Genomic DNA, 141976 nt, shown 5'->3' with positions numbered 1-141976 from the left:
AGAGTGTTCAGAGATCTGGAAAAAAAAAGAAAAAAAAAAAAATAAAAAGAGTTGACTACAACTCTGCAGAAGGAACTATAGAGTCCAGTAGAGCGAGACAAAGAAAAACATTGTATGAAATCATTCTGTAGTGTTTAAAATGGTTTCCTTTGTGCTATAATGTTCTCTCTGACAGCCTTGCAGAAGCTGGGATGGCTTTCTGCAAGATGGCTTTCTTGCTAAACGTCCTAGCCAGATAATTTATCTTTTTCTCACAGATACACTGTCCTATCTCAGCCCTCACTCCTCTCAGGCATTCTGGTCTTCACTACAAACGTCTTACTCCTGAATATCTTTCCAAACTTCACCTCCAAGGTAGTAGTACACTTGCCTGAAAAATACTTTCAGCAGCCTCCACAGCATGCAGGTGCAGCTGTAATACATGAGCTGTTTCAAAGTGAACAGAAGTTGTCCTGCTGTGGACACCTCGTGGTAAAAAATGGTCTTATCTATGTATTTATCTGAAGGATGCTCAGAGGTAGAGAGAGTTCTGTGTTGATTGCAGTCATGGGCAGCGTGAGAGATGGGTGGCTGGTAAAAGGGCAGCTGTAATCCAAGCTGCATTTTTCAAGGAGTCAACCCAACATGCATCTCCGTGGGCACAGAAAACAAAAAGAGCAAATACTGCTCTTACTTTGCCTTTCTTTCTGGTAGCCTGGTTCATCACGTATGCAGACTCTAGGCTGTGGAGCTCAGGAAATCACAGGGACCACGGGCAGTGACTGGCCAGGGTGGTGATCACTTCCATGCGAGGAATCTGCCTCCTCAATCTCTGTCCAGTCTGGAGTGGATACCTGGATCTCAGATCAGTTTAGAGCAGCATTCTTTGTACATCTATCTGTGTACATCACAGATGCTAGCTAAACAAGAAATCTTCAGTTACGCTGTGGTGCGGAGGGTTTAGTGAGACCTGTGCATTCTGCCAACTGGAATCACTGCACTGTTACCTGCAGACGTAAGGAACCTGCCTCCTGCAAGGCTGTAGCTGTGCCCCCCCTGGTTGGAATCAAGTGCTGTGCTCATTGAAGTTGTTAGTCATGTTTCCACTGTCAGAACAGCCTTTCTGTGAGACCTGAAATCAAGGAGAATGAGTGAGGTACAAGATGAGATCATTACAGACCTTCATAGTTCCTGACCAATGCAACTAGACTCCTTTAAAACTCCCTTATGTCCCTCCCCAGACTGCTTTCAGCACTAAGCCTCCTGCCTTCAGCCTGCTCCTCGCACATCCCGTCTCCACACAGACAGAAGTCTAACCTCAAGCAGATCATCTCTTGGTGCTCTTTTGGAGGCAACTCCAAAGAGCAGTGCCCACCATGGAACAGCATGGTACGCTCTGCATGGGACAGCAGAGTGTACAGAAGCCCAAAAGGAGCACCCTATGGGCTATGTCCCCATGCAGCAGGCCCCACAGCTCAGATTCAGAAGCACCACCGCTAATTTGGAGGAAGAATGATCCATGGTTTATGGTGTTGGTTATGAATTTGAGGTTTGGCTGCATTGTCTCAGAAATGGATGATGTTTTACTGAGGGTGGGATTCATCCCACAATAGACACCCCCACTGGTCCCACTTGTTCACCCTTCAGAGACCGATGACAACAGCTCATCTCTGCTGACTGTAGAGTGTGGGCGCCCACTGAGCAGGGGTATATGCTTTAAGGACTTAGATGTAGGTGTCTTACCTGAAGCCAAATCTCTCCCCAACTTGTTCTGTGCCTCGGTAACCCACCTGTATAATGGGGGTAAAAGCAGAGCAAAGTTAATGCAGATAAATACGTATCACAGAGTGGGTGAGGTTGGAGGGCACCGTGGAGGTCATCTGGTCCAGCCCCCTGCTCACGCAGGGCAATTACAGACCAAGGGACTGCTATCCACAGATGCTGAATTTTTAAGTTATCTTGATTCCCAGATTGAAAATGCTGGGTAAGTTTTTATTATTATTTCTATTAGGCCTGATTTTCAGAAGTGGCAGATTGGGTCATGCTCTAGTGTTGCCTTGAAGTGTGCTTTTGAATTTAATCTCATGTGTGATCAGAATGCAGCATGCAGTTCCCCATGGGTTTAGTTTTAGTAAACTACCTACAAAAGATGTGACCTGCAAATAGCATTTGGGACTTGGAGCTGCAAGGCAGCTGCTAACCCTGTGGTTTACAAGCAACGTGTCCTCCTGGGGTCAGCAGCACATCCTATGCGGCAGGAGGACCTGGCTCTGATGGACGGGGTCAGCAGCTTAACTGATCCTGAACACCGAGTGCTCCCTGGGGCAAGGCGCCCGCGTTCATACACCCCGCAGCAGCTCTTCCCCTATCATATGGCCACAGAGCTCTGCCTGTGTAGTGCAGCGGACTTCACTGCTGATCGGCCACGAGCAGTCACATTTCTTCCTAAAGATGCAAAGAACATGAATTGTGCAGGTGTGAATTGCTATAAAATCACAAGAATCAGTCGCTGTTCTGAATTCCTGCACGTCTGCGAGATCAACGGGTGCAGTGGTGCAATTACCACGCTTTTAGAAAGCTGAGGGGCCTCGGAAGATTTGAAGCATAGGAGGCATTCTGTTTACAGCCTGGATTTATGGCAGCTCTGCGTTTGCTGGCTCCTGGTGGTTTCATCTTACTGCCGCGTCTGCCTCTATCGTCCTCATTTGAAAGGGGCCATCCTGTTTTCATCAGGGTGCACATTAAAGCTCTGCCTTTGTTCGAGGAAAGGCAGCCAATAGCTTTGAAGTGTGTGATAATATTTTTGCTGCAAGGGTGACAGTCACACTCTGGACGCCCCAGCTTCTCACACCATCATGGGACATTAGGAGAAACTGTCACTGGATGCTCCTGAAATCCGATTGATTTATTTTTCTCTTTTGTTTTAATAGTTTTACTAAATTAAATACTGCAGCCACGTGGCAACAACTTCAGCTCCCTACTTCAGTTGAAGGATGTGATCCATGCTTACTTCAAACTGTTGCACTTGCCATATATTTTGAGGTCCTAACTAAGAATTTATTAATCTTTCTGCATAATTTTCAGTGAACAGCTGCACTCAGCTCAGAGACAGAGAGGTCTTCCAAGAAACACAAGGGCAAATGTAGCTCTTTAAATCTGACCTCCTGTTTTTATTACTATGAAGACAGTTGGGTTCTAATTTAATAGCATCTATATTGCAGCATTAAAGAAGGAAAAAAGAAACAAAAACATTGTGTTTTGTTTTGCTAATTTGACCAAAACTGGCAAAATGTTCCTGCCTGAGGGAACTTCTGAAGGTCTTGCTCAGCAGAAACTCAGACACATAGGAACTCCAAAGTTTTTCATTCAGTTTAAATACTGGTTATTCAGTTCACATGTTGTTCAGGTCCTCCAAGCATTTTCCTAACGCTAACCAGATTGGATGGCGAGGTGCTGTAAAGGTCCAGTCAATAAAATGTTACTGCTTAAGTTACAAATTGGATTTAACCAAGGCTTTTACAGCAGTGTGTGATAGAGGTACACCTCCTGTCTATTGCTCCTTATTGCCAACATTATATTTTATTCAGTCATGAAATCTTTCCACCATGTCACATTTAGAAGTATTAAACTGGAGTGAAATCTTGGTATGAAATCAATTGGCTGAATCGTGTTGGCATGTCCTGGGAATAGTCAGGATTGGGGGGTTGCAGCAAGAAACACAGTGGTATGGCACATTTGCTAGCAATAACCTCAGTCTCAGAGAGGAACATGTGTTTAATTGGTGTGATACTTCAGCCACAGGTGCGGTGATGAATGGAGATACCAGGCTGTGGAGAGTGAGAGTTATTATCTGTACTGAGCAGCTCTCGTGCATCATAGCTACCTGTTGAGGCCACGTTGTATGAGGTAGTCTTTGTATTTCATCCCTGGTTCCTCTTGAACATATGCTGTTTTAGAGGAGAACACACCAGGTGTGCAAAATACAAAGTTACATGGCAATGGAAGCATCTGAAGCAATCTGCACAGGATCTATGATCAAAGCCCCAAAACATCTCTAGGGCACATGAGCTTTTGGCAGAATTCATAGACCAGACACAAAGATTGGAATAGCAGGCTTAAGAAGGGATTTGTCAGGCTATCTGAGGCAGCGACCCATTCCACAGAAAGATATCGGTGTGTACAAGAATATATCAAGGGATCCACAAGTTCATGTTACAGTTTTGGCAATTCTTACAAACTGCAAAACATTTGGCCATCTGGCGGTAACTGGCAGTTCAGAGACTTAAGTTCAAGAAAGGACAGGCCCTTGTAGTACTGGAGAAGTCCTTCGAAACAAAAATCAGTCTGATCAATGCTCTCAGACACATGGTCTGATTTTTGGATGGTCCTGTGTGGAGCCAGGACTTGTATTCGATGATCATTGTGGGTCCCTTCCAACATGGGATATTCTATGAAGCTGTAATTCGATGATTCTAATCCACTTGGAGAGAGGGTTAAGTATTTTATCAGCTCGGAAAGAGGCTGATTTGGAAAGCAGATGTTTAAACATCCATTGGAGTACAAAGAAATTAAATCCTGGAGTGTATTTTGGGCAGTTCCTGGCAGGGGAGTCCCACCACAGAAACAGCAAGCAAGACCTGGATAGTCAGGCTGCTTCTCTCACTCTAATGAGAAATTCCACCCTGGATGAATTGGCCCTTTCCTGAGAAAACAGCCACCCATGACTTCATTATCACTTTATACCGGGCATCACTACTAACATGAACACAATGGGACAATGCCAGAAAGCCAATGGGCAAGGTGAGAGGTGGGGAAAAAAAGCTTGGATTACTCAGGTGTGCAGATCTGATAACAACTTCACATCCCCAAGTGCTCACCACCACGTCTCCTCTTCTGCTGCTGCCTGAGTACGCTGTCGGGGAGTACATCTGAGGGGCCGTGGACTGGCACGCTGCAAGGGTAATGGTTGCTTCAGGATTAAGCTGTGGTTTGTTAGCTGTGGTCTTGATTAGATCACAGCTGGTTAACATGTGCAATGGCAAATAGCTGTGGCTCTGTTAGATTTGAATGAATGAATGTCAAAAGGCCTTGTGTCTGACAGCACAGTCCAAACACTTCGTGAACTCCAGCAGCTCGATGCTGTGCCCACTGCCCTGGGGAGCCTGTCCCAGTGCCCGACCACATCTGGGTGCAGACCCTTTCCCTAACCCCCAGCCTGACCCTCCCCTGTCCCAGCTCCATGCCGTTCCCTCGGGTCCTGTCGCTGTCCCCAGAGAGCAGAGCTCAGCGCCTGCCCCTCCGCTCCCCTCGTGAGGGAGCTGCAGGCCACCATGAGGCCTCCCCTCAGCCTGCTCTGCTCTGGGCTGAACAAACCAAGGGACCTCAGCCGCTCCTCATATGTCTTGCCCTTCACCATCTTCGTAGCCCTCCTTTGGACAATCTCTAATAGTTTTATGTCCTTCTTACATTGTGGCACCCAGACCTGCACACAGTACTCGAAGTAAGGCTGCGCAGAGCAGAGCAGGACAATCCCTTCCCTCACCCAGCTGGCAGTGCTGGGCCTGATGCACCCTGGGGTACAGCTGGCCCTCCTGGCTGCCAGGACACACTGCTGGCTCATCTTCAACTTGCCATTAACCAGAACCCCCAGATTTCAGTGGGGCTGCTTTCTTGCCTCTTGTTCCCCAGTCTGTACATATAGCCAGGGTTGCCCCATCCCAGGTGCAATGAGCCCATGCATTGCGACTCTGAATTGTCCATTTTAAATGATTCTATGTGTCCAGTGCAAATGGTACAATGAGTAATGGGTTTAACTTTCCAAACAAGAAGACTAAGCACTAAGGAAAACTTTCCAGTGATATAATGGGGGATTGTTTAGGGACAGATTGTTTAGGGGCACTAGGATTTCCATCTACAGAGTGTTTTTAATGATTGAATTATGTTTGGTCTTTCCTTGGAGCGATGGCAGCTCTGAAAACACTTTCTAGAACTAACCTGTGTGTTCTGCAGAGATACGAAGCTGACACAACTTGCTCAGTGCCCTTGAGACACACTGTGTCTGATAGCAGTGAGCCAGCGGAGAGGGATTAGAGCCCAGGATTGTCTGACACCCAGCTGTGAGCTCAGTTCTCCATGTGATCCATGGGATTCATCTCAGTGGGAATTCGAGAGCAGGAGCCAGTGGCATGGCAGGGTGATGCAGGCTGCTCAGCTGTGCTGGGCTGTCAACATCCACAGTTCTGTTGTCACAAGAGTCACAAAGAGCCTAGGGTATGGGTCCAGAACAACCTAGGCCACGCTAAAGGCATGATGCCCAGACACCATCCTCCCTCTGTACCCGGCTAGAGGCTCTCCTCACCTCCCTGCACCAGCAACATAGCACCAAGCCTGTAGACAGAGATCTGTGGAAACAACCAGCAGAACAGTGTTCCTTTCTGTTTGATTTTATTTATTTGTTTCTTTGTTTGTTTTGCCAGGTTAGTTTTGTGGTGGTTTAGCTCCCTTAATGCACAGCCAGGCAGGCAGAGGGCAACAGGGACCACCGCTGTGGTGATTCAGAACTGCAAAGTTCTCCTGGGGCTGCTCTGGCTGGTACTGCACCTAAAACCCATCAGTTAGGATGTTTGCAGTGACTGTAACTTAAACTATTTTTGATCACTGTAAAGAAACTGAAGTTGGGATTATGAATAATTAGACAGAAGATAAGCCTGTCATGAGACACAGTCTACATGAGATGCAGTCTACAGAGCCCACTGGGGACAACTTGGAGTTGACTGAAAGTCAAGTAACATTGTCCAGTGAGGCACCCAAACCTGTGTGATAAACTCAGATGTAAGGCAGAAAAATTTGCACCAGCTGGGTGCTGCCTGTGCAGTCACACAGCTTCTGGACCAGGGTGGGTGTCTGTTTGACTGGCTTGCAATATGGGCAGCACTGGCTTGCATCTGCCTGCCCTGTACAGCCTAGACCAACCCACTGTGGTAAGTAAAGATGAAAATGAAAAGCTAGATGTTGGTGGAAGTGTTCAAGAGCATTTGAAACATGAGCACCGTTGCTTTCCTGCTTGTTTGTGAAACAGAGGAACACATGCATGTATCACAAAATTAAAGAGCAGTAAACTGAGACCTAGTGAAAGAAGTGACCCAACTTTGTGTACACATAAACACTTCCTTCAGGTGCCTGTGAAATTCACTGCTAGATGTGTGGCTCATTTACAGCCCTGAGGAACATTCATGAGTATGTTAATGAACAAAATAAAGCTATAGCTCTAAATGTTTCTCAGAAAAAGCCCTGGAAAGAAAAACCCAAGAAATATTTAACACTTTACAGCTGGATTGACAGAATACTCTCATGAGAATGGTGTAATGAAGGGAAGAATTTCGTGTCTATGGAATTGAAACATCAGATATCTCCTGCACAATAAATGTCGTCTGGTAAGTTTCTTCCTACGAGCCACAAGGAGGTTACTCTTTGTGAATCTTGTGAAATGATCTTCTAGGCCTCTCCTGGGAAACAGCCCCAGGGTATTCTCCTTGAGGTGGATAAGCAATTCTTTCTGTCCTCTCAGGTGCCTCTATACTTGCTTATTAGGTGGCTAAATCAAAGAAATTGCATGTCTTCCTTTTGATGGCATTCTCATACAGTGGCATCAACCTTGGGGTTCCTATTCTCATGGCTTGCTTCACCTTCATTTACAAAACTTACCATGCTTGGCCATGGGCTGTGCTTCTCTGACAGTTTAGAATTACACTGACACTAATCATATACACTCAGGTATTCAGCCAAAAAACTCCCACTAACAATAATAATAATAATAGTAATAATAATAAATTGTATACCTCCTTATATCTGAAGATTTTTGAGTACATTTGAATTGGTGTGACCATGACCTTGAAGGACTGTGAGGCAAAACAGTATTGATATCTCCAATTAAGAAATTTACCTGAGAGGACACAAGTAGCAGAAGTCCATCCTAGGACATCATAACCTTCAGTCTGGGCTTTGAGATACATGTTCTGGCTGTTACTAAAAACCCACTGAGAATTTTTACTTTGACAATTTTTTTAAGATAAATAAGTTTACTTGTCTTAAAGTTCTGTAGAAAAACATTTACTTCTGCCATTAAAAAGGCTTTTAAAGCCTTTTTAAAAATTCATATTAACTTTAAACTGGAAAAGCAAAATGTTACAGATAGAAATAAATGCACCTGACAGGCAGGCTGTTGCCAAGGTTTTTAAAAAGGGAATAATTTTTCTATGTTTCCATTTTTTGTTTGGACTGATCCTTCCTTTCTGGTGACAACAGACATACAGGAGGCTGACAACTTCTTTGCCTTAGTCTTCACTGCTAGTCAAGCTTCCCACATCTCTCCAGTCCCTGAACCTCTAGGCAGGGGCTGGGAGAGCAAAGAGCCTCCCACTGTAAGCGAAGAGCAGGTTCAAGACCACCTGATGAAACTGAACAGGTACAAGTCTATGGGGCCTGATGACATGCATCCCAGGGTCCTGAGGGAACTGGCTGATGCAGTTGCCAAGCCAATCTCCATCATAATGGGATTGAGTTCACCCTCAGCAAGTTTGCAGATGACACCAAGCTAAGTGGTGCAGTTGACACAACAAAAGGAAGGGATGCCGTCCAAAGGGACCTGAACAAGCTTTATAAGTGGGCCCATGTGAACCTACTGAGGTTCAACAAGGCCAAGTGCAAGGTGCTGCACCTGAGCATCTAGCAAAAGATTTTGGCTTCTATGTCATACTCTTTCTCTGAAGTTGCATCTGACACACAGATTTCAAAATAAAGCATCTTAGCACAAATTGTAGGGGATTTTTATAACTTCCAATACTATCCTGGCTTGAAGATCTTGTGGAGTTATCTAACAGCATTAAAATAATAATGGCAGGGCCTTCTGTTACAAGCTTCAAGCTTCTGTTACTTAAAGTACCATACCATACTACCCTTTTCATAAGCCTCTTGCATTATTTTAACAGCAAACTGGTGTATTTGCCCATTTATTTATTTATTTATTTTCAACGAGAAAGATGTTTTAACAACCTTTTTGTTCTGTCAGGAATTTTCTTCTAATTTCTGATCCAAATGTAGCCATGCATATTTTATGCCCATTGTTTTTCAACTGCTAACACCATCCTGTGGCTGAATAGCTCCTTCCCCTTTGCATTATTTATAGACATGAGCCGAAATCCTTTTGAGCCTTTGTTTGGCTAGACTGATCCCACCACCTGTTCTCATTTCTTCTTGTAGGATGGTCTCCTCAGCTTCCCAATTATCCTAGCCATTTTCTGCCCTGCTTCCAACTCAAAACAATTTGTCATGACTCTTAGTTACCAGAATTGTACACAACCTCCCAGATGATGTTTCACTTGGGCTTACACCCAGGAACAGTTCTTGGATCTACCTCTCCCATTACATCCACTGACTAGAGGTACTTTAAGGTAGTTAGTAGTCATTTGCTCATAAACCAAAGAAAAGTTCTCTCTATTTTGGCTGCAGAGCTGCTTTACATTAATTATTATTTCCATATATACAGTGAATTTTTGAGGAAACTGTGCAAGTGGAGGAGTGGTGTCTTGAATACTCACAGCTTCTCTTCTATGCTGGAGTGGCTGGTGTGCAGGTGAGGAAGGGTCTTTGGCCATAACCTCCTGCTCCCCTCCACCTTGCAGTCCCCAAGGCCCCAAAACATCCATCCTCCAACCAAGTCTTGATGGAACAGCACTGCATATGCTCCTCTGGCTTCCCATCTCTATGGAGCACAGGCTTAGCCTCCAGAAATGTAGGTGGCTTCACCTGGATGGAGCCTTGTTGGCCACCTGCCCTGATGAGTGGGAAGAAGGCACCTCCATGGTGCCAGGGAGTTGGATGGAGCCTGTTGTCAGACCAGCACACTTATCTCTAGAGAAATCCCCAAGCTGCACAGGTCACTACCCAAAACTTTTAAGAAGGGGCTCAGCAGGAGGGAAGAAACTTTCAAAAGACATGGAAGCAAAATCTCTTATGCTTTTACAAGCTTCTTTTCTTTTTATAAACTCAAACACTTCCCCAGGTGATTAGGCACAAACTGAAGGACAAGTACTGCAATTACAGGTAGAAAATGAAGCTCTGAATTTTCTGGTGCTTTGGTAGGTCTGTTCTCTCACACTGGGCCTTGCAGCATGGATGCTCACATGGAAACAGGTTACAAGGGCCACAGCATGAGGCTGCAGCTGAGGCAGTGCCTCCTGGTTGGACTATCCAGAGCACAAGGCCTTGCAGGGTGGCACAGCTCCGACCACCACACAGTGCTGCCTGCCCCACATGCCCAGGGCAGCCTGGTGGCAGGTCACCACTGCAACAGCACCCTTGTAGCACACAGTTCAGAGCAGCTATGGGGTGCCAAGAGGACCCTGTGTCCATCTCAACCACGACATGAAGCTTCTGTGACCTGCATAGTCCCACTCCCACTCCCCAGGCTGAATTTGGGGGAACACTCGCAGGAGAGATTTGGCTCAGTGCAAACAGGGGAGGCAGGTTTTGTTATTTTTTCTATGTCAGAAAGCTACAGTATTTCTGCTCTTCAGTGGGCTGGTCACTTCTGCAGTCCATGATGAGACAAATAATGTTCTAAGGACATGTAGGCTGTTCCTAAAAACAATATAACCTCTTGTCCTGCCCTGCCTCTTTGCCTCTTCAGTGACAGCAAGTACTTGATTATTCTTTGCAGCTCTCTTATTGCTGACCTATTCATTTTGAGAGGTTTTTGTGTGTGTGCATTCTCTGACTGGTCTTTGACAGCAAGTGGGCAGCCACGTGCTGCAGGGAATCCTTTGAGTTCAGTCGAGGAACATGCTGCACCCCAGGGCCTCCTTGTCAGCCCTGGTGAGGGTACAGGAATGTGCAGGAGCTGACCTAGGGGACATCCTCCATACAGGCCAAACAAGAGGCTGCCAGGCCTTCGGAGGAGGTTATTTGCCTCCCTGTGACTCAAGGGAAGGGAATAGAGAGTGAAGTGAGCCCAGCAGCAGGACCTGAGCCCCAGGGGAGATACACGAGTGCAGGGGTGTTTGCACCCAGGGGAGCTGAAGCTTGGCAGGGGGACAACTTGGCAGCCCTCCACTCCTGACTCGTGCTAAGCTGGGAGGTGGCATAGTACCTCCCAGAGTGGTTTCGTTTGCTTGTCATATGGTGCTCACTTGCCTACTTTAAAGGAAAACAAATGGCTTCTTGGAAGCTGCTCATGCATCCGGGAGGAGCAGGACGCTGACCACAGCAGGACTGATGTGCGCCTAAGAAGAGAAGGGGCTGCCTTCCCCTTCAACAGGGCATCAAAATCTTAACAAGGTGTTTTCAGGGGCCCTGTCTCACAGCTGTGCAAGTAGGAGACAGGCTTTGAAATGCCTCCAAGTCAAAGTGCTGTGAAGTTTATGTAGGCAGAAGGTAATTACCCAGATTAGAATTTGGCCAGGACACAGGACTGACACTTCATGAAGGAGTGTGCCACAGGAGCTTAAATAACCACAAGCGATTGGCGCTTCCGTGACTTTACCTTTTAGCAGAAACAATAATCTCCAGCAGTGGAGTGGTGATGGAGAGACAGGACTGATGAGGAAGGTGTCAACAACTGCAGGCTGCAGCGCGGGTTCAATCTTCATAAAGTCCGCATCCATTTCCCTTCCCCTTCTCAAATATATGAGTTGTAAAGAAGTAACTCAAACCACTGTTATTGACCTGAAAGTTGAATTCTACCTTTCTTTTTCTTCTTTTTTCCTAGCGTTCTTTCTTCTTCTGCATTTTTCCTTCCTCATCTGCCACTTTTCAGTATTCCTTTTTTTTTCTTCTGTACAATTACTTTCCTCACTTCTTACTCTCCATCTAAATCCCCTCCATTGTGCTTTCCTGGAGTTCAGTCCCTATCTTTCATTCTCCCTTCCAACTTCTTATCTGCTTCTGTCATTTGATTAAACATTTTGCTGCTTCTTATCCTTCACAAAGCTGTCTGGGATTGTGGGCCTCCTCCTGAGCATGGCTGCATTCCAGTACTGCTTATATCCTCAAAAGATCCCAGGCTCCAGCTTCTATGTGGTCATGAGTGACTGGCCACAGATTCAATTTTATGCTATGGGATTCTATGCTGGCATAAAGGTAGCGGAAGACTATCTGTATGCATATTTCCTGTGGTAATAGGTCTAGAAATACTCATGAATTGTTGTGAACCTGAGACTAGAGGAAAAATGTTGGGAAGTGTTTCAGTTAGTTGTAAATTGCTTTTAGTTGTAAATTGCTTTTAGTTGGTTCTACTCAGTAACTACCAAAGCAAATAAATTAAAAATTGAAAGTGTATCTTCACCTTTTTCTTATCATAACAGTAACTTTCCTGGCAATTCACCAACGCATCCCTTTTCTGTTATGCTTCACTGCCCTCAAGTAATTTGTACCTCTTTCTGGGGAAATCTATCTGGTGAATATTTCCTGATACAACCTTACCTGTAGTTTTTCGGTACCACCGTATTGGATGACCATAAATACTTCTTTCTTGTGGTGTTATGTAAAAGAAATACCAATTCTCTTACTTTTTGCTAAAATAAGTAAACTAATTAATAATTAGTTGTTTTTCAGAAAACCTTTACTTCTCCTTGACCTTCAACATCTTCACTACTGCTTGTTTTTCTTCATGTTATTGCTGCCTTCATGCTATCTGATGCACTGAGAACCATGACTAATCAGACAGAGCTGGACTGTCTAGTACTACACGAAGAAGGGCTGCTCATGCCATTGCCTGTGATGTGATACCTCCAGCCACCCAGCTCCAAATGATGTTGGCTCTGCCTCTGCCATATCATGTTGACGATTCACACTCAGCTCAACTGGTATCGTATGAAAGTCCTTTTCCACCTGAATGCAAGTCTGCTCTTCAGGTTTCTCTATCTGACCAAGTCTTGGCACTAGGGTTAGTTCTGCCTAGATACAGTGGTGTGCACATGGATGTCAGTTGAATAATTCTGCTGCACCTTAAAATATCCATGTTAATTTTAACGCCTAAGTCAACGTGAACTGCAGCTCTGGCCATCACCCACTTTTCCCTTCTGTTAGATGAAGGTTTAGGACCTGGTATACAATACCAGTGGCCTGGTAAAGCCCACAACTTGATGTGAGTTGTATATATATAGTCTGAAGAACCATTTTCTTTTTCTCTTTTTCTTTTTCTATGGAACTGTACTAACACAGACTCAGGTACAATCCTCCAAACAAGCCTGATGCATGCAGGTGAGAAAGGTTTCATTTTCTTTCCTGGGAGATGTTCCTAATGTTCACACAAAGATCTGGCAGGATTTCAGTCACAAAAACCCAAGACTATGTTTCTGTTTAAAAGCTTCAAACTGCATTTATTGTAAATTTATGGAAAAAAATAATGAAGAAACCACAGGTTGGTAAACTATTACATCTCAGTGTGAAGAAGTTGTCCAGTGATTTGCAATCAGATATTGAAAAGAATATCTAAAGAAGCAGCAATTTTTCAATAGAAATCTTATTAAATAAAAAAGAAAATTATTTCCATATTTACAGATTATAAGGCAAATGTATCCTTAAAGCATTGTTTAGTAGTTAGTGGGTTTATTTCTTTGAAAGGAAAAGGGAAATGGTTCAAATCTAAGAGGGTACTTAGGAAGCAGCTTGCTACAGAGTCTATTTTACCACTGGTGAACAGCCCAACAGCCTCCCCTTGACCACTGCCATGCTCTGCTTCTTCTGTCATCCAGGCTTTCACCAAAGGGCTTCTGGTACCTCCACCTACGAAACACAGAGAGGTGGAAATCTCATTACATTTGATGTACAGTCTGGGTGTCAAAATTCCTTCCTGGGCTGTAGGCACTCTCCCAAGATCCCTCTGCTAATCACCACCTCCCATAACAAGCCTGAACCTAGGAAAGTACCTCACTTTCTGTCACAATCTCGGGTAAATAGAAGTCAGTGTGCTAAGAAAAGCCTAATCAGAGGAAAACCTCCTCCCGAGTATTTTATGTTCACATTTCTAAGAATGTTTTTATTAAATATCTATGTACTAAAGTTAATTGAGTTTGTGCTGTATCTGAGCCACGATCAGTTACAGAAATATGATCTCTTACTTACCCGCCTTAATTGTTTTATGCTGCTTGCTCGAATTGCTTCCATAAGGTTGTCATGGAGAGACCTCTGTGGGGTGGAGGGTCGGGTGGAGGGTCGGGAGCCTTCTTCTGATCTTCTGTCTGAGACCGATTTTAGAGAATCTTTAATTTCTTTCAATATGCTGTTCTCATGTTTTTTGCTTTTTTTGCCTTTTTTCTTTTTCTGTCCATTCTGTAAGGCTTTTCTTGAGCTTTCTTGCTGCTTGATGACTTCAGCTATGTTCCTGGTTGGTGCCTTCTTCTCTGGAATAACTGGGGGAGGAGGAGGAGGAGGAGGAGGGGGGGGGGGTGGAGGTGGGGGTGGGGGTGCAAGAGCTGGCGGCTGACTTTTTGCTGGTGGTGCCTTCTTAGAGAGCTTTGGAGAGGACCAAGGTGAACTCTTAGGTGACGTATAAGGTGAGGAACGAGGAGTCCCCTTCTGCAAGACTTTGGTCTTTGGGTTGATGGCTCCATCACAACCAGACTCTTGCTGCCGTTGCTCCTGCATACGCTTTTGCCTTTGTTTATCCATATTTCTTGTCAGAATACTTGTCATGCTCATCCTTGGACCAGCAAGGTCAAAGTGGTATCCGAGCTTGACCAGAGTGGTGTTCTCTTTCAACAGTTTAACTATGTCCATTTCCACCTGGCTGCCCATAATATGCCTTTGGTTGTGGAACCGTAACTCTGTTAGAACCTTGTTATGCTGCAAAGCTCTCATGATGGCCAGCACTCCTTTGCCCGTGATAAAATTTGACTCAATATTCAGACTAGTTATATGCTGATTTACCTTTAACATACCGGCAATTGCTATTGCGACATTGTCATCAGCGTGTGTGTTAGCCAAGCTGAATGACTTGACTACGGTGTTGTCCCTCAGGGCTTGAGAAAATTGTATAAGCATCTGTGAAGTGATGTTTTCAATGTTATTTAGATTTACCTCTGTGGTGTCTGGGTCATTGCTCCGAACTTTTTCCAAAGCATCCTCAATAACGGTTGGGTTTCCACACGGATGGATGGCGCTGCTTTTAAAGCTCAGATTGTCTGTGTCTTTACCATCGTGGCCATTGAGCAGATTTTCACTGTCCTTCGCACTGTTACTCTTCTTGTGTCTCGTATGGTCAGAACTCCTGCCATCCTCACAATTCACAGGTCTTTCACCAGCTGCAGCATTTTGCTTTTCATTGTCCTCATCATCACTGTCATCTTCATCTTCCTCCTCTTCTTCTTCTTCCTCTTCGTCATCCTCTTCAGTATATGCCTCCTCAGACACTTCACTGTTGCTTTCTGTAAAATATTCTTCTTGAATGTCTTCTGAATTGTCATTTTCTTGCTCTGATTCCTGAACGGGAATGTAGGTGTGGGTGTTAAATACAATCGCAGTAACATAGCTACTGCCTCTTTGCACAAAAATAATTATCTTGAAACTACAGAATTTAATGCTGATAGCTAAAAATAAATTCCCAGAAACAAAGACAATTAAGGGAACAGAAAAACTGTTTCAGCACCTTACACCTTTTTATCATTATTTCTTTCATTTTCTTTAGAAGACAAATGCTTAGTGTAAATTGGATTAGCTTCCCAGATGTCAAAGATTTCTACCAAGAGAAGACTTAATACAAGATACCATAACATGGATAAACTTCATTCTCTTTGTTTGTTGGCATGTCTACAAGGGGCTATTAAATGGAGCTGTATGGGTCCCTGCCAGCAGAAACACAAGACTGCAGTTTCAGAATGGATGTGATATGTGAGCAACAAGTTTCTTGACTTCATAAAGATTAGACAGCTGCGTCAATGCTCAGTCTCCCTTGTATACATTACCACATCCAACAAGGCTAAAGAATGCCATGACTTAGAATACAAACAGTGTCTGCATGTGTAAACAGGCATATAGATGTGGAAGATAATATAGTATTACATGAGTCCTGCAGAAAGGACTCTGGATAAACTAAGGGTGTTATACACGCTTAGGAGCAATTTGTGAAGAAAAGATTACAACACTTTCCCACAGGTAACATGTAATCGTGTCAATAAACCCCAAATCTCTTCATGTTTGCCAACAGCCAAGACTCTGCTCCTGAACAGTTGACACAGGCCAGCTGCCATACTGCAACGGGTTATAACTCATTGCTTATTCAATGAGTGTTTTTCTAAACCCCAGGGTTATTTCAGTGTGTTTGATGGGCACCCAAATAGCAGCTTTGGATCCACTTCTCAAAGTTCTGCCAGGTGTCCTTAGCAGTTATGGTGGCAGTGGACAATTCTCCACGTGCAGGAGCAGCTAAAGGTCTGTACCCCTCAAAAATCCCACTCTCCATTTGGAGAGCTCCAGAAGCGTGGCAGCATTGTGCAGGTCATGACTGAGCCCCCGAGCTGTGACCAACCCTCTTAACCAAAAAGAGATCTTAGGTGTCCTTTTCAGTCTACTGGGCAAGCCAGAGTCTAAGTTTTTTATGTTTGTAAATGCTTTTAAAATTTTGGATGAAGTGTAGTGGTTGCATGCACGACTTTATCAACATTCATGTTTTGGTCTTTGTAAAATAGTAAGTGTGTACTTTGTGGAGACGCAGTGATTCAGTTCTGTGCTTCTGGAAAACAGAATTGTTACTAACTTGGCAGCTTATTTTTAGAAAAGCTGTGTAGATTTAGGTTTTCTTAATTATCTGGTTCTAAAAATGCCAGTGAAAGGTTAAAATAATAGTAATTACAGATTGCATGGTACCATTTCATAGTCTTGAGCAGTTTGCTGTGTTGGGACACTTGAAAATCAGACGATACTTGTAGTGTTCACAAAAGCCTGACTTTAATGAAACAGGTCATCGAACTGGTCCAGCCTACCACTGCTGAGAGTTCAGCACATGCAGGGTTTGCAGGATCCAGCTCCATCACCCTGTGCGTGGAGGGCTTGCAGGATCTGGCCTCCACTTCTCCTGCAGAGTCTGTGAAGGAAGTCCCTTAACACAGAAAGTTGCTGTGCTGCATATGGAAACAGGGATGTGTTTAAGCCAGGTTTATTATGGGACTGAGATTTGTATCTGCAGCTTCTGCACAAATATGCAGCCTTTTAAAAGCTGAAAACATCAGTTATCCAGGAAAGCATCTGTGTTGCTATGCTTTTATCTGCCCAAGCATATACCCTACAGTCTTCAGCACAGCTGCATATGAGCAGAAGCTTGTGCCTTTGAATGGACTGCTAATATGTTTTGATGACTCTAGATAAATATAAATAAATAAACAAACTTGATTTTTCTCAGAGGCACTTCTGAGGGTAGAGGAGGAATTTATTTTCCCAGCACGTACATCGTCAGCTGTCGTATCTCCATACATGATTAGATGCCATATCTCACAGCAACCTGAACAACAATTCTGCAATGGAGTACTCCTCTTTGCAGATCTATAGAGACATGCCCGGGTATTGTGGCAGCATTTCAGTACAGGACTGCTGCCGGCAGCCTGCAGGGCTTCATCTTACTTCATGGTAGCAACTTGATGAAAAGTTAGGCCACAGATAGTCAACACAGTGAGATAAATACCTCTGGAGGGCATGGCACTCACCCTAAAAGGCTATCTACAGGATGTGTGCCTTCTGAAGGGGCTGATGTCTTGCCACTAACTATAGAAATAGCACAAATAGCTATCTTAAATAAGGTGCCTAACTTTCAGACAGTTGAGGGCAAAGAGATTGCTTTCAAGAAACACAGAAAGCGTTTTCTTACTGCCTTCATTTGTGCCTCCGACATCAGCAAGAGAACACTTTCCTATTTTTGGACACTTTTAGAAATTTTCTTCTCACATCTAAAGGAACAAAGGCTTTTGCAAGCATTTTAAGGTTTAGCTATTAGCACCTTGTTAATACTATACAGGCATGGGAAACCATTCTGTGACACAGAATGAGCCCTGTTCAGAAGGTTTTTGTAACCAACCAGGTTTCAGGTTCCAGGCTCATCTGGAAAAAAGCATTAATCTTGCCATTCCGTTCCTTAGCACTTGACAAACAGGGAGTGAAGTCCACGTCTGCAAGCTGATACTAATGGTCTGATGACAGCTAGCACTCGGTGTGCTTGCCTACAAAGACACTACAACACCATTCACTAGCAGGAGCAAACACTTAACTGCAAAGAAATCCTGACTATTATTATCACGAGCTAATTTTATCCAAGTGATTTTTCTCTAAGACAATATTTAGTCTGATGTAAAATTGGCCTAATTAGATTTTCTTGCAAATGAACTGAGCTCCTGACAAGGCTGTTACAAGTTGAGATTTGCTTTTTTTTTTATCTTTTTTTGTATTTTTTTTTATTTAAACATAGAAGAACATGTCCTCATAAGGCAAAACTTGGTCTGGAGCAGTGCTTAAAAATCAAAAAAGTTACTCTCACACCTAAGTCCTTGCTTTGCTTTGAAACTACAGGAAGCTGTTGAGAAAACAAAAGCTAATTTTTGAAAGAGCTCAGTCTCACAGATGGTTTCTGCAAGGGCTTAGGGGATGATTGCTTCGGTTTGGTTTGGTTTGTTTTTAAAAGGCAGCATATAAGCTTTTAAACAAAATCAAAAGTTAACCAAAAGTCTATATCGCTACCTGGCAATAACTTTTAGCCTGTCCCTTAAAACTGTATTCCTACCCATTTTTTAATCACCAGCAATAGTTTTTGCAGGATTTTCTTCTGTTTTCTGCTAAGCTTGTAATGTACTTCCAGAGAGGGTGCAAGAATTCTCTGAGCCAATTCTCTGTGCTTTAGCGGGCACAAACATATCTCCAACAATGTTCTTAAAAATGTTACAAGAGACAGAAAGAAAATAAAAGCAGCAAGTGAGATCAGCCAGGGAAGAAGAAGTCCTGACATTTCTAGGAAGCAGCGAACGCCTCAGGGTCTTACCTTGTCGCATGCACCCAGCCTCTCTTTTTCCAAGAGTTTTCTGGTCTCCCTCTCCCAGTAGGCCATCAGTGCTTCCCTGCTGAAAGTCCCTGTTGGTGTTTTCTCTGTCAGACTCTTTTGCCGTTGCCCTACGGGAAGGTTACGATCAGGCTCGATGTCCTCCAGCTCCCGCTCCAGCTCCTTCAGCTCCTCTTCAGTGAGAGAAGCGAGGAGCTCATCTTCATCAATGTCCTCATATTTGCTCAGCTCTCTTCTGTAGCCAAAGGTAGACATGGTCCCGTTTGGTCAGGCTGGTACAAAACTGAAAGGATCGGGCATTCACGAGGGCTGGATCAGGCACGCCGTGTCTCGTTTGGTCAGCAACTGTTTCCCTGAGTAGCTGAGGCACCCTTTTAAGAGTGATCACCGGGGGCTTACGACAATGCATGAAGGGATGAAAGCATGCTCTGTTTTAAGCATCAGACGTCAGCTAGACATCTGAAGAGAAAGAATGTCCCACCGCTGGTGTTTGCAGGTCCCTGGAAGAGGGGATTACTGACACAGTGACCATTGCCTTATTTAGAGCAGCCTGCTCGCGGGAGGGCACCCACTGCCGGGGGGGGGGGGGGGGGGGGGGCAGCGGGGAGAAAACCACGCTGGCCTCGCCTGTTAACAAGAGGAGGAAAGAGCCGTGAAAATTCACATAAACCCCAGCTGCCGCAGGGGCTGGGAACAGAACGGCCTCACCATTGCTCGCCAGAGTCCTGCTGCCTTTCATGGTTTTCTGGCCAAACCACACCGTCGTTGCAGCAAGGCAGCTGCAGGAGGCTGCAGGTGGTAGAAGAAGGGGAGAAGGTTGTGGTGCCTGTACCTCACCTGCCACACATCACCCAGCTGGATTATCTGCCGATTCTCCTTGCTCAGGAGTGATAGGGGGAGGATCGACTCATCCCTTTGCAGCTGGTGCCAGATGCTGCTCTGGTGGAGGACTGCAGGCTGCTGCTGGGGTCGGTGGCATTGCATGGAGGTGTAGGGGCACCTCACAGCACAGCACAGCATGGGCTTCGTTAATGCCCACAGACCCTAGCAAATGAGGCCTCTAGTGGGCATTTTAGTTTATGGCCATCGCTCGCTGGAGCTGATGGATGTGCAGCTGGAGAGCACCCTCAAATTCATATATATATACACGTGTGTATATCTATGGGTATTTTTTCCTGTATAGATATATGATAATGTATTTACACAAACACATAAGTATATGGGAACAATGTACATATAAATATATGTATGTTATCACATCTTCTAGTAAGCACTATACTGACATTATTTTTAGAGAGAGGTATCTTCCAGTATAAGGAACCACAGAAAGAAAGCGTAACTTCACATTGTTTTTCTTCTCTTTACTACCTATAAATGATGGTAAATAAGCAAAGCTTTTGGAAACATCCAGGCCAGCAATATCTGAAAACCAATGCTCTGAGAGAGAGACAAAGAAAGGAAGAGTGAAATAGAGAAAAAGTAGATTTGGGTCCAAGGAAGTAGAAACCCACCTAAAATGATAAATGTTAACATTATAAAATGAAAAGTCACAGTGGTTTTATTTTTAGATGGTAAATTCCATGTTAAATGGAAATGTAAGAGAAATCATTTGAACTAAGTACTTGTCCAGAATTGCCTCTTTTTGATTAGCATGGATTGGGCACTAGAACTGACGTATGGTGTTTAGCCAAATTGTTTATAAAGTTTTATTACTGCATATGTTGTTTTAATGGCCATAGAGAGGAGTGAGCATGCTTTTCACAAACGGAGTTGGTAAATAAATTAGATATTTCCTTTCATCATTTTTCTATGTGAATTTCATGCAGCTTAGCTCACTCAAGTGGGATGAAAGCTTAGAAGCCTTTGCTTTCCTAACACAGGAAAAACACTCATAAATCAGATTAAAGAATACTGCACATTTGTAATCAAATTAAATAAATATTTGCAGGTCATTTGTATTCGCCAATCTTTTCTTAAAATAAAAAAAGCAAAAACAAGCTGCAAAAACATCAGACACAACACAATTTGTAAGCCTTAGACTTTTCTTATGTTGAGAGTTCACAATACAAGGTACAAACATACAACCGCTTGACTTGTATATTTACTCTTTTCTGTGTAGAATTCTAATTTTAAAAACTCAAAGAAACCTCAAAAAGTGACATGTTGCTCACTTTTCAAAGAATGTTCTAAAGGGTAATTTATTCCAGCCCTTCACAGCAACATGAACATTACCTTCAATGCTACTCCTTGCAGCGGCATGACAATACATTGGTACAGTGATGATGTTTATCATAAGATGAGAATCTCAGTGATGTCTGCTCTAGCCAAGGGATAACAGAATTTAAAGATGTTACAAAATATGGGTAAGCTTTTCTATTGCAAATGTCTTCCCAGAAGTGAGGGGAGATTGGCAGAGTTACATGAGGTTACAAGAGATTTGGGTCCTTTCTTAAACCTGTACATGTCACTCACAGTAATTTAGGACCCATTCTTTATAAGGAAATGGACAAGTGCAAACACCCATGAACAGTCTCTGGAACAACAGTGATAAAAGTAATAAAGCTGGCAAGTTGTACACACAAAAATGATGCTAAAACTGTAAAGCCAAGCACTCACAGATCAGCAAATGCTGGCATTACATTTGCCCTTGCCTGTTGATGAGCACAGAAACTCAGTGCTTAATTCCATAATTCTGTGATATAAAATTATATGCTTCAGTTCTGGTCCCATGAGTCCCCAGGACCCTTACTGCCACTCAGTGTGCAGGAGAGATCATGCATATTTAACAAACAGCCCCTCAAAATTTTGTCTTGTCGTTTTCTTCAGCATAACAAGATTACTAATGATTAATGTCTAAGAACACTTTCAGAACAGTTGGCAGTGTTATCTCAATTGAAAGGAGAAATAAAGAGACTTTAAGATTGAAAGTACCCACTAACGCAGAGTGCTTACGGTGACATGCTTAGGATTTGCTTATGGTGACATGCTTAGGATTTGCTTTTTGGGAGTATTTGGCATTATGCAACACTTCAGTTTGTCAGTGCTCAGCTCCTGTGGGTATCACCCATTGCTGAAGCTGCCCACCACTACAGTTCAGACCACAGATTGTCACTCATATCATTTAATTATGATTAAATTGGCTTGCCTAACTTCTCAGAGGAAATTTGCTAAAAATTAGGATTGATTTTGTTTTCCTAGTATTACCATTCCTGCATTAGACTTTTTGTTCTCTTCCCTCAGTCACATTTCTCAGACATTATAAACACTCAGACACTCAGATTTCTGGAAAAAAAAAAAAAAAAAAAAAAGGCAAAAATAGCAGCCTGGGCATCCTGTTGTACATCCCACACTATATGCTCAATCACAGAACTGTGACTCCAATATAAAGCCTTCAGGAAGACATGTTGTACTAGCGAGGTGTGAGGTGGTTGAAGCGAGAGGTGGCACAGTGAACTTCCTGCTATCACAAGCAGCACGAGGGCAGAGCATGGGCTACACATAGTAGTCCACATGCACAGGTCTGTAATTGCTGTGTTGACTGTTATCTAGGATGAATCCTCCAAAGTACTTTGCCACCGACCAGCACAAAACCTCAAACCATGCCCCTGACACCCTGCTAAAATCCTGTATTCAGGGAATAGCTTGTCACTTCTAGGCCATGAAAACTCTTTGATCATTCAAAAAAATAATAATTTTTGAAATATTTGCTTCCTTCAGGACGGGGGCTAACATGAGAGAAGATAGGAGCTGAGAGAGCCCATTTTATTGAAGCAGGTCTCACTTTGCCATTTCAAACATCTAGGGTGCAAGCTTCTGGCTCTGAGTGGGACTGAAACCACTCAGAGGCTGGTAGACTTCAGACAGGACTTTAAATCTTTCCTAGCCCAGGTGACTTATCTTCTAGGTTTTAGAAGACGAGACACTTCTAAGTGCTTATGTCTCTTTTTTCCTTTCCAAACAACTAAATATTTCAAGCAGCAGCCTAGGAAATGTTCAGCTTCTCACAGGTTTCCACACCTTGTTGTTCAAGTTGTTGAAAGGAAGTGAGCAACATCAGAAGGGCAGTAGGCATCACCGACTGGGGCAAAATCCACAGCTTAAACTTTACTTGCAGTCTGGTGAGCACAGGCCAAATGACAGGAAAGCAAAGTGAGTGTTGTACAACCTTGTCCTCAGGCGTGGGACACGGCCTGTCCTCGGGGCACTGGCTATTTCAGTCACAGCTCCTGAGGACAGCCTGTCAGACAGATGCGTTGGCTTGTATCAAAATGCCGGCCCACGCTGCAGGAATGGGTCCAGTTGCTATAAAGCACATTAAAAACAATGCCACCACAGCATGTCTGGGCTTTCCCATTCCCTCATGTTGCACATTTTCACCCTTCCCCACCTCTTTTGCAACCCCATTCCTCACCCAGCACCTTCCCTGATGCATACCCCTCACGCAGGCCCTGATGCTCCAGCCCCAATCTCCTCACTGCTGTGGCCTTCCCTGCCTCCTTTCCCTGACCACTTCTCCTTCCTGCCCCTCATCCCACATCCCCTGTTCTCCTCCCGGTGCTGCCTGCCTTGCTGCCTGCCATCCCCCTCCTGCCTCACACTCCTTTCCCCTTCCTCCTCATGCATATATTTCTGTATGCTGCTTCTGTAGGCCCAGGTTGAACGCAGAGTCCAAAAGAGACAAAGGGTCAGCAGCCTGGCATCTAGGCAGGACGGGCAGGCAGACTGATGGGACAAGCTGTAGCTCTTTCTCCCAAGGGACCAGCATTACTTTTGAAAATTGTGCACACCGTACCGCTCTTGAAAAGGATGTGTCATCACCTGCATTTAACACTGGTATCAGCCCAGCAAATGGGATAAAGCATGCACTGAAGGCATTTGAAGGAACAATTTTTCAGCTGCTTTTCTCTGTGACAGATGATTCTGTTGTCCAGTCCATCTCTCCTGGTGTTGCTGTAAATGGGGAGTCACAAGTGAGAAAAACTTTTCCCTTCATCCCTGCTAAGGAAACAAAAAGTGGGATGAGTTTAAAGACCACCGTGAACCCAAACCAGTCTTTGCTTGGGAATCTGATTTGACATCCTAAACCAATGACAGATCCTTCCCGCTGACCCTCTGCAGCACACTCCAGGCCACTGGAAGGGCAGATTCCAGGTCCAATTGTAGCTTAACAGCTCAGACCCACCACAAACAGTGATCAGCTTTCACTCAAAAACATGTGCATGTGGACTGCCTTATTGCTCAGATTCGTTTTGAAAACAACATTCCCACCAGCTGCTGGGAAGGTAACCAGAAGTCTGGGGAATGCTATAAACCACCAAGCCATGGGGCAAACACTAATCTAGTATGTTTTGATGGTGGGGGCGTTCAGGTTGCCTTGCTTATCAAGCAGACAGAAGAATCGTAGAAAAATGTCATAGTATTGTCAAAGAAAAAGTCATAGTAAAGAACTGAATGGGTTCTGCTGGTGCTGGTGATGGGAAGTGTGCAAGGATGCATCTTGGAAGTGGAGTCAAGAGGTGAACCTTGCTGCAGGAAACCGCTGGGGGAAAAAAGGTAACAGTGCAAACAAAAACATTTGTGGACTAACAAATTCCGTCAGCATTTGATTAAAAGAAGGAAAACTTTCTAATCATCTTGTGTCAGTACAATAAGTCACGTTCCATAATAACAGCATGAGGGGAACCTGCTTATCTCTGACAGAGCAAACTATTGTGCTGTTCTGTAAGTGCTTCTCTACTTCCCTACTGACTGTCCACTTCCTCAGTGCCAGTTTTTGCCACACCAAAAAGATAAAGTGCCTTATACACAATGGTTGTCCCAATGCTCTTGCTTTCATATAGCTGCTCATATTCCTCAGGAAGAATCTCAATGTGCTTTACAAACATTGCCAACAGATTTACGAACTATATATAGAAATAATTTCACTCACTACTGATGTACAGACACTAGGGTGACCACAGCAGCTGTTTGGTATTACAGAGCAATATTGCTCAATGGTTTTGGACAGGAAGCAGAGGCTGCTGTATGGCAGAGAAAGTAGCAGAGGTACTCCTGAATGCAGACAGGCATAAAGTGGGTGGTTTTTACAAGAACAGTTTGAATGGGACACTGTTTAAGCACCCGTAGTCAGCCTGTTCTTTCCCAAAAAGCATGATAAAATATATAACATCTGCCACTACAAACATTACATTATTCATGGTGGTATTTGCAAATGCACCATAAGTTGTATGTCTAGGTCCGAGTATGTAGCTATTAAATTGTGAGTAATTATGAAAAGTGCATGCACTTAATCCTTTGTTGAATGCCTCAGACTCAGACAGTTCACCTGTGTAGCTTAGACAAACATACAGTTTGCCTTTCAGATAAAAAAAAAAAAAAAAAAAAAAAAAAAAAAAAAAGCTGTTTCTTAATACCCAGGGAGCAATACAAGTACTAACTTCTATAACTAGCATTTCCTCGATTTGAAGTCAAGGTATTTTAACAGTGTGTGTTTATTAAGATATTTTTTTTTATTATTAAAAAAAAAAAAAAGATCCTAGCAGTATAAACAAATGATGTAAATCATAAGGAATGAAATACAAGCAGCAGTACTAAGTAAATAAAGACAATAAAGTAGAGAATTTATGTCTACTTTGAAATAGCCCATATTAATGACAATGGGAGTCTGGGCACTGTATCTACCATGCACAAATTATGCAGGCAAAAGTAAATAGTTTTCTGTTAGACTTGATCAAATGTAAAGATTTCTACTGCAAATGTGAATTTTGAATATGAAATTAAATACGTTGTACATGTCACCAGAGCTACACTACCATATCAGTCTTAAAACTACTAACAACATGTTTTTACAGCTTTTCAGGAGAGTCATGAAACGCAAGTTCCTCAGGGAATACTTCTCCTGATCTAAGTACCTCTTTTGCTGTTGTGAGTGACACTTAAGGGAGTACTCCAGAGAGAAAATGTTTCCCGTTGCAATATATACTTTTAAATATTTATACAGTCATTCAGTGCACTTACCCGTGTACTTGTTTCTGATTTATCCAGCTTTTGTCTTGGTAAAGGATCAGAATGGATTTCTTTGAAGACTCTTCCATGCATTTGGAGATAGTGTGGGTTTGAATCAAGGTCATTATCTGTAGGTATAGAAAAGGAATCCAAAGGAGAGACACCTTGGACAGCAAGGTTCCCGTTTTAATTACTGCAGCCTAAACAATTTCCAGTGGAAAGGTCAGGGAGAGAACAAGCCAGAATAGAGCCAGTCAGGCTGAAATTCACTTTGGCTGGAATAATGTTTCCTGATACCACCCTTCTTGAGCAGACATCTATCAGTGCCAAGGCTCACAGGGAAAAAAAAGGAGATGGAGGAAGGCTTTAAATGGACTGACTCAGCAGACAGCCTAGTGCCATTGAGGAGTACAACAGAGAGGCAAAGATGGATACACAGAAGACAACAGAGATGAGGGCAAGGCACTGTTCACCAGGCACATATTAAGGGGGTTGATGCAAAAGCTAATGGAGATGAGACCTGTTCTGCTACAGAGATAAGCGCTCATCAATTTATGCCACTTTTCTCCATGCAAACCATAGCTAAACTGTTGGCTACTTTAGAAGCCTTTTCTGCCCCAAATAAAGGTCAGAAAAATCCCTTTACCTACCCAAAGGTAGACACAAAAGAGCACTGCTCTGTGACTGTGTTTTTCCGTATAGGACTCACATACTGTCAGGAATAATCAGAGAAAAGGCAACTGAGGAATGAAAAAATGGAGGCAGAATACTGGCTCCTGCAGTAAAACAGTAAAATTGTCTCCCACTTGATACCTGGAGCAAGGATCTGCCATGCCAGCTTCTCAGATCAAATGGTAGCCAGTGCATGGAAGTTTTATGGAAGGCATACACGATACTATGGGCCCTAAAGGGTATAGATGGTAATATAACTCATGGCTGTGGTTTGGTCCTTCACCAAACTATGAAAACACAGCTACAGAGTTCATCTCACTGATGCTGCAATAGCTGACATAACCACAGCTGAATTTCTGGCTCCTCGGAGAGCTCATCAGTCTGGCGCAGCTGTTTGTGTCAGATTTTATGAGAAATAGAGACCAAATGATATCGCTGCTTTCAAACATTGTCCCCAAACTGATCAGAGTCCCTTCCCAAGAGCATGCCTGAATCAAAGCCAGGGCATTTAATTACTTCTAGCCAATGTCGCCCATGGGTAGACATGCCATGGAATTGGGTTGCAATGGAACACCTAATAAGTCACACCCAAATAGCAGAGAAAATGAAAACCCAGCATTACAAGGTTTCGGTCAGCATCCAAATGGGGAAAAAATGAGTAACTTTTTTTCCCTAGCCACTTATTCTTACAGCTGGGGTTGCTGCCTTCACTTCTTTTCACACATTTCCTGCTCTCACCAGTATAAACTCAACTCCACAAAAGTAATAATCAATGATCTGGCTGCAAAACATGGGAGTTGAAAGATTTGTGTTCAATTCCTAGTTTTGCCATAAGCATGACACAGAGTAAATAGCTTCCTTTCTCTATCTATCTATTTCACCTCATGCTCCATTTAAAAGAAAGTTTTGCCCCGCACTCCTCCACTCAGTTCACAGGTGCCTTGAAGGCATTCCACATGCTTTCTTATGGTGTTATATTTCCTTTAGTATTCAGGAGGAAAAAGGCTTCAATAAATAAACATCTTCAATGTAGTGGGAAAGAAAAGCTTTAAAGTAGAATAAGGCCACCTTCTGCAACAGGGGCCCAAATAAAAATGGTCCAGAGGTATTGTTCAAAAGATAAGCATGATAAACCTCTTAAACTTACCCAGTGATCTTTTAAGGACTAGTCCATGATATTTTAAACATTTCAGGCAATACTTTGCCCTCGAGCTGAATGCTTTGATGCCAGAGGCGCTCTAACTATTGCCTGAGGCGTGTATAGAGGCCTAAATATAAACCTTGGCCCATGAACTAAAATTACTAATGGAATTTGGCTCTAGCCACAGAAAGGGTTTAAAATCTCCTGTCTAAAGCCCTATTTGATCATGTTTCCTTTGCTGGTAGCAGTATACTGTATCAGTTATGTGACTACCCAGGTCCTTATGTTGTGGTCACTCTATTCACTGAAATGACCACTATTCAAGACTTATTAAGCCCATATTCCTGCTTAGAAATTCCCACATAGAAATATCAGTTCATAGGTTATGCAGCACACATGCATTTAGGCTGGTATATCCAGGATGCGTTGGGCTGGGGAGCCTTGGCTGCCTACAGCCACGTTGGTTTCATCGAGGGTTCGGCCCTCAGGCCATGCATGGGGTCAGAAATCAGCTGGGACATCCTGCTGCCAGGGCCTGGTGTGGATGCCACATACCTGGGAATTTTGCACAAATGACCAAATTCTTCCCTTCCATCCTGGTCAGAATTTCTGGCAAAACAACAGAGGACATGTCTTGGAAAACCAGATGAGTACTTGCCCTAGCAAGAGCAGAAGCAACTACTAAGCCTTCTGCTCAAATCCTCTCTGTGTCCCAGACCAGTAATTTCTGCTTGTTCCATTTGTTCCTGTAAATATATTGTGAGGAAGGACAGACCCACAAATAACTCACAGAGCTGCCTTCGGAAATGGAATTTACATTTCTGACTGAGATGTTAATAAGTTATATATGGCAATCACATGCAGCAGACACAAAGTTCTAAAGAACATGGAAAGCAAGCATATGGAGCAGGGCAGAAGGATGCTTCAGCTGTCCGTGTCCGTGTCCGTGCCCGTGTGTGTGTGAAAGGGAGGGAGAACCAGTGTATCTCTTGAATTACATGTTTAGCTATGCTCTGAATTAGGCACTACGTAACATGGACATCCACCAACTGAAATCTTCTGTGACTTTAGGCAGGATAGCAAAGGGAGTAAGTGCAATCCACTTTTAATAGAATACCATAAAGAATATTTAATCGTTTGTGTTTTATTCTCAGCATGCACAGAAATGTGCTGCCAAGTGCATCACAGCATAACTAAGGGTCTTGCTTAGTCTGGCTGAGAAATGATCTGAAAAAGCTCTGCAGGAGCCATGATTAAAGTTATGACACTGCACCATTTTTCAGCTAAGGGGATAGGCTACTTGATTTCCTGCTTTGTTTGTCTATCAAAATCTACCCACTGTTTTAGAAAGCCTGAAGTCCCTTGGTTTTTGCCAAGCACTAAAATATGCTGTACTGGTATGCTGTACTGGCAAACAGATGTACCTAGGAACGCTCGTTCTGCAAAAATAGCTAAAAAGAATCTTTGAAGTGTTTGGAGAATTTTATAATAGAAACATTATTTTTCAAATATAAAATGTGTTACACTTCATGACAATTACATGACAAAGACTTGCATTTAGAGGTTTAATTTTCCTAGACAGGTTAAATTAGACATTTAATCTCTTTTCCAGATAAACTCATGCCACAATAGGAGTGCAACAATTGTATTTATCATCAGTACAAAGTCCACCAGGAAAATTCTTTTGTCCTTTCTTCATCTGAATTCCCATTTAGAGTGTAATTTTCTACATAATTATTATAATGTCCTTATTCTGATTTTAGACTAGATTCAGATAGTACAATGTTGTGTTAAACCATGAGCTTTAACATTCCAGTTTTGAAGAAAAAATTGTTCCCATAAAAGATCTATTTACAACAAATATCAGAATGTTGTGAGTGTATATAAAACAACAAGCAGCGCTTCAGCTAGTAAAAGAAAGAAAGAAAGAAAGAAAGAAAGAAAGAAAGAAAGAAAGAAAGAAAGAAAGAAAGAAAGAAAGAAAGAAAGAAAGAAAGAAAGAAAAGAAACGAGTCTAATTACAGATTGTGCACAGTTATTTTTAAAAACTACTCTAAATGTATCTCTTTTCCATACAGATCATATTCTTTATATAGGATATAGTTCTTGAGAACCGGTGGAAGTGGAAACTTTTTCATAGATGACAGTTTCTGGAGCCTCCTCAACCCCATGAGTTTACGTATTTTCAGGCGACAAAGATGTTTCAATGGGCGAGGATTATCTAAAAATAATAGCGAGAGAGAAATAGTGGAAAAATAATGTCATTAACACTGACTGTAAGACAGTTCACAATCTCAAAACTTGCTGTAATAAAATCAATAACAAAATCTATTGGCTTGGGGTATTATTATTATCTTGCCACTTCTGAATAAAATACCATTCATTTTACTTCAAAATTGTGATGTCACACTCTGTTGATATTAAACAAACTTCTTCTTTTAGATATTTGCCTAACACTGTATGTCTGCCTGTTAGAAATATTCACACTGTGCTGTGTCTCCAAAACATCCATCTGAACACCTAGACATTATTTAACATAATCAATGGTACCTAATAAATGATCTTTCTTTTCTCTACATTCTCTGATGTTAAATCAAATTCTATTAAAAAAAAATAAAGTAATAGTTTAATAAAATTATCTCCTGCAAAGAGAACTTGCCATGTATTTCCCAAGTCTTTTTTTTTTTTTTTAAGGTCTTTGCTGCCACCAGTGGTAGAAGGTCTAAGCTAACTTGTAGAACTTCAGAAGTAAAAATGTACAGAAAAATATTATTCAACTGCAGTATTAATAACGGCAAGTCTAGATGTATATCATATAAAACAGGAATTGATGGTGACGTGATGTACTATTGTGATGATACACTCACTGTCATCACCTCTCACTTTGAACATAATAGGATCTAAACCATGCTTTTATGATAATCCTTGAATGACTAACAGACTTGAGAGATCAAGGGAGCAAAAAGAAGGATGAAGTGTGAGCAATACTCCTCGATAAAAAATGTCGAGTCCCATAGCTGTGCAATGACTGGTGTTACAAGGCTTAATACGGAGTTTGAGAAGCACCTCAATGGTCCTGCTTAACTGAGGAGCCTTCCCACATGACAATGACATTCCTTATGAGACTCATTCTCACCAGATGCACACTTGTCATAATCCAGTCCAGTTAACTAACTTGGGACCAATAGCAGTAAGTAAAGATCTTTCTCAATCTGAGGAATGGATGACAGACATAACCTGGTTCTTAGCTAGTACACAGATGGATTGCATATTTTGGACTAATATGACCTGACATGGGGAATTAAAGTTTCCTATAATAAATCATAACACCATTAACTAGAACTTAGATATTTACCCAATATTTGACGAATCTCTGGCCATTCCTTCTGTGTTTCTAGGACAAACTTAATTTTTGTGCACAGAGGGACATAATCCATGTAATCTATAAAAACACGAACAACTTTGCCCGCTAAGTGTTTCAACCAAGGAACAGCAATAAAGTCACAGAACTGGAAGGAAAAACACATCAAGGAACAGCTTCAAAATGTGTGCAGAGGAATGCCAAAGTAACACAAATAAAGCAATTACACAAGATAATTTAAAGTATTAGGAATGACCTTTAACAGCCCTAAACTGATGTCTATGTAAGTTACTTTAAAAGCCATTTGCTTCCATGCTTAACCTTTGTGATCCCTTAATTCTTCTGGACAGGTTCAAAGGCCAGTAACCATTATAACATTGCTATAATTTCCAGCATTGCTTTGTTCAGCTGTGATTTCCCTTTGGAAATGCATCCTTTCCATTGGTTTGGACAGGACCAGAAATACTAATATCCTGCTTTGCAGCTTCTTTAAACTTCCTTCCTAAATCTTTAATATACAGGCACCAAAACAAAACCACTCTACATAGATAATTTTCTCTCAAAGTCAAAAAATATTTTTAGTGTGTTTCAAAGAAGGATTTTGTGAATAGGTTAAAGCTAACTCTGTACAATAATCTGGAATTTTTAAAGCTGACTAATGGAAATAGGAAAGAGAAGAGAAGGAAGGTATGTATTTACTGGATTATCCTTTATTACAGAAGAAGTCCATCCTGGGAGAATCTCTTCCTCTGGAGTTGACCACACAAAAGAATTTCCAAAGATATCTTGATGCATACAGTCAAAACACATCTCCACATTATATCCATGATTCAGCAACAGCCTCAGCATCACTTCATCGTTCAAGGCATACTGAATGGCACTGGGGAAATGCGTATCATTAACCAGCATAAAGTAGCAATTGACGTTTGCTCCATGAGATAGAAGCAGCCTTACTATTTCATGATTACCAGCTCTCACTGCCACAAGAAGACAGTTTAAAGGATCCTTGTTTGGATTTGCACCAGCTTTCAGTAATATTTCGGTGCAAAGAATGTCATTGTTTGAAACAGCAAAATAAAGTGCAGTTTTCCTTTCATCATCGTAACTATTTGAAATGTGCTCAGCCAAGAGAGTATTGACATCAAAACCACTTTCAATGAGGAGCTCTAGACACTGCGAATTCTGACCATCTGCAGCTGAGTGAACAGGGCTTAACCCACTTTTCTGGATTGCATTTTGGGATGTGACTGGAATGAGATACTTCAGGACCCTAAAAAACAGTGAAGAAAATTAGTAAGGCATCATTCCCCTGCATGAAGAAAATGACCATCACCAAATTATATGCTAACCTACATGTAGATTCTTTACACAAGAAGATCCTAACACAAATCACCTGTTTTGAGCAGTGTCAAATGGGGCCTTGTGTTTAAGTCGTTTCAGTGCTTTTCACTTAGTTTTAAAGAAGTATACTTTGCATTTTGCTTTCTGTATTCTAAAATAACATAAGTTGATTCAAGTTGACAAAACATTGGCATTTCTGAAATATAAATGATCTCTACATTTGTATGTTTAACATCGTGTTCTTCAAATATGACCTTGAGCCACACTGTATCTTAAAGAACACATGAAGTCCAAACTCATACTCACAGGTAATGGCCCTCATAAGCTGCTTTGTGTATGGGAAGCAGTCCTGCCTTATTGGGCACATTGCCACTTCCTCCATATTCCAAAAGAAGTGCTATGCAGTCTGGATTACCTCCTCCGGCTGCTTCAAACAGTATTGATGCACCATCATCTGCTAAGGCCTCAACATCTCCACCTTGAAGAACAGACAGCTCAGAATTATATCCAAATTGATTTGCAGATCATCATAATACCAAGCCCAGAGTACTTTCCTCCTCATTTTTAGATATATTTAAATTAAAATGTTATGGAATTAAGAAATGTGGAAAATTTAGTCCTCAAAGGCAAAAAAAAAAATCTTGTACAGATACAAGTTCTAATGTAGGAAAACACTTACTTGAGTGGGATTTGGTTTGATCTTAAGGGTTATAATTGAGGATTTTCAAAATGTTAGTGTATTTTGAAATATATTTAATGCATTATTTAATACCAACATAATTATATTCACTGTTGAAAGAAAGGAAACAGAGGAAGGGAAGGGAAGAACACAGAAGTAAGGGAGGGAAAGGACACGTATAGCAGTACAATAGAGTCCCTCTTTGACTGAAATGGATTAGTGTCAACACTGTCACTCATCTCATGTGGATTATGGAAGTGTAGGAATACTCATAGATGCTTCCTTTCCTTCCAAGAAACCAAATCTTCTCATTCATCAGTACTCTTTCTCTCCTTTTCCATCATCACCCTAAAACCCCTCAGCAACTAGACAAGACATATGCCAGTCCAGAGGTGTATTTCCTTTTTACCCAACTACATACCTTTATGAATAAGATGTTCCAGCACATCACAGTGACCGTATTCAGCAGCAACACCTAATGGTGTTACTCCATATCCATCCTTAAGGTTCACATTTCCACCATTCTTCAGAAGAAGAGAAACAATATCTTTGCGTCCCTGCTTTGCAGCTTCATGCATTGCTGACCAACGTTTTACGCACGGCTGGTGGATGCTACAGTTGTGTTTTATCAGAGTGGATGCCATTTCAAAAGAGCCCCTTTTTACAGCTTGAAGATATTAAAAAGGGAAGAAAATCATACAATTATATTTTCAGGTATGTTGACCTGAAATTTAAAGGTATCTAGTAAGTTTAGAGAAGCTTTTTATTCTGTACTGATAGGAGGAAAATCAAAAGATTTCTAGTGCTAGAAATCTGGGTATCCAGTTCATATATTGGTAAATAAATGATGATGTGAGCTTCCTGGGAAATCAAGGCAAACCACCATGATGTGTAAAATACATCAGTTTTGAGGGCAAAAGCAGCATCAGTTCAATTGCAAGGAAAAGCAACAATAAAAATAACATAATATTAGGCAATAGGTCTTACTTTTAAAGTCGGTGCAAGCATTACAATAAAAATAATAAAATCAATAATAAAATAAAGCATTACAATATCTTTCCAAAATCCCTCAAAATTATGATTTAGTCATCTGGTAACTCTAATCTTAATGTATACTCAGTGGCTGTTATTAGCCAAAGCACAATTGACATCTGCCATACTTTAAGACTATGTTCTGCCCTTTTGAGAATCTGAGTTTGAAATGTCCAGATATTTACACCCCTAAATCATTTTCATATAAAATAATGATCCAGAGTAGAAGTCTAATTTCACTTCTGAACTATCCTTTAGAATAACAGATCTCTTGACTCACTGGCAGGGCAGCTGAGAAAGATCAGCATCAGAGGGTTAGCAAATCTAACTTTTGTGAATGTCTCAAGGCTATTGAGGAGGCAATTACCAATAAGAAGTGGAGTTTCTCCTTTGTCATTTTTTGTATTGGGCCAAACACCTTTCTCCAGCAATGCTCGTACGTTTTCCACAAAGCCAGCTTTTGCTGCCAAAGTTAGTGGTGTTTCTCCATCGCACGTTTTGTATTCCCACATTGCTTTATAAGACGCTAGACGACAGTAAAACATAAAATTACATTAATGGACAAATATTGCTAACATGCACATGTATGTTCATTTTTGCACTGTAGGGCTTCTGAAAAAAAGTATTAAAAAACACTCCAAATTCTTTACTGGTATAAACTGATGCAACATCTCCCAAAAGAAAATTTGCCTAATACTTAACATATGTAAGATGCTCCATGAAGGATTTCTTCATACTTTTTTTAGTAATCAATTCCAGCCTGTTTCTGTGCACGTCTGTTTTTTTGTTTGGTGTTTCTTTGCTGCTTCCCCTATCTTGTGAAATATTTTTACCTTACTCACCATCTAAAATGATTTCAAGTATTTGTTGAATTGGCTGAGCTGCAGCCTCATGCAGTGGAAACCAGCCTCTTTCATCAGCTTCATCCAAAGCATATTTCTGTTTCACAAGGTCTTGGAGCCCAAATACTTGACCTTTAGAAATCCAGTGGATAAAATGAGATGTATTTGAAAAAAAAAAATATTATATGGAAAGCTTAGTTTTGCAAATAGACTGTTTTATATTAGGGTTTTTACCTTGCTTTATGGCTGCTACAATTTTCCTATTTTCCTCACTAGGTGGTACAAAACTATCCAAAAAAAAAAAAAAAAGGCAGAAAATATAAACAAATGGTAGATGCATTATATTATTTATTTAATATTTTATATTAGGTTCTCATCTGATCCAACTTTCCCGTGAAACATATCAGCTACAGTCCTGATTACCCTTGTGACCTCCTAAGTTACACCTGACGTGTAGAGCTTCAGAGTAGCCCATGTTCTCGACGTCGGTGCAATTCCTGCTGCAGGCTGACCTCCTGATGAGCCTCCAGAGCACATGCCTGGTGCCCCTTCCCCTCCTCTTCCCTCTCATCCCCAGGCATGGCAATTTCCAGAAGGAGCTGTGAAGTGCTCTGACAAACCTCCTAATTCAGAAAAGAATTCTGGTTGTGGACTACAGAGTCCACACAGTACAGCAAGGAGCCCTTCAGATTCACGGACTTTAGACAGCAAATGAGAACATGACAGCGTCAGAATGGCAGTGTTCATAAATGGACAGTTTGATGATGTCGATGGTACCACTGTCCCTGAAAAAGTATAGTTGATATTTTTTTTCAGTATCATTTACCAGCACCAGCATTCAACTACCATCTCATGGAGGTTTCTCTGAGAGATGGAAGTTGAATGCTGGTGTCTGCTCATGCGTTGAGAGATTTTGGTGATACAAGCATCTTAAAAAATACATTCAATTAAAAATAATAATAATAATAATAATAATAAAAGGAGGAGTAGCCAAATAAGAGAATTCCCATTGAATACACCAAGAGCCCTCATTGAAAAGGGAGATTCCAGACTCACAACAGAAGCCCCTGATGAGAACCCAGACTCTCACGAGATCCCACAGGAAACTAAGACATGCTAACAGGCCTCCAAGACTTACGGTTCTACATCTCCCTTTCACTTTTGAGACTGACCAACCTACAAAATATATTTATAGGATTATTGCTGAAGAACCTCCCTACTAAGCCAAAGTTTTGTTTCCTTTCTTCTATACCCTTTTCATAAGAATGTAAATGGCCTAAAAATCTACGGGAAATAGTAGTTTAGCCAAGTGAATCTCATTTCCCTAAACCCTCTGCAACTCCAGAAGGCAGCTCAGAGCAGAAGCCTGCTCTGCCTTTTAGTGTTGCCTGCCCAGCACAGAGCCCTGCGTAACACCACAGAGATGATTTCCATCAGCCCACGTAGCTCAGCTGAAGCCTACGTTTCATAACTGAAGGAACCAATCTTAACTATAACATCAATGTCACCTGTGAACCCTTGCTGAACGTTCCTGCAGGGTTTTTGTTTTTCTGGTTTGGATTTTTCTTCCACACATACATATCTAAGTGCATGGGGGAAGGCTGGAACACTGTTACAAGTACCAAACAGATTACTAACAAATTAAAATTTATTCTTTGAAGTCTAAGATTTTAGAAATGGTTTAGGAAAGAATACGAAAACAACAAAATCTACATTTCTATTTTGTTTGCTCTTTTCAGGCAGTGCTTCTCAGAGAATGATGCATAATGGCCAAATCAAGAACTGTATTAAGGATGGTATAAAGCAATAAATCAGTATCTCTAAACACTCTAAATATATGGCATAACCTCTCATGCACATACTGAATTTACGGTACCTGTCATTGTAACTGGAAGACACTGGTGGCTTGGCTGCGTTTGATTCTTGAATGCTAAGCTGTATGGCATATTCGGTGAGCAGATCTTCAGCTAAATCTTCGCTTTCATCCGCCATTTTTTATGGTGAGCTATTTGAAATACACTTTTTTAAATAATAAAATCAAGTGTTTCCATCAATTTATTTTAATTTAATAATGTTTTGGTGAGTTTATTCCTATTTTAAAATGACAGAAAACAACCCTGGAAGCACCGGACATTCCAATTAGAAAAGCTCTTTTTGCTGTTCACGTGCTACATTTGTTATCTACAAATACTGGACAATTTGTGATCCATAAAATAGACTTTTCCTCTTTAGAAAGCTGCAGTCACCAAATCAGTGAATATATGATTTCTATACATGCATGAATAACAAACAGTAAGCAAATTGATCTTCTCAGAATGATTCCTAACCAAAAACAGGCATTTGCAAGGAATTCATGAGCAAAACATAAATATATACACATTTTAAAATTCCAGAAACAAAAAAGGAAGACACTCAAACCATTTGAGAATCATTTACAGAGAGGGTTTGCAATTCCAAATGAAACATATGACCAATTCCAAGGGTGATCACACACTGCACTCAGCAAAGTTATGAACTCGACTCTTTTGCATGGGGAAAGAACACTTTTTCCTGCCTCCCTCACCCAGGGTGGCACCAGCAGCCGATCCAAGACTGATCTACCAACCGCAGGATTTCAGAGTGAGAAAGCCCACGGCATAAATCACTAAAGTTTAGGAGGTGACACGTCATCCAGTTCTGAATTCAAATGAACTTTACTAGACAAGTTTTCAGCTGTAATCTGTATTCTCCGGTCCTCTCCTGGAGCAGAATCGAGCATGGATGGGGGTATTTCCTCGATTAAAAAATACGGGATTTTAAGAGAGGATACCAAATGCAAAACCTATTTACATTAATATAATAATGTATAGGATTCTGGACCGGACAGACAGGTAGTCTTACGATACAAAATGACAACAGTCTTATGTCATTAATTATCACTTTTAATGCCACCCATTAATATAGTTACAAAACAAACAACAACAAAAAAATGAGCCAGCTTCCAAATCTTGCTTTGATTTTACACTGCCAAGGCACGGGGGCTATAAAAGCAGACCGAGGGCTTTGAGTCTCTGCACTGGTTCTGCAGCCTTGAAGTTTAATGGACATCCACAAGAATTTGGTACATGAGCTAGGCTGATGTTCAAGTTGTGCCAGTTATTTTCAAGGTGTGAGAGTAGTTGGAAAACCCAGTGGATTAGTAACAGAACATGTCAGATCTTTTAACTACAGTTACCAGTTTAATTCAGTCTGCTTATATCATCAACAGTAACTGAGGCTTATGTTCAGCATGCCTTCTGCTAGTGATACCACATCAACCAAATGCCTTGCTAGTAAATTTTAACTACAACTGGAAGGAATGTTGCTCTTTATACCATCTTGCTGAAGATTCCTGAAGCATAAAATGTGGCATTTATATATCATAAAACATATGTAAGATCAGAAACGTAAGTTACTATTTGCATAACTATAGCTACACAACTTTTTACAGGCAGACTTAAGGTTTTGCTCGAGCTTCTCTGATTTGCATAGCTTAACACGTTTGGGCTTTAATCAAACTGCAGACACCAGATGTTGAATTATTATTATTATTTTTTAATTGTAAACTGCTATTCTCTGAGTTTATGCAATACTAGAACACCTGCCATCAAATTGTTGTACAAATATTGCCCAGGGAAGTGCTGGAGTCCCCATCCCTGGAGGCATTTAAGAGACATGTGGACGTGGTACTACGGGATATGGTTTACTGACAGCAATCAGTAGATCATGTTAACTGTTGGACTAGATGGTCCTGAAGGTCTTTTCCAGCCTAAATGATTCTATAATATTAAATAATTACACTAAGCGTATGTTGTATGTTTCACAGGGTAGTTACTGCAGGGTGTCCTAGTCATTTGGCAACCACAGAGGGAATGTTATAGAAATTATTTGGAAGCCTTTTTCTGCCAAATGATCTTCAAGAGAAAGTGCTAACCAGGTTTCTTCTTAGAGAAATTTCTGCTTTGATCCAGCAATTAGTAAGTGAATCAAAGTACCATAGTCAGCGTCACTATTCCATCCACAAATGCTTCATTGCTTAGTATAAAGCTTGCAAAACAAATTCGAATCAGTAAGGGCTTTGAGTCAGAATGACTAGGAAGTTGAATGTCGCTTGGATTCAGATTCCCAAGTAATACAGATTCACATCTCTTTCAGCATGTCAACATACCAAGGTGTAATACAAAGCACAGAAACTTCAAAAGGCTACAGAAAACCAAGCTGCTGACCATAACTTTTCTAAATGCTGCCATGAGCTTCTTATTAATCAGAGCTTTTATTTATTTTTTTTTTATCACCGATAAGACCACAAGATGAGCCCCATTCCTCATCTCTTGTTGGCAATGCACTTTGCTGGCAGGCAGGGAATTCTGAGTCAAGGTTCTTTCATGAATTCATCTTCTCATCTTCACAAGCACTTTCCTAACTTTGACGGCATGTTAAAGCTTCCATCATGTAACCCCTTACATACTTATGTTGAAATTCGCTAATGTACACTGTTCTGAAGACTGACAAACCTGTTAGGCAGCAGGGTCTCTTTTGGACTAGTATTTTTTGAAGTATCTCAGCAAACTTACCTACAAGCTCTTCTACCATCACCTAAAAGAAAAGTGCATTTTAGAATAAATTGATATTTCACTGGGAGGTATTCCTAATGAGACCACAGAGTTAATTTAGTTAAGTTCATTTTTTAAGGAGAAATGCGTGTCATTCATAATTTCCTGTTGCCAGCACAGCAGCTTAAAGGCAAATGGAAGCTACCCTGACTTCCTTCACACCTTTCCTCATGTTTTGAAACCCTTCTGTACTTGAAGACTCCATGCCATTGCTGACATTTATGAAGCAGCTTTTTTAGAAATCATGGTCACTGCATCAGATCCATGCAGGTAGACTGTCATGCCCTGCAAGCCCCACTGAAGCTGCAGCCCTTAGGGGAATCCAGCCTGAATGCTCATTACTACACTGCAGCCCAACACATTATACCTGCCTTGGAGCCACATTATGTGAATGGAAAGACTCTGAAGACTTACATAGGGGTTTTGATTAGGTTCTCACATTGAAAGCTGTCTGAAAAAAGGCTGTTTTGATATATTATATTTATGACGATGTTCACAAATGGTTTAATCCTGTGAGTTGATCAATTAATACTTCACTGATTCCAAAATAAGAGCACAGAGCACCTTGCAGGATAGCCATTTAGCAAGATAATCCTCTTATTTGGGGAAAAATATATGGACTGTCTACCCCCACTTTATCTCCAAAAGCTTAGTGGAAGAAATCAGTCATCATATAAACTTGTGGGTTTGTTTTTTTTTTGGTTTGGTTTGGTTTGGTTTTTGGTCGTACAGCTCCCATACCCATTTGGTCAGCTACCTCCTGCTTCACTGTAGTCCCCAGAACTGCTAATGCCACAGGCAACACAGAGCTCTACCTGAACACAGATTTAACCAGAATGGTGTTAGGTAAGCAGTGTTTTAAAATCACTATGTGTGCTGTTTTCAAACGACCTTATTCCACGAAACTAAATAAATATATAAATGTATCCTAAAATGAGAAAAGTTAGTGAGGTAGCAACTGATTGACGTGGTAGAGTAAGTAGAAGGTAAAAGCCTCACCACAGCACAAGTGCTGAACGCATTGCTCGAGGTCTGTAAATGCTTTGAGAGCCTGCTTTGCTATATCACTGCTGGTAATACACAGTGCTAAGGTGACAAGGTCCGACAGAAGCGTGGGTGTTCCACCGGATCACCGTGGCGTAAAACAGCACGGCTGGTACACTGAGCAGCAGCAGAAATCTCCCTCTTACGTGACGCAGCAGTGAAAAGGCTACAAAGCTCAGCACCAAAATTCTCTTCCATTCGACTACAGAGGTTTTGCAGTTACCAGACCTCAGCCCTAGATCTCTAGAAATAACTGCAAATGCCTTCTACACAAGTTTTTTATATTGAATATCTTCCTTAAACAACATTTGGAGTAGTCTGGTAGTTTTCTACTATTTTTTTTTCCCATTTTCTAACTGAAAAAAAAGAGAGATTACTTACTGTTGTTTCACCTATAAGAACAAAAGAAAGAAAGGGGGAAAAAAGTTTTGCTATCTTAAAGTCATTGTTTTTACTGAAAAAAAAAAAGAACTTGCAGTTCATGGTTATTGAGTCTTTCCTTGGAAAGAAGTGTGTCAAGTATTTATCATTTTAGATGCATGGATATAAAGTTTATGTTAGGTGTGTTAATTTTATTCTCGTTTCTTATCCTTAAAATAATCTAGACAATCCTAGCTTTGCCCTCTATTAATATAAGACCCTTAGGCATGCAAAGACATTATTCATAGCAATAAAATAATTAATAGCAGTCTACGTTTGGACTCAGACTATTAAATATTACAGTTTTAAACTACTTCACTGTTAGTTTAATTGGCGAGCATAACATATATTCTCACCTTTTCAACCCATTATCTTGCCACTGTTACTCTGGGGCCTGCATTTTGAACAGCCAGGAATAGTGCCCTGCGAGCTGATGTGTCCTGTGATATTTCTAAAATTAAATACGCAGTTGCTAGATAAATTAAGGTCTGACCTTGTACAACTGTAACACAAGCAGACTCAACCCACAGGAAAGTATTACACATGACTTCTCTAAAATCTCACCAAATGTACCATGGGGTCTGGATGGTAATAATAAGGTTATCAGTGCCCTCATTGGTTCAACAACTCTCATTAAGAAAATAAGGTAATTGCCAACTTAGTCTCAAGGACTACATTAACAAAATCTGGTAACATAACATAAATTAACAGAGATCTCAGAAGGTTTAGCCATTAACTACTTGTAGATTCTGTCTAGAGATAGATGGTGATAATCACTATAGATACACAATCTAGATAGAGTATGTATATATAACCTACATATAGTGACATATATCTATATATACTATATATCTATAGTGATAATCGCTATCTCTGAGGGTGATATGATGCAAAGCTTTACAGATCCAATAACTTGAAATTGAAGAAAAAGACACAGCACCACTGACAGTAGTGATATAAATGTAAAATAACCAATGAAGAACAGCAGTACTCAGCAAGTTAAATCACAGGAGGGTGGAAGAAGCTGTATTTTGTTTCTCTAGCTAGACAGATGTATCAATGATGCAACACCTCTGGCTTGCTTTTGTTTTAATCAAAGTAGTTACTATCTTTACCAAAATAAATCAACAAAAAGGGAACACAGCAAATTAAAACAATAAACTTCCAACATATGCTTGATTTAGCAGTTCTGATAAAATGAAATTTTACACTGTTAACTCTTGCTAGAATAAACTGTCAGAACTCAATTGCCCTATGACACACTTGTGTTTATAGAACTGCATAACTATAAACTTAACTAAGGTACTGCATGCATCTCATCTTTGCACACAAGATCAAGAAAATAACTTAATGATGATAAATAATATTAATTGCAACTCCTATAACTGCTAACTCCAATAATTGCAACTCCTTTTGCTATTGTTACCTAGACAAGTGTTGGGAGCCTGCAAAAAACACATTCAGTTCAACAGAAGCAGACATGCTGAGATCCTGCTCTACCGTTGGCTAAAAGCCGGTAAAAACAGAAATATATTTATATATTAAAAATATTTAAAATATATACATTTGTAATATACATAAAGAACATAAACATTTTAATTGCTTACCTTTTGTTCTTTCATTTCTTTTATGTAATCAGGACACTATCAGAACTAACACATATCCATATTATAAGCATGCTATTGTTTTACTTTTCAATTATTTTTTAACATAAAATTTTAATTTTTTATGCATTGCTGCATAAACATGTCTGATTCTGATCTTACATAGTTACAAGGTGCAGTATGTATCCATCAGTCAGTTACATTCCATGGAGGTAAAGGGCTAATAAATGAAATAAGACTCTTCTCATGATATCAAATCATATGGTAATTTGCAAGACTTCACAATGAGATAAATTCATTGGTGAGACAAAAAAGGGAAGGAAGGGAAGACAGAGCTATAGCAAGGCCTTCTGAGGGTGCCTGCATTCTGTATATTAATGTGCAGAATAACACTCCTAATAGCATTTCCTAATGAAATGCCAAGTGTTCCCCCATGCCCACAGAACAGGTAGTTGCTTTACGGATTTATCCAATGATACTTTGAAGGTATTTATGGCCTCAGAGTTGTAATGTTTTAAAACAAATTATGTATTGAAACTGAGTTTGGCAATATGACATACTCTATCACTTCCAGATCAATTTCATAAATTGGTTTATCAACACACTAGTGAAAACTACTAGCTTTTACTATCTGTTCTAGGATGTGGCAAGGACACTACATGCTTGGGTTGTTTAAACAGACGGTAAGAACTTGTATTTGAATGAAGCCAATCGAGCTAACTTGGATAAAGAATGCAGAACAATTTATGCTGTGGTCAGGATGTAATCAGGAGGTAGATCATCTGGCTGGAGCCCCACAGCAACGGGCAAAATATAGGGATGGTACCATTAAAAAGGCTGATTTATTTTTTTTTTTAATATCTTTTTTTAAATGACTTTAAAAATCCTTTTAATAGGAAAGAGGGAGATTCTCAATGCATCAGAAAGGCCACATTCAGACACCTCAGATCTATCTATCTGATGCAATCTCTAAAATTTTTGGCTCAAGAGTGCAGAAGCACAAACCCCACATTCAGATAGAAACCTTGTGTTAATCACCTTGCTTCGGTAACTCAACTGAACTAGCTCATGTCTCGCTATAAGGCTTCAGCAAAAACTGTGATACTCTGAAGCTCAGTTTGTTGTTTTTCCTTAGCAGTTCCAGAAAAGCAAAACTCAAACATAGGCCAAATGAATTCTGAAGAAAAATTTGTCTGGAGTAAATACAATATAAAGTCAGAATTAAAATATTATCAAATCTTACTGTGCAAAACTCACCCTTCAAACTAGTAGCTAGGCCGTAAACATAAGTCTTAGTACAATGTATCTTTAAATGAACTTTATGTTTATGTTCACCAATAATTGTAAATGCCTCTTTATTGCTAATTCCTTTCAGTCTATCACCAGTCTTTTAATTAACAGCTTTCTGTTTTCTGTATTTTACTTTTTTTCTCACACACATTAACTCTGTAATTGCCTGCTTGTTGTAATCTACTACAGTGAACCTTATTTTGGATTCTACTGCTAATTAGTTACTTCTAATACCATTCCTAGACAAATTAATTTAATGAACAAAACTCCTGAGAGGCGTGTGCTCGCTTTTGCTTATGAAATGGAGTCCAGAACCGTAACCCAGCTTGGGGGCTGCTCACCAGGCAGTCACTGACCTCAGGGAGGACCTCCTGATCATCCTAGACATGCATACCATTTTCAGGTTGTTTTTAATTGTTTAGAAACCTCTGCAGTATCTCCAAACTGAACCTTATTCCCAGATGTTAAACTGTTTTGTTATACTCTGCCACTAACCAAGTAACCAGATGTATTCTACGTGTACAAAAACACAACCGACGCCCAAGGAACTTCCAGATGCTTTTTATTTGGCATTTACGAGTGGGCACCCTCCCTAATCATTAGACGTGCTTGTGTTTATAACGGGGATCTCCCCATGCACCCCCCTTAGAAACGCAAGTCACACCACCCAGCCCCACCACCTCCCAACAGAGCATGCGCGAGCAAACACCGCGGGTCCTGGCACTACGCGCGCCCTCCGAGCGGCTTCCAGGAGGCTGCGGCGCATGCGCAGCCCGGCGCCCTTCTCTATGCCCTCTACGCGCCCGCCTCAGGCCCTCGGCGCCGCGCATGCGCCCGGCGGTGCCCGGCTGCGCCGCCATGGCGGGGGCACTGAGGAAGGTGAGGGGGCGCCGCGGGGGTCCCGTCCCCCGGCCCTGCCCTGCTCTGCCCTGCGGGGTCCCGGGGAGGCAGCGATGGGGTGAGGAGAGCGCTGAGGGGAGTGCGGGGCCGGGGTCCCCTCCCCGGAGGTGGCCGGCGGCGGGCCTGGTGTGGGGACGGGGACGGGACCCCGTCAGGGTCAGGCCCGGTGGCGGTGTGCGGGCCTCGGGGCGCTGCCCGAGCCCTGGGTGCGCAGAGGTGAGGCAGGGGCACGGCACCGGCAGCTCGGTTTGGCGCTGTGGGTCTGTGGAAGGAAGTGCGTCTGGTGGGAGAGAGAGGTTAGTGGCACAGGAGGGGCTGAGCTAGGTGTACAGGGGGACAGCGAAATAAATAGCGTGGGTGTTGCTGCGTTAGTATAGTAAATGCTTTTATGTTCTCCGAGCAGACCACTGGGCTCGTAGGATTGGCTGTAGCTGAAAATCCTCATGAGGTATGTAGTGGCTTGGCTGTATGTAACACAAACTGTCAGAGCAAAGCCTTTTTTGTTACGTATTCATATATGTTCATTCATATGTATATTCATATATGCTCATTGTATACCTTAAAGTAGTGCCAGCTTAATGTATTATAAAAGCCTTCTAATTCTGCAGGGGAACCTTACCCTATTCCCTAACCTTACCCTAACCATTTGGTGCAAAGCAGGATCAGGGCCTATGATCATAGAATCATAAAATGGCTTAGATTGGGTCTAGTGGATTAGCTCTCCACAAGGCCAGGTTGGCCAAGGTCCCATCCAACCTGTCCATGCACAGCTGTATGAAAACCACAGAATGGCATGGGTTGGAAGCAACCTTCAAGATCATCTAGTTCCAACCCCCCTGCCATGGGCAGGGATGGCATCCACAAAATCAGGTTGCCTGGGGCCTCATCCAACCTAGGGCCTTTAACATTTCCAGGGAAGGGTTATCCACAACTCTGGGCAACCTGTTCCAGTGCATCACCACCCTCTGAGAGAAGAATCTCCTAACATCTAATCTTAATCTTCCCTTTCTTATTTTATAATCATTCCACCTTACCATCTCACTACCTGCCTGAATAAAAAGTTGGTTTTCTTCTTTGTAAGCCCCCTTTAAGTATTGAAAGACCACAGTGAGGTCTCCCCAGAGCTGCCTTATTTTCTCCAGGCTGAAAAGCCCCAGCTGTTTCAGCCTTTCTTCACAGGAGAGCTGCTCCAGCCCTCTGATCAACTTTGTGGCCCTTCTCTGCACCTGCTCTAACAGCCCCACATCCTTCTTGTGCTGGGGGCCCCAGACCTGGACGCAGCACTCCAAGTGGGGCCTCAGAAGGTCAGAGCAGAGGAGGACAATCACCTCCCTCCACCTGCTGGCCACTTCCTCTGTTGAAGCAGTGTAGGATGCAGTTGCCCTTCTGGGCAAGACACTGTTGAGGTTGGAATGCTTCAGCAGTTCTTGGAAGCTTGGTGCTTTCTTTTTACCTCCTCAGGGTCAGTAATGAAAGTGTGTTGCATCTTGTTTTCTTAATCAGGAGGTATGAGCTGTGAAAGGATTCGAGTAATTCTTAAACCTCTTTGTGCTTTGAAATTTCCTGCTGTGCAACAATTCTGTTTCAAAAAATGCTTGCCACCAATATTTAGGAATAACGTCATAAAGATCCACTGTGATAAACAATATTGTTCTGTGCAAATGATTCTAGTTTAGTCTACAACCTTCTCAGGCACCTTCTGGGTGGACTTACTCAGTTCCATTTCTTACAGGGATTTAAGGTCCAGAGCAAATAAATCAATAATGTTTTAGATAAATTATAGATACTGTGCCAATCCTCATGTCATTTTCTGTGTTTTCTTCTTTGTGTTTCTGTCTACACTATTCCACTTCTGTTGTGCATTGTTCCTACAGTGCATCTGTTCCCCTTAGGTTAGACGGTTACCCTGTCAACGTAACAAAAGCTTAATTTCTTCATCATCCTAATGTGTCCTTTATTGCTGCATTTAAATCCACTAACAGAAGTTTCAGGTTTTAGTTTAATCTGTATATGACTCAAAACCTTGCACCATCATAAGGAGAGGTGAAAAAACAAAGAAACAAAAAGTTATGCAGTAGGTTATATGCTTCTTTATATCTTTCCCAGGTAATTTTTCAGAAGCAAATGGTTTGGTCATAAGCATATCTGATTTGTGAAAATTATGGTCATTAGAACTGCAGCTTCTGTTGTTTCAGTTTTGCATCAAGTGTACTTTAAGTTGCAGCTTTGGTTGATATATATATATATATTTTTTTTTTAACCAAAAAGTGGTAACTTTTGGTCCTGATAAATCCCAATCCCATTCAAGACAGAATTCTGTGGTTCAGATTTGGTTATTCTGTTAATCTTATTTCTAGATTGAATACTGTAACTATCTGTAGCACAAAAAAGTGTTAGGTAATAGGTTAAGTAGTTAAATAATTGGAGTTGCAGATTTTAACCGTATCTTTTGATCACTTCAGCGCCTGCGAATACTGTACACTAAAATCCTTGGTGTTCTGCAAAACATTCCCAAAGATGCAGCGTATAGGAAATACACTGAGCAGATTGTAAATCAGCGGCTTAATTTGGTGCAAACAGTAAGTACAGCTCTATCATTAAGTGTCATGTGTGAAAACATTTTTAGGATGAGAAAACGATTTTCAAAATGCCTGTTTTCCAGGAGTATAAGTAACTTTTGGGTATTGATTCAGAAAAAATTCAAAAGTCTTGAGGTCCATTTTTGTTATTGGCTGGAATATTTTGATGGTATGTTAAAAAATAATTTTATTTTTCTGATATTGTCTGAAAATTAAAAGAAAAATATTTTTTTTTGAAGATCTTTAAAACAGTGGTAGCTTTCACGCATTTGCACAAAAAATGTCTTTCCTCTTACCAATATGTTATATTAGCACAACCTTTGCCTCTGACACTTTAAAATATGTTTTGGTACGTTAAACTATGCAATACAGGTAACATGTATGTAACACGACTGTTGGGAGGTTGCATATGATTCTCAAAAACTAAGATCTACTACAGCCCTTTGGATGTCATTAAATAGTATTGCATTTTAGTATTTATTGTTGAGAGCTTGATCTTTTGTTTACAATAAAAAAATATAGTGTAAAATGACAGAAGCTAGCAAATTAGATGGTAGTTTTGAGGTTGGCTAGAGTATCTGTTCAAATCAGTTTAAATTAGTGCTTTTGTGATGTATCTGTTCTTTCTACTTTTCAATAAAACTGAATATGTATATATATCTGAATACACAGGAAACTGATGTGCAGAAGCTACAGGACAAACTGAATAGTGGTCGAATAGAAGAAGTCATTGTACAGGTAAAGCAGGAAATTTGAAAATTGGGTATAAGTTGGAATAGTAGTTTTGACTGTTCCTTTGACTGAGCTTCTGTTCAGAACTTGACGCTTTTCTGTGTTTCCCTTTACTGTAAAACAAACAACAAAAAATAAATACATGGGTTTATATATATTAAAGAATCTGGAAATGAATTGTCATATAGTGGGTGGGATGACCATCTTAAAAATGAACACAATTACTCATTCGCTGTATTATGCTTACATATATACCATGCACACTTAGATTGCTTCTTACAGTGTCTGAATCAGTGAAAAACACAGAGGAGAGCTGACTGATACAAGGGGATAATTCTAATAGACTGGAAAATACCAGGGATGAAGTTATCATGAAGTAGTCATTGGGAATGAGTAGGTGAACAGGCTGAGTATCCCTCAGGAGACTCAATACGCTTAAAAAAATAAAAAAAATAAAGTTACTCAGTTCCTATAAATAAATAAATAAAAGCACATTTAAAATTTGAGATAGTGATAGGTAGTAATGCATCACTGAGATGATGAATTGAAATAAATGTAACTTAATATTCTGTATAGATTTTAAAAACTTCATAGAGTAATAGAAGGGTTTGGGTTGGAAGGGACCCTAAAGCCCGCCCAGTTCCAACACACCAGCCTGGCCTTGAACACCTCCAGGGACAGGGCATTCACAGCTTCTCTGGGCAACCTGTTCCAGTGCCTCACCCCTCTGAGTAAAGAATTTCTTCCTGATACCTAATCTAAATCTAGCCTTTGTTAATTTACTTTGTTTATGGTCTTTCTTAATAGGCTGAAAATGAGCTTTCCCTGTCAAGAAAAATGTTACAGTGGAAACCATGGGAGCCTCTAGTTGAAGAACCTCCTTCTAACCAGTGGAAATGGCCGATATAATATTCAAATGGTGTAATTTCTTGAAATTCAAAACTGTTAAATCTATTGTTACTGACAGTTAACCTTTAAATTAAAATTACTTCATAAAAACACGTTTTGTCTTAATGTCTGCTTGTATTTAGCAATCTGAAGACTTTCTAATTTCTTGCAAAAATGGCCTTAAGAAAATTTTGGTGCTTTACAAACTTTGTTTCATTTCCTTTCTGTTGTTGTTATCTGTATTTGTTGATATACAAATGTTATTTGAAATCAAAGTTGTAGAAAAGCATGATCCTACCCTTCTCTCCCACTGTTGGTTTTGTATTCTTCCTGCTTTCTCAAAGCCAGTACCAGGGTCTTTATGGCCACAGGATTAGGAAAGCGATGAAATACTAAAACTAGGCTTACCAAAAATATTTATTTTTTTAGATTTCATCTGGATCATTGTCTTGAGCTGGCTGATTTTACTGGCCACATGAACAGTAATTCTGTTTCAGGGAAGTGCTAGATGTCAGCCCTTACCATGACAGCAGGAACAGGTTACTTGATAAACGGGTAGGTTACCATAATGTACATGGCAGAAACTGTAGTATCACTCTTTATTTTGTATGTATGTAACTTGCTTTTTATAAAGATTTTGTATATAAACGTGTACTTTATGGGTTTATATGTATATTAATTCAAACCTGGAATATTACTACTAATAATTAGGAGAAAAATATTTTTCTCAACACATCTGGCTAGGTTCTTGCAAGCATTTAAATGGAGACTGCACACCTGAAGCCTGAAAACTTGCCTAGAAATCTAAGCTTACAGGCCCGAATTAAAACTACCCCAATTAGATCTAAGAACACTGTGCAGGTTTGTCTTTATTCATATTTTTTCAGTACCTTTTCAGTACCATTAACAAACTTGATGCAAGTGCCAAGATAAGAATATAGTTAGCTATTTGACAAAAATCTGCATCCTGTTAAAGGTTGACAGTTCTGTTCTATATTAAATACTTTTTAATAGGTATCTTGTCTAGGACTATCGATTTACCTGTCGCTTCATTATTAATGGTTAATTACATCTCTTATATAATACTTTTACAATTAAGGTGTTAGGGAGTAGGACAGGTAGAAGAAAAGCCACTAGGTATAGCTAATGTAAGCTACGTATTGCTTCTGTTGACTCTAGCAATTATTTTTGCTGCATCATTAGTGTTGTGTTTTTTTTTCTTCCCCACAGACTGTTACAATAATTACAGGATTTTTTTTTTTTTTTCAAAATATTTTACTTGCTTGGTTTAATAGCTTTTTTTTTTTTTTTTTTTTTTTTTTTTGCTTTCGGAAAGTTAAAATCTCGTTTCTTCTGAGCTAAGACCACTAGGTGGCATTCCAGAAGAAGACTTCACTGAAGCTTGCAAACAACATTTCCACATGAGAAATACTAAAGATTATAAACCTGAACGAGGGTGAACCATGTTGGATGAGAAATAAAGACAAATAGTCTTAGGTAATAAGTATTAAGCTAATGTGAGAAAAAGTGTGGGGGGAGGGCAGGGAATGAAACACCAACACATTTTGGTTGGTAATACGTGCAGGAGGGTAGCAAAATATTGCTATCTTTTCACTTATTTCCTGAGGCAGTAGCTGAACTCCTAAAGCTGTATTGGCCATGTGACTTAGCTGTCCTATGAGTTCATTAATTATGTTTCCTACTTTATATTAGCAATGATTTTGCTGGTCTATAAGTGTTTCTGTTGTGTTGTGTCTCTCAAGATAATTTTCTAAATCTATCTGAAATACTGAATTAGTCTTCACAAATACTTTGATTTAGGAGTCAATTAACTTGAGTCTTAAAAAGGTTCTACTGAGGCCAAAGTCTAGGAATCACAGATAAGGACTTTTCAGCTTTTTATCAAATTCTCTGCATGCCTTATAATTTATTTCCATTACTTCTATCATTGGTTCAGTTTTGTTCCACAATTTTAGAAAGCAGAAATGAATCCCATCCATGCTATGTAAGTTTGCTAAATTAATAGTATGCTGTAGAATCAGCATTAAATAGCAGTTAATGAAAACAAAGGAAAGACAATGGTCTTTGTTTTGAGATGTATTGGTGTTGTGTAGTTCACTTCATCCTAGTTCAGGATACCTCTGCCAAGAAGAGAAACAAAGTAATTTTTACCCTGCTATTTGCTTTGTAACTATATACCTGATACTTAAATCTACACCGTAGCAACAAACAGTACACACATATTTTACAGGCAAGAGAGAATCTATATTAGGCGTACTATGTTGCAAGTAAATTATTTTAAGATGAATATGCCAGCAAGGCATAGTTTGGAGACTGATTATAATGATTTTGCTTGATTTTTTTCTCTATTAACTATGTTGGAATATGTGATGAAGGGAAAGATTTTACCTGTTGTTGTATGGTAAGGTAAATCAGCGCAAACCTTAGAGTTAACAAAACACTTTAAGATCCTCTGATTAAAGTCATTATGTGTGACAATCACCTAAGACAACCTAAGGGAGATGCAGATTGTTAAACCAGTAAAACAACGTTTAGTTTGCCATCTAACAGCAGCACTGAGGTTTTTGTTTGTCTCAAGTGCTATCTGTGCTGTTTAGTCTGTCGAGTGTCTGTTTTCTTAACAAGACAACTTTAATCTATGTAATTTTGATTGTTGACATTCCATTGGAAGTAGATGAAAGATGCTTTTTTGTTTTCAAGGTATATGCTTTCCCAAAGAATGAAAATCATTTTTCACGCTGCAGGTGAGTTTGAATGTTTGACCAATGTGGTTATATGACAGGGACAAAGTGATTTGCTCTATAGAATTACTTCTGGTCCTCTTCTACCATGAGTTCAGGTTCAGTCCAGGGGTCAGAAAACAGATACCAGTAGTAAGGGGCTGTTTCTGCCCTTATGGGAAGCAGGTCTGTGTTCGTAATCTGAAGTCTGTGAGACTTTGTAACGTGAATGTGGCATACTGTTACATGGTGTGTAGATGTAATTCCAAACATATATTGAAATATGTAATTATATTGAAATAACTTTTTTACCAGGGTCCTCCCAGAGCCTGGCACCACACAGCTGTGCCTTTTAACTCTAAAGTAGTTGTGCGAGGTCGCTGGACTCGGGGTTTTCCTGCATGGCGCTGAGACACCTGTGCGAGCTGTAGCAACACCTCGTCGCTTCGCACCCCTCGAATCCCCTCACACGGGTCTTTCCTTCCCCTGCCCGCAGAGGAAATGCCCGACACCCTCCATCGCCCCTCGTAACAAGCCAGGGCCGATGCGAAGCGAGAGGTTTTGCGGTGGTGCTGCCCCCGCCCCCTCACGGCGCCGCCGCCGCCATTTCCCCGGCGTCCCCCGCCGCCCTTCAGGACGCATGCCTGGGGCCGCGCTGCCATGGTTGCAGGGAGCGGCTGCTTCGGGACGCCCTGACAGAGCCGGGGGGGAAAGGAGCAAAGCACCGGGGTACCGGGGGTCCCAGCCGTGCCCCGAGCCGGGGGGAGAGAAGAGGAGGCGGGCGGCCAACGGCCCGACCCGCTGCCCCCTGGTGGTGCCCGCCCTGAGAGGCGCTGAGGGGAGGTGAGCCCATGGCTGTGCGCCCTGAGGGAGGGCCTGGCCGCCGGCTGGCTTGGCTGTGAATTCCTCCCTGTGCACATTTCACCGATGTATATATGCATTATATACATACATACATGCATATGTATAGGGGCTGCTGGCTGCTCGCTGGCACCGTGGTGGAGCGTTGTGTGTGCTAAAGACCTGTGAAGATGCTCAGTGTTTTGCAGCTGGATGAAAATAAGTCATCCAGCTGTTCTGAGTAGGCTGGTTGAGAGAGGATTTAGGAAAAGTTTTTCAGAGCGATGGAAAATGGTGAGCAAGGTGCGTGTGAGCCAGACGGCCCATTCAGTGCATCACCCGAGAATGCATCTCCTGTTACTGCTACAAGTTACCCTACTTCACTTGCATTAAAAAATTCAGAAAGGGAAAAAGAAACATCTCAAGATGCAGTGCTGTCAGAGAATGTGACAAATTCGACAGTGACAGGTAAAGAACTTGTTAAAACGTTGGACATTAGTGCTTTAAGGAGATTTTTTTCTTCAACTTGATTATGCCATCTTGCACTCCTCACACCCTCCTTTTCACATTTGCAGGTTTTTGGTTTTGAAGTGACTTTTAAAATTATTATATAAAATTTGATTGAAAAGGTGAAGAATGCATTATATATCTCACATTGTGATAGCAATTTGTATACTAATAGAACATCTTATAGGGCAATCTTTGTTTCCAGAAATGTATATGAGTATGTTTATGTGTTTTGTACAGGTGTGTTAAAAATAGCAGTGCATAATTCAAATATAACATGACTTCTATTAATTTAGGCTAGATCATAGCAGTCACCTTGCTATTTTACCTTTCTGAGGTTCGCCTGTAACTTACCTGTCACCCTTCTGTACTCCATGCCTTTCTCCTGCAGTCCTCAAAACACTCCAGTGCTTCCTGCATTTACTTGATGTTTCTCTCTTCTGTCCTGTGTGACTTCCCCTTTTCCATTCAGCACCCTGCTTCCTTAGGTCTTCAGAGCTGAAGGTAGCGCATCCCATTCCACGTGTGAGCACAGTGAGTGACAATACAGAGCTGCTGCCTGCCTGCCTCTTGGCCGGGTTCTGTTCAGATGCTCTTATTTCAAGTAGCTGGTCATCACTTCCTGGGAAGAGCACTGTACCAAAGCCAGATGGTGTATCTTATCTCTAAGCCAAAAAGAAGTAATGTCTGGAGTTTCAAGCTAAGTAAACCTGGTTCATAGTCTTTGAGTCAACACCACAAAGTCAAGTAACGTGTGGAAGATCACACAGATTCAGCTATCATATGCTTAGATCGGGTCTAAGCTGGAGTGGGTTTCAGTAAGATTTTCAATAATGGTTCACTGTGTACGTGACTAACTTTATAAAATTATTTACTTGAGAATAAAACATACATTTAGCTACTATAACTTTTTAAATTGGAATATGAATGACTTTTTATGTGGTAAAAGCATTACGTTAGATCTCTCTTTAAATAGTATCTAATACTGCTTCAGCTTTCTGTTGAAACAAACTGTTTTCCAGCTTAAAAATCTATGATTATTCTGCCTTACAATGTTTCAATAACATCATTTACGTGTAAACCTGAAAGAGGTATTTTATTTGTTTTGAGAAGCATATCAGAAATTAATTTTGTTTTTATTTTTTAGGAAGTGTAATTGAGGATAATAAAACTCTTATGTGGAGTGTGGCTACATTTCATGAAACTATCCAGTGTGAGGAGTTGCATCTTGATCTGGGACGTTTTGCCAGGAAAGGAGTTCAACAGGATTACCGCATGCCTGATGTCATCACTGTCAGAGTACAAACAGGTAAATGGTGTTTTTAAATGTGTATCTATCTCGATAGATAAACAAACATTTTAAAATCTCGATCTGTTACTAAAAGAAACAATATTTCTGTCTTGGAACTTCTGTTTGGACAGATCCTGATACCTTCCAAGATGTAGCTGTAAAAATTGAAAGACCTACTTTTCGTAAACCATTTCTGGGTGGATTTAAGAACAGAATAACAGGAGTGGAATTTCATAATGCAGGATCACAAACAATACCCAAAAAAAGACCTGAAAAAGGAACTACGTTATTTTGTAGGGAAACACAGGTAATAGCTTTGTAGTGTCTTTTTAGAATGTTTATTATTATTATTATTATTATTATTTGTTTCTAAACAATAGAACATTGACACAATTATTTCAAATAGGAATGAGGATGTAAGTCAGCAATAAGTATGCAGGTGAATGTATTTAATGGATTAATATCATTAGGCTTGTGTTTTTTGTTTTTGTTTATAAACAGCTAATTTTGTACTTCTTGTAATGATGATCAATACAATCTCTGTATTTTGTTACAATTTGACATGCGTTTTTTCCCCAGACTGTGTTTCAAAAAAATAAACGTCAACAAACAGCAAATCCAACATCAACACAGATGACTAAGGTTGGCCTGTATGTGTCAAGCGTGACTGACAAACTAATAACACCTGGAAAGTATTTCACAGCAGAAGAATACCATAAACGTCGACTTGAAGCTGTAAGTTCTCTTCTGTTTGCAACTGTATCTGTAAAGTAAAGTAGCACAAAGGTTACTTGAATATTTAAGGAGTGTTCAAAGAGTAAATTCAACAGTGAGCTTCCAAATGTCAGCTTAATCTTCACATTTGGTAATCTTTCTGATTTAGGGTAAGTGTGTGTCTGCACATTTACAATATTAGTGTTTTCAGCAACATTTGAATGAGACCTTATGGTTTCTTAAATATTGCACATTGTGAATGTAATGATATCTATTTTAAGGTAAACTTCCATACATATTATTAAGGATTAAAATACACTTGTCCCTATGGCATTCTCATATCCTCAGAAGGACTTTAATGCCATGTACAGCCTCAAATAGCTGGAGTATTGGACTAGGATTTACACGACTTGCATTTGACTTCTGGATTTTGTGTTTTTGTATGTATGTATGTATGTATTTATATATTTATTTATAAACAGACCTGACACACACAGTGGGCTTGTGGGTTCTTTTTGGTGCACAGAGTTGCTTCCTGTAGGTGATTCTGACTGCAGATTCTGTACAGTGATTGTGCAGGACTGGCTGTTCAGGCATTTTAAGTTTCTTCATGCAAGCCACTTACTCAGTGACTGTGCACCTAACTTAAGTACGCCTTGTCATCATGTTAGCCTCTGGACACTGCTTTGTAAATGCCCTAGGTCTTATTTTAATTTCTTGAAATAGGCAGTTTGACTAAATGGATAAACAATTGGTTTCCCCAAGTGAGATAAGTGTATTGATATGTTTAGCCAGATGCTTTAGTATCTTCTGGTTAGAAGTTTTCTGTAAGAACTTGCTTGGTTAGCATGACCTGACACCCCTAAGATCTTGTAGAAATGGAACCCAAAATAACTATGCTGTTTGTTTTTAAATTGATGACTTTTTGGTATTGTATCACATGTAGGTAATAGTATTACAGAAATATTTCCGCCGTTGGCATGCTAGAAAACTAGTACAAAAATTGAAGGAAGAAAAGAGACTGAGGCTGGCATGGGAGGCACAAGAAGAGTTAAAAAAGAAAAAAGAGAAAGAAGACAAAGTGAGGAGGGAACGTGAGCGAAGACTGAACCCTAAAACAAAAGAAGACTTTGAGCTGCTTTACCATGCTTTAGAATGTAAGTTTTTCTTAAAGGGACGCTCTTAAAGCAGCAAAAGAGTACAGTCGAAAACAAACTTTTCTGGTTTTGGCAAGTTGTGGTTTTTTGTTTTTTTTTTTTTTTAAGGCATTACGTGACTTTTATATATTTCTAGAAGCTTTTTAGGAAATTATCAGCTTATAGAATGGTGCTAGTATTTGTGCTGTTTTGCGGGACTTTTTTGCCTGTTTGTTTGTTTTTGCCTTCATCTGTAATGATGTAAGGTCAGCTAGAGGAACAACTTCTTATTTTTTTAAGAATCAGAAGTTTAAAGTAACTCTGATGCATATAAGTTGCTGAAAATAATGCCATCAAGAAATCACAATTAAGATCCATCGTTTGCTGTTTAATATAGATATTTTCATAACGGGTTACATTTTGCCCAGAAATTTACAAGAGAAATTAAGTTTTTGCTTTCGTCCATGTCCTCTTCTGTCACCATTTCTTTTCCTTTCTAATGTATTCCATGTTTCACAAAACTGCTGTCAAAAATTTAAAAATCTGTTAAGACTCCTATAGAGCATCTTGAAAGACTTCTCCTATCAGAGTGGATGATGTCTAATAGAGGCAAGCACCTCTAAACTTTTCTGGCAAAATAAAGTGAATACTGCAGATAATTGGCTTAAAGTCTAACAGGAGAATAATGTAAATATAACAGAAAATTAGCCATTTTGGAAAAACAAAAATGAAAGATATGTACCAGCACATTAAAAACAAACTAAAAAAAAAAAAAAAATGCAAGAGTTCTTTTAAAATGTCTCCTTTTAAGCAAGAAGCTTGCACTGTCACTTCTATAACTCATATTTTATCTAAGCCTACAGTGCTTGCTTATGGTATAATAACTCTTTAGCAGTTTTTACCTTACTGTTCCTAATGCAGATCTGACCTAATGGATTACCTGATTCATTGCAAAGATACCAGATGTACCTTAAACCATCCCAACTATTTTTCCTATTGTAAACTGAGTAAATAAATTTGGCCGCATGTTCTTCATACAGCTTAGGCTCATGATTCAAGAAGTCCCAGGTTACACACTTATCTTAAATTCTGTCATACTTTGTGTGGCACAGAACAAATCGCTTTGTCTAAATGTGTAAGTGATATAAATATTACTGTTCTCTGTGACAAATGTAAAAATTTATTACTGGTTTTAAGATTTAAAATTTTGGGGATTGTATCTTTCTGGGATTTGTGCTTGGTTGGTTGTTTTTTCCTTCCCTCTTTCTCCTCAGAGAAGATTTGCTTTTTATTTCTGAAGAATTGGGCACTCTTAAAGGCCTAACTTGATAATCAAAACCCAAGATATTCAACTGATTATTTTCTCTCTCAATTTCTGGCAAGGACTACTGTTTAGTATCTGATTTTCTCCAGTATTTCTTTAAACTTCTTCCTAGTTAATGTGCTATCGACTGTGATCTAATTCTTTGTGCGTGGAGAGGCTTATTTGCAATAGAAGCAAGAAAACTGAGATAAAGTTGTGATTAAGCACTGATTTCCCTGATATTCTTAGATTTAAAACTTATTGTTATATAACAGTCTTTTTTGCTTAATTTAATACAGTTGGATTCATAAATAACAGAACTTCCAGTTTTGCGTGTTCAGGAATTTAAGATCTAGGCAACCTGAGAAGCACGTGCCACTTCAAAAGCTGTAAAACAATTGGCTGGTATCAATCTGTTTTTTTTTGTTTGTTTGTTTGCTTGCTTTTGTTTTGTTTACTGTTGTTGACTAGTTGCTTCTCTGGGGACTTGCAGTCATGCTCTTTGTTATAACGGAGCTTAGTGGTTCTAGGAAGTTGGTTTGTTTTTTTTTCCTACCTGCATCTGAAACTCCTTTTACATTCTTATAGTGTCACCAGTCTACACAAGCTAAATCATTGTGACAGTAATAGAATGAGGTTATTGTCCTCTAGAGATTGTGAAGGTTATTGCTGCTGATCACAACACCGGGATAATATTACAGGGTCAGCCAGTAGAAGCAATTCATTTTGGTACAAAAACTTGCCTGCTGACTGTCTGGTGCAAATGAGATGTATCTAAATATTCTATGTGTCTGCATATAGAGACATTTGTTAGTTATTTGAAAAGTATGAACAACTTCATTTGCTCTATAAAAACACTAGGAAAAAAAATATAATGATCCAATCTCTATCTGTAAAACATAATCTAAGAAGAATGTCTTTAACTTGATTGTATGTATATGATGACTCACCCTAGGTGAGTATGGATAACTGTTTCATAGCACCTTCATCTCTGCAAGTACAAAATTGCTTATTGTATTTATTAACTCTACCTTTGAAGTTGCTGCCCCCTTCAGGCATATAAAGCTTCATGTAAATTAATTCTATGCTGTGCTTTTGTTTGCAGAAATGGCTTTATTTTAAAATATATCTTTGGGTACTCAGAATTTGTCAGACAGCTGTCACATTAATACCAAAGCTTGGAGAGCCTTAAGGAAATGGATTGAAATATTTTAAAATAGAAAACATAAGGTATTGTAGATAAGGAAGCCACGGGCAGAAAATAAACCTTTCTCCCTTCCCTCCTCCTGCCTTTAATCTTACCTGATGATATAGGCTTTTGCAGTAAGTGTGCATCACATTGTATTGTTTTCTCTACCCCATGTTTTGCTTTTGTATAAATATTCTGAAATAATAACAAGGTACTTTGAGATGCTATTCAGGAATATGGAAGCTTGAGGTCATACAAAATTACCTACAAAAATATCAGGATGTATTTGAAATGGAACTGACCCTTCAGAAAAGCCAGGAATTGTTATGATGTATGCAAAGCAAAACAGCTTTCCATAAACATAATGATTTTACTGAGGGATTCCTGTAAGGGCACGTAGGCTGCATATCAGAAGGGGTACCACAAAATAAGCCATGATAGGTGTGTCTGCATGTTTGTTATTAAGTAGTTTATACTTCAAACTGTAGGAGATACCTGTGGTTTGGTGATTTGACCCTGTGAGTTAGAAGGCCAGGTGCTCATACAGCATGTACTGATTCACTTGCTGCTGTGATTATTATCTAGTGGCTTGGTGTCCCTTCCTTCTATTTAAAGGGTTCAGTTCTGGAAGAGGAAATGGAGAGTGAAGTAGTGATTGTCTATTTATAAGTGTGTTTCCATCTGCCTTAGGTGGCAAAAGATGATACTACTCAATATTCACTGTTAAGACCTGAAGAGCTAAACATGATTGTCAGCCAAGTTTTATCTTGGGTTTGGATGACGTCAGTCTTCTTTAGATTTTACTCTTTTCTGCAGGGAGAAGCAGTGGTTTTCTAAGCACTGAGAACCAGTGGCACCGCAGTAAGATGCTGTTCTTAATCTGTTGGGAGGATCTTCATGATATCTTGTCTTGCAAGTTTGATCAGCATTTGTTTAAAATGATTCTTGTGTTCATATCATTCACAGCTGTTTGAGACTCATTATTATTTGAGATGCAAAATCATGAAGAAATCATCGCACCCTGCATTTCCACAGAAACTAAATTATTCTTCTTTTTCATTTTTCTGTTAAATCGTCTTTGAGTTTGGAGTATGACTTGGCAGTGTGCAATTGATGTACGCTCACACCCTCTTAGAACACCTGTATCATTTACATTAATTTCTGTGCCATTTTGTGTGTACTGAAAATATGTATAACAATCGATTTCCCAATACAGAAACTGTTTTTTTATTATTATTACTAATAATTATGTTATGTCTGAAATAGGAAAGTAGGAATTTCACTGGAAAGCATCTAAAAAAATACCTAAAATATTTATACCTGTAGCATGGAGGCAGGAGGAGATTGAACGGATTAACGCAACTCTTACTGGAGCTGAAAGAAAGGCAGCACTTTGTGGACTTCTAGAAGAAGAGGCACAGCTGATTGCTTCCATTGGGAGACACAAAATAAACGCAGATGAGGAGAATCAACATAAAGCAGTACTGCACTTTCTGAGTAAGGTCAGTAAAGTAGTTTTAGGCTGAACATAAATGTAAAGTTCCGAAATACAGGAAGAGAAAAGGCATCTGTAAATTACCAGCCCAAAGTAACTTTTATAGCTTTACAAGTTAATCATGTGAATCCTAATGTTCTCTATATCCAGATTTTCTAGTTGTTCGTGTCAGTGATGCTCTTTTTCCAAGCTGAGAAAATTCCCTAGCACTGTGACTGATTATTGAAGGATGAACAATGCATCAGTACATCATTAGGACTGTCACTTGAGATTTTTCATATACAAAAGTAGCTGCGTATATGTATAATACAAAAATCAGCACAGAGCAGATTAATTTTGTGTTGTGTAACCATCATGCATAAAGGACGTGATTCTGATGGCACTTTTAGCATCATGCAAGGCTCAAGTTCTAACAGAACTCAGAATGGCTAATTTAAGCCATTATAAAATATCAGGACACTGCATATTATTCTGTATTTTGTATTGTGAGAATTAGAATGTAAGAATTCATGCATGAAACTCTGTTCTTTCTTAATCAGTTTCTGTATCTTTAAAAATCTGCCTATAAGCTTACCTTTCAAAAATACTCAGTTTCACTAAACAAAACGAACGACTAAATGATCTTCCCTCTGGTATGTACTGTTCATTGCTCTCTATAGTGGAAAAGTTTGCTATTGCATTTAAACTTAAATGCAAACTTTGAACTATGCATTAAGTATTTGTAAAAATTAAATTTTACTCTACAGAATTAGTTATTTTTTTTCTTTTTTTCTTTCCTCAAAAATGTTATACTGCAGGAGCTAGATTTTTTGTTTATTTCCCCATTGAGCACAGGCTTCTGTTCCTAGATAATCTTATGCCTGTCTTCAAAGGAAGTATTTACTCTGTGTTCCTGTACAGGATAGAAACCCAAGAGAGCGTTAACTGTATCTTGTATCTTATTGAACTCAGTGATTAACTCATTGGTTTCGGCTGAACTACAATTTTAACTTGAGATTTTATTTTTCTGTAATCATAGGGATGAAATTTAATGTGAGTGTTCTTTGGGTTCTCATCTATTTGAAAAACAAAAGAGAGAATTAGTTCATATAAAGATGATTTAGAATGACATTACATTCAGTGGCTCTTTAATGTGAAGTACAAAAAATAAAGTCCTTTTAAGTTAAAACAGCAATCTAACCTCTCAGAAGATTATTTTTTTTCTCTGTCTGCTTTCAGGGGATATGAAATAATCATGAAAAGAAATACTGCAACAGCAATAGTTTGGGAATAACAAAATTTTTAGACTATTTAGTGCTCAAAAGTGGCAGTTCTGTCCAAAGGAAACTCTTCATTTTATTATTGATGCATGGGAACAGGACCCCAGAAAATGATTTGATAAAGTCTATCATCTTTCTTCATTATGAACAAATTACTTATCTGAAATATTGGGGGAACTGCTACCAGGTTTATTGCCGTGACATGACTGAATTCTCTGTTACTGCTATCAAGAGTGCAAAAAACAAAGAAACTTAATATTTAGGAATGATACCAAGAATCACGAATCGTTTCTATGTTAAATACTTGCTTCTACTATTTAACATCTATTCCTTTATCATCCTTCTAAGAAAAGAAGCCTGGTTCAGTCTAAAGCAAATATATTTCCTCTTAACTGTATCTTGATCTTTATTTTTCCTTTCTGCACTGCTTTCCAGTGTGCTACCCTGTATAGATTACTTCTGATATATATTCTCAGGAGCCAGACAGTTTTCTTGCATTTAGGAATCAGAAGTAAAATGTTCTTCAGTACCATAACTCCTATTGATAGCTGATGGTTGGAGATTCATGAGAGACCTGAGAGACAAGAGACGTCTCTTTCCAAACAGTGGACATACTTCAGGAGCACTTATTACTATTTTATTTATTCATATTTTACATTTATACTTTTGTGTTTCAGTACAGAGACTATTTTCTTTCTAATTTGACAAGCTAGTTAGCTTAATTTCTGCATCTTTTCATGGTTTTGCTTGCTTGCTTGTTTGTTTGTTTGTTTTCCTTTTTTTCTTCTTTGTTTTAACATAATTTCAACAGTAGTGTTTGTTTGGTGTTGGACTAACCCGTTGACATAGATAGCAGCCTAACACAGGAGATAAAGAAAGTAATAAACTCTGCATTTAAAAAAAAAAAAAAAAAAAGGCAATGTCAAACTGAATAGGTGTCTCATTATGATTGTAACAAGGCAGTTTAAACACATGAAATTTATTGTTGGAGTGGATTATAACCACTTTATTCAGTTATTTCTTCAGCTTTGAACTGATAACGTTAATCCAGACACTCGCCGTTAAAGTTGTAATGACGTTGTAATGCATTCTTCATGTATGAAGAATGCAAGCAGCTCTACTTAGCCAACATGATATGAAAGTTGCTTTTTCATGGTAACTTTTGTTCCCTTTATTCCTAAGTTAGGCATGTACCCTAATCATGCCTGTGTGCTTTTAGAATGGTTTCTCCTGGTCATGTGTGCACTACCTTCTAGGTGTCTTCTTTACACCAAGTTCATTTGTCTGCATTCAAATTTTGAAGAGCAAAATTGGAGTTTTTTTTAAAAGGCAGTCCTGTAATTATTAACTCTTGTTCTATTCATACCTTTCAAACTTTTTGCTATTTCTGTACACGTCTTCTGAATTTCATTTTTTTGCTTTGCTTACCTTTTTCTCTCTGTATCTGTGCTCTTTTGTTTCTCTCCTCAGGTGTTTTTTTCTGGTTTCTTGTGCTGGCAGCAGAGTGCGGTTACAGTAGTCTTGCTCTCTGAAGTAATACAGATAACAGCATTATTGTAAATTCCACAGCACTGCCAGCAGACAGTTTCAGTCAGGAGAAAGCTGGGTAAAAAATCTGTAATTTTAGTTTTGTTATGTCAATCCTTCATGAAAATAGTCCTGAAATCAGTGAGATTGAGATTCTTTCTGATACACTCGAAATCCTGTCCATAGTGATGAGATCTCTGTATTTATTTTTTCAATAAAAAGCTGCATCATTCATTGTTTGTTTAATTTGCTTCATTTTATAAAATACCCTTTTTGATGAGGTAGTGAGGAAGTTACAGATAGGTTTTCTTGATTTGAGTAATTTAAATGTGATCATAACATAGGTTGTCTGTGTTACAGGTGGTCTGCAGCGTACAGCCCTGAGACTGCTAGCTCATAGCTGGATTGTGTAAATTTACCAAAGGAACCTAGCTTCAGTAACTGTGTCCTAGGCAATCTCTGCTCAATGACTCTCCCTAGTATAAGCAGATGACCTTTATGTCTTACAAAAAGTGATTTCTTTGTAGAGGATCAAATGTATGTACTGCAGTTACGTACACTGTGGAAATCAATGATTGTCGCAGCTTTTTCGTAAGGTAGATGGGCAACATAATATTTCTTCTAAGTTTGTGGGTTTTTGCCTTTTTTTTTTTTTTCAGTATTTCTAGTTCTGTACAAAGTTAGTGTAACAAAGTCATGAAGTTACGTTAGAATGCTCCTTTCTCTCCCTGACAGAAAACAGCTTCTTTCTGGTTTTGCAGAAGTTCAAAGATTTCATTAAGGAATGACGAGTTCTACTTTTCACTAATGTCCATTTTGCTGTTGCATTTCTTAATTAGTTCTGGATCTGGATTGTGATCTCTGATTAATAATACTTTAATTATAGTTCCATCCCTACTGATAAAGTAATTAAACGTTATCCAGTATTAGGCCATCTTTTCAATTACTTTGTCTTTCTTTTGCTTGCCTAGTTTTATAATTTTAAAAGACGAAAGCCCTATTTTGATGTGGTGAAGACTGCTCCTATCTGTTCTATCTACCTAACATTCTTGCTATTTGTATGACCTCCCACCATCACAAGCCATCATCATCATCATAATAATCACATAGATACTAAAATCATATCCACAAAACTACTCAGGCATCCAAAGGTTTCATGAAGTGTTGCTCTAGTTAGCTGACACTGAGATCTCAAAGTGAAGCTCACAGGTGTTTGAGAATATTCAAGTTCCAAATGCAGTGAAAATGAATGATTAACACACCCAGTGAAATTACAAATAACTGTCTCAGTGTAAGATTAAGGAAGAGGAGTGGTGTTAGACAATGATGGGGAGAGGGTTTCGAATGCCATCTTTCTGTTGGATTGAGATATCTGTCTCCATGGTTAATTAGCCCCACACTGTATCAGTGTGGACAGCAACCAGAGCCAGTCCTGCAGGAAGAGGAGAATGCCAGGACTCTTCGAACTGAGTAGTGCAGCTGATCCCATGTAACTTCTCACTGCAGAAGTTCAAGATGTGCAAAGAGAATTGGAATAGTATGGTCTGTAGTTAGGTCTGCAAAACAGGAGCCAGCTAAGTATCCAATAAGCTGTAAATTCATACTGTACCTTAGTCAGCTTTACCAGTCTATGCCTTCTATCTGCCTGTACAGCTAGCGAAAATAGAACAGTTCCCTGGAGGTGCCTTGCACCGCAGTAGCCTTTGAGGCCTTAAATTTGAGATCTTTACACAGTCAACAGTCCCATTGATCTTACTGATAGTTTAGAGGGATTTATGACTGCGAGATGAAACACAGAGCAAATGTATTCCAACACTACTGTCAGTAAATTCATTTTAAAGAAGCAGAGCGTATCCCTGTAGGAGAATATTATTTATTTTTAATATACTCCAAGTCAAAATTTTCATGACCTGCAATTTTAAACAAAGTGTGCAATTGAATGCTTGCTCTGGTGGAAAAGGTACTGTAGAAATATCGACAATAGAATTAGCCTTTTGTGTTAGCCAAGCATTAAAGTCAAGTCAGTGTTTGCGCTGGTGAAATCTGATGTAACAATGCACTTGGTCAGCTGGTGATCAGTTTATAATAGCTCAGTTGTACAAATTGTTTCTGAAGTGTGCACAGCCCAAGAGATGGAAAGCATATGATGGAAAAACCACTGAAATGGATACACCGTACACACTCCGAGCCAGAGAACTGCTTGAAATCTACCGCAGTGTTAGCATGAATGACATCCCACAAGATGAGAGAGTAGATGTGCTGTTAACTCTCAGATGTACAGTGGAGGTATGTTTTATTTTTCTATTTATGTTTGGCTTGAAGCTACACTTTCCAGAGGTACAGTCATTTAATTATGTCAATACATATGCAACACTTCTTCTGGCAAATAGGTGCCAGCATGATCAGCTGGCAGCAAGAGTCTAATGTACCATGAGAGAATAATTTATATTCCAGGTATACTCTAAATTCATATTGCACTTTGTGATGTACGCGTTTTTCTTCAAGTTGTGGTAGAATTTTAAGTTTTTGGTCTTTTTTTTTTTTGTGTGTGTGTGTATTAAAACATAATACAAATATAGGACAAAGATTAACTTAATATTTGTAACAACTTGATGAAAACCATGACAGAGATGCGAGTGTCTGTTACTATTTTTTTTGTTTTTCTTGAAACAGATGTTCTTGATTCCCCATTTAGAACCTTATAATTTCTCTGTTGCTTTGGCTGCCACTTTTATGGCTGGCAAATACTGATTTTTTTTTTTCTTTTACCTCTCACTCCCCATCCCCACTGCTACTGCCAGGATTCTTAGTGAAATAGAAGCTGGCTGCATTTCTTTTAAACCTTTTATTTACTTATTTTTTTAATTCAGCTTTAAGGCACTTTCAGGATGGTAAGTTGACATCAAACTAGAACAGAATGTTGTTTCCTGGTCTTACTGAAACAAACTAGCATCTTCCTGTTGCCTTTGGTAATAGCAGAATTTGATCTGAAGTCAATATGACATTGGGAGCATTGCTAATTTATGAACTTTTGCCCATCTGAATACAGTCATTGTTGTAGTAATCAAAGCCTAGAATTTCTGTAAATTAACACTCATGTTTTAGGTGAAGAAACCCTGAACTTAGTCACCTGCTATCTATCCCTGGAGAATCTCTTTATAAGCATTTGAAGTATTGAAATGACTAATTTCCAAGGATGCTTATAAATCTCCCAGGTCTTTAGTGTGTGTGTTTTGACTGGTTGGGTGGTTTTGTCTTTGTTTCTTTTAAAATATATAAAAAAAAAAACAAAAAAAAAAAAAACACAACTGTGTATACATGTTACACCTCCTGTCACATAGCCAGAGAGTGCCAAAAGGCCAAAAGAAGCCAAAGCTCCTTAGGGACTTCCTGGGGATTTTGGAGGCTCAAAACTGTGCCTGTGTTCTGTGCCTCATGTCAGATGCTCAGTGTTTTTTAGTGCCTCCAGATTTGCAGTTCTTCATAGCTTCAGTATACATACAGGCTCCTTAAAGCAAAATCTGTAAGTATTCTTAGTTGTTTGGCTTTTTACGTTAGTGTTTTTAGAGGTTATTTTCCTAAGACACTACAGGTTCTTCTGTTCATATTGAGAATGTAAGGGGCTGTGAATGAATGGCATAGTGTCCATAGTTTGCTTTTGTATCTGTGTTAGAAATACTTTGTTTGTTATATTGTTGTACTGTTTTTTTCCCCCTTTTTATTCTGTACTTTCCTTCAGGAACATGCATGTGAATTAACAAAGGAAATAGTGGAATTAATTGACAGAGAAGTTGATCTTATGTCAAGAGAGGTGAAAGAATGCAACTTAGAAGGACTGAGGAAAAGAATTTGTACGTTATTTCTACAGTATATTAAAACACCGAAGTTTAACCCTGAAGTTGCAAAGATACTTAAGGTATTGTTCCTGTTTTGCAGTCTGAGTTAATAGCCATAAAACCAAATAGCCAAAAAAAATAGGATAGAAAATGGGAGTGGAAAACCATGAATACTTTATTTCTTTTTGCTGTAGAATTGCTGGAGGAGTTCCTCAAGAAGTAAAAATACATACAATTTTCATACAAATCATCTTATATAGTCATAGAGAAAGCATAGTTTTAACATGGTTTTAACAATCTGAGAAGTAGCAGATCGTAAAGAGAGAGCGCTGTAAATGGTCTTACAGATCTTACAAGGTAGTAACAGGAAATTGTAACAGCAACGACACCAACCAACAGAGAGAGCTGAAAATGACATAATTGCAAAGCATTTTTTCTTCCACTGGAAGAAGGTGTAATGTCTCACAAATCCAGGAAGGAGGAGCGTTGCCATTGTCAAAGTGATGAGCTGCTGTTGTACAACCAATTGTTACTTCATGAAAAGCAGATCCAGCTAGGAAGGGGAGATAGTGGTAGATACCTCTTTTAAGTTGTGTGATTGTTTTTTTTTTTTTAATTTCTAACTCCAGACTGTAGTAAAAATATCACTCGTTATGGCTGGTTTAGAAAAAGACATGTATTCTGCATATATCAGGAGAGGATTCCTCTTATAGTGTTTGATAGTGCCTCAAGGATAGGGACCTAGTAAACGATAATGGGCTTTAGAATCAACTAACAGTAAATTTTCACTACGTTTATCATCAGGGTTACCTAGATGGGTCATAGCAGAGAGTGGGGATGGGAAATGCTTGGGTTTTGTAGCTTTTGGTTCACTGTATCTTGAGTTCAAGGTTGAACTGCACCTATTTTTGAACCTTGTAACCTCCCGTAGACCATAAAAAAGACGGCAGTTCATTAGCAGACAGTCAAAGTGACCACAGCCTCTGGGCGTTTCAAAGAAAGGCAGATGACCACAGTGGGTAGCGGGATTGTCAGATTGTTCAAGCTACCCTATTACAGACGTGGGCCTTCTGCACAGACTACATTATACTCCTTCCAGAACCACAAAGCAAGATGAGGATAAGGTTTTTAGCAAGTTTCGTTCACTTTCTTCCCCAGTATTGCTTTTGGACACAGAGTTTTTATGATTTCATATTTTTATGCTGAAGTATTAATATGCCTGCAAGCTCAAGGCTTTATCTTTGACGTGAAGAACAGATTCCACATGAAAAATTAAATGCTGAAGAATTGGTTCCTGCTTTCTGTGTTATCAGCCATTCTGGAAAGATGACAATCTGCTTACAGAAAAGCACTAGCAAGAGCACTGGCGCAGAAGGTCTTCATATATCTTAAAAAAACAAACTGACTGATTTGTATAACTGGTTTAAACAAGAACAGTAAGAAAATAGAATGGCTTTTGGTCTTCTATTTAAAAGAAAAAAAATCCTAATGAGTATTTTAAAATTAATTAGTAGCTTTTAAATATTAGAGCATTTGCATAAATACATGTACAATCTATTCATGGTAGAGTTAGGGTGGCTCACAAGTAATACAAAGATATTATCATGTTGTGATAAATTAACTTTTTTTTTTTTTTTTTTTTAAATCTTTTAGGTTCCACCACATCCTCTAAAGCTCTATAAAAATGTTAACTTCTGTCATAGCTGCGAAAATTACTTACCATCTACTGAATTTCCTGTTCCTGCTAATTCCCGCACCATTGGCAGATGTCACTTGTGTTGCAAGCTTGATAATGAGGCTCGGCAACGGGAATCATTTTTGAAGTACAGACTTATACTAGAAAATCTCAAGAAGTCTGAAGCTGATTACCAGGATGATACTAAAATTGTTTTCTTAGTTCAGGTACTGTCTGAGAGATCATTGCTAATAATGGAAACTGGTGGCTTTGTCTCTAATTTTCCTTTTATTTTGTGGATGTAGTTGACAGGAAGAGAACTAAAAGCTAAAAGCAACAAAAACTCCCTGTGATATGTGATGTTCACTACCATTAAGAAAAAGCACTCGAGCTCTTGAAATGTAGCTGTGGTTACAAGCAATATATTAAAAGAAGGTAGAAGACTGGCTAGCAGGTCAAAGAAACAGATGATCCAGATTCTCTGGTACTGCTGTGGTGATACTGTTGCTTAAAGCCACTGGCATCATTGGTAAAGGAACAGTGATGTTTTTGTGGCTGGAGTATTGCTGAAGACATAGTGTTAGTAAAACAACCTTAGCCCCTTTTTCTGAATTGTTGTAGTAATACAAGTGAATTTTTTATATTCTCAGAAGGAAAAAATAAAGAAAACAAGGTCTTTACATTCTGTTTTATGTCAGCAGAGCATCTGTATAGTTGGAATTTTTACTGCTTTGCACTCAGTGAGAGAGATTCACTAAATATTTAATTTTTCTAAATTATTTACTATCATATGTAATTATATGTAGTCTTCTGCAGCATTTCTAAGTAGGTAATGTTTCTTAATGATCATTGCAAGAACAACTCAGTTCAAAGAACTTCTTGCCTCTACCTTCAGCAAACTCTGTCTCTTCTAGTTGTTACTATTTGTTTTGTCAACAAAAGAATCTGACATCCAATATCCACTGGGAAAGTTCTAAAGTAATTGCAAAATATTATCTTTTGAAAATCGAACAGCCCAAATTTATTTGAACATTCTGGGATTTAGAAATAGGAATCTCTATGGCATCAACATTCATAGGACAGTTTTGAACTGTATTTTCAGGATGTCTAAAACAGCAACCAAGCAAACAGAAGCCAGACATCAATATGCCAAAAAGTAAGATTGGATCTTTAATTATCATGCCTGTGTTAAGAAATATAACAGAAGAGTTTTAGTAGATGCTTGTTTGTCAATACTGGTTTCTATTTAAGCTGAATAGTTTTTGTTTGTTTGTTTTTGTTTCTTTTCTTTATTTGAACGTGTAAACATCCTTCAAGCTCACTTGGATGTCTCTCACATCACATCACTTACAAAATTTTTCCAGCAAACTCTCTTGGCTGCATTAGAACAGCAGATGCTTGACCTTGCGGAATGCTGGTGGCCGTTAATGCACTGAAACATGACTGTTTTTTAACTGCTGACACTGAAAGCCCTCTCTTGCCATTGCAGTTTTACCACTACAGCATCTCTGGACACTCCATGTCATTTTCATCCAAATTAACTTTTTCTCTTCAGAGCTGTAAATATCTAAACAGCAGAGATTTGCATCTTAAGTTATTAGTTTTGTCTTTTCTCAAACATTTCTTTAAATTATTACATTTTTCCAAGCTGTTTTTTTTTTTTTTTTTCTTTTCTTCCCCTAACAACCGCTGTTTGTCCTCTACTCCACTGTATCCAGAAAACAGCTCCAAGGCATCAAAAATGACTCTGGCACAACTAGAAGTCTTTTGCAACGTCTACGACAGCTTGATTTATTGTCCAGTGCAGTACCAAAACTGGATTGTCTGTGGATAGATGCAAGACTTTTGTGATAAGATAGAAGATTTTTCTTCAGATGTCTTGCGTATTGATTCTAACCCTGCTTGGGCTGAACACTTCACGTGCTGTTAAGGCAAATAAAGCAGTTGGCGTGTGTTAGGGTGTAGCTCCGCTGAATTCAACTTGCTACAGCTAAAGACCTGCTTTGTGGTATCAAAATGAGTTAGATCAGCAGCTGTGTCAAGTCCTGAGGCTGCCTTTAATTCTTTCAGAGGGTTTAACTATGCCATGCTCCTTAGAATCAATGGTACAGAGTATGGCTTTGATTTTCTTGATGGGCAAAATCCTAATGGACGTGATCATTTGAACTAATGAATACTCTTCACTCCTTTATCAGTTCGTTGCCTACCCTCATTTCCCAGTCTCAGCTGCTGAGTGCTCTCTGATACTTGCTCCCAACCTGTTACACGGCAGTAAGGGCATTTCTGTTTCTTGTGAGAACAGAACAAGTTATTGGGATGGAGGAACTGAGTTTCTTATGAAATCAATGAGCTGTAAATTTTCACAGCAAAACATATCTACCTCAAGAAAGTGCAGAAGTTGACTCTTAAATAAAACTTTCCCCCATAAGTAGACTAGTTTTAACATAGAACAAACTTTTGCCTGTTTTTTCAGGGAAAAAAAATAATCCAGGAATAAGAAAGTCAGATTGTAGATCTGTTTTGCATGGGACTTTATATACTCCAATATAGACTTTAGCGAATTCTTTTAAGATGTACAGCTTCACATACACACACACACAAAATAAATAGTAGTACTTGCTAATATGTTTGCTGACAGATTTCTGGCTTCTTAGAAGATATAGAAGTTATTCAAAATTTTGTGAAAAGGAGGAAATACTGAAAATAGAAGCAATTAGTGAAACCTAGTAAAGGAGGCCCCACAGGACCAGATTTAAGACCAGATGTAGCAGTAGTCCTATGTTCCTGGACTTAGTAGGCACACATTTATTATAAGTGGAGGTTCTAAGCCAAGCTTTTATCCACATTTTCCCTGGAAATAATTTAGATGGGCTCCTGGATTTTTGGAAGCAAGATAGATGAGAATACGTTAGGCTGTATGTCACTGAAGCACCATGCTGGTATACTTTCATTCATCCTTTGTCAGGAATTTAATAAATAGCGTGTAAACGTTTATTTTAACAAAATAAATCAAGATTTCTCCTTAGAGAAATGAGCCTTTTTCAAAAGGCTAGGTGGAAGAAAACCTGTTTAAAAGTCTGTTGTTTACAGGCTCCTGTAGATAAAAAATCTTCCAATAATGTTTCCATGACTGATACAGAGAAGGATCAATGGAGGGCAACTGAAAACTTTACCAAAGTTCAGTGGTAACTGCTGTCTTAAATTCTTCTTCTTCATTTACGATGCTGTTTTTACCAAGTTTTAGTAGTGTTTTCTGACAGCTAGTTATAAATTAAACAAATTAAGATGAATGCAGAATAACTTGAAACATGGGTGAAAAATATATCTAAAGACCTTTCTGTACCAGAGAACCTTTACAAATGGACCTTCCATTATATTTTGTTAATGTTGTAGTGTAGCTACCTGATCATATGTGACCTCATTTGATAAAATGAGTAACAGAGTCACGAACACCATAAACTCTTGCACATCAACAGCAGAGTGAGGGGAAGGAAGCAGAGCAGGCAATTTAGGGTCTGTCATGGGTGAGAGTTTTTATTGGCCTAATTTCCTACGTTTTCCACACCTTATTATCCTGACTGCATGTAAACTTGAAGTAATTTAGTAGTGTAATAACAGTAATAATTCGATAACAGTAATTCTGAACCCCTGAATGAAATGGTAAACATCTCAGTAATAACAGAGATGGATTATTATTATTAACCAAAGAAGTCTGAGCAGGTTAAAGAATGCCATGCGAGAAAACAAAAACATGAGATTTAAGAAGTTTTATAAAAGCATTTAAGCAATCAGGATGTCAAAGGAAGATGGGAAATTGCCTTTGGCAGAAACAATCAAAGTAAGAATGTAGCATTTTAGAGATGACATAAAAATGTAGTTGATAATTGCCACACCATGCTAGAGGAAGATGTAGTGTATATCTAGATGTTCTTTAACCAAGTGGTTGTATGACATGTGCATAGAACAATATTTTATTCGAAGACTGATTTGGATTCTTACATGGTTACCATGTTCTTCTTGTAGAATGAAATAAGTTTCTTCTTTCTTACCCATTTTCCATTTCAGCTGCAAGATCTACAGTACATGATTGAGAACATTTGGGGCTGTCAGTCCGCTCTTAGTGCCTGCAGTGACCTCTATGATTTGGTGATGGTCAGATGGGATAAGCAGCAGGAGTGGTCTCCGTGGAACACAGTTCTTCTCACTAAAGATGAGGCAGATGCACATCTTAAGCTGTGTAACCTTCAAGAGGTAAAATTTAATGGGCTTAATTTGTTTCCAATACTTCTATTACATTTTAATAGAATCCTGTATGTAGTGATGTTTGGCCAAAGTCCTTACACTCATGCATGTTTAAGTTGGCCCACTATATCTGTTTAAATAATTATGTCTGTAGTATTAAATAGACAAGGCAGTAGTCCAGAGGGCAGCTGGCAGACTACAGCTCACATCCACGTACCTAAACTGTCTTGCCCTGGTTCTCCCACCTGAAATTCAAGAAGCTAAGTTGCCTCATCCATGCTGCTTACTGAGAACCATTCCACATCTGTGATGCTCCCTCATCTGTGCTCCGACATAGCCAGCCTGGATGTAAAATATGCTAAGCTCTAAATACTGTAACACCTGTGTACTTTTGGTCTGGTATAGGCTTTAGCCTCATTTGTTTCTGGCCTCATAAATTTATCATCAAATAACAGAATGGCATGTATAACCTTTTGTCTAGAACTTAAGGATTTCTTATAATAAAATTTGTTTCAACTTACATTCTCACATAGCACCACTTTCTTACATTTAAGTGCCACTGAAAATGTAGTCCTACAGTTTATAATTAAATAATAAAAATGTAATGGCAGCTCTGAGTTGGGAAAACTTAAGAATCGGTACAGAAGTAATTGAAACTGTGTATTTTTATATCACTACCCCCAAATCCCATATCTAAACATAGTAGCCTGGTAAATAACTCACTTCCCTGGACATCATATGGTAGAGTATTCAGTTTTCTGTGGCACAATAGAGTCCTGGGGACTCTGTTTGTCTTGTGATTAGTAATGGATTATTAAGCCTCTCTCCTGTAGGTTTCTGATTTATATAAGTAGTGATCCAAGGCCATTGTCGTATAGCATTCTTTTATTCAGGATGTTCTTAATTCAATTTCTAACACAGTATGTATGCAACACAAATGCAACTTCTGATGTTAGTCATTATGGAAGTCTTGAGAGTATCTGAGAACAAAATTCACAGAGGAAAAGAATTACTCAGTGGAAGTTATGCTTTGGGAACAAAATGTGTTAGGGCATTCTAAAGATAAAGGGAATTCAGCTATCTATATTTTTGTCTGTGCATGCCTAACTTGTGTTTTCAAGCAGCTGTGTTTATATGAGCATTACCTTTAAAAGTTAAAATCAGTTTCAAGCTGGAAATTCCTTTATCAACTCCTCTATCTCACTTCCAGTCAGTAAGGCTCTTCAGGCAGTCTGAGTCTAACAATGCATCCAGGAATCTATGTTACTGGCTTTATAGCAGGCAGAGGTTCTGATTACGCATTTACCTGGTTTAACTTCTTAAGTCTGGATGTCATAGTCAGAAATGCCATTAACTTGTTTAGGTTCACAGGTTACACTTGTGTTTTTAATATGAATGATAAATTGTAGTAAAAATATTTCATTACTTTAATGTAACTGCAATAAAACCTTTTTCTGTTTGGATTTAAACTTTCTCTGTCATTGGATTCAGCCCAAGTAATGAAATTTAAACTACATTAGAGTACAGAGTGAATTTTTTCAGCTTTTTTATATTATTCAGTTACAATGAAAAGCCGAAAGTAAACAAACTTCATCTGTGAAGACAAGTAAAAGTCTTGAATTTCATGCGCTTTTTATTAAATGTGTTCTAAGCTGGTATATGCTCTGTATATACCCTTGAGAAGAACCATTACTTTTCCTATTTCAAATGCCTTCGTTCAAAGTTGGAGAACAACTGTATGATTGGCAGAGGGCCATAGAAGGTTCCTCTGCATCTCCTGCTTCAGTGGAGGTGGGAGAAAGCTCAGAAAAGCAACAGATAAGATACGCAAGCCTACCTTAAAATTGTATGGTATTTGTAGTTAACTCTTGCTACAAAAATTGAAACGGGCCAGCAAGGAATTGCCTTTCTTCACTGGTAATGGCCAAAGCTCTGTTTCAAAAAGTAATTGTGAAATAAGAGAAAATGAGGCAATGTTAAAATGCTGTAAGTTGGATCTCATTCATTTAAAACAAAAACAAACAAAAAAAAAGCCTCTTAAGCTATCTAGAGATAGCAAAGTTGCCTGTTTTTTTTTCCAAGTAAATATTATGCTTATTTACAGCATCATCTGAGATAGTACTAATCACTAGAAATTGTGAAAATATTATCACTGCTGACTCAAACACTGAAAAACACTTTCTGCAGTGATTATTTGTAACTAATCACTCTGATTCTTAGTAAGGAAATTTCCTGTATTTATCAATTTGCAAATGATGATATTTAGCCATTGTCATTTTTAATTTTTAAAAGATAGATACAACTTTTTTTACTTGAAAATAAATGAATGAATTTTATCTTGGATAAAAAATGCCAGAAGTGTTCCTGTTTTTAAAAGATGACATTTCACAAGGAGTGGTTAGTGATTTTCACTGTTGGACCATAAGGTAGCAGTATAGAACTACAAAATGTTTTATTTCCTTCTGTAATGTATATGAATAAATCATATGGCTTAGTCCATTGAAGGGTCACTATTTATACTGTCTATAATATAAAGCAATCTGTGGATTGATGAATATTTTCATTGTATTTAATGGCATTTGGATTTTCTTTCAGGCTTATGAAGCAGCATTTATTCACAGAATAAAACAAAAACATATCCGGGCGAAAAAGTACTTTGCTCAGATCCCAGCAATGACATCATTTTTGCCTAGGAGTAACAAGCAGGCTAATGCAAGTTAATTTTTAATAGCTACACCTATTCCTACCAGTACAAAAACATAACTCTTAGCGAAGTTAACTGAAGTTAAAGAAGGTAACTGAACTATTGATTAATACAATTTACTTGATTTTGAAGATTTTTTTTACCAATATCTTAATTGTATAACATCAAAATAAACCTACCTATAAAATAATTTGATCTTGATTATTCAATATAACTATATTTCATGGTTTGTAACCTCATTATTTAAAAAATATTGTTGATGAGCTATATACATTTGTGAGCTATGACTGCTTTACTGTGCATGCCTGTGTTGCTTGGAATATTTGTTTCTGTGTAATATTGCTTTTGAGGAAATCTAGCTACCTCTGTCATCTTCCACTTAGAAAAGTAAAAATAAATTATTTAATTTTATATTAATATATTAAATGTATTTTTCTGGCGTTAAGCATATAAGGCAGAGAACCCCTCAAACTGTACATTCCTGCAGAACAACAAAATTGATATGCCCTTCCAAATATAGCTGCTCTGACTTGGAAACATTGGTGTAAAACAGTAACTTCAATTTTTATGGCTCAACTTGTTGATCATAATGGAACTGCCAGCATACAATTGTTGTATCCAAGATCATGAAATTATTGTGAATCAGTCTGAAAACTTTAAAATACACAATGCAGACTGTTCAGAACATTTATTTTTTTGAGGAACTTCTGTTATTTAAAGTAGAAGTTAATTGCTTCCCTAATTATGGTTATGTTTGATTATAATTACAGTGAAAAATGTTTGATGGTGTCCATTCAATAAAGTCCTACAGAAAGTTGCTAGCTTCTGTTGACTGCTTGAAACCTCTATTCTAGACATGTCAGCCCTTTGCTCTGACATATAAAACTGTCTAGTAAAAGCAGTAGCATTTAAAAATAGAGATTAGCATATATTTAGAACCAAACAGCTGGTAACTAGGTTGATTCCTTCAACAGAACACAAACTTGTAGACTCGACTGACGCGGTGCATTCTAACATCAATGGAAGTCTTTCCACTGGTTTTGCCATTAATTGCAGATTCTGGGTTTTAGTTCAGTATATGAACTAGTAGCACATGAGCATTACCATTGATTTACGTACTTACCAGGGCTTGAGCCTTAAGATAAGAATGGCTGCTAAGACTGGGCCTCTGCCTGAGTGATAAAAGGATTTTTGAAGAAAATTATGGATTGAAGGGCAAAAGGAAAAGCATGCATCATATAAACAGTAGCAAACTTCTTTATACATTAATTTCTTTTTAAATGTTTGTTTAAAATGTACATTACAAGCCCTGAAAGGTGGTTTCAGTAAACAATAAGGAAATAATTTGAACAAATGTGAGAAGCCACAAGTCCTTTGATATCAGTGCTATGTGGTGTTGGAGATTTTTGGAATTTACAGAATCATAAAATAATTCAGGTTTGAAGGGATCTCAGGAATCCAGCTCCTGCTCCAAGCCCACGCAGGTCTGAAGTCAGACTGAATTGCTTAGGGCTTTATCCATACACATCTTGAAAACCTTCAAGGATATAGAATACATCACCTCTACCAGTAATTTGTTCCAGTGCCTGGCTTTCCACACCTGAAAAAAAAGCTTATTCTCATATCCAGTTAAAAGCTGCTTTATTTCATTTAAGTCTGTTGTCTCTCATCCTCTTACTATGCATGCCTGACTTAATCTTGATAATCTCTTCATACATTTTGGAAAGCTGCTATCAGGATTTCCCCAAGCCTTCTTTCCTTCAGGCTGAACAAGACCAGCCTGTCCTCACATCAAGCGCTTCTGCCTCCTGAGCTTCTTGGTGGAATGCTGTTGAACTTGCTCCCATTTACCAAAGCCTTTCTTAATTTGGGGCTTGAAACTGGATGCAGAATTATGGATTTATGCTTGAAGAGTTCTAGATTCTATGTTCAGTTGAGCATTCACAAACAAGTTGTTCGGCCTGCTACAGAATTGCTCACCCACAGAAATTTTTTGGTTTACGCCAAAGTCCACTTGAGCATTGTCTGGTGCATGGCTGTCTGTGATTCTGAACTTTCATGGGAAAAAAACAAATAGCTACCTGTATATAAAGTGAGACCTCATGTCTTCCTTCTAACCAGTGTCCAAAAGTGGTCTCTGATATCATAGGAATTGAGTGTTTTGGAGAATATGACATATTGAAAGAGAACTGTTCAAAAAAGAAAAAACATTTGGCCAAGTATAGCCGACATAATTCAAAACTAGGGTGACCTTTTTTTTTTTTTTCTTAGTGTAACATGATTGAAATTACCATACACTATTTCCTGTTAGTTTTCTTCAATTGGGACTTTGATCATCTTACACATTATTTCTCCACTGTTACTGAATTTAAAAACAAAGAAGGATTTTTACCATTATATAACATATAGAAATGTGTTTTGCTTTGAAAAGGAAATAATTTTAAAATTTTCTTTAACATTTTATTTGTTTCATGTAGATTACAAATTATATTTTTCCAAGATGTAAATTTCTGCCTTTATGTCTCATGGGAAGAGGAACTCAAAGCAACCACTCTTTCCACCTCCTTGACCCCAAAAGATGTCAGAATTAACAAAGCATTAATTCCTCTCTTGTATAATGTGATTGTAAACAGTGATAGAAACAGGATTATAAATTACATATGTGAGGGCAGCAAAGTAGCTGCTAATCAATACTTAGCATATGGAAAATACTTTTCCAATAGGAAGTAATATTAATGATAACGTATATGTATATACATGTGTATAAAGCCATCATCCAAATCTTGGCTTTTTTTTTTTTTTTTTTTTTTTTTAAAGAACCTAAATTTGAATATGTCTATTATCTGAGCTAGAGGAAAAGATTTTTTTAAGGTGCTGCTGTAGTACCATGTTAGCTCCCAAAACTGTGGCTGAGGAATCATATTTGCAAAGAAAATGGCTGGCACTTATTTTTGTCACTGGTCTATAGATAATCTTTTAGCTTATCTTGCACTATAAATTGTCCTTGTTACAAGAGTGATCCCTTTTAGCCTGACTTACAGTCCTAAATTTACCTTCATCCCACACAAATCTGGCATTCACACTTCTTTTTGTAGAATTATGAAGTTGAGAGGATTATTTTTTTTCTTTAAAAAAAATATTTCACAAGAAAAAGAAATTAAACATCATTTTGTTCTTTTCTCCCCATTATTTTTTGAGTTCTGTATTTCAACTCTGACAGGATGAGAAATATGTGGGATATGTGATATGAATACAATTGTAAAAGAAAGCTTGTATAAATCCAGAGAAATGGGTAGGAGTAAGAGGCAAGCACAAAGTATGTCAATACTACAGCCTCTCATATTGAAATCGTCTTAGTTAAGTGGAGATACATAGTGGTGGAGGTGTTCCTTCATTGCAGTTTCATAGTGGTTTCACAGTTGTCTGGGTTCCAGGATTTTGAACTTCTGCTGGATTTTAAAGTCTTCACGTATAAGCAGTTCTAACCTATGAGTTTACAAGGAGAAACCTCTGTGGAAAATGCATGAGTAAACTTGGTGTGCTGTTGTGTACGCTGAAAGGCATCAATCTATATTACTGCTTAGGTTCCTGCTCACAAATGAAAGAACTTCTGCAACCCCATCTCATCTCATTTTAATTAATTCAGAGAAATGAATCTTTTGAAAAACCTCTCTTTGCAGTAGCTAAATTTCTTTCGTATGGTTTGGCAAGAAATCTTTATTTTTAGAAGTGAGGAAAAAAGAGAGAAAGGAGCAAATATATGCAGATGCATTCGCGAGCCAAATTTTCTGGGGGAGGCAAATTAAAATCCCAGTCAATGGGTTCTTCTCATTCCCTTTTTTAGAACTTTCTTCACTTCAGTCATTCCCAACCTGTGGGCTGCGGAGAAATATTAAAAAGGAAAATTCGGTTTGTTTTCAGTTAAAAGTTTGATCCTAAGTAATACAGTGATCCGAGAGAAAACAATCTGCTTTTGTTTCAAAAAGTTTTAAGGTAGCTTCTGTAAGGCAGAATATGGAGAGTACATCTACCAGCTGTGCTTCATTTCCCTTGTGTGTGATTTGGCTTGAGTGTGCAAATCCCCTGTGAAAGATCCAACTCAAACCAAGGGTTGATCAGTTTTTTAAGATATTACCAGCCAGAAAGAGACAGGGACTATATACCTGTATTTTAGAATTCTCTCCCCTGTTTTAGCTTCTCTTTTGTTTTCATTAGTCTACTGTACATCAACCACTTCAGAAACAAGAAGCCAGGAATCTCTTACATGAGTTAGGTTCTTCATTCATGGTGTCAGCAGTTGAGCGTGGACTTGCAAAAGATGTTCACATGGCAGCAGTGGAATTTTTTAAATGGTGTAAATGCTTTGGCCCTGTGGAAATGCATTAGTCACCCATTAAAAAAAAAAAAAAAAAAAAAAAGAGTATGGAATCTTCACTTACTTGCTAATGAATCATTTGCCCTTGTGGTGATATTTCTATCAGGGTACAGTGCATTATTTGTCTGTGTATCTGTGGGCCTTGATTTCCACACATTCAGGTCAGACCATTGAGGGCTTATTCAGATATGAAAGTCCTGGCAGCATTGGTTGTATTTATCTACTGTGTTAGCAATGGAGGGGAGCCCCTAGAACCTGCTCTTAGCTGAAAGAATAGGAAGATACGCTGCTTTATTGCTCTGTTTCTCAAAGCAAGGATCTCTTCAGTGCGTGAGCTGGAGAATAAAAGGAGCCAGCTGCAGAAGGCATGGGCTTAGTGGAGTAAAAGCAAGTGTGGAGGCAGTAACACACTATTTCTCGAGACTGCCAACTGCAATGCAAATCCAGCAGGTTCTGTAAAATTGACAATTTTGCTGCAAATTCTGATTCCTTTAGTATTCTGTGGGCAACCACACTGTGCACTCTTGCTTTATGTAATGCTGACATTCAGTTCTTCATTTCTTACATGAAGAATAACTGTAAGAAGCAGACAGGAGGAGCTGCAGTCCATTGGCTTTGTGGGCTGGAGATGCATACAAAACGTCTCTGTACCATTCCGGACAGTTAGGTGAGAAACCAGGTCTGGAAGACACCATGGAAAGGCCAAACAATTCCAGAATTTTGCTTCTGTTGACTGAATTATTCCAACTCATCCTAAATTCTCTCTAGGGTGTTTCAGTTCTACTCCTGTCCTTTCTGGTCTGGATTGTTCTTACCTGTCTGTTCCCTTAAACAGACAAACAGTGGCCTGTGAAAAGGGAGATGAAGGATTTATGAAATATCCATGAGGAGGGGAAAGTGCAATAAAAGGGTTAACTTCAGTGTTATGCAAAGGTAACATGGAGAAGAAAAGGAGCACGTGGGGGATTGGCTTTATTACTTTCCTCAGAAATATTATTTTGGTATCTGGAATCTGATTTGAGATTGAAATGATGAACAAATTGTCCCATATTAGTCAACAGTGCTGGCACAATACACTGTGAATTAAGGCAAATGGACTTCATGAGTCAAGCTATGTGTGCTCTGATTCAGGCGTGCATGCTTTCTGACTTCTGTTTATATCTGCCTTATAATTTGCGTTGTGCTTCCTTATTTTTCCCTTGTCACAACTTGTTTTAGCATAGCTAACAATTTCTTTTGTGTAATGTCCTTAATATCTCCTCCTGGTTGCGAAGAGGCGTCCATGCCCTGTGCTCAACATGTGCTAAATGACTGCTGCTGCCTGATGGAGTCAGATGACACAGAAACAACTCCGCACTTGGCAGGGATGAAAAGGGATTGCAAAGAAATTTGCTCCCCAGCGTGAAGAATCGCTCTATGACTATTTTGATCTTGCATGAGATTTGTGAAATACTGAAGTCAGGTTCTGAAGCGGTTCTAATTTGCTCCCGACTTCTGAAATTTTTGATTTTTTGGGAGAGCATCGCTCCTTGCAAAAGATAGCTGAACAACTCCATGTCTCGGTGGATGCACTCCAAGCGTACCGTTTTCTCACTCTTCCTTCTCACTGGAATCCGCGATGGGGAGATTTACTGCAGCCTTCAAACCTGTCAACACCCAAATGTGTGACACCAGTTCTCAACACATGTGAAAGAGCTAAGCTGAGGGACACGGTAATATATAGCAGGGGGAGGAGACAGAAGTTCTGCAGCATACATTTTGCTCAGCATGGAAAACTTTTTGATAAACTTGGCTTGGAAGCCGAGCAATGCTGTTATCAGCCTGCAGCTACCAAGGAGCTAGGACACAGTATGTCAGGAGCTGGATGCTGCGAGTCTCCCCCGTGTTGGTGTTACCACTGACAGGCTCTGCATCCCGAGCTGTAAAGATTTGAGCTCAAAAGCTGAACAACTGCACGATGCCTGCTTAGCTTCGGAGCACTTGCCTGAGTGCACGATAAGAGAAACTTTGCATGGGAGCAGCTGGAGCTGCCTGCACGAAGCAGGCTGCTGCTTCTTCCTGATCTGCTGAAACAGCACGAGGGAGAACAGGGAGAAGAGAGGAGCTGCGCATGCCTCCATGGGACGGGGACAGGGACAGGGACAGGGACAGGGACGGGGACGGGGACGGGGACGGGGACGGGGAAGGGGAAGGGGACAGGGGCAGGAGCAGGCAGCAAACACTCGCCTGCGACCACCGGGGCTCTTCAGAGACCCCCAGAGAGCCTCACCCCGGGCTGGGAAGCACGCCCAGCTGGGCAGAGGCGATGTAAACAGTTCGGGGGAAAGCAATGAATATGCGTAGCGATTCTGAACCAAACACATGAATATGCAACAAGTGATGCTGAGGTACCCCACCACGGGTGGCGGCGCGACCCCCACGCCCCCGGCGCTGTGACAGAAAGCGCCCTCTTGTCAGCGTTACAGTGGTGTGAAGGGGCTTTGCCCCGGGGGCTCGGTGCCACAGGAGCGTGTGAGGAATCTCTCCCCGCTTACACAGCGGAGAGTTTTTACGAGACGGAGGCTTATTAAAACCCTTTACGAGCCCCAGCCCCGAGCCGAGGAGGCCGGCGCTGTGCCGACAAGCGCCCTGCGGCCGCCGTCAGGCCGGGGCAGCCCGGCGGAGCAGGAAGTGCAGCGGGGCCTGGGTGCGCGCCCAGCCCGCCGCAGTTCCGCCTGGGCTGCGCCGGAGGCATGGCACGGCTCTGCCCGGCTGCCCCCCTGCTGCTGCTGGGCACCCTGCTGGGGACGGGGACCCCCCTAACGCCCGGCTCCCCGCTGCCGCCGGGCCCCTTGCTGCTGCTGGGCTCGCTGCTGCTGCCCGCCCGGCCGGCGCTGGCAGGGGGCCACGTACCCGCGCTGCTCTGGTCGACCGCGAGGTAGGAGAGCTCCAGCAGGCAGCGGTGCCCGCCCCGCTGCTCCCAGCGGGGGTGCGAGTGGGTTTCCTACCTAGCAGGGCCTGGCGAGGGGGAAATTTGCCTTATCGGGTGGTAAATTTGCGCCGTACGTAAACTTGCGGGTGGGTGAGCAAGCCAACAGGTGAAGCTACACGGTTTTGTTTGCGGTTCTAAGGGGGTGCTAAGGCGAGGGGGTTTTAATTCCTCACGCCTGAAGCGGGTAGGATTTGTGCACCCAGAGGCAACCTTGAAGCCCTCCGACAGAGCTTTCCTGGCTTAAAGGCACGCCGTAAGGCAGCCTCCCAAAAAGGAGCTGACCAAAAACTGCGTGGCCAAGTTTAATCTGCGCAGCTCCTAACTCCCAGATGCTGATTTTCCACTTCTAAGCTGCTTTTCTTATTATTTTTATTTATTTATTTTTAATAACACTTAATATTATTTTACTAACATTTGCTTTGTGTATAGGCATCAGCAGTTAGAAATAATAGACAGCAAATCTAGCGGAGAGTTCATCTCCTGTCCTCTGCAAGAGCGTATGCATTACACCTAGTTCAAGAGGATGCCTCATCTCGGCTGGGTATTAATTAATTTCCCTAATACAAACCATCACAAACAGCAGCTGAATGTGTCACTCTCCAGACAGGTGTCTCCAGGAAAAGCTCTCTTGCCCCGTGGCTGGCCTTGAGTGGATGCTGTCTGCTCCGGGAGGGAACAGGAGGGACACGGTGGTGGGGGCTGCTGGTGGGCACGGCCACGCAGGGCACGTTGTGCTGCTGTGGCCATCAGCAACCATCCCATCGGGATTTGTGGGACTCGCTGCCTTTGCACCTCCATCGCCCTCTTAATTCCCAGAGTGCTGCTTACAATTGTACCCTTCTGTAAAGGAAAAAGGGAATCCAGCCAGTGGTTTCTTGGAGATAATTATCCTTTCAGCTGGTTGTGCTGAATTCACTTTACCTTTCGTGAGACTTTGAGCCATTCAATGTGTTTGAGGCACGATGAACTATCTAGCTGTCACCGGGAAGACAGACCAAGCACTGCTCTTAGTTATTTATGCCAGTGGAAATCTCTTGTCTATAGGCAAGATTATTAAGCTTTAAGTCTGAGAGCTAAATCCATTTGTGTTGTTGTTTTTTTTTGCTTCTTTTTATTTTTTTAGTTGCTTCTTAATGCAATGATTTTAATTCAGCAATAGGAGGATTCAGAAATTTTATGATTGCCAGGAGTTACACAGAAAAGGATTTCCTGAAGAATAGTGTATGGTGTCATATAGACAAGCATGATGCTTTTATTTGTTTTTTCATATGTCATGCTTTAATGTTGAGATCCATGGAAAAATTACATTTGAAAACATACATGTAGGAGGTGTTTTCTGTGTTTGTTTCATATGTATCCTGGGCATTGTATTATTTTCTCTGCAGTAATTAATAACAACTTTGACATATGTCTTCCCATCTCAAGCATTTCCAGAAACTGAACCTCTGGCCCCTGGGCAGCCCCAGTATACAGCAGTCTGAAAATGTTACCATTTTGATAAAGTTTGATTAGGTAACTTTGACACCCTCCACCTATCCCTCCCATCTCCCCACCCCCCAACAGATATAAGCAGATATCTCAACATCAAGGTTTTTGGTATTCAAAATACTTAAGCTGATCGCTTTTATAACCCAGGCACAAGAATAAGTGCTAAACTTCTATATTTAAAAGCAAAGTAAATGTTGGAGAGAGTTGTTAGGATAAAAGTGATCTCAAGAGTCTAAGAAAGGATTGGTAGCTTCCTTTGTCCTAGATCCTAGTTTATATAAATATTACACGTGTTGTCAATATAAGCAAAGTCTTATCGGTTAATTCAGGGTGGTCATAAAACAAACTTTCCACCAAGATGCAATTAGCAGCTCGCCCTAGTGCAGATTGTTCAGGTCTGAACAAATCTAGAGCAAGAAAATCAGGATGGTAGACTGATGAAACTAGTTTCATGTTTCCATGAACAGAAGAAGTGTTCCTCCTATCGTGACCTCTGCATTTTTAAAAGGGGAAGTCTTTATGAGGGACAAATTAGTTCTTGTGTCTTGTGAAAGCCTGTGAAGCTAGTGTAAAGGAGATTTGTGTTATTTTATAAAATAAAGAGGAACAGGAACTTCTGTTTGCATAACTCTATTCTGTGCTTTACATCTTGGTACTTTGCAGTGATGTAAGGCTTTCGGTGTGTGGCCTACAGGCTTATTGAAATCAGGGAACTATTACTATGAATTTTAAGAAGGGTAACTGAAGAAGTACAGTAATTATCAAAGGATTTCTGCTCACTTTGTGGAAACATGTCTCACCAATTTAAACCTTTGGCTTCACTCACTGACCAACAGGAGTTGAGATTCACCCATCTCTTCCATCACCCTCTCCTGGGTTAACTATCAGGACACAATACTGAACTGCTGAGCTCTGATATATTTTGCTACTCTTTAGAATTAGTCAGTGTTTGTAAGGCAGGATCTCAGAAGAGCTGTATTAGAAGTTTAAAAACTCTTCTTTTATGCGTTATTGTACTGTAATCATACCATTCAAGCTAATGTTAGATGTAGAGGAAGCCTGCAACTGAGAGACATGCACAGTGTGCAGAGCATAAAGGAAGTGGCTGTAAACAGGGACGTTTACAAATGAAATACCTCTTCCCTCGAGAAGAAAAAATGCAGATCTGTACTTTGAGAAACAGGAGTGTTTTTTCACCAAACAACAATCTTTCTTTATTGCACTCAGAAGAAAGATGAAGTAGGAAAAAGATGGTAGGTCACAGTGTCCTGCTTTTCACAAAGGAATACTAACATATCAGTAGACGTTCTCCAAAGTGACTTCGCCCTGGAAAAAAACAGCCTTTATCTTAAATCAGGCATTAAGCTAATACTGTTAATATTGTTACTTTCCAAACCAAGAGAGACAGAGAGGTTCCTCTAGCATGTGATTCAGACCGGAAACATGATTTAGCCATTTCGGAAAAATATTCAAAAGAAATTTCTTTCTCTCTACAGATTAGAGAGGGAGCCTGAGGAAATAAATTAATTAAAATTAGCTTTTGTGATTGCCCTTCATGTGTCTGTTTTAGGATGACTTTTGCTTGTAGTTATTGAGAATTTATTGCTACTTTTCATTTATGCTATGCTTATTTTGGGAGATGAAACCTTTTCTGGAAAATCCAGATTATAAGTGGTTTTGAGGCCTTTAATGCCATTTGGGGTGTTTCCTAAAGCTGAAAGGACTTCACTGAAAAATCTCCTGCAAGGAGATATAGCATAAAAAGGATACAGTGGAAACAGAATCCTTTGGCCATCCACTTTTTGCCATAAGTTTACTGGGCTTGTATGGAGATACTCTGTGCTAGCATGCTTGAGGAGCTTTTTGATTTTTCTTTTTTTATCTACAGGCACCAGTTTTCATTCTACTGGTGCTACTAGAAATGGTGACATGAGCTTTTTGTGTAGAAGTGATATTTAAAGATCATTTCCAAAAGCTTGCTTAGCCCTTCTGTGCAGGGGAAAATTTTATTTTTTATGTGGTAATTGTGGCATCTGAAAGAGACAACTGACAAGAACTGGTAGGCAAGAGTTCAGAAGCCAGCTACAAAGCAAGTACATAGACTCACAGGTTAGAGCAATGAAGTCCTATTATCTTACCATCTGTCCTCTTGAAGGTCCAGATACAAGCAATCTTGAAATCTTTGCTCCCATCAAAAATAAGTGCTCAAGTCTTCTTCCGCCTAGGAAGAACACAGATCAGAGAATGTATCCCAGCTCTGCAATAACCTGTATGCTTAGACTTCCTGTCTGCCACAGCATTAAAGGGCAAGAAAGAAGAAAAAAAAAATCCACCCCAAGCTTAGCTATCCTTCCTTTCCTTACTGCATTTTTTGGCTATTGAAGGAAAAAGAGAGCAGCTGAGCTTCAAGCTTCTTAATTCCTAGGCAGAGGGAAAGCACAAATGTTAGCAGAGATCCTTGTCATAGGGAGCCCCGTGGCTGAGGATGACAGTTCTGCTGTGGGGGTGCTAAGCCTGCTTGGCATGCAGATGACTTCACATGGCTGTGCATCTTTGGACATCAAATTTCATGTGTGCAATCAGGCGTAGCAATCGATACATGTGTTGGCCTGCTGCCTGTTTCATCCTGTGCCGTCCCGTACTGCCTGCTTGAGGTGAGGAGTTCAGAGGAATGGATGGGTTCATTATGTTCAGTAATGCACACCCTTGGCTTATCCACCATGCAGACACATATCCCCATTTCCCTCTGCAGTTCATTTAAAGCAGCTAACAAAACATACTGGCATTTCCCATCTGAATCACAGTGAGAATTTTTGTTGCACCCAGGTCACTGGCCTATGAAGTGAAGCCTCGCACACTGCCATTCATGGTACTTGGCAAACTATCTAAGAGAAGCAAAACACATATAATATGGGAAATAGGAGTATTAGGCAAACACTGCATTATAACAGAATTATTGACTAGCTGATGGAGACATTTTTTCTAATGATGATGCTGGAGTTAATGAAGTTGACTGCTTGAAAGCAAAAAGGTCTCACAAAAGGTGCTTTTTCAGGTTAGATAGCAAGAGCTGCTTTGAGAAACAAGGAATAACTCAGAAGCAAGAGTGCTTTAAAATAGGATTATTACATTTCTGAGTTTTTTGAGTTCATGACAAAAGCATTTGCCATTGTACTGCTGCAAATAAAATGGTTTTGTTTCATGTGCTCTTACCTTTTATTCTTAATTACAAGTCCAAAGAGTTCTCAAAATCTTCATTTTTTTCTAATACTAGGCATGAAATTGATATTACCAATTATCTGATTTGCAAAAATAAATATAGCAAGGTATTCACTATTATTTCACTTCATACAAACCGCCCTTTAACATCTCTTAATTGATTCTATCTTCTTTTCCTTTAATACCGTTAGTACTTTGGTGTACCCATGCAATCCATAAAGTCAGTATGAAAGTTAGTGAATTCAGAGTGCTTTATCTTGAAGATTATATTTAAATCTTTGAAATCACGAGGCCAACTTTTCTGAAAAGTTGAAGCATGTCTATTTGAATCTTTAAGCTGATGGTCTTCAGAAATACTAATTACTGTGGGCTGTCAAACACAAATGAACAAAGTGAAGGTGCCGAGAAAAACTAAGAAAACATCAAATGATAATTTGTCAAATCAGAAAAAATAATTCCTTCCTGCACAGCAAGGTTTACCTCTAAAGCTTGAAAAGAAACAGCCTAAAGACTTACAAGAAATGAATTTAACATCTGCAGCACCTTGTCCTGAATGAGTCCCCACATTTGCTGTTTGCTCTAATACACTCCCAAACCCTCAAATCTGAAGAGAACTAGGTATCCACTGATGAAAAACTGCACTGTTTTTATCTCTTCTTTGTGTGCAGTTAGAGGCTTTTGATTCACTCTCTGCAGCCTTCATTGGAATTACTGGCGAGTCTTGAAGTGAATTACGGGTTTCCCCTGTCAAAAACATTACAGACCCCCCTCTGTGCATCTGTCGCCCCTGTTCTGCTTTCACCTCAAGAGACTGCAAATATTGTTTTAAGTCATAAAAACTTGGTGGGGAAGTCATTTCTGAGTTGCTTTTTTTTTTCTTTTTTTTTTGATTAGTTTCATCTGATTGAATCTATTCACTATATCAAGAGCTATACTAAAGCATATATAAATGCATATATATATGTATCAGAAGCCTGTGTGATTTTGAAAAATACTTCGACATTCATTTCTGTTCTGTCTGGGACAAGGAAAGACACTTGGAAACAAATACTAGGTTGCTGTAAAATGTATGGGCAAGATGTATGAGGAGCAGCTGAGGTCCCTTGGTTTGCTCAGCCCAGAGCAGAACAGGCTGAGGGGAGGCCTCATGGCGGCCTGCAGCTCCCTCATGAGGGGAGCGGAGGGGCAGGCGCTGAGCTCTGCTCTCTGGGGACAGCGACAGGACCCGAGGGAACGGCATGGAGCTGGGACAGGGGAGGGTCAGGCTGGGGCTTAGGGAAAGGTTCTGCACCCAGATGTGGTCGGGCACTGGGACAGGCTCCCCAGGGCAGTGGTCATGGCACCGAGCTGCTGGAGTTTGAGAAACGTTTGGACAGTGCTCTCAGACACAGGTGGTCCTGTGTGGAGCCAGAAGTTGGATTCAGTGGTCTTCATGGGTCCCTTCCAACTCAGGCTATTCTGTGTTTCCACAATCTCAACTTCACCAAATTGCAACCATATAATGACAGATGCCAAAGCACACGGTAATCCTCCACATTCTGTTCTTTATAGTTAGCACCATTCAGAGGGACTGAGTACCTGGTTTCTCAGGCCTTAGCAACCAATGGATGTTTGTGGAAAAGAGGAGCTTATGCTTCAAGCTCTGGGTTTTATACAGTATGGCAATACTGCCTTAGTCAAGTTGCCCAGGATCAAAATATTCATAATAAATTTCATCCCTATAAACATGTTGCATACTGTTAAAATCCCAGTCAGGCATTGAATGAATAATGCCAACAATTTTACTCAGAACTATTCTTAGTAGTAACAAAACTAAATGGCCAAGTTATTTCCCTGTCCAGTCCTCCTAAGGACAAGTTAGCAAACGAAGTCATAAGCTTTTCTTGGTGTCTTTTGCCATTCTGTTCAGAAGAGCTCCTGCTCCTAGATAGGCAATTTTCTGAGCTGATTCTGCAGAAAGGTTGCTTCAACACAAAAGCTGTAGGAGAGAATGTATTTTTTATGAAAACGTCAGAAAGCCACTTTAACTTAACAGAAGGTTTATGAAAAAATGTTGTTTTATGACAACTTGTGGTCTAGACTGACTTGTACTGCTCTCTAGCCACCAAGTGCTTGATGGCACTGGAAATTATTTCAGGAATTGGAATTACCTTTGGGAATTCTCCCTGGAGGTTTTCGGTATATTCTTCATTATATGTATTAGCTAATTTTTGGAAAGATGCAGCTGTGGTGCTGTACAGAAACAAGAACAGCTAGTAATAGTAGTGAGAGTTACCTGGACTGGACCAATTCCATTCCTGCTGTAACCCAGTTAGCATGATACAGACATACATGGACAATTTATTTTCCTGTGACATGGAATAAAAGTTATACTGAACAGTAAACCTGAACTTAATCCAGTGTTGATGATGTTTTTAACTGCTCCTGTACATTTGGAGAAAGAAGTGCTGTAATCATCGTCAGCAATTATAATGTTAAAAAAAATTATTTTCTTTGCAGATCCCAGTGGAATCCAGAGCCTGCTTTGCATGAAGGACACATTGTCTCAGCACAGGAGCTGGCTGTACTCTTGCAACCTGTTTTTAGCCCCAGTCCCAGAAATCTTGTTTTGTTCCTTCAAGAAACGGTATGTAACATTAATTCCTTTTCTCTTACCAATACAAAGTGCAAGTGTGGACATGGCTCCTCCTCACCAATCTGCTCTCTTTGTTTTTCAGCTTAGCATAGATGATTTCACATACTACAGTGAATCCTATGGTAACAAGAATCCATTTCAAAATGTTCAGGCAAGCATTTCTCTCTTTTATTTCTTTATATGTGTTGGGTTTTTTAATTAAAATGATGTAAGAAAGATGCAAACAGACAATAACTGGCAAAATTAAACTGAATTGCAGCAGTTTGCCAGTTTAAATTATTTATAGAGATTATTTCAGTTTAAGTATATCAGTTAAACAACTCCGTTTGCAGAAGTGTGTTATGTGACTGTTTTATTTCAGAAGATCAGTTTTTCAGAATTATCTTAACTGGCAAAATTGTTCCTAAGCATGTTGCAATTTTGTATTATGAAAAAACTATATATACATGCATTAAAAACTCTAAGACTGACACCCCAAAGTAGCGTTTGGACATCATAGGAAGAAAAGAAGTAAGGAATCAATTATTTACTCCAGATTTTCAGAACTGAACGCTCATTTTATTTTCATATGAGGTAAAGCTGTCTTGACCCATCCAGACAGCTGATTTTGTCATGTTTGAATATTGTGCCTAGATACTGCATTGCTTTAATCTTCATGCTACTTCAATAATCTAAATTAAACTCCAGGCATAGAATCTGAGTCCTCCTGAAATGGTGACGAACTTTATCTTCTGTTCTCACTGAAGAGATTCACAGATTTTGTGCTCAGCATCTCTGGTTATACTGACATGACAATTTATTGAACTGTATTTAGAGAAGGAAAATGTTCACATGTGGAAGTCATTAAGGCATTCCTGTGAGCAGTGCAGGATGAACAGAGCTATTAGTAACATAACTGATACAGAGTACGTGAGGAAGTGTTAATTCCTAACCACTATGTAGCAAGCTGTATGTATAATTAAATACATAAATATTTACATATTACCTGTCTTTGACATCTTAGACATCTTACACATAAATATTTACGTATTATCTGTCTTAGACATCTTTCTTGTCTAAAAACCTCACATCTTCCTTGTATCCCTAATGCTAACCTTCATATCTTTGCCATATAACAACATCTTAACACTGATGCAGGAACAGAAACAACTATTCAAAGTATGTTAATAGTTTTTTTGAGGAATGAATGACAGTAATATTCATCTGTAGAGTAAGGATCAGTGGCTGCATCCTCAGTCAGATGTATTGGCACTTCTCTGGTATGCCTTACCCTCTCTGGGTTTAAAATCTATGCAAGGTTGTCTGGAGCAGATTGTGTTCCTGCTTATGGTACTGCAAAGCTGGTTTGATTTTAAAATTCATAAGCTGTTTGGAACATACGTGGTACTGCTGCAAGCTCCTAATGATTCTGTGGTCTTATTTTTGTAGGCCCTGGATGTTTAAGAGGAAGGATGTTTGGTATTTTAAACTCTTCTTTTGCCTTTTAGTTGGGACCGCATCAGCACTGTAGAGCTTATATCCAAAGCTGAGTCTAGGGACTAATGGTTTTAGAAAATGGGTGGAATATTGAGTGGATTTGGGACGTTTACATCAATCTTTGGTCTGTATCTGACAGAGCAGAGTTTTGAACCCTGCTTTTCAACAAGCTGAATAAATGTCAGTAACAATTTGCTTGCTTTCAGACCTTGCCTCTGTTTTCTTTCTGTCTCGGAGTAGAGAAACTTTTTGTGATTACAGCATCTTCAAAACTGGAGTTTATTTAATCAAATTGGTAACCTTAACTCCAGGACTTCCTACATCTGTTGTGTTGGACTTGGCAATCTTTTCTAGTGTAGTTTTGTGGTGGATGAGATGCTGTAACTTAGAAAAAAGAAAATGAGATGTATAAATTAAATATTTATTTTTCACATACATGCCCGTAATGCAGAATTCTGATGATGTGTGTGTGCATCATCACGTAGCTTTTAGGGCTAGAAAGGATCTTCATAATCATCCAGCTCCATCCTGAGTGCAACAAAGGTTACAAAAATTGTCTCAGTTGCTATCACATCAGTTGTATTCCACTTGACTTACTTTGGGAAAGAAATCTCTGTCTTAATCATGCTATGAAAGACACAGGACAATGAGAAGGTCAGGTCTGAATTTTCTCACTGGGGAAATTAGGGTCTTTCATATTGCATAACCACAAAGTTTTATGCCTTCACAATCTATATTATACAAGTGATTCATTAGGCCATTATAACCGTTCTATACCACTTGAGTATCCTCCTTTGAACTTTGGCAATGCAAATTTATTCACAAACTTAAACCAGAGATCTCATTTGGAGGGTGTATGTGCATGTAGCAGCACGTGTACTACAAGAAGAAAAGTGTTATTTGTAGAAGAGTTGTAGGCTTGTAAACCACAGAGACATTTGCAGATATTAGATTTGTTCAGCTACATTAGCAGCTGTTCTGAGCTTTTGGGATCAGTGGTTTTGTATGCAATAAAAGAATTCTATTTCCAGTTAATACAGAAAGAAACCTTATATGTAGATCATTTATCTTAAACATTCAAAGAACTTCTTAATTAAATAATAAAATACAAAGATTAGCATTTGGGGAACTTCTTTTTGTCAAGTAGTCACCTATCCTATGGACTATTTTTCTTTAATATTGGCTTTGGCTTTCCCCAAACACTACTCAGCTCCTTAGAACTGCCATGTATGGTAGCACGCAACAATTAGTTGCCAGCTGTGCTGCTGCATAATTATTATTGTAAGTCATTGACATTTGTGGTTCTGTGTCTCCACTGTAACATCACTCATTGGGCATTTTTCTAGACTGAGGAGCACTGCTTAGTCATGTGCAGCACAGAGGTCCTGCTATAATTTTGATTGCCTTTGTTGCCCTTCTCTGTACCTCTTTGAGTTTTATTGTGTTTTTGTATTTGATAAGGGGCCATGCAGAATTGCATACAAATCAAGATATAAGTGCAACATAATTAATCAGTGACATAACAATTTCTTTTGTTCTGTTCCATAGTCTTTTCCAAAAAAGACTAATACTAAAAAAAAGACATACTTTTTTTTTCCCAGTTTTGACCATCATCAGACACTGAACTGACATTAAAGTTTCATTCGTGAAGGATGACACTCAGTTCCAAGTCTCTTATTGTGTGCATAAAATTAGTGTTGTTCTTTTCTCACTCTGTGCTCTTCTAAAATCAATTTACAATAAATCTCGTCTTGTTGCTGAAGGGGCTTTCCCAAAATTTGCTCCTGCTGTTGTCTCTTGCCTTGATTACCTCAAATCAGTCAGTGTAATCAGCAGATTTCATTAGCTCAGTATCTATGCCTTATTGCCAGACATTTTATGATCATACTGGACAGAACAGACCCAAATGCAGAGGTCCACCTTTCTCTGCTTTGGTAACAGGTGATTTTTTTAGCCCTTGCTTGCTACCTTTTTACCTACGCATCTACGTGAAGACCTCATAGTATTGTGAAGACCACACAAAAGCAGCTTAATTTCTTTAGGAGTCTTTGCTACAAGATTATGCCAAGTGCTTTTTGTGAATCCAAGTACACTGTAACAGCTGGAGCTCCCTGGTATACATGCCTATTGACTCCTTCAGAGATTTCCAGCAGAATTGTGACACACAACTCCTTTTAGCAAAAGCTGTGTCAGCCTTTTCTCAGTATAATCCTGCAATATTGTTATAGTCAGTACTTTATTCTTTAAAATGGTTACTCCCATTCTTGGACTTCAGGTTTGCTTGTCTGTAGTTCCCCAGATCTCTCTGTAACCCTTGAAAAATCTGGTGTCATGTCTGCCACCAAACAACACAGTGGTATGAAGGTTTGTTCAACAATGCTTTCTGTAGCCGAAATGCATTTTATTAGCTAAAGTGCATCAAATCTATTTCCATTAAAATTATAACATACAGCTTTATGCATCTACCTGGATATCACAGGTACAATTGAAAAATTTGTAAGATAATAGTAATGGCAAAGCTAAAATGCAACAATAATGTTCTTTGTAACTATCCATGTCTGTAGAAACAGATGTGCCTTCAAATCAGTTTGAATAGACTTTTTTTTTTTATGGAAGAACCATTGACCAGTGCTGTAGAAAATAAATACAATACTTCAGTATTTTAAACAACACACTAACAAGTAAAAGATCTCTTCTCCATGCAAGAGCCTGCCCACTTCAGGTGTAGGTTCCCAGATGTTTCCAGAGGACTCTTTTTTCCCAAGAGATATTTGTATTATAAGACTTCTTGCCAGTTATGCTGCCAAACATAAACTAGTTCAGAACAATGAGTGTGCCTAAATGATCCTTCATAGGTGGGCACATAAGTCTTTAATAAAGATTATAATGATACATCTTTAATGATAGACCTAGATATACTCCATTCCAGATTCAAATTGCTTAGCTGTAATAGCAACGCAGTTAACACAGTACTGAAACCAAAGCTGGGCAAGTTAGTCCAAGCACAGCTTTATCATAATTCAGCTACTTAGCTTCAGGATGGCTGGACACGTAGATGGTGTCATCTCACGCCTACCTTCAAAAATACCTGAACAGCGGCAATATATGTAATAAAATTGTGGACCTGCTCGCAATATTTCACTCAGGAGTAATTTGGCATTAGATGTGCTAAAAATTCTCATGTCAATGTAGGAATTTCTGTTACCAGTCCATCGGGTCAATAGGAGGATTTTTATTTTTTTTTTCCCTTTCCTGTTCTCAGATACTGTGTGTTTATACCTCTTTGCTTAGTCCTTTAGCAGAATGCAGAGTCAGGTGTTTCTCAGTAGTCCTCTTCATCCTCTGCCCTCTTTTGGAGGTCTCTTGTTTTGAAAACACGTTGTAGTTGAAATGCTAGAATGCCTGGAGCAACATATGGGTATTTTAAGAACAAGTGTGCCGCGGCCAAATGTCAGGAGGCACAAACGAGAGGCATGGGACCAAAATGTCTGTCTGATGCTAATGAGTAGGAATCCAGCTGTGTGTGCCCTTCGAATGGAAGAGACAGCTGAATACCAGTGGCTGGAAGCTGAGACAGATGGCAATGCAGGACTGGTTAGGAGCAGAGGGGCAATTCAAGCATTCCTCAGTAATGATGCATTTTATTTTTTATTCTACAATAAATGAGTAATCTACTTAATACATAGCCTTGGAAGAACTGGCTGCTGCCATTCTGTCTGCAGCTAGGGGGCGAGGGATTAAAGTATCAAAAATAAACTGGAACCCTGACTACTGCTCAGGGTTGTAGCTCTATATTAGTATATGTAACAGAAACTAAAAGGGAATGTATCATCCTTCCCTTCCAGGAGGTGTTAAACACCCTACTCAAGGACCAGATCAGTGTTTTCTGCTCTATTTTAATTTCTGCAGTTATTTTTCTATCGGTCTGGCAAATCAGACAATACTACATAATCCTCCCATATGAGCATCTATAGAAATGTGAAAATAACTAACCTTTGTCTAGGAAGGAAAACATGTGAGCATTTAGAAAGAACCAAGGGAGGTCAGAAAAGTGGTAGGCAGCCAGAGAGCAGACAAAAAGAAAAAAGAGTAGGAGGAGAAAAGTGTTAGCAGCACAACACTCGCATCAGTTAGAGGGAGAGAGTCTATAACAACTTGAATATCTGAATGTTGGATCAAGTGACAGACTTGATCTGGAGTTAAATGTAGAAAATGCAGAAGTGAAGTTAACAGGTTTTAAACTAGGACTCAGTGAAAATATATCTTCAAATCTTCACATTAAATTTTGTATATCTTAATTTTGATCATTCTCAAGCCTACATCTTGCATTTTCTTTCCCTGAATATTCCGAGTGAATTTTATTATTCAGAACAATCTTTGGAAAGATGTTTTTCAGCTTTTCAGGCTTCAAATTTATAGAGCAAGAATGTTTAAAATACATTTCACTCAAGTATTTTCACCAGAAACTCAGCTATGGGAAGTATAAGTAAAATATATACACTGATGCTTGATTATCTGAACTAGCTCAGCTTGAGCCTTATAATTTGCATTGTGAATAGAAAGAATGATAGCACATTATATGAAGTTTGTGTGTCTCCACACCAAGAACAAGCTTAGAATAGTGCAACTGGGAGGGATCTTCAAAGGTCATCTACTGCCTGACCTCTTCAGGGCTGACAAAAAGGACATTATTAAAAAATCTCTCCAACACTGACAGGCATGGAGCAACACCCACCTCACTGGGAAACCTGTTCCAGTGTTTTACCACCTTCATGGTAAATATTTTTTTCCTTATGTCCAATCTGAGCATCCCCTGGTGCAGCTTTGTGCCATTCCCACACATTCTGTCATTGATTACCAGGGATCAGAGACTGGCACCCTCTCCCTGTGCTTCCCCTCCTCATGAAACTGTACAGAGCAATGAGGTCGCCTCTCAACCTCCTCTTCTCCAAACTAGACAACCCAGGTGTCCTCAGCCTCCCCTCACAGGACATGCCTTCCAGCCCTTTTTCCAGCTTTGTTGCCCTCCTCTGGATGCTTTCAAGGACCTTAACATCCTTTTTATATTGTGGAGCCCAGAACTGCATGCAGTATTCAAGGTGAGGCTGCACCAATGCAGGGACCACCTGGCAATGTTCTGTTTAATGCATCCCAAAATGTGGTTTGCCCTCTGTGCTGCCAGGGCACACTGCTGGCTCATGCTGAGCCTCCTGTTGGCCAGCACCCCCAGATCCCCTTCTGTTGAGCTGCTCTCCAGCCACTCATCTCCCAGTCTGTACCTGTGTCCAACATTACTCTGTCCCAGGTGCAGAACCCAGTATTTTCCTTTGGTGAACTTCATGCCGTTGCTGTGTCCAGTGCTCCAGTCTCTCCAGATTCTTCTGCAAGGCCTCTCGTCCCTAGGGAGCCTACATCACCTCCCAGTTTAGTATCATCAGCAAAGTTGCTGAGGATGCATTCAACTCCTGCATCCAGATCACTGATGACCATGTTGAACAGGCCTGGCCCTAAAACAGAGCCCCGGGGAACACCGCTGGTGACCAGCTGCCAGCCAGATGCAGCCCCGTTCAGTACGGCCCTGTGAGCTTTGCCATTCAGTCGGTTCCTCACCCACCTGAGCATGTACCTGCTCATCTCACAGCTAGACAATTTGTCCAGAAGAATGCCATGAGGGGCAGTGTCAAAGACTTTACTAAAATCCAAAAAGATTACATCTGCTGCCTTCATGCACCTGGCGGGTGGCCTTATTATAGAAGGAGGTCAGATTACTGAGGCAGGACTTTCCCTTTGTGAACCCAAGCTGACTATGCCTGATAATAGCTTTGTTCTTTAAGTGGCTTTCAGTATCCCCTGGAACAATCTTCTCCATAACTTTTCCAGGGATGGAGGTTAGACTAACAGGTCTGTAGTGTCCCTCATGCTCTTTTTGTAGATGGGTTTACCTCTGGTAAATTGTTGAGAGGGGTCCAGCTATAACATCCACAGATTCTTTCAGCACTCTGAAGTGAATCCTGTCACGCCCCATGAATTTACAAACATTCAGTTGATACAGATGTTCCTGTACAATTTCAGTGACCACAGATTGAAAGTTAGTGCTCCTCCAGGCATGGTCCTCCAACTCTGAGATCTGGGCAGCCTAAGATCAGTCGTTGCTGTTAAATAGTGAAGCAAAAAAGGCATTAAATGTCTCCACCTTTTCCTTCTTGTTATCCACTCCAAGTATCAGTCCAGTGTTTTCCTTTGACTTCATCTTGCTGTTAAGATATTTGAAAAAGCCTTTTTTTGTTGTCTGATACCACAGAGGCCAGTGTCAAATCAGGTTGGGGTTTGGTTTCTCCTGCTTATTTCCCTGCAGATGTGAAATGTAGCTCTGTACGCTCCTTGTGAATTCAGACCTTGCTTCCAAAGGTCACGTTTGTTTTTTTTTATTATTTCTGCCCTAGTTCCAGGCAGGGTTCCCTGTTCAGCTAAGCCAGTATTTTGCCCCATTTGCTTGACTTGTGATAACTAGCTTTCTGAAAAGCATAAAGTTTGCTCTAAAGTTTGTCCATGGTGACAGCTCTTCTGCAGAACCTAAAAAATGCAGATTTATTTAAATAATAGTTAAAAATAGACACTTATCTGTACTCTGTGCTATACCATTAAGATGTACACAAAGGAAGGGAATTTGTTACGCAAAGTATGTCTCTGTGCTAAATACAGCTGCTGGAACTTGAGGTGTCTGACATTGATCCTTTCCACCTACAAGGCCATTTAGATCCCATCTGATGGTCATCTGATGAGCTTTCATATCATATCATCCGTATCCTGCCTCAGCTTTTCCCCCCATACTCTCCAATACATTTTCCACCTTCTCCTTTCTCGGCTTGAGATCTTTTGTGTCAGCTGCCTCTCCTCTTCCAACACACACATGGAAGGGACAGTAAGGTCTGACATCACTGTGTGTCTTAAGCTTGCCCCAAAAAAGTGCATGAATAAGAGCAATGCAGGTGCCAGTTCACTGCCCCTTTCCAGGATCAGCCTGCTTTCCAGGATCAGCACCAGGCTGCTGAGATCTTGCTTAGTGTTTATCATGGTGGTTCCTCACCTTGTGTATTAAATTCAGAACGTAGAAAAAAATTGGTTTGTGTTTAATTATTAACCATGTAAATAAACTGTCCATAAATTTGTTACAGGAAATTCTTCAGTCTTCTCCTTCATCTCTAGTTTTGCCTGCTGTTGACTCCAAGGCTACCAGGCAACTTTTGAGCTTTCTTCAGGAGTCGGGAGATTGGAATTTAACAAACATGACAAATCTCGATATCTCTCACCTGGAAGTGAATACATCTAAGCCAAACTTACTTGTGGTTCAGCTACAACCGCTTGTCAGGTAGGAGCTTGTTGTGAAGGTATCTGACCAAAAGTATGCAAGATTTTTACATCTTTTTTGAAAATATCTGATATATTCAGGAAATTTAGAAATCAAAAGGGAAGGTTACAAGGTTAGCAAAGTTATTTTTTCCTGCAGATGTGTATCCGGTGTTTTTTAATGTCCTCTGATGAGCTTACCAGGTATAATAGCTGAATTATGTTGAAAAAGTCAGTCAGGCGTTCCTGTTTTGTCTGCCTCATTATATGAGAACAAAAGGACAACTAATAAAAATAAATGGCAACACACTTTAAGCAGAAAAGCTGAATTATTTCATGCAATGCATGATTAACCTGCAGAATTAATTGCTAGAAGGCATTCCAGGGGTCAAAGCACTGGCAGGAAAAATAAACAAATAAACATACAAACAACCTAGAAGTAAAAATGAATAATGAGACTGTTTTTCATAACTCTGGAAGTAGAAGGAGGGTTATAACTCCTCCTGTTTCCAGACCTATGACAACTGCTGCCTAATGGAGGCAGAGGCTTCAGGTGGATCCTAGTGCCTGGCTGTTACTTTACTTGTAGGGCTTTTACATCACTGTGGTTTGTCTGGTACAGAGTGCTCCTGGAGGCTGCGTATGGGTCACAAACCCGATCTAGATGGGCAGCTATTTCGTATCATTTCAGCAGAAAGCTGTGAAGTCATACTGAGTATAACAATGCCAATGTACCTCAAGGAAATAAAAGGCATGGATATAGTGAGCCCCTCTGCTCAGCTTCTCTTGCTCTTTTTTTTATCTTCCTCGATTGCTGCTTCAGCATTCATACCTGTCAGTATATGGTGCATGATTGGATGGGTCCTAAGAGAGTGCAATTAAAAATTACACCAATAAATTACACCCAATCTAAAGAGCTCATGTACAAATTTCAGATGAACACCACTAAATGCAAGGATAACTGAGGAGACAACAGTCAAAATAGCATCAGTAGTCTGGCTTCTCTTCAGCTAAAGAGGTTTGAGGTTTTTGAGGAATCAGCTGAAGATGTCATCCTTGTATAAACTGCTTTGCAGAAGGGTCATGAGGAGATGAGAAGATGATGGAGGAACTTTGTAGTCTGATGCTGAAAGTGACACCTTGATTAGTCAGCTCTTGTGTACTTTTCTGGGTCACGTTGTTGTCTGTAATTGATTTTTAACTGTCTTTCTCACATATTCTTTGTAGTGGCTTAAGTGAGGTTTCCACCCTGGAAGCAATGGCTGAAAATGGTAAGCAATATGACCAAGATGTCACTAACATTTCACCATTTAAGCTTGTGTTCTTGCTTAAGCAGATTGTGTTCTTTGTTTTTCCAGTTGTTGCTGTAATGCTTTAATGTGACTATTTAAAAGGTTTTTTTCCCCACCCACGGTACTTACAAGCACACAATTATCATAGTGTTGAAGTACTGAGTGAGTAATTCAAAACCCACTGAAATGGCTACAGCTCTGTGACCCGAAACATAGTGATGATTCACCTCTGCCTCAGGCATGGGCCTTTGCTCATGCTCTGGGATCCTCCCAGTGCAGAGTGTGAGCCCTGCATCGTCAGCTTGGACTCCTCTGGCAGCCCAAAGGTCTTGTCTCACAGTGGAGACCCTCTGATGGAGTGAGCAGGGAATGCTTTCCCAATCTTTGTGAAACAATACTGTTGCCCTTCACAGCCTTTGATTTTAGAGTCTTTCATTGGTTCTGCAGGTATTAAATACTGCTTGTTAAAGATGAATGTCTTCATACAACTCAATGTTAAAACTTTTCTTGTACAGTATCTGGCTGAAAAAAAGGTGCCACAGACTAAACGGGCAGTGAGAGGCATCTGGGTGTTTGCAGGGCTTTGGCTTATTACTCTAAATTAGAAATCAGGTTACAAAGTCTGCAAATGACTGCAGTGGTAGTTTCAGGGACGTGCACTGCAATGTCCGTGGAGTCTATGACAGTTTCTACCCAGAGCAGGGGGTGGGAAATCAGAAGCAGATCTGAAAATCAGGGGAAATACCTTTGTACTGAAATCAGTGGTGCAATCTTTTCTCCTTTGTTCTTGCACAACTCCAAAGTTATTGTCTTTTAGACTCAATTAAGCAGCTGGATTTCCATCTCTGAATTGCAGTGAAGTTAGAATCATAGAGAGATTTGTATCGAAAGGGATTGTCAAAGCTCATCTAGTACCAAACCCCCTGCCATGGGAAGGTACCCCTCCCACCAGACCAGGTTGCCCAAAGCTCCATCCAGCCTGGCCTTGAATGCTTCCAGGGATGGGGCTTCAGCTTCTCGGGGCAGCCTGTGCCAGTGCCTCACCGCCTTCAGAATGAAGAATTTATTCCTAATATCAATACCCACTTCTGGTTTAAAACCATTACCATTGTTCAGTTCTCCCTTCTTGTCCTCAGAACATATCAGGTAAAAGCTTTGGCTTAATGTTGGCCTTGGCTAAACGTTGCCCTCCTTAAAGGCCATTTTTTTCATCAGCTGCACAAAGTCAAGAACAGGCCTCCCAAACCTTGTCTCAGCCTGCTTTTGTTTTGGAACAGCAAAGTTAATGCTCCTGTCCCATCCACCTTTGGGATGACGAAGGTATAAGCTACTACCAGCTTTGTGGTTGGTGTCAACTGGCTGTTATCAGGAAAAGGTGTGTGCACGGGGAAGATGTGCCACTTCCTATGGCCAACTGCAAAATCTGCGCTCAGTGTTCTGAGTCGCAGCTGTGCTCTGGAGAAGTGGTAATGTGGGCTGCATCCTCACCTTCTGGTACATCTGCCAAAGCAGCCACTCAACGTGTTGCAGAATAAAACCTGGAAATATCAGCAGGAAGTATTAATTCAAATGAAAGTTACTGAAAAGTTCCTTAAAATTATCCCACTGAAAGTCTGTGCAGCGGATGGGGCAGACTCAGAAGAGGGTCATCGCAAAGGTATTAGACAAGAGACCCAAATGTCCTTCCAAATCTTGTGGTCCAGGTTCCAGCTGGTGTAGGTGGCTGAATACCGGTTGCAGCATAACCACAGCCATTTGCTAAACATTGCTGTCAGCACACCCTTCAAGGTCATAACTGCTTGCAAGGCCATGAGTTATTGGTGTTTGTTGTGGAGTGACTGCTGGTAGATTCTACTTGGATAAGCAACCAAATATACTCTGTGTCACATACTTGTAAGGCAACAAGAGAATTGCTGACCCATAAATACTGCTTTTTTGTTTGGTTGTGGATGTTTTTTTTAATACTATCAACAGTAAGCCCAAAGTAAACCAGGACAGACCTGCCTAGAAGTTCACAAAGCCTCTTACGTTTGTCACAGTTACTTCTTTCCTTTTCACTGTAGATGGCTTTAAAATCCGACGTAACAAAATGTCAGAGAAATCTCTCTTGCTGTTTTACTCACTGCAGACAGCAATCTCTGTCAGACAGAACAAATGGGCTCGGATTCTGCCCAAGGGAAATGTGCTGTTCTGAACTTTGTAGACGCTGGAGTAAGCCGGAGTTTTAGCACATTATTAAAATGACATTCATGAGAAAATCCAAACTGGAATTCAGAATCCAACCCTGCTCAAGGTTCCAGGGATTCAGACTTATGTCCAGTCTCTCCCTCCCTACATGATAGAGATAGGCAGATATGGGGTTATTTCTATAAAATAGTTTCTACAAAGATTATTTTTTACTCTTTTTTTTTTTTTTTAATTGTAACAGCATTTTTAGGTTGTAAGCCCTCCCTTTCTTAGCCTTGATTCAACAAAAGTGTACTTTTTCTTCTTGATTTTAGCTCTGTTTTCTTTATGCTTCTTTTCAGTATTTCTTCTTTATTTCCTTTGCACGAAATAGTGTTTGGGAGCATTACTCAATTTTTGCCAGTTTCCTATTTTTTTTTTTCTACTCAAGAGAAGTTTGCATTCTGTCTTATCAGTCTTACCTGCTGGATGCAGCATACCTCAGAATCAATGAGAAATCTGCCTACAACTCCATCTAAGATGAGGTTCTTTAATGTTTTTGTGTGTATTCATCTTTCTGCTCTGATTCTTAGTGCATTTCTTTTTCTGCTCTTTCTCTTCTCTCCCATTTTTCTTCTTCTCATCTCGCTCCATTCTGTTCTTTCTCTTTTATTCATAGTTATATCTTTAGTTTCATTTTACTAGTTTATACCTTTAGTTTCATTTTACCTTTCTCCTTCCAGAACATTTCTTCTTAGTTTCTCTCTTCGATCCCTTCCATCCATGTGTAAAAGCACACAAAGAAATTAAGGTGGATTAGAAATTAATAATAGCACTTATCCTGCAGTCCCTGGTGAAATTCAAGGAATATGTCTTTAGTGAGACAGAAAAGCTTAATCCTTCCACTAGGGCATAGCATGCAATTATGCTAACTGAAAAAGGTTATCCTGGACAAACTGTTTTACATTCACAGTTCTACGTAGTGTTTTTTTGGTTCACGCTAACTGAAAAACCTGCAATAAGACCACTCTAAAATCCCTCTAACAATATTACCATCAGGAGATGCCTCTTGTTCCACTGCAGAAAGAGCTGGGGATAATTAACATTCCTATATAGGCAAGGAATTGAGGTGCTTTAAAATAGCGTGTACAAATCTGGGCCCTTTTCCTCGGAGAATTTGCAAATACTTCATTAGCAAGGTGGAATGTTTGGCTGCTTTCCTGGTCACAGGAAAACAACGATCTATATCAATTTCATTGTCATAAGGATGTTCACAGCAGCTTCTCCAAATGAAGAAATTACCTCTAGAATCTACCCAAAGGCAAAAGTTATAGATTTTACTGGTAACTATAGTTACGTGTAGCTCCTTACTGAAGTGAAATGTAAATAATGTGTTATTTCAGAAGGCAATCAGTTGTTTTAACGGAAGAGAAAAAAAAACACACGCACAAAATCCACCAAAACAAATGCAATCTATGCATTTTTCTATGTAGTATTTTTCCTTCTGAAAATTTTATCTGAGGCTGCTGAGAATTTCTGGTGCATTGCACTGTGCATGTAGAATACAAATCTACATTATGTAATTCCTTTAACCCCCCGCAATCAGTATAATTACGTAGTACATAGGCGCTTGCTTTCCTGACTAAGTCTGTTTCTTATAGTAGAAGCTTTTAATAATATTTTCTTAGAAGTAAACTTTACATTGCTATGATTCGTGACTGATATAAGGAAATCAGTTTGGTTAAAACCCTACAGAAAAAAGAAAACACAACAATACTTGCATTTTCACAAAAGCTAAGCATTTTACTCAGCCAGGAGGCCATAATTACTGTAAATAAAAATGATTTTAAAGGGTAATAATGCAAGTTCCACTACCAATACATTAAAATAAAATACAAAATATCATGTAAAGTATAACCTTGAAATCTGAGAAAGGTGTTGTCCAGGCTATTTAATAGCCATTACATGGTTGAGGAGTGGGAAGGCACTGAAACAGTAAATGTCAGTCTGCTGGCTTATTTCCCTCACAGTCCTAATGACAACCCTAATACCAGCTCTTGATTCACTGCTATTATGCTCCTCATTGTAAGCAGATGTTAATATTTTTGTATAGAGACTGAAAACATTTATCAGTTGTAAGTATTTGTCACAACTACCTGTAGTTTCAGAGCTAGAAGAGAATCTTCTGCACAGCACTGAAAGGTCCTCTCTTTCTTACTTGATTTTCCTTCTGTTTTCAGAAGTATGCCAGCACATTTCTACGTTGCCCTCCACTGTAGTCAACAGCAAAATTTTCTGTATCCCATTGAGGGTACAGAATCAGGCTTTAAATCCACTGAAGCAAAAAAGGAATATCACTGCCAATATTACGCATCTCATGCCCCCATCTGAGGACTACTGCTCTTCTGAGTGTTGTTTCTCACTGATCAGTTGTTCTGTGTGCTTTGTCATTCACAGACGGGTAGTAGTTCAGCTTTATTTATTTATTTGTGAACTGGTCACTGGACTGACAGGATACGCATCCTGTTCTCATCTCTTGATTGATTTATTCTGCTCTTGCTTTTAATTTTTCCAACTTGTCACCTTTCAGCTGTTGTTTCTCTTGTATTCACTTGTCAGCTTCAAAACCACCCATTTTATCCGAATTGTTGTAATGTATTGGTTTTGTATCACCCTACTGAAATTGTGCGTTTTTCAAGACACTGAAGATGTCTTATCCCATTTGTACCTATTGACATACAAATGGTAGCAGCACCTAGATTGCATAAATAAACTAAATGAATCTAGCTCATTACTTTGCCACCTACTGTAGGTTTTTAGCTTTCTCAGCTTACAAAGTTTGCTAAATTATGCATGTTTCTATTTATAGACAAAATAATTGGAAGACTGACCATGGATTTGGAGGAACGAGGGATTCATTTTTCAGCAATTTATACTGCAGTGAGACCTTCAAGGGTGAGTAATCTTCAGTGCCTAGAACTGTCGAATTTTTGGCATCTAACAACTTAATGTTTACAGAGGAATGCTGTAGATAATTTTCAAGATTACACACACAAGCAATCTGTATTATATGAGGTTTTGACCAGAAATGATTGCATGAACTTTTATATGCAATAGCTATATCACATAACTGCTAAAGCCTTGCTAATCTAGGAGATATAAATTTGCTATGCCTTTAGTTGCCTTTAGGACTTAATATTATTTTTAATGACTGTAATGTTAAATATTTTTTCTTTTAACAGTTTTATAGTAAGGTCTACATGGAACATTATTAGGCTTTTCTCATGTCAGTAAAGATGGAGTATAGTTAATTAACTGAAGGCTACTAATTTATTCCTTTTTAAATTAACTGGTTTTATTCCCTTTAGTCAATATTCAGTATTTACAACTGGAACACAAAGTTTGCGCTCTTGCTGATAGTCAGAACATCATTTATAGATCATCGTATCATGTTAGCAGTAAGTAGCAGTACAGAATATTTATTTATGCAGAGTTATCTGTTTTGTATGACATACTGCTTGTCATCAAGCAATATTTGCATTTTTATGTGATTAAATGGAAGACAGTCGTGACTTGAGGAAAACAGAATGCAATTCCCACTAAAGAAAAGGGGCATGGGAGAGATGTGCTGTATCCTAAAAAGTACCTACTTTGAAAGAAACTTATCTGATCCAGTGGATAACACACCTGAGCTCCTAATATGGTACTTAGTTTAATTTGAATTTTTAATTCAAGCTCAGGATAATGTCAATTGAGAATACAGAAGTTATAATTTCCTTGTTTTGGCAACAGGAAAGTCATTACTGAGATTGTCTAGATCTCGTGTGAGCCCTGCAAGCAGGATTTTGAGAAGTCAGTGAGTTTTCAGGAGGGAACACTAAGAACAATTCACAGTTGTTATTAGCACAGGAACAACAGTTGGAAAACCTGCTTTAAGTGGGCATGGAGTGAAATCTGTTTAGCTTGTCCAAAAGAAGAGTAAGAATCAACTCGATTGAACTTTATAAATGTTCTTTAAACCAAAATTGGATGAGTTCCTCAAAGGTGTTGTGAGTGCAATTAGAAGTATTCTGGATTTTCGCAAGCAAGATCTTGAATCTCTACCTGTCCAACAAGATGCTTAGAATGGTCCCTTCATACCCCAAGCAAAAGGCTAGTTCTGCTGAAGAAAAACAAGAAATTTCATCAACAATCTGCCCTGTAAACTTAACTTGAGAGAATGGGTTTTCAAGACCAGGGTTAGAGTACACAATAGGAGCAGCGTGAGGAAGCTCACACTGATACTCTTTGTGACGTGTGTTTCTTATGGCAAAGGAGAGGACATGAGTCCAGCACTTAGGATCTATTTTTTTTTTTAATACTCTGTTGTGTTTTTTTTTTCAGATGAAGATCCAAAATAAAAATAAAAATTATTTCATTACTGTGGCTCTTTACTGAAATCAAAGGAACACAGGCATTTGTAGCTCAAATTGCCTTTAGAACAATTGGAATGAAAAATATTTTTAATTAATGAAAGAATTGGTATCGAGAGAAGGAATTTTTAGAGCAATTTTAACAGTTTGTTGAATTTCAAATCTATGCATATTTCAACAGGCTTTCTAAATTAAAGTGACTTAGTTTGAGCAACTGATGTACTTTTAAATAATTAAAGCAATGTATTTTAAGATGTTCTGCATTTTAAAAAGTAAGCAATTTACACTTTTCTTAATTGTATAAATTCAATGCATATTCATATAAAACCATTTGAAGTATTTTTTTCCTAAAATTACTTGAAGTTATTACAGTGCATTCAAGGTTATCAGCTCCTGTACAGGGCTAGGAAAGGCAAAATGGAAAGTGCCTTTGAGGGTTCATCTATTTATGTATTTGCATGTAACCTCTTCTTAAGCATATATTGCATATCTTTGGTGTGCTTGAACTACAGAAGATGTGAGATATTTTGTAGCCATAAGTTAGAGGACTGATTCCTTCTGCTTAAGCTATAAAGACTATATTCTATGATCTTGGAGTTACCAGGTCACCCCACAGTGATAACCAAGAAGACCACTCTATATGGGAAGTAAAAAGCTTTGATCATGTGGGAAAAGATTTTACAGTACTCAGTACATTTGAAAATCAATACCAATCACTCTCGATGAAAGATTTGCATTTTATAAGTGGGCTTTTTCCTGCTGATGAAGGAAATGAACTTTAAACATGACACTCAAAACAAACAAAAAAAAAAAAGCTCCTTCTGATCAAGTAAATTAATTTTATGCAGTGAAGCTCCCAAACACTGGGACTCTGATACATCTCTCCCTATAGCTCTGCCTCCTTGCTCTTGGGCAGTTAATAGAGTTAATGGCTTCATAGCATCTTGTTGCATTCATTCATTCTTCTATCACCTCAAGCAAGGAGAATAAATGTGAGAATGTGAGAAATACATATATTAGAAAATATTTCAGACTGGTATTGGCTTTTGCGGAAAGTGATTTAATGAGACAGAAGGTAAAACTCTCCTATGACTGAGTCCCTTTTCTGACTTGATGAGGAAGAGCTGTTCAATTTAGTCAGTGCAGCCACAAATCCCTTTGGGCTATCATCCTTATCAGTTGATAACCCCAATGCACTATGGACATTTATTCAGGCTGGTTCCTGTTCTATTCCAGTTTCAGAATTTGAAGCTGGCAGATAGAGTTAAGCCCCTGAAACAGCATCTGTTTGAAACATGGAATGGTTTCACTGACCAGATGATAATTCCTCTGGATATCCCACTGTGTCATAATGGAGCTTTCTTCCCCCAGCAAGGCACCTGCCACGTCTCCTGACTCTTGTTCCAAAATACTTTGCCTTCAAGATGTGGCTGAATTGGGCTGGCACTGGGAGAGTGGTTTGTATCACCTAATTCTGGGCAACCAAAATGTAGATGTCTATATCTGATGTCATCAACCAGGGCTCTCTTCAAAGGACCGAAATGAGCTTTTTAGAGTATGTTTTTTCTGAATATTTTGTAGGTGACTGGTGCAGGATGAGAAAAAAATCACCCTTTGTCTCTGACAAGCATAAAGGCATCCCACAGGCTTAGGCCACAACTCAACATGTACCTTTAGTCAGACAACTCTCACTCAGTATTTCTCATCTTGTTTTCCATTAAAAAACATAAACTTGTCCTAAGACTTGAGGATACCTTTCTTCTCTGGAAGGCAAGTCATCTAGAAGTCATTTTCTTTTATCACTGCTAGCTAGTTTTTTTGGCTTGTGGTTGTAATGCATGACGTTGCTTGTGCTGTTGCAATTGAAAAGGTTAAAAGACTGTAGTGACTAAAAGATAGGTATGCCTCAAATCATAAATCTCATCATGTTTCCCATTCTTCAGGTCCTCATGCCATCCGTGTCAGTTTTTTAAAAGTTTGCTTCTGAAACTTCTGCAAGACAACTTCATAGTTGTCTTGTTGGATTGGATGCAGCAGAGACACATATTGCCAAGCGGAGATTTATGGCTACCTCCCAGCTGATACTCATTTTGCTGACACCACTTTTTACAGATGCATTGTGAAGTGCTGTTTAAACCTTCTCTGCTGCCTCCACATTTTCAGAGTTTCATCTGCCGTGGGCTTTTGACTGCTTCACTCTACAAGCTGTCTGCTCTAGGTAGCATCTATGTTTCTTGAGTCTTTGATCCCACTCAGAGCCAAGCAATCTGAGTTACAAGATCTTTATTCAGCCATAAGTAACATGGGCATCCATAGCACAAGTGACTAACTCTTAAAAAAGTGTCTCTTGAAGGTGTAAGATCCTCAGATGATACACAAGCACGCCTTAGCTTAGAAGAGTTAGGAAATGTTTCATCTTCTTTCGCTAGTGCTTGTTGCTGCATTTTCTTTCTATTTGCATTCTTTGCATTTTCTAACTAATGCAGTTTGCAGTGCTGCATTTTCCCTTGGCATCCAGCTTCTCTCTTTTTTGTTCACCACTCTGAGGAGACTAAACTCTGCAACAACCACCCCACTGACTTCACAGCTTCTGATTAATGGAATACTTTTAACTATTAAGTATAATCAAACATTATAATATGATCTTTCCCATGAGCTGAATGTTAGAAAAATGCTTACAATACCATTTGCTGGTGCTGGGGTTGTAGGGGGGATGCCCTCATGCATCCTTGAATATGGGAACTCCCTTAATCATTTACTTTTGTATTTTTTACATTTGAAAGAGCAATTATAATTTGACAGTGTAACAGAGCATCAGGGCCTCCAACTTCAAAGGAGAAGCCACAGGAATACTTCATCCTTTAGTCTTCTCCCTCACTTTAGAATTTCATTATCACGAAAAATAAACTTTAACTCGTAGATGAAGAATATGCACTTAATTATTTCCCTGCTAACTCAGTATTTTCTACTTAGATGAGGTGTAGTCTTTTTAAATAATGACAGAAGAACTGCTTAAGGCTGGTTGAAGCCAGTTACGTGTTGCTCTAGAGGAAAAAAAATGAACAAAACATGTAGCCAAATTAGCGTGGAAATTGAATACTAGGGATGTGAGAAATGCTAGCTAGCAATTCTGTATGATTCAGTTCATGTGTTAGTGGGGAACTCAGGGAAATAACTGCAAGCTAGTGTTTTACCTTTAACCCTAGACTTTGCACTACTATTTTGTAGACATGGGTGTTAAGATTCACTTAATTTAAACATCATTTTGCAAGTTTACCTTATATTTTATGTTTATATATATATATGTATATCGACTTCATTGGGAAATAAAGGTAAGCACAGAACTAAATTTTTTTATCTGATCAGAACAATCTTTTTTTATTTTCAGTTTCCAGCTTCTTAGGCTATAGATGGGTTCCAGATAAACCATATTAGAAAGTTGTAAGGTGTTTAAAGCTAATGACTGAGAAGAACTGGGATGGGGGAGGGATGGTGGAGAAGGGCACATGTGAGAATGATATGTTCTAAGAAATCTGTCTTAGGAAAAAAGGAAAAGACAGAAAAGGGGAAAATACAGGTATAAAAACTGCAACAAAAACTCCTAGAAATACACTAATGTATAGCTAAAGGTCATAAAAAATAACAGATCAAAATCAAGGTATAAGACTAAAATATGATAGAATAAAGGGAATACATAACTATAAGAAAGCATATTGATATGGCATATTGGCAGGTATGTTAAAAATTTCTGACAGGAAAAATCCAAGGTAAAGATTTTATTAGAATAACAGATCATTAAAAGACTGCTGCTATACCTTAAAGATGTTTGGATTCAAGCAGAGAAAAGTATTTTATTCCCATAGACTCTGGGAAGACAGGCTGTGCAGAGCATCCAAGCGATATGACTGTGAGCTAAAGATTCAATCCTAAAACTGAAACAGACCATATATCTGTGACATGGTGAATTCATGGAATCAAAGAACGGCCTGGGTTGGAAGGGGCCCGTAAAGATCATCCAGTCCAACCCCCCTGCCATGGGCCAGGACACTAAATGAGGCCACCCAAGGTCCCATCCAACCTGGCCCCTAACACTTCAGGGATGGAGCATCCACCACCTCTCTGTGCAACCTGTTGGGCTGCTTCTTGGGCCTCTCTGCTTTGGATCAGGTGAAACTTTTGGTGATAAAGGCAAATGGAACCTGAACTGAGAGCAACTGAATGTGCTCAGAATGGAGAATGTCCTGTTTGCCCTCTTAGCTCCACTAATTATGTTGACTGACTCTGTTCATAGATAGAATGCAAACTGTTTACAGACAACATACTGAAAGCTAAAACGAAATGCTTAAAAGTGTTTTTTAAAGACTACTTCTCTCCCCCTACTCCCTCCCTGCATGGAAATGTCCCAAACTGTCTTATGACAGTGTGACAAGAGTGAAGGAGGTGAAGCTATTAGAAGTAATTCAACCAGGCTTAAAAAGTGAAAGTCTTGTGTGCATTCAGAAAATGTAAAGGAATATAAATTCCTGCAAGCTAAATGAAAAATCATACGGCAAACATTTTGAAGAATAATGTGTGAATGACATTAAAATATTAAAATACAGTAGACAGGAATTATTTCAGAGCTCATTGGATCTAATCAAAATGAGGAAATCAGAAAAATAAGTGGCAACACAAAGCCAAATGAACCTATGTGTTAATAGTCTCTGTGGTGGAGTATAGAGAGCTTCTCACTTCAAAGACTTTTCTAGTAATCAGACAGCCTCAAAAACCTTTGTTGTTATTGAGCTGGTGGTAGAATAGATTTCAGAATAAACCAATAAAATGAATATTATCATATCACCAAAATAAAATAATTTTCACCTAAATTCTAAATAAATCAAGAAACCGCCAAACTAATTATCTTAACTGCCATGATTTCAAATGTAAAATTATACATTATAATTTATATATGTACATATATAAGTTATGAATTAGTTTGGCCTTAATCCCAGAGGAGCAGGAGGTAGCAAGTATGACATGGGGTTTCAAAAGAGGTTCCATATATCTGGGAAATGCAACCAGGAAACCTGTCTTCTGTACTGGCCAAACTGGTTGAAAGTATAGGAGTAAATAAGTGAATACATGAGGAAAATATAGTATGGATTCAGTGTTCTTAGAGAGGTGTAAAATACACAGGTAAAGTGATCGTATTACTTCAGTAAAAAGGGTAAAAAGTGAGGTTATTTGGGGGCAGAAATAAAAATTCTGAAGGTAGGAAACATGGATGCAAACAAAGGATCAGTGTTTACGCTGGAGAGTGGAATTACATATGGATACATGTGGAGACCTGTGCTGTTCCAAAGAGTATGGAAAGGGGGCCGAAATCTGAAGACACTGAAGTTTGTCGATGTACTGACAAGTTAGAGGAACAACTCACAACACTGTGTTACTGGGTGATAAAATGACAGATGAAATCCAGTGTAATGGAAAGTAACACACATAAGGAAAACCTTAAATATGCATATTGCGCCGTGGTGAGAGGCTGCTATTTCTCAGAAAAGAGATTTTGGTGTGACTGTGGGCAGATCTCTTGGAACATCACAGCACTCAGCAGCAGGATGGATAGCAAGCAGAAAGTTAGGAATTACTTGGAAAGGAAAAGGGCAAAGCAGCAAGCGTCAGTTATTTCACTATGTACATGTAAGTCCTTGGTGAGTGCAAGTTTGGGAGTGACATAATGTGTGCCATTTTGGCCACCCCATCTCCAAAAGGATACCTTACAACTACATAAATAATAGACATAAATAACTACATAAATAATAAGACATAAATACTATATATAGGAAAAGCAATAGTTCAGGGGGGAAATAATAAAAACATCAACATGGATAAGCTTAACGTGAAGTAATTATTAACTATCTCTGGCCACTGTTGATGATTATCACCACTTACAGACCACAACACAGGAATTAAGGAGCACCAAATTCCTTAAAAGAAACAAAGTAAACTGTTTTTCACTTTACATGTCTTTGGATGACAAAAGTAGGTTGATTTCAGTGAAACTAATGGAAATTAACTTACTTCAGGTAAACTAATGGAAGAAATACAGGAAGGAAGGATCGATGGAAGAGCCCATGTTCGTTGCAGTGAACATAGAGACTCTTTTCAGCTCCAAAAATCTCTATCCCAAAGATGACAGGAATCAAAGAGGGTATCCTGGGACAATTATTGTTTTTATTTACCCTTTTCTTAATCATATCAGCCAGTTAAGATCAGTAGCACTGGAAGTGAGCTAGGTGGACCTTTGGTCTCACAGCATGTAGCTGGTCTCATTTCTTTGCTTGGCGGTGGAAGGTTGGGATATTGACATAGCATTTCTCCAGAACAGGAATGTAAGAGGTAATATGTAACTTATTTAACTAAAGGCCATAAGCCATAAGAAGCAGCCAACAGACTAAAAAAAGCTCTGCTAAAGGAAGTTTACAGGCTTTCCTCCCCATGCTTGCCCATTGGGTTGTTGTGGAATTGCCACATGAAAATGTGGCAATAAATCATTGTTTTGTTGGCAACTGGGAAATCTATAATAAAAAACAACTGTGTCAGCTGGAAATCAAGTAGTTGTCACCCCAGGTTCTGTGCAGTTTTCCGTATTTCACTGTAGTGAAACAGGTTGGATTTTCAAGATCCCTGTCAGTAAGGATCTGCAGGTTTCTTCTGGGAACTCTGAATCCTTTCCCCATTCATTGCTACTACTGATCAAGGGGAACTGCATCTTCTGATCAAAAAGAAATGTATTTCCCACACCTTTTCCAGACACCAAGACCCACAGGCATGATCTTCTTCAGAGGCAAACATGCATTCCTATTTTGAGGAAGTCAGGGGTTAGAAATGGGAAACCAATCCCATATGCTCAGAGAGTCACAGCACACGTCTCCTCCCAGCGTGTTCCTCGGGCTGACGTGCAAAGAGCTCGGTGCTGTGTGACAGGAAGGTTTGTGCATATCAGAACAGCCTCATCCAAAACATCGACCTGCTTTTCTTCTTGTATTCTTTCCCATTATGGGAAAATAAATAAAATAAATAAAGCTGAGGAAAGATACATTTGGTGCAACCACTGGGCTACCCCTTGTAGTGGCAAAAGCATTGATACCCTGCACCATATGATTTTTAGTGCAGCCTCTGTTGTCTGTGCTAAAGAGAGAAATATTAAAGGAATAAAGACATACTATACCAGCACATGACATAAAAAAAATGCCAATAATCAGTAAAATACACATTCCCAACACTGAGAAGTGTGTGTTATCTAGTGCTTAGAGGTGGTATAACAAACTCCTAAGCTTTAGTCCATCCAGTCTGTAACTCAGTTAAAACTAATTGGAAGAAACATCAGTTGTTGTTTTTTTTGTTTGTTTGTTTGTTTCAAATGGCATATTTTATTCTACCTCTTCTTACATTTTAGAAAAAAATTCATTCACTTTATATAGTGCAACAGGATGTCTCAATTTCAAAAATTCAGTGGTATTTGCTAGGAAGACATTTTGTGGAGCAGTTCTAGATCTGCTGTATCTGTGCATGTAATGGTTGTGTTTTTCTATCTTGCCAACTCTTACTGTGTCTGAGATCTACTGAAGTTATTAGACCCTATCCAAAGCCATCAGCTAATGACTTTCTGCCATTTGAAACAGGAAAGAGGGACCATCATTATTCATACATAACCATTGTGCATATGCAGCCATTAATTTGTAGATACAGCATACATGCCTCTAAAATTAGAATAGCTGCTGCTAATTTTTTTTTTGTGTAATTTTCAAGCATTTTTATTACTTTAACAGAAATATATCCTTGCTTTAGTGATGGATAATTCTATTGAAATGTTCTTTCTAAAAGTTACTTTTATTAAATAATACTGGCTTTTCCATAAAAATAAATCAACCTGGAATTGCATGCAAGCCTCTGTTCACAAAGATAGCATGTTAGAGCTTTAGCAGACCCAGTGAAGAGTTAGGCCAGGGTGGCCACAAAATGTTGACAGGCAGTTACAGAAGTGTTCGTGTTTTGAAGTACAGATCTTTTTTTTTTTTTCTTTCTGAGGACCATACTGCCTATCCCTTCTAGCTGACAGCTTTAGATTCAAGAGGATTTCAGTCAATATAAGGTATCTTTCTTTTTACCATTCTGGCTTAGAACGTTGACAGACCTAGAAAATCATCTGATTTCAAAAACTTGTGAAGCCAGTATCTTTTGGGGACATAGCCCTGTAGATTCAATAACCTAGAGCCTTGCAGAGCTGTGCAGCCACCTGAGAAGGCACCAGTCAAACTGCAGCAGGACCAGAGGCAGCAATGGGAGGGCTGTGGCTCACCAGGCAGATCTCCAGACTGTTGGCCTCAATAATGTGCCGGGATGCTGTAAAAGCAGAGGCAGATTTGGCCAGCGTGAGGTTGTGGTCTTTGTGGTTTCTGGGATCCAGCCTAGTGTCATAGCACTGTACTGGTTCATGTAGGCTGACCAGCTCACTCCAACCTAGCAGCGGAATCTCTTGGGGAATCTCTTATTCTGGAGCTTTTGTACAACCTATGTCCTTAGTGTCACTGACAGATATGCCCCCAGTGGAAAAAAAAAAAAAAAAAGCCAAGAAACCCATCCTATTCCTGCCAAAATGCCACTGGCATCTTATTTAATTTGTTAATGGAAGCATTTCTGTAAAACCCATACATAAAGTGTTGCCTGACATCAAATTTAATATTACATAGCATATTTTGTTCTTGTTCTGTCCTTGTCATTTTACGAAAGCCTCAGTGTTTACGATTGTAATGCCACATTGCAGCTGTTCTCCTCTGATGGGATTTCTGCTTTAACCCAAATGATCGAGTGACTTCACAGATAGATATTTAATGATTCATAAACAGCATCATCCTATGTTTTAGTGCACTATAGTATGTAAGATGAACCCTCAGTATTCTAACCGCTAGATACCTCTGCCTCTGGGGCTTTCAGACAAAACACTGACAAAATCCTGGAACAGAATAAGCTGGGTTTCTTGCCTTATTTTCAGCAGAACTATTGTAAGGTGAATGTTAGATCCTACTTAGCTTGCTTTGCTGTTGAAAACTGTTTCCTTCTCCCCAGTATATGCTTTCCTTATGACCCTAATGATCTTCGTTTGTGCTGCTCCACAATTTTTCTCACTGTGTGAACTGCCAACAGGAGCAATTGATTGTGATTGAATGAAGTCCCCAGCCAGGCTTGCTATTGCCAGGCACTGCCAGGCCATTGCCAGGCATCTGGTCACTGAATGCAACCCCACGGAAGTGCTGGAAGGAAGTTGGTCTTTGTTTTCTAATACACCTCACCTTACAAAGTTCAGCTTTCCAGAGTTTTGCAAGTTATCATGACAAGGGTCAATAACTACCAGCCCCAGAGGTGGCAGTCACACCCAGCTTCTGGCAGAGCTTGCATGTTTTGCTCTCATTTTTGTTCCTGTTGGGCTGGAAACTGTCGGGAGATGAAAGAGATTATGAAGTTGAGATTAATAACAGGGGGCTGAGATGTGTTCCCTGGAAGGGTTAACTAAGCTGCTGGAAATACAGCAATTCTGAGACAAACCCAGAAGATTTTATTAAAGTTTATCAAGAAAAAAGAAAGTGTGGTAATCTTCTTCCAAAGTGCATGGATGTTAGTTTTAAGATAAGTTTTGTCTAGACTTCATGATGTGGTTTTCATTTATATATATACCTTCTAGCTTACATACACTACTGTCAGAAAAATTAAGTGGATTACTGAGTGTAAGAAAGCAGAGTAGAAGGTAAGCACTTTTTTATTGGTTTTCCGTTTTAAAAAATGCTTGTTTCATCTTCCCTGTCCAAAAGACCCAGTTTGCTAGAATTATTGGCCTTTGCCTTTTGATTCATCAAAACTAGAAAGACAGTGCCAGTCTTCCCTCACAAGTGCAATTAGTGCAAGTTGTGACTTCCCTGTTTTCTCCAAAGGGGTTGTGACACACAGATGGAGATGCTGAAAGCAAAGACTGTCATTGTCACATTGAACAGGGTATTTTTACAGGGCGAATCTGGCCATCTGAAAAACAGACCAGTATTTAGACTATCATTTATTAGAGATAGACGTAAGGAATTGCAGGAACAATATGCAACTTTTTAAAGCTAAAAATTAATTTAATTGAATTATCAATAAAAATTGTGATTGTAACCTAAAATACTGTCATACTGTCCACATCCTTGTCTTCAATTTAAGAAAGGCAGGGTGGTGATAGGCTTCCCAGTGTTGTAGATTAGTCCTCCAAAGTGCTACAGGATCAAAATAGTAAGTGGAGGAAGGGAGAAATTTGTGGCTGTTGAGGTTTTTAATTCCCCCATCACTACTCTGCATTTTGGGTAAAAAACAATGTTGGCAGCTCTCCCAGCACTATGATTAATACATTTTGCCCCTGTCTGCATTTTTCAATGATGTAACCCACCAGACCCCTACCTAGCCTCGGTCCAGTCTTCAATACATGTCTGTTTCTTCTTGTTGCAGCAGAGGCATCTCATCCTTTTTCACATCTCCCATGGCAACTTGGATTCTACATACAGACATAAGAAAGTGGGGAAAACAGTCAGATGGAGTGGGTATTCCCCTCGGCAGTCTAAAAATGATGTAAAATCTGTAGCGTCTTTTATCCTTATGGCAGCATTGCCTGAAACGGGGCCCAAAATCTAATGTTAAAGCTGGGGAGATTGGCATCAGGGAATTTTCCTTGAATGATAAATGTGGTAGATTCTTTGCAGAATTAATTCTGTATTACAATACAAACTCTTAGTACATTTTTTCCTCTCTTGTATTCTAGATTAAATTGAATTTAAGTGATTCAAATGAATTTTAAAAATTTGATAGATGAACAACACATTATTTTAATTGGAATAATTTGGGGTAGTTGTCCTAAATGAAATTTAAGGTGGTGAATTTAAGTGTAGCAGCGCTGTCCACTGCTGCATGTTATGTTTTATACATATTATGTTTTACTTTCTAAAATCAAGATCTTTTTATAGGCCAGTTGCTGCTCTTCCTTAGGTTAGCTGAAAAAGTTTGGTATAAAAACCAGTTATAAGTTGGAGTGAGAAAATAACAGGAAATATCAAAGTTTTCTTTGGAAAACTGGGACTAGTCTGGCATTTGTAGATGTGCTCGTACATCATATACATGCAAAAATTCCCTGTCTCATTTCAAGGCCTTTCAAGTGGAATGATAATCTGAAGTGCTGCATGTCAGCACCTTTCTCTGCATTGGGTTCTGGCACGTGCATGACCCATGCTCATTCACTCACCTCTGCACCATATGCAATTGCACAGGGAATAGCCATGTTCTCAGTAAGCAGAAATCAAGAGATCTTATACAACCCTGGGGCTGCAAAAGAACAGGCCTATGAAGAAGCACATCTAGCCATAAACATTTGGACTGCCAGTGCAGGTTGTGTTTACACAGGCCACTAAACTGGCTGGCTCTGCTACAGTTCTGTTGTCCCCTTTAAACAAAGTTCTCCAAATGCTTGGTCATGACTTGGATGCTCTCCACAGGTCTTAACAGCACTATGAGTACAAACAGTACAGGACCTAAAGAGGTCCTTATCTTTTAGAGCCAGGCTTATATTTGCACTTTAACACTCATGTCCCAGCCTCACTTCTGTGAAGAATCCTGGGCGATGAGATGCAGGATGGCAGGTCACAGTCCTTGAGCCGTTTGGGTTGCTGATAGAAGCATGCCTGGCTGGGGAAGGAGCCTTCAGATGATAATGTGAACCAGTAAGCTTGGTCACATATCCTTTAGGGCACTAAAATGATAGTAACTGTTAATAAATGGTTGCTACTGACGTAACATACCTCATTTCTATGCAGTCCTTTTTCCCCCTGCTCTATCAGAATATTAATGAAAATGTGAAAAAGAGGCCGAGAGCTCCACTGGGCAAAAGGACGTGCTACTGAAATTTATTCCAGTATCTTGATCAGGCTTACAGTTGCTTTACAAAGGTGCAAAATAGCATACAATTCACTTCATTGTGCTAGCATGTGGTGATCTTATGAGTCCCTACCAACTGCTGAAGTGGAAAAGGAGAAAGTATAATCTAAGAAGTAGGCCATTTTCTAGTAGTTTCATTTCCTTTTTTTTTTTTTTTTTTTTTTTTTTGGAGGATCCCATTCCATTTTCAGCAATGCAAATTAATCTTGCTTTGAAAACACGATTCCTGCTGTGCACCTTGAAGCATGACCACATTAAGCTCCTTCTTTTGGTCCTGTTGTAAATGCCCTCAGATATGCAGCTCTGTGCTCTCCATCTGGATCTGCCTGAAGATGCATGCAGTCAGCTAGGATAAAAATGAGATAAATGTATAAGAAAATTGTCTGCTTCTGAGTATATTTCTACTCTAACAAATATTGTTCTTCCATGGACTAACCTTCTGCACAGTGCATTTGGATCTTCGTACTTTCTGTAATTTTTTTTCTGTATGTGTATCCATATGTATGAGCACTACACGTACCCAGTTCCATACTTTTGGCAGGTATTGTCATAGTTGAGTTGTACATAGATTTTGAATTAGATAATATTTATTTTAAAGCATGTTTCTCTCACTGTTTGTAACTTAGAACAACTTTTCTGTCTCATGTTTCACTGAAGAGAAGCATGCTACATCCCTGCTTGTTTCATCTGTGTGCACTGGTGATTCTGGTCAGTTTGACATTTTGACTTAAAAAAAAAATCATTGTCAGGAAAAGTGTCTGAGTAAAAAATGTAAGGCCTCAGATCTCACAATCCAAGCAGCTTACTCTGTCTTATACATAAACATATGGAAATTGATTTTTCTAAACCAAGTTTCTACATTTTCATGAATCTACCCAATGCACATTTTTACATGCTTTGTTTCCCTTGAAAACTCTATTTTAGTTTTACCTCATGCTGTTTGCATTGAAGTGATTCGGTGTGGAGGGAAGGAACAGTTTAGAAATTTAATTCTGGTTCTGATAACACCTGCAAGTGCAATTACTTGGGATCTGTGCAGTTTTAAGATATGTAAGCTTTACTGTGTTATGGAAGTTATAAAATATCAGGTGATTTAAGTATGAACAGAAATTTCAAATTTGAAAAACTACCTTGAAGTTGTGATAACCTACCACCTTAAAATGAGATAGTTAAATGAGTAAGAAAGGTTCATTCAAATGAGCTTCTGGTAATTCCTGATAAGCTAGGCATCTACGCTGGAAGTGTTTGGGAGTTTCTGAGTGTAACCAGGTCACCCTACAATCATCCCTTGTGGAAAACAGAGTTTAAACATCCTCTGGGTTCAGTTGCAGCAGGGCAGAAATTTTATCTCTGTCAGTTTTAGTTATTAAGCAATGAAAGTCAAAATTAGTTGCTGGTAGGTAAGATACTTTGCAACTTAGCATGAAAGACTGTAGTTGCTCCATCAAAGCCTGCATTTGAATCTGAACTTCCTCAAAAATTTTTGCTACCCTGATATAGGGTGGGATTTAATTTTTTTAGTATTACGTCTAATTTCATATCTGTGTAGATGATGGACAGACATGTACCTTTGGGTTCACATTTCATATTGGAAAGTTAATTCAAACAACAGGAATTAGGAAGAGCAGTAGATAAAATGTGTAGTTCATTTAGTAGGTAGGAAATTACATCTTAATAAGCTGGGGCTTCTAGCTCTTGGAATCTAGGAATCTAGACTTGAACATTGTGTTGAAAAAGCCTTCCTCATCATGCATCCTACTCAAGTTGTTATGAGGAGTAGATCTCCAGACGATTTAGGACAGGAACATACAGAATCACAGAATGGCTGAGGTTGAAAGGGATCTCTGAAGGCGATCTGGTCCAACCCCCTTGTTCAAGCAGGCCGACCTAGAGCAGGTTGCACAGGACCATGTCCAGGCAGCTTCTGAAGATCTCTAAGGAGGGACTCCTTAGAGACTCCACAGTCTTTCTGGCAACCCGTGCCAGTGCTCCATCACACACTCAGTAAAGTGCTTCCTGACATTCAGACGGAAACTCTTGTGTTTCGGTTTGTGCCCATTGTCATCTGTCCTGACACTGGGCACCACTGAAAGGAGCTTGTCTCCATCCTCTTTGCATCCCCCCTTCAGGTATTTATATACATTGATAAGATCCCTGTAAGCTTTCTCTTCTCCAGACTGAACAATCCAAGTTGTCTTGGTCTTTCTTCACAGGAGAGTTACTCCAGTCCCTTCATCATCTCTCTCCTGTAGCTCCATGTCTCTCTTGTATTGAGGAGCCCAGAACCAGACACAGTACTTCAGTACGACCTCACCAGTGCTGACTGAGGAGAGGAGAGGGATCACCTCCCTGGACCTGCTGGCAACACTTTGCCAAATGCAGCCCAGGATACCACTGGCCTTCCTTGTGGCAAGGGCACAGAGCTCAGTCATGTTCAACTAGGTGTCCACCAGGACCCCCCAGGACCTTTTCTACGAAGCTGCTCTCCAGCTGGGCAATCCCATCTTGTACTGGCATGTGGGGTTGTTCCTCGTCAGGTGCAGGACTTTGCACTTCACCTTGAAGAGCTTTGTGAGGTTCTTGTCAGCCCATTTCTCCAGCCTGTCAGGTTTCCTCTGGATGGCAGCACAGCCCTCTGGTGTATCAGAGAATGAATCCAGAGTGCGTCCGGTCTGCTCAAGGAAAGAAAGGGAGACAGCCTGACATTTAAATGGAACACAAGACTGGCCAAATGTAGCACCAAAAGTGAGGTGATACATTTTAAGATAGTCAGGGGTAGTGGTGTGGGGGAGAGTAGAGTGGGACAACACAACAAAAAAAAAAAAGGAAATTATAAAAACACTGGAAAGTTCAAACTCTCAAAACCAGAGATAACTGGTAACTGTTTACTTGATTTTCTAGATTTTGACAGGTTGAAGTACCATTATGCTATAAGTCTGTACCAATGGATCAGTGAAACAGGTTTAATCAAATATATTTTTTCTTCTTGCAATGCTTGCAATTTTTCTAAACTTGACACTGAAAAGAACATATTTGCAGTGATTCTGAATTCCAGTGGTTGCTTTTTAAATTGATGACTTTTAACATTAATATACAAACAGCCATTACCTGCATCCCAAATTTTTGGTACAGTATCTTTTGGCAAAGCTGATGTATTGGCAGAGCTGGAGCTGGTCGTAGTGCTGGTGTTGCTGTCTGTGGTGAGGCTGAGATCTTTTATCAGTCTGAAAATCTGTACGAAAACTGACCTCTTTTGGCATGAAGGAAAGGGAAATTTCAGAAGAAGGAATTGAAATGTACTGATATTTGGCTGAGACGTGAATGCTGAGTGACTTCTGCTGTGCCACAGCCAAAGCCCAGCAAGCAGCATTATCTGACATCATGCTGGGACCAGCACCGCTGCACTCAGCACACAACAGCGTTCTAGCATCATTTTTAAAAGGATGCTTTGCAAGCAAGCACTGTAAAGATCCCTGTTAAAGCAAATGGAGAAAATGCAAATGTACAGTCAGTTTGGTATCCTGTCAAAAGCTGTACTGATGGCAGGTTATGGGTAGATGCAGTTCAAGGTACCAAAGGAAGATCTGGTTCAGCTAGCAGGTATATGTCTTTGGGGTGCTATAGTGCAACCTTTCACATGGTTTTGTCACATCAATTATCTGGTCCTTTCTGCACTTACATGGAACTTTCTGATTTTTGCTTTGTTTTGCTGTTAATGGAAATGGAGATTTTATGTAGTTTTCTGATTTCAACACCTGGCTTAATTGTATTATGACCAAATTTGGAAAAATGACCATTTGCCATCTAAGCGTGATATATACAGAGACCACACCACAGATCATGGTACTGGTTTTGAGGCAAGGACTGGGCAAAGATACAACCTACAAAGAGAAAGGGAGTGTAATTATCCTCCTTACTCCCTCCATTCCCTAAAAGTACAGAATGACCTCTTCATTCCTCTAGCTGTTACAAGAGGAGCAACAGCTTCACAGAGATGTGGTCATAGACCCATATTCTTAGAAATGAAAAGAAGCAATGACCACAATCGGGACACTTCTCTTATTGATGTGCACAGCTAAACATAACCATTGAAAAGTCAAGAAGTACAAGACAAAAAAAAGACATAACCACCTGCTGAACTTACATCCAAAAATTCCACTTCGGAACTAGTACAAAGTGTAGCCTGTTTCTATGGTTCATTACCATTCATAATTTTACCCAATGAAAATTGTGTTTGCCCAGTATTTTTTTATGTGTTTGCAAGCTTGCAATTTGTATTTGTTTGTAATTTCAAATATATGAAATGGCCCCATATCTTTTTTCTTGTCTCTAGCCATTCTGTTTTGGAACAGCCAACAAAAAAACAAAAACAGCAATGACAGCAAAACGAATAATTTTGGATGTAAGGTCTGTTTGCTTTGAAAAAGATTGGCATGTTGGTGCATCAAAATATTGCCAGATCAGCTGTGTTTCTCCTTTCCAAGAGAGATGATTCTGAATGAGGAGGGTTGCAAACCAGATGAAAGGGAAGAATTTTGTCCAGGCTACTTCTGCTGCAGGTTCAGTTAGTAACCTTGGTGTTCATTTGTGAGCTAAGCCAATGTAAATTGCACTTTTTTTTTTTTTTCCCTTGTACCTTGTTTAATCGGGTCTTGTGATCACTGCATACTTGAGATCTAAAAAGCCGTTGATAAATCCAGACAAACAAGACAGTGACTCTCAGTGTGTATGGTTCAGATTAGGTAAAGGTGAAGGGGTCACTAAGCAACAGAGTTAAGTATGCTTTAATGATTGAGAGCATTGCCACTATGGGTTGTTCCTAAATAATCTAATTGATTTACAAGAATTCAATGTAAACACAATCAATTTCTCAACATAGCATCTTGTCATTTGTAGCTTAGCATGGAATATATGGTATGGGGAAGATGATTTTTATTTAGTAAGCTCATGTTTGTGCAGCAACAAAGGAATAAGAAGGCTTATTCTGAAATATGGAGGCAGGGATGTGGTGGTGGGGCTCTCAGCTTCAAACTGAAGGTCGGGGCAAGCAGCAATCACTGTCTTTGGTTCTGCACTGGGTCCCAGGCTGGGGTATTTCAGATATCCTCCCTCCAGCCTCAAGGCTAAATTATCTTGAGTTGCTGTGAGGCATGCTTTCAGGTTTTGAATGTGCTGAATTACACCAGCCACAGGTACCTGATAGAAATAGACCTTCAGGCTGAAGGGGTGAGTAGACAGGCTGGTAAGTGCTTGGAGGACATATCTGCAGAGAGGTGACTGCCAGGCTCCTGTCGGGTGTAGCTGTCCTGCCTGCCTGTAGCTATGCAGGTGAGGACCTGCTGGGCTGCACAGTCCACAGCTTTCTCTATTTTCAGTCACAGAAATGACTGAAACAAAGCCTGATTTTAGAAATGTGACTGGCAAGCTGGGTTGCCTCTCTTCTTCAGCATGAGTAAATTTGTTAAAACAGGTTCAGTCAGAGGAAACTAATGGATTCCTTAGTCCCTGACACCCCTTCTTTACAGGTAAACGCTCTTCTGGTTTATATGCCTGTTCAGAGACCAAAGGGAATCTTTATGTGAGAGCCTCACAACAAAGTACTGGCAGCAGAGCAATAGAAATAAAGCTGCAGTCTCATGACGATATTCTAATAGCTTTCTTTTTATTTTAAGGTACTTTAAACTAATCCCCAAAGTCAGCCCAATCGCAGTCTCCGATGCAGCATTGTTTTCAGCCATTAGCAGGTGGTTTTTAAAGCCCTCTTTAGATGATATGCAGGGCCCACATAGTGAAGTCAATTGTTAGACAGGATATAATTTAGACTTCAGCTCTTCCTCTCAGTTTGAAATAAAATGATTACATTTCAGGAGAGCCTAAGGGAAGATTAAAAGTTTTATATCAAAAGTTGAATATTTTCTTTTGTTGTACACTCTTCTTTTAAAGGAAGTGGTATTCATTTAAAATAATGCATGTTCTGATGTATTTGAAAAGGCACTACTGTGAATTAAAAAGGAATTCATAAAGTATGCATGTATGGGAGAGGAAGATTGCAATCTTTGTTTGAGTGTTTAGTCAAAGGTTTTTACTCGACCCGTTCTGCTTTGTTCACAGAGTGAGATCGCTATCTGCAAAGATGCACTCTAAATAACAGATGGCCCACAGCGTTTAGAGGGCAGCAGTTAATGTGACAAAATCTTTTGGGGCTCCTCTCCACAGACAGGTTATAAAGTGGTATTATAGCTTCTCTTCCAGACTGGAAGAAAAGTCCTTGCCTGTCTTTAAACCTGTTAAAATGGTTCCAGGCAATAGTTCCACATAATTACGGTTCTGGTAACTCCTGTTATGACTCTCATTTCTTGTATCCCAAAGTTATCCAAGGGCAGAGGGCACTTGTAGAATACCAAGCTGTAAAGCTGATGTGAGCGTTCAAAACAGATGGAACAGCACAGATACAAACAGAGTAGGAAGTAAAGAGTGAGACACGAACACCAGGATAAAGTTTTTGTCCAATGCGATCAGCTAGGTTTTACCATTTACATCAGTGGGAATTTTTTTACCAAAGGTGCCCGGGGAAAAGGGGCAAGTGGCACTGCTGCCACTTCCCTTATACAGAAAGGCACTTCTTATAAAGAAGGCACTACCTATTAAAAAATTCCTGCAAGCAAATGTATTTGCGGTGAAGTCTCATATAAGAGTTCCCCATCTCAGCCAAGTGAGCATAGATCTTCCCAAAGCCATCAGAAGAGCCTAAATATAACACTGCTATTTTTAAGTAGCGTTCTTTCATGCTTGTTAAAATCAACAGTGTGAAAACTGTTATCGTTACTAAGGAGTGTGGCCACTGAGCTGGCAAGTTGAAGTTTTCTTGTGATTTTATCACAGGAAAGAGGTGAATTTATTTCTGTTTATTCGTCTGTAATCTATACATATATTTCTTTTATCTGCTAACAGCAATGCATACTACTATCTTAAGGCAGCATTGACACAGTTTTATATTAATTTACCTCATGTCAGTGGTGCTTGTTTTCATTCGTGGACACCTGACCATAGGAACCAAGGTTAATACCACCCAATTAACCTCCATACTGCTAATTAAAAAGACAGACAATTATAAATATTGAGGTCAACTACATATCTAAGAAGGATGGGGGCTCATGGGAGAGAATGTTAAAGGTCTGTGTTCAGTTGACATCATCTCTTCCAAAGGTGATGAATTGTTAATGTGCTGTTGTTCCAGATTTCTAGAAGAACTGAAACGATGTGGAATTTAAGACGACAGTTAATGGCCACTGAGGAAGACAGTTCATCATATCCTCCTGTGAATGTGACCATTGGAAATAATACTTGCATCCTTTTTTATGCTGGTAATTTCAGCCTCAAAGCCTACAGTTCAGTTTTTATAGATTTGACAAATGCAACATTTGTAATCCAGAATGTGGACATTTCTTCCTCTGTGTGCTCCAACGTCAACACAACGTGAGTAGAACAAGAAATTTCACTTTTCACATATATGTGGTTCTGAAAGCTAATCAAATGAAACAATGAGAAGTTAATAAAGGATAAATCTTTCTTCTTCCAAAGCACCCAAAATTTGCATTTTGCATTTAATATTCTTGGATGAAGATTGAGTCAAGATCACAGAGAGTGTTCAGATGCACCCTCTATTTTTCTATATTTTTTTCCTTGTACATTACTTAGTTCCTTGTTTGTTTATATTTGGTCCAACCAGGTTTCTCTGTGCATGATCTTACAGTCACAGAGATCTCTGCTGTCATTAATGAGATGATCGTTTCATTGTAAAATTCCCTTGAAGTGGAATATTGCCAGTTGGTAGGCGGTACTTCAGTTGGAAATACATTAATGAAACATGATCTCTGTTTTCCTTTATTTTGAAGCACCTGTTCTTGGGTAAAAAAAAAAAAAAAAAGACTATAGAAATATTTTGTCATATTTTTCTGTGTACTTTTTGTGCTGTGAACCTTTGCTACATGACTTCTGTAATTGCCTATTGATTCAGAATATTCCCTCTGATTGAAATGTCACAATGATCTAATTAAAGCTGACTACTCTAACATTAAAAATCTTTTTCTTACTCTCAGACTGTCATTAAAATACACAAAGCCTGTGAATGGGATCAACAGCCTAGAGATAAGGTAACTTATGATTTACTCTTAAATAAATCTTTGCGATGTATAAAGCCCATTTGTAAACCAGGACAAAGAAAAAAGAGGAGGAGTTAAGTGAAAATGTTTTTAAAATCATTATTTTGTTTCTTTGTGGAGGAGTTATCATAGAGTAGAACAATTATAGTCTTTATATAGAGAGGAATAATAGTCTTTATATAGAGAATACATTAGCATGCTCAGGTAAAGTTCTGAAAAAGTAGTGCAGGCAAACAACCATACTGTAACATAGTGGCATATAAAGCATCTTGTTTTGCTCATAGGATCAGAACATAACCCGGTCTCAGGGAAACTGAACTGTAATTTGTAAATAATTCTAGTAGCTGAAGTCTAACAGCATTGCCAGGGTTGTGTTTAGTGTTGATGAGGATTACAAGTGTATTCTGTTGGAGTTTGCATGTGGCTAATGAGGGTTGCAAAAACTGATAATTTTTCTGCTCTGTGGACGGTGATAAGACCAGGATTCTTCTACCATAAGAACAGGGAAGAGAAAATATGGAAAAGGAAGACCTGGCATGAAAACTCAAAGGGAAAACTTGTTGCTGTTGCTCTCACTAATATACTTTAGAGATGAGGATAAAAAATCAACTGCTGTTCCTGCTGCTGAGGAAAGAACTGAGGTTTGTGGACCAGTAGTTGTATGGCAGTCCTCACAGCAGTAGCAGATGCTTTCTTAAGCTCTGGCAAAGATAACATGGCCTTTTCATTTCAGTACCTCAGTTAATTGCTTAGTTACAGGGGAAGGATTTGGACCAGGTAGCTTGCATTGAACTGAATTTGCATGTAACAAGGACCTGTCTTGACGAGAGCCAGTTATGTGTCTGGAGTTGTGTTTAGAGTGAACAGAGACACTTGTAGTTATGATCAGAGGCCGTGATAGGTGGCAAAACAATGAATATGCTTTGCTATTTAAAACCTTACCACTATCCTGCCCCTCCAAAAAGCATCTGGAGCTTCATGTGTGTAGAGACAAAAATGCCTAAAGCGAAAATTTTTTATATGTGAAAAGTGCTTAGCAATATAAACTGGGGTAGCAGAAGAAAGGGCTGTGGGGTTTTTGGCTTTCAGGGTAGCCATTGCTCAGGTATTTGCTGATCACTGGTCTACTTCCGGGAGGAAGTGATTGCTTTTGCATCACCTTTTTTCCTCTTTCCTTCACTTACTAAACTGTCTTCAACTCAAACCACAAGTTTCTTTGCTCTTCTCTTCCTATTCTCTCCCTTGCCCCATTGGGAGCAGGGAGTGAGCAAGTGGGTATGTGGGTGCTTGGCTGCTGGCCAACATCAACCCATGACACCTCAGAAGACTTTGTAAAGAAAACTTTCTGCTAAAGACACGCCTTGTCATTTGCGTTATTTGGTCTTATCTCTTGCTTTAAGAGACAATGAGGTCATTTTAGCTACTATTTGCTACCATAATGTGATATTGCATGGGGTATGTAATACATACTCAACAGAACCAGAGAAATCCATTGATCTTTCATGATAAAGGAGCATATTATTTACTTTGCTTATCCCACTGTGTCTGTTCTCAAGGACTTCTAAAACCCACAGATACATTACAACCTCTGGTTGCTCACCTTCTGGTTCACTTCAATTACATTTCTTGTTCAAGATGACTTTTTAGTAAGAGCACATTCTGCCTCTGTGAAAAGGACACAAGCAGGGCAAAGAGGTGGGAAGGAACGCAGGATAGAGCCATGACTGTGTTTTTTTCCCTGTAAAGGCCATCTACTTAGGTGTAGGGGAACATTCCCTGAAGAAATAAAGTGACGCCAGACAAGAGCACGTTCAAATAGCTCTATTTGTTCCTCAGTAAAATAAACTCTAACCTCAGCAGCATGAGCTAGATACACTACTTGCCCTTAAACACTACAAGTCTTCCACATTATGCTGAGCAGCTAGGCATATCCATCTCCTACAAGCAACTGCAATAGCTGCCTTGTTATGCAAACAGCTGCCTCTCCCTCTCCCTCCCTCCAGCAAGAGCAGTGGTCAACCTCTTGCACTTGCCAAAGAGGGGTGAGCTGCTGGGGAGCCATACGAGAGGGCTTCTGGCTGTGTGAGTTTTAGAAAAGTGCACTAATGCTGCAGCAGGGGTAGGAGCAGCGGGCTTTTGCTGGAAGAAAAAAAGCATCTCAGCTTTCTCAGCAGCCGATGACCTCCAGCTGTTCATGCATCTGTTTGTCATCTTCTCTGGGGAACGGTGCCAAAGTGGATAGAAGTGCACAGTGTTACCTGGACAGGACTTCCTTACTCTTTTCCCCACTTAAACTTCCAAGTACTTGTTGTTGTGTAGCATATATAGAATGGAATAGAATAGATCCAAGAACTGTGTTGTAAAGTCTTTTGCCTAACAGTTGTGCTTCTTTTTACAATCTTTGGGACAGCAGTAATTCCAGAAAACTTCCTTTTCAGAAACTTATCTCCTTGTAATGAATAGCTGCATGAAATGGTAACAGCTGATGGCATTTAGAGTTCGTATGGTTATCTGGCACAAAGGGAGTCTGGCACATGACCAAGAATAGTTTGTGCCACAATACTCACAAGTACGTAATGGCTATGTGTAAATTTGCTTCCTGTATTGCCTCTAATAGTCAATATGAGCCCATCATTTCCTGTAAAAGGCAAGAACTTTCAGTTCTACAAATAAAGTCTTCATTACCTCTCCTCCCCTTGTCATGCATTTGCTATGTCAAGTTCATTCTATCTATTCACCTAAGAAAATATTTATTAACTTAAATTAAAAAAAGTATTGATTTTTGTTACTTGAATGTATTTTTTGTAATGTAACACATTAACAGTTTTATCAATTATCAGTTAAGTGTGTCCTTGTTGGAGACAATTACTATCAGTTGTTTGGAAAAATTCTAAGGACAAAAGCCTGGATAGGTACACTAACCTTGTGCAACTAGTTCCCTAATTAAAATCTTAATTCTCATAAATTAAAAAAAAAAAAAAAAAGTTTAAGCTTTAGTTTTTGTGCAATGCGAAGAGACAGTGTTCTCGCAGATGCCACTTTAGATTGTACTTATATACATAGCCTTATAAAACTTGTTTGTTCATATGGTAAGTTTCCAAGGAATTTCCTCGTCTTCTTATCTTCTTAGCAAAGGTACAGAACACACCCAATATCTGTGATTGGTACAAACATTTAAGTAAGCTTCTGTGTATTTATAACTGTCCTTCTCTTTACATTGAAAAAGTGCAGCTAGTGCCTATAGCTGCAAATTCTGTTCAGTTTGTGCTATATATCAGGAAAAGATTCCCTTCTTCTAGCAATTAGTATCTATGAGTATATAGGTTTTAATTTTGTAACTTTATCATTTGAACAATAGAAAATCATTCCATAAATATGTGTGAACGTGTACTAAATGCAATTCAAAGGATATATATATGTATTTTTTTTTTCATTGATGTTTGCAGCTGAGTGTAGTGTGGAAAGAGCTGTTTAAGTTCAGGACATAAAGGAATGCCATAAGACAAAACATCCTTTTCTCACCTGAACGACACTTTGAGTTCTAGGATTTCTTCTGAGGATTTTGAAACTCTGCAGGATTATGGAGTTATATGAATCAAAAGCCACAGATTATTTTTTTTTTAAGGAAAAAAAAAAAAGTTCAATTAATGTAGTGATTTTGGTCTTTATTTCTAAGGAACGTTGTGTTTAGTTTACACTCTTACATTGTGTGGATGATATGCTACTGAAAGTAAGTGATTTAAACAAGCAATAGAGAATGTTTTCTTCTCCATCTATACATCATACGGAACATATAATATTCTGTATTGTTCCACATTTCTAGACTAATTATTTTTCAAACCTATCATAATTGAATCCAAATGTTACCCAATATGTTAAGACCCACAGATAGCAACACCCATTGTGGATAGACATATTAGAATATTTAATTTTGTAGCAAGGGTCACTTATTCCTAAAAAGATTCTTCTAAATGCTTTGTGGATATCAATAAGCAGAAAAAATCTTCAGCAAACAATAGATGAATGAGTACATAAACCAAATAGGGCTAAAGTATTAGGCAACATACAATAAAGATAAAAGTTTATCATTTCCTTAAGAGATAACATGATTACCTAAAAGCAACAGGATAAAAATAGTAAAGATGAAGACATAGTCCTGATGTGTATAAACAAAGATGTACTTCTGGATGTTCTCAATTATTTCTAACTCAAAACATTCGGGCGATGTTCATACTGCAGTGGTAGTAACTTACATACAAATTCCATAATAATAAATTACTGTTAACTGACTGTTGTAAAATAAGAAAATATTCATTTGTGGCTAACCTGCTACAAATTAGGAAACTAGAGCTAACAACCCCTCCTCCTCATCTAGTGAAAGAAAAATCTGTCCTCCAGTGTAAATTCAGACATTTGCAAAGGCAGATTGCTATTTAGGCATCTGAGACATGGAAGAATTGCAATGATAAATCAAAATGGTTATCAGGCCTGTACCTATCATAAAAGCAATCTAAAAAAAAAATAAAATCCCATAAATTGTTTATTGAGAGCCACTGCAGGCCTGTTGACAGTCTCTCAAGTTCAGCTCCACTGATTATAAACTGTTGGTAACTGATGAAATACTGCATTGGTAGAGGCCCTTGAAGAATGAAATTACATTTGCTTGCTCCTTGCCTGCCACAGCTTGTGAGATGAAACTCCAAGAAGGAACAGAAACATTCACAAAGGCTCTTCACTTATGAACAATCCTAATGACATGGGAGGCCAAGATACCAACTGTGATGTATGCAGCTACTGATTGTGGACCTTTATTTGCAACCAGTGCTTTATCAAATGAAGGTTATTTTTTTTTTCTGTCATTTGAACTCTTTTTTTTTTTCTCTGTTGTCTTTCTAGGTTTATAATGACCAACAAGTTCTATGAAGGCTCAGCTAGATATTGGTCCACTTTGGATTCAGTTGAGATTGAACAAGATGAAGGAAAAATTGCTACGTTTAATGTTTCTGTCATCTCTGCTCCTGCAGAGTATTCATTTCATTGTCAGCTGGTGGGAACAAGCACTCTCTATCCTGCAAGGCTGATTCCATCCAACAGTGAAGCAAGAAACTGGGATGTTTTCATTTCCAGTTTCCAAGTGAGTACACATTGCCATTTCAGAGATAATTCTAGGAACTATTACTTGCTATTGTAGGTGCTGAACGACACACATTCATAATGCCCTTACTTTCAATTCAGCCTGAGGAAAAAAAGTAAAAAGAAAAGCTGTTCCCCATAGGTGAGCTATTTAATAAAGGGGTAAAAGAGATGGCAGTTGCTGAACAATAAGAACATGGAAGCACAGCTGTGAAAAACAAAAAAATTCTGAAGTTGTCTGCAGAGAAGAAAAGCCAATAAAACCAAATGTGCTTAATCAGGCAAAGAATGACTAAATCTCCATGCCTGTTTAATGAATTGGGCTGCTATTGGAAACATGGGCCTCTTAAGTGGGTGGCTTTATGCTGCTTACTTTGTTTTTATTTGATTTCTTTGCTCTTTATTTACCTAGGAAAGTACAGCTTAGTGTGGTTACAGCTTTCAATGACATAGACTGTCTAAACTCCTACAGACAGAAACAAAGCCCAGTACAATTAGATTTAATGGAAGGTTTGCCATGAGCTTCAATCAGAAGCAATATTAGGTCCTGTATGGCCCAGAAGGAAAGCAGTTTGCTTCTTTTTCTTCTTTTTTTTTTTATTTTTTCTCCTTTTTTTAATGAGATATAGATTTTCTGTATATTTAGTGCAGTAGTGCAGTCTACATATGTGAGGTGTAGATGATTGCGTCTATTATTTTGGGCACAGATCTTCACTTAGGACAAGTACATCAACACTTATATTTTGAAACAATATTACATTAAGGGATATCTTTGATTAAAGAGCATGAAAATGATAGGAATAATTCCAAAGTGGACTTTTATTTGTTAGAGATGCACTAATCTCGTGATAACTGGATACAAATGCTAATATGGTCATAGTTATGATTTTGGTAGCACACAGTCTCAATGATCTGAATTAGTATTTGACACTTCAGCTTAAACATTGGCAATCCTGAAGGAACAGCATTGGTGGTGAGATTTAATTTCTTCCCACTACCCATAGCTACTTCCATTGCAGATTCAGATTCTAAAAGATGGAATGCAAAAATGAAGAATTGAAATAACAGCAAATTTAATATCTTTGGTCATTATTCAGTCACATAAAAATGCTAAACCTAAGTATCTCTGGCAGCTTTCCTTCCAAATCATTAGTTTTTATCTTCCCCTTTGCAGAAATCCACAGATCCTAAGTCCCACAGTTTTTGAGAAGCAATATAGCTTCTCAAATGTTGTTAATTACCAATGTTGTTAAGTTTCCTTCTGATTGTATTGTTTATGGAAAGGCTTGAAAATACCTGAGTCTGTGCAACTGGATTTTGCTTAGTCAAATCTTTGAAGCTAAGCTATGAAAATACATAGTCTAAGAAAATACAAAAGGTCCGCTTACAACAATCTACCTTTTCCTAGAATTTCTGTGTACCTTGATACTGTTGTCATCTCAAAGCTTAGGGAGAAGTCTTGTTCTATCTTTAGCAGCCATCCTTCCACTAGTATCTTGATTAAAAGTAGAAGTAGTAGGTTGCCCACCTTCCTTACTGATTTGGACCATTAGCTCCTTCCACTGTTCAGACAACAGAACTTTCCTTTGGGGTAAGGCCTTTTTCTCTAGTAAGTCCTAAGTAAAAAAAACAGTCTGCAAAGGCCTGTTCAGATCATTTTCATTGCATGTGACTCAGTAAAACCAGAAAGTCTCCATTTTGGGCCACTTTCTAAGTAAATTCCCTCTGAACTAGATCATACCTTTCCAACTGTCTTCCACTTACATGTAATAAAGTCTAAACGATCTCAGTATCGGTCTTTGACCAATAATGAGGTTAGGTAATTCCCAAGCTATGTTGTAAGTTGAAAAAAGCACATGGGATGTGCTTAGTGATTGCAGCCAGCACAAGATCTGTTGCTGACACTGAGAAACATGATTTTAATTTCAGTGTTATGCAATGAATCAGAAACCAAGATCCAGTGCCAATCTAGTTCGTACAATTGCACTTTACGACCTTGGGTCATCAAAGCAGTATCACTGTATTAGAAGGTCATGGCACCCACACAGTGAAGCCTTGCATAGCCTGTTCCAGGTCGGTGTTGAAATGAGCAGCCATTTGCTTTAGTTCTGGAGCTAGCTTGGTCACTACCATGTAAGAACCTCTGTAGGATGGTATCTAGACAAAGCCATTACACAATGTCACTGCTCATAGGTGTAAAGGGTACCAATGCATTATTTTTTTGTAACAAGAATGGTTGTTCTACCATGATCGTTTTGAGGATCTCAAGAGTTTCTGTGAAATTAAACAGGAGTCTGCCATCAAGCACAGTTTTTCTTTAATATGCATCATACTGATTTAGAAGCCACTTTGCTTTTAACAAAAAATAGCAAAACTTTAAAGTTAATAAGGATTAGGATAATTAGGATTCTTTGTGGCTGAAGTATTTCTACCTTAAAAAATTAGATGTGCATTGTACTTTTAAGAGCAATGAAAACAACAGATTTACTTGAAGGCTTTGTCAAAGGTCAAATAATGAAACAATTCAAACAAAATAATTTAAAAAATAAACAATAAATGTAGACGAGTACAGTCTTGACAAATGATGCTGGTTCAAACAGTGAAATGAAAACTTCTGCAGGACAGAGGCTTGTATCCTGCATTTTGCATTCACAAAAATTAGAGAAGTACATTAAAGTATTTTTAACTTTTTCGTAAGTAGTAGTCACATTTTTACCTCCCAGCTGGGATGTAACACCCCCACAGAAATGATTAAGCTTCAGAAAAACAATAAAAGAATCCTGCATATACTTCGTCTCCTTCCTAAAAGTAGGCATCGCATTTTAAGAATGTACAGTTAAAGCTTTCACCCTCAGAGGTTCAATAAGCATAATCCTTCTTCAAAAAGAAACAAACAAACAAAACAATCATCAATAAGTTCAACATAATAAAATATAGCATTTCTGTTTCTAAATCAGAAGTGATAAAGCTTTGCTGAAGCAAATACAGCTATTAAGTGCTTCGGAAATTTCCCCTAAGTGTGGTAACTTACTTATCTTAAATTACATAAATCATCACCTGTTTTCTGTTTTTATTGTAAATATGTCTTTCAGACTATATTTCATGACAAAGCAGTGGCTTAACAAGAAAAGGCTTTGGTAATCACCTGTATTCTCGAAAACCATGCAGTTATCCTGCCCAACAGCTTACTTTCAGTAATCTTGCTTTAATCAGAACTCTGGCTGCCTGTAGTGAAAGCATTCAAGATTTGCAAGTTAGCTACCACGATCTGACTTGGAAAGATTCTTCGAGAGGCCCAGAAAATCTTTTAGTGCTAAAATTATCTTCGCCTCCACAGTGCCTAAATGGGCCTCGCTTCTGCATATGATAATAGCTTTATTAATCAGCATTCTGTAAGGTATAGTCGTTGCTTTTACCACACATAATGTACACCTTAACTTCAGCTGCCTGAGCCACAAATGACCTCAAACTCAGTCAGCTCACTGATGTAGCATTGTATGCAATCCACAGACTAATTTCTTTAGTATCTGCAGGAACACTTTACCTAGGAACTGCAAACTCAGTTATTACCACAAAGCTTTCACATTAGTTTATCTGAAAGCATAGAGTAATCATGGAACTGGAACATAGAAAAATAAAAATCCAATATCTTCTTTTCCTTAATTTTCTTCCACCAGTAAGTTTCCCTTACTTTCGAAGGAATCGGTGCTTATGTCATTATGTCCATGTGTGTAGAGGGAGGATTGTCTTCGCTTTCTTCATAGTTTCCTAATCCTTTGACTGGTTTTAGCAAAAAATTTAGAATGGTATCAGTCTCAAAGGCATTCAGATTGTTGATTATTTTTGCAAAATTGATGGCTAGGCAGAGAATAGATCCTCGAATCGGTTGATTTTTCCAAGGAAAATTATACGGCATGAGATCAACCAGTAGCAGACTTTGAGAAATCAATCAGAGAAGAAATACAAGATTCCCTAACCACAAGGAAAACTTAGGTTTCATATGTGAATATACAACATAGAATCCACACCTCAGTGAAGGAAGCTGCCTCTCCTCTTTTGCATCTCTGATGTCTAAGAAGGTGGGGAAAAAAACCTTCCCAACTTCTTGAATTTTTACTAAAACTCAGCTTAAAAAGTCATCTATCATTAGACGCATTTTAAAGTAGGCTTCAGAAGTTCTGCTTGTCAAGGAGCTATTACCTAAAAACAACGGGGTATTTCAATACATCTCCCTTCATTTGGGGAGCTTTAGTTCACATGCCTTTGAGTACATTGAGAGTCCTGATTCTGCAGTGGTCATCAAGCTATAGTGATCACACATCTTGTTTGGAAATCTACTTCTAACAGTAACACACATTTCTGAAGTGGGAACACAACCTCCCTCTTGCCAAATATAAAACTTCCACATCTTAAATTTTCTGGGTGGAAAGGGGACCTGAAAAATTGTTAGCAAAGGATTTCGTTCTCACTCTTTTTAAATGGGCTGTGAGTGTGTTTTTTGTAATGCCCACATACATCCTGAAATCCGCTGGGTCTGTGCTCTATATTTAATTGCACTCGTCTACCTTTCTTCATTCTCAGCTTCAAGGATTCAATGTGGAAAACGGCCAGTTTTCTTACGCCAGTGACTGTACGGGTTTCTTCTCTCCTGGAATCTGGATGGGCTTGGTGACATCTGCAATTTTACTGTGGATCCTGGCCTATGGAGTCCACATGATCATGCAGCTCACAGCAAACAGCAGATTTGATGATCCCAAAGGTCCTGCTCTGTCAGTTCCACAGACAGAATAGCCATGGATTGATTTAATTATATGCTGCTTCAGATTCTCCTGGGTTGATATTTATGACTTTTATTACCCTTCTACTTTACAGTATGTGTAACCTAAAAAGATATCATAGCAGAATGGGATAATCAAACTACATATTAAAATTTCCCGTATGTTTGGCAATAGAAATAATTCTGCTTGTTATTACCATGATTTTTTATTAACTGTGTTAAGGTCTGAGGTGAGGTTGTCAAGGTTATTACTCTCTCTGGCTATTACAAAGACCAGTACAAACTGCCTTCATATTATATATTTTTGGTGAAGAAAGATTATCGCAACAGAGAAAAATGGGAAGGATTTATAAATAACTTATTCAATAAGAAATTAAACTTATTATCATACTAAGTATGATTAAATGTGCAGTGCAGACAATATGTTAACGAAGATAAGGTAATTTTCTTAGCATTCTTTTTTCTGGGTATATTTGAAGTAGTTTTGAAGTTTGTACAGAAAAGGAGAAAAAAACCTATAGTCACTAGAAGCACTGTGCGAAGGTACTGTTTAAGTCTGAGCATGTTTATGGTCATCTCACTGATTCCAGAAGTCTGAAAACACTCGGTTTGATGAATTCCTTTGCAAATAATAAAGGTACTACAGCCTCTCACTGGGAAATCTGACTGTGGAGTGAATTGCTAAATGTTATAAGAAACTAAGTGGTAAAATGATGAAAAAAAGGTGAAATATATTTTTATTCTTTTGTTTGTAATGCTTTGTTAAGATTGTACATGTTCTATTAGTAGTTAAAGAACAAAAAGATAACATTTTGACAAGGTTACATCTGTCACATGAGAAAAAAAAAAAATTTGATCCTAATCCATGTCATAGGACAATGATAAAGAGGAAAGAAGGTTAGAATCAATTATTTAACTAAACCAGTAATAGTTTCTACCCATTGTTCCTGGATGCCATGTTTTTGGTGTGAAGTCAAAGAGGTAAATGAAATACAATGTGAAGATATTCTGTCTGTATCATTCAACCCTGACTTGGAAAACAGAAATGATGCTGGCATGTAACTACAGGAGGGACTCCACTGGTACAGTATTTTTCCCAGATGTTTTTCAAAACCTTGAGGAATGCTGGCATTTGATCTACACAAAAATGCAGTGCTAGAAAGGCACTTTTTCTCTGTAAAAATCAATTGCCAGAAGAGACAACTGGATGTACTTTATTAGTTTCCTTTTAAAGCAAGTCAGACAAATGAGGCTTCATTGAAAATTTATATAATAGTTGTGTAACTGATAGCCACAAGAGAAGAAGGACATTATGAGGGGCTTGGTTTAAGACAGCTTTTGTATGACTTTTATATAGATTCAACAAAATTTGGAATAGATTTTGTTCAACGGTGATGATATATGAGAACTGAAGAACAGCTTTAGAAGGCCACCTAGCTCAGGATCCTGTCCCCAGCAGTGGTATGAGTACTGTGAGTATTAGTACTTCCTGCACATGTTCTCCTGGTCTCAACCATTTAAGCTCCGGGACTTCTTCAGCAAGAGCTGGGGTCTGTATTTAATAATTCTAGGTATATTTATATCCCTTGTCTTTGTCCAGCCTCCCCTTGAGCCTATGAACAGTCCTAGAGCTCACAGTATGCTGACTGTAGTGTGGCATTGAGGATACGTGTACCCTCCCTTGCTCGCCTAGGCTAGACTTGGAGCAGGGGAGGAGGAAAGAGTTTCACATAGGCTGTGCCATAGAGAAAATGTAGGCCTCTTTCAGAAGAGATCAAGTAGGAAGAGGAGATGTTCAGCCTGGAGAAAAAAGAAGGCTCCAGAGAGATCTCATTACAATCTTTCAATACTTAAAGGAGTCTTAAAAAATTATGGAGAGGGACTCTTTACTTGGGTAGATAATGATAGGACAAGGGGGAATGGTCTTAAACTAAAAGAGCGTAGATTTAGATTAGACATTAGGAAGAAATTCTTCACCCAGAGGGTGGTGAGGCACTGGCACAGGCTGCCCAGAGAAGCTGTGGATGCCCCATCCCTGGAGGTGCTCAAGGCCAGGCTGGATGGTTCCTTGGCCAACCTGATCTAGTAGATGTCCCTTCCTATGGCAGAGGGCTTGGAACTAGATGATCTGTAAGGTCCCTTCCAACTCCAGAGCTGGGACAAGCCATGTGTTGTAGCCCTTGATGTGCAGGGCTACTATTGTGAGGTCTGAGCTGGAAAAGTGCAGGAAAAGCAGGTGATTATCAGCAACCCTCACTGTCCTGGAGGCCAGATGGCCTGGAGGGGACAATAAGGGTCCTTCTTAGCAGAGGATGAGCTGCTCTGTACGGTTCTCACAGTGGCCACCCCTGCAGCATCCCACTGCCAGCCCTTGGAGGAGGACACCCAACACCATGCCAGGGGGCTGTGTGTACCGCCAGAGCCCCCATGCCATCTTGAATCCCTGCGGCTGTACATTGCGCTGCCCTGCAGCCAGAGGCAAACACAAGACTACTGATTCCAGAAGGGGCTGGGCCTCAAGAAATCCTAAAAGGATTTTGCACCTGCCTGCATCTGTTTACCTTGTTAATAAAGTTAGAAATGTGTCAGGGGCTCACGGTTCTGTGTACTTCTGTTTTCACAATCCAGTTTAATCATAGGTGCACTTGTTAAAACATGCCTGCCCAGGGAACAGTTCCAGCAAGAACATTAGCTCTGCCTGGAAGGTGTGAGCCTTTAGGACTTCCCCTAGAGCTCACTGAAGTTACCAGAAGTATTTCCACTGACTTCCATGAGTGCCAGCTCATTTTTCTAAAAAGTACAAAATAATAAAGATAGAGGGGATGATGGGAAAGAGCACAGCTAAAACAACAACAACAACAACAACAACAACAACAACAAAAGTCTTTTTTTTTCCTATCTAATGTATAAATAAATGAAACTTTATTGATAGTTTCTGTTGTTTTTTTTTCAAGAAAACAAAACAACCCTACAGCACAACTTGAAAATCAATATAACCTTAGAAAATTCAAGAAGGTTAAGACCAGAGAAAAACCAAACCCCAAAGGCCTGAAGCCATAAGTTACTTAAGGCATTTCATCTCAGAACTCAGCAGTGATCACTTGGAGGGGAGAGCAGAGATGGAGCTACAACCTGAGTCTTCTGACTCCTGTTCCTATTATATAAGGAATAGGTTCCTTATATTCCTTTAAGGTATAGGTTCATTTTGTGTCCTGATGTACTGGTTTATCTGCTTACAAAATGACCTTTCACAAACCATGTGGAAACCCATAAATGACTTATAATGAAACAGAATATAGTAGAAATAGTCCCAAAGTAGTATTTTTATGTAGGCAGTAAAGGAGGATAAGTCATTCCATCTGTCAAGGGAAGACTCAATGAAGTAATTGGTTCCTCCTTTCCTTCTGGGTGCCTGGTAAATAATATGCAAATCTGTATCAGCCGAATTAGGCAGTGTCCAGGCATTAGAGGGCTCCATAACTCTTTCGACATAATCTATGATCAAGCAGGGGAACCTAGAGATACTGAAAATAAGGAATGACCATGAGAAAGCTAACTCCTAGGATAATCAAAGATATGAGAAGAAGCCTGAATATTGGGTATTGGTCACTGCTGGCAAAAAGCTAGCAGTAGTCTCAGCAGGTGGTGATGATTGTGGGGTCAAGTGGATAATCTCCTTACATTTTTTACATAATCTTCTCCTTACATTGAACAAGAGGAGCAAAATGATGCACACTTACATGTATGCAATGGGGGCAGGGAGTCCTTTTCCTGCATGCTGTTTTTTTTCTGTTACATCCCATGATGGGTTGACTTTGGCCAAATGTTAGATGCCAACCCAGCTGCTCCCTCATTGCCCCTCCTCTACAGGACAGAGGAGAAAATAAGACGGAAAAGAAAAAACTCATGGGTCGAGGTAAGGATACGGAAACCACTTAACCAGTCACTGTCACAAGCTAAAAAATATAAAAAGACTTTGGGAAAATTAATTTAATTAGTTGCCAATTGCAATAGGTGGGATAGTAAGAAACAAATATAAAACACCTTCAGTCTGCTCAAACACAAAAATCCTGTTGCGTCTAATAATCTTTCAATAAAGGAACCCAATCTTCTGTTTGCTAATGATGGTTATTCTCTCAGATTAGTATATTCTCTATCAAAATTTATCAATGCAAAATCAAGGAGGAAAGAGCTGTTTCTTCAGAACTCTGATTTCTAGAAGCTTAAAAAAAATACTGAGTTGCAGTGAAAAAAAAAAAAAAAAAAAAAAAAAGCAAAGAAAGAAACAAGATCTTGCCAAGGGGTGGTTCCCTAAGTAACTAGTCTCTCACTTCCACAATGTGGGTCAGCATCTCAGTCTTCCTACCTGTGTGGGTGGAAAGGAGACCTTCCTACAGTGCCTGAGATCCAAGAGCAGATCATCTGCCACTGATGTACCACAAATGAAGAGGTTTCCTTTTCTTCACCACAACTTTTAGTTGCCTTCTGTTTGAACACAGATTCCTTGCTCTAGGTTGGCTGGATTTCTCTATACCCCTGGATCTGGTATGTTCTTGAATTATTATAACTGAACTTAAGTTTTGACTCTTACATATCATTTATTACTACCATGATAGAAAATGATTTACTGAATGATCGTATCTTTTCTGTTTTTCAAATGGCAATGTTCATGTCCAGTAGAAGACTGTGGACATTTCCAGTCCATTTCCAGTCTGGTTTAATACTCCTTTAAATAGTTGTGTAGAAGTCACATAGGATGGGGTACGGTGACCATGGGACATGTATTATATGCAACTTTCTTTGGCTAATGAAAACCGTGCAATAATAATGTTTGAAACATGAAGAAAAACAAACACACAAATGTTTTCATAAAAGTACTTTTGGAGGATGGGTAAGTTCAAGA

The 141976-nt window shown here is 39.4% G+C and overlaps 5 protein-coding genes across 10 annotated transcripts; 3 read left to right on the top strand and 2 right to left on the bottom strand.

Moving 5' to 3' along the window:
- Positions 1-13334: 13334 nt before the first annotated feature.
- On the bottom strand, positions 13335-19498 carry LMOD2 (leiomodin 2). 2 transcript variants are annotated; one of them, XM_082756186.1, is made up of 3 exons: positions 18995-19495; positions 14101-15456; positions 13335-13761 (listed from the first exon to the last, which is right to left on the bottom strand). In XM_082756186.1, the coding sequence occupies exons 1-3, from the start codon at positions 19265-19267 to the stop codon at positions 13735-13737; spliced, it is 1656 nt and encodes a 551-aa protein (XP_082612312.1). In that variant the 5' UTR covers positions 19268-19495; the 3' UTR covers positions 13335-13734. The 2 variants fall into 2 exon arrangements, with proteins under 2 accessions (XP_082612312.1, XP_082612311.1); XM_082756185.1 differs by lacking the exon at positions 13335-13761 and having other exon boundaries at positions 13801-15456; positions 18995-19498.
- Positions 19499-29396: 9898 nt separating this feature from the next.
- Positions 29397-41622, bottom strand: ASB15 (ankyrin repeat and SOCS box containing 15). 4 transcript variants are annotated; one of them, XM_082784533.1, is made up of 10 exons: positions 41537-41622; positions 36962-37090; positions 35320-35372; positions 35086-35217; positions 34611-34769; positions 33633-33878; positions 32839-33010; positions 31891-32461; positions 31186-31339; positions 29397-30051 (listed from the first exon to the last, which is right to left on the bottom strand). In XM_082784533.1, the coding sequence occupies exons 2-10, from the start codon at positions 37075-37077 to the stop codon at positions 29879-29881; spliced, it is 1776 nt and encodes a 591-aa protein (XP_082640659.1). In that variant the 5' UTR covers positions 37078-37090; positions 41537-41622; the 3' UTR covers positions 29397-29878. The 4 variants fall into 4 exon arrangements, with proteins under 4 accessions (XP_082640659.1, XP_082640662.1, XP_082640660.1 ...); XM_082784536.1 differs by having other exon boundaries at positions 31891-32071; XM_082784534.1 differs by lacking the exon at positions 35320-35372.
- A 3254-nt stretch (positions 41623-44876) lies between these two features.
- On the top strand, positions 44877-49286 carry NDUFA5 (NADH:ubiquinone oxidoreductase subunit A5). The gene is made up of 5 exons (XM_082775837.1): positions 44877-44953; positions 45378-45422; positions 47437-47553; positions 48226-48291; positions 49093-49286. The coding sequence occupies exons 1-5, from the start codon at positions 44903-44905 to the stop codon at positions 49192-49194; spliced, it is 381 nt and encodes a 126-aa protein (XP_082631963.1). The 5' UTR covers positions 44877-44902; the 3' UTR covers positions 49195-49286.
- A 3324-nt stretch (positions 49287-52610) lies between these two features.
- Positions 52611-76409, top strand: IQUB (IQ motif and ubiquitin domain containing). 2 transcript variants are annotated; one of them, XM_082751671.1, is made up of 11 exons: positions 52611-53222; positions 54409-54570; positions 54684-54859; positions 55132-55287; positions 56213-56423; positions 60221-60396; positions 65291-65461; positions 66915-67091; positions 68665-68913; positions 72752-72937; positions 75524-76409. In XM_082751671.1, the coding sequence occupies exons 1-11, from the start codon at positions 53039-53041 to the stop codon at positions 75647-75649; spliced, it is 1974 nt and encodes a 657-aa protein (XP_082607797.1). In that variant the 5' UTR covers positions 52611-53038; the 3' UTR covers positions 75650-76409. The 2 variants fall into 2 exon arrangements, with proteins under 2 accessions (XP_082607797.1, XP_082607796.1); XM_082751670.1 differs by lacking the exon at positions 75524-76409 and having other exon boundaries at positions 72752-74263.
- A 6229-nt stretch (positions 76410-82638) lies between these two features.
- Positions 82639-141126, top strand: ATP6AP1 (ATPase H+ transporting accessory protein 1). The gene is made up of 10 exons (XM_082766430.1): positions 82639-82924; positions 90185-90311; positions 90403-90471; positions 98972-99165; positions 100371-100414; positions 105471-105556; positions 126239-126477; positions 127101-127154; positions 132060-132297; positions 136878-141126. The coding sequence occupies exons 1-10, from the start codon at positions 82740-82742 to the stop codon at positions 137085-137087; spliced, it is 1446 nt and encodes a 481-aa protein (XP_082622556.1). The 5' UTR covers positions 82639-82739; the 3' UTR covers positions 137088-141126.
- The last annotated feature ends 850 nt before the right edge of the window (positions 141127-141976 follow it).

The sequence above is a fragment of the Aythya marila genome, assembly GCF_965140915.1.
Source record: "Aythya marila genome assembly, chromosome: 1".
In the NCBI taxonomy this organism is placed as follows: domain Eukaryota; kingdom Metazoa; phylum Chordata; class Aves; order Anseriformes; family Anatidae; genus Aythya; species Aythya marila.
Note: the sequence above shows the minus strand (reverse complement) of the source record. Positions and strands in the feature narration are given on the sequence as shown.

Bases quoted from the DNA above. Each gene is read 5' to 3' on its own strand.
- NDUFA5 (XM_082775837.1), top strand. From the start codon at position 44,903: ATGCGCCCGGCGGTGCCCGGCTGCGCCGCCATGGCGGGGGCACTGAGG. The intron at 47,554-48,225 runs GTAAGTACAGCT...CTGAATACACAG, and splicing joins GGCTTAATTTGGTGCAAACA to GAAACTGATGTGCAGAAGCT. The intron at 48,292-49,092 runs GTAAAGCAGGAA...CTTTCTTAATAG, and splicing joins TAGAAGAAGTCATTGTACAG to GCTGAAAATGAGCTTTCCCT.
- IQUB (XM_082751670.1), top strand. From the start codon at position 53,039: ATGGAAAATGGTGAGCAAGGTGCGTGTGAGCCAGACGGCCCATTCAGT. The intron at 53,223-54,408 runs GTAAAGAACTTG...TTTATTTTTTAG, and splicing joins GACAAATTCGACAGTGACAG to GAAGTGTAATTGAGGATAAT. The intron at 54,571-54,683 runs GTAAATGGTGTT...CTGTTTGGACAG, and splicing joins CACTGTCAGAGTACAAACAG to ATCCTGATACCTTCCAAGAT.
- ASB15 (XM_082784533.1), bottom strand. From the start codon at position 37,077: ATGGCGGATGAAAGCGAAGATTTAGCTGAAGATCTGCTCACCGAATAT. The intron at 33,011-33,632 runs GTATGTAGTTGG...CTGTTCTTCAAG, and splicing joins GGAACATCTTATTCATAAAG to GTGGAGATGTTGAGGCCTTA. The intron at 32,462-32,838 runs GTGAGTATGAGT...ACTGTTTTTTAG, and splicing joins GCTTATGAGGGCCATTACCT to GGTCCTGAAGTATCTCATTC.
- LMOD2 (XM_082756185.1), bottom strand. From the start codon at position 19,267: ATGTCTACCTTTGGCTACAGAAGAGAGCTGAGCAAATATGAGGACATT. The intron at 15,457-18,994 runs GTAAGACCCTGA...ATTCCCGTTCAG, and splicing joins GGCTGGGTGCATGCGACAAG to GAATCAGAGCAAGAAAATGA.
- ATP6AP1 (XM_082766430.1), top strand. From the start codon at position 82,740: ATGGCACGGCTCTGCCCGGCTGCCCCCCTGCTGCTGCTGGGCACCCTG. The intron at 90,472-98,971 runs GCAAGCATTTCT...AATTTGTTACAG, and splicing joins ATCCATTTCAAAATGTTCAG to GAAATTCTTCAGTCTTCTCC. The intron at 100,415-105,470 runs GTAAGCAATATG...TTCTATTTATAG, and splicing joins GGAAGCAATGGCTGAAAATG to ACAAAATAATTGGAAGACTG.